Genomic DNA, 141455 nt, shown 5'->3' with positions numbered 1-141455 from the left:
CACATGTATTAGTGCTCCCTTGACTTCCATGTTGGCATTCCTTCACCCTGTGAAACTCTGGCGGGTTGGTGGTCAAATCCGTGACGGTCAGCTGACATTTGGGAACCCACAGTGTGAATCAGGGGCGTGACATGATCTGCTGAGGAATGACACATTCGCTGAGAGAGAAAACTTGTGCCCAGCTTACAGCCGGAGAGTGTGGAAACCCCGTGACTGAGCTGTGGTCCTCAGGAATGGGTGGGGGCGGGGAGGTAGGGGGAGGAGTGGGAGAGAACTGGGTAAAAATCAGTTTCCTAAAGGATCCTGCCATCTTCCTCGCCTCACGCTTCCTCGCCCTCTTCCTATGGGACCCGTCAGTCAGAGTAAAGCACTTGCATTTTCTGGAACAAGCAATGCTCCCCAGATCTTTGTACACGCTGTTCCCTCTGCCTCTGTCTCCCTGTTCTCCCTGTCACCTGGCATGGCCTAGTTCATCCTTGAGGTTTCAGCTCAGAGGGCAACCTCTTCAGGAAGCTTCCTGCAGTGGGGATGTTTTATCTTGCCTGTGTGACGTTCATTTCCTCTGGATCAGAAAACAGCATCTGCGTTTTCCTTTGGGGAACCATTCCCTCCTCGATTCTTATCCATGGGGTTCAGGGCTGGGCCCCTGGCTTTATTGGTGAGCCTGGGCAATCAGCATATTCCATCCCACTGGCCACAGTGATTGGTTCCTGGATGGGCGTGTCATTCCAGAGAGGCCAGTGAGACTCTTTCCTGGGACTTTGGTTGGAATTTTTGGGAAAGAAGATTTCCTTTTCCACTGGGGTTGCCAATGACAAGAATAAAGCAAGCTTGGAGTGGCCGCTGGCCATCTTTGCCACCGTGTGCAAAAAGCCTGTCTTAAAGTAAATCCAAAACAAAGGAAAGGAGGTCTGAAAGATGGAGAGAGAGAGAGAGAGAGAGAGAGAAAGACAGAAGGGGAGGGGGGAGAGGGGAGAGAGGAAAGGACAGAGGGAGAAGGAAAGGGAAGGAAAGAGAAGTAAAAAGTGAAGAGACAGATACATTTTTTGACATTTGAGCCCCTGGATTCAGTCATGCCTGAAGGTAGTGTTACATGATTTCTCACAAAGCAGTCCCCTTACCCCTCTTTGTTTATTTGACCAGCGTGGTGAGTGTTCTATCACAACCTAAACACACACGACTTGTACACCTCAACCCTGTACATGCCCTGGGCTGGGGTGGGTGCCCCTGTTTGGGACCTCACACAGCCCCTATTCCTGCATTTTCATTGCGCTTACTAGATTTTATCATCCTGATCTCGTGGGTCCTTAAAGTCGAGGAGCAGTAGCACCTTGTTTACTGCTGTATCTGTAGCACCTAGCCATGCCTGGTGCCTAATAGCACTTCAATAAATTCGATTTTCATTGCTTCTTAAACAATTACAAATGAGTTCACAATAGCATCTGTGCAAATACACACAAAACAATTGTATAGCTTTTCTCTGGGTCCATATGGAAATGCACAAAAGAGTCTGGGAAGATACCGCCTTTGCATCACGGTGTCAGTTACCTTGTATTGTAGTAGTTACAAGAAAAATGTACCTATGTATCAGTCATTATTAAAAATTAATGTCAAACAAAGCCCTGGCTGGTGTAGCTCAGTGGATTGAGTGCAGGCTGCGAACCAAAGTGTCGCAGGTTCGATTCCCAGTCAGGGCACAGGCCTGGGTTGTAGGCCATGGCCCCCAGTAACTGCACATTGATGTTTTTCTCTCTATCTCCCTCCCTTCCCTCTCTAAAAATAAATAAATAAAATCTCAAAAAAACAAATTAATGTCAAACAGCTTAACAAAGCAGCACGTGCTCTTTACAATTCAAAAAGTACAGTTAAAAGTGAGCCACCTTGCCCCTCCTGATGAATATTTGTTGTATGAAGAAATAAAAACCGTAAGTATAAAAGCTGCTGAGTGATTGAATAAGAAAAGTTTCACTCAGAGAGACCTCAGTTTAAGGCAGCCCGCTCCCCTCTGTCCCCACCCTCAGCAGCCCAGCTGGTTTCCCCGAAAGCCTGGGCCTTGGGCCAAGGTTTTCTTTCCTCCTGGGGTGGGCCCCTATCTGGGAGTCCTTTCTCCAGTGAGCCTCAGAGGATGAGTCACAGGATTTTGCTTTCACAACGAGTACCCAGTGACCAAAGCGTCACCTCCTGTTCCTCGAGTGGGTGGGCTCTGTGTAGACTCCCCAGAGTGTGGCCCCCTGGTGTCGCAATGTGGACAGTCTGTTGGCCCAGACAGTGGGCTCGAGGTCCAGTCCTGCCGATCTGCCCGTGGGGCCTCTCCCACCCATGAAACGAAGGAGGTGTGGAGCAGACACTGGTGGCTGCCCGTCGAATAACTGTCCCGCCTCTTCTTTCTTGCTTACAGGACATCCACTGTGGGGAGCGGGTGCGTTAGATGGCCATCTGTTTAAGGCAAGGTTGGGCCTCTCCTCATCCCCAATGTTTCCGTGTCCAAGTGAGCGCGCGCGTGCACGCACGCACACACACACACACACACACACACACACACACCCCTACATAGTCTAAGTGAATCACAATCACTCCCAAACATCCACTTGCCCGCAATGGGTTTGGGCATAGAACACTCTTCTCACTTTCTATGTGGTTCAGGCAAGTTATTTCATCTCTTCGTGCCTTGGTTTCTTCTTTAAAATGGGAATGGTTCTTCCATTGCCAGTGTTTGCCACGGGCCTTAAAAATAACCCAGCGAAAGGGCCCGACCTATGGTAGGAGTTAGAGTAACGGTTCTTAGACAAACAACTGTTGGCTTAACGCTCCCTTTGAGGGCGCCCGTGGTCTCGGTGAGCGACAATGACATTATTAGCTTGATTTGCTAATCCAGTTAATCCCATCTGGAAGGTGTATGAACTACCACACCCGAGGAGAAACGCCGCAAGGACGGAGGACGTGGGCTGTGACCTACAGAGAGTGGCTGCGGTCTGGAAAGTCGTCTTGTGGGAGATTCAGGGGTGCCGGCCCCGTCCTTTCGGGCTCAGACGCAGTGCCTCTGGGGTGAGGCTGGGACCTCTGTGCACGAGGGCCCCGGTGGATTTTATGTTATCAGCTAAACAGTCTGGGAGTTACCAGTTGGGGAGATTAATTCTAATCCCTGGTTTTTGCCCGTCACCATCCGGGCAAATCCTCCCACTTCCACAGCCCTGGTTTCCTTGTCCGTAAAGTGAGGGTGTCACCACCCTCAGGAGTTCATAGCATGCGTTAACAGTGGTGCCCAACTGGGGGTGATTTTTTCGCCCCAGAGAACATGTGGCAATGCCTACACATTTTTCGGTGGTTATAACTGGGCAGGGGCTGGAAGGAGGGTGCAGTGGGCTTTCAGTGGGCAGAGGCCAGGGGTGCTGCTAAATGTCCTGCACTGCACAGGATGGACCCCATTACGGAGAATGATCTGGCCCCAGATGTCATCAGTGCCAAGGCCGAAAAATCCAGGTTAAAGATATGAATGTGTTACGTGTTCCTTCCTATCCAAGGAAGTCAAGGATACCTATCTATTGCCTTAGCATAAAGTTGCCCATGATGTAAGAGTTAAGTGGGGGCATGTGGAGAAGGTTCGAGAGCCAGAGAGAGCTGCACGGTTCTGTGTGAGGGTGGTGGGGGCAGTGGCAGTGGTACCAGAATCTCTGTGTGTGACCCACGGGGAGAAGCCAACTGCCTGGCCCTGGCCACCCCATTGGTCAGATGATAGTCATATGGCCACACCTAGTGTCAAAGGAGCCTGGGAAATGTAGTCTTTATTCTGGGTGCCCGTGTGCCGAACTACACTTGGGGTTTCTATTGCCCATGAAGAAGAAGAAAATGGATTGAGGGGATGGGTAACTGGCAGCGTGTGCTCCAATCGGCTACCATTTATTGAGCTCCAGCTGTGTACCAGGTACTTCACATCCTCTGCCCATTTCATCCTCACAACGCTGACAGCAGATAGGAGTTGCGATCCCCATCTTACGGAAGCCAAGGCTTGGAGGAGACAAGGGACTCCCCCAGAGTTACGGTGCTCGAAGTGTTCGTGCAAGATCCCAGCTCCGGTTTCTGCAGGCCACCCTGCCCGCGCTGGGTGGGGGGGACTCCGAGACCGAGGGGGCCACCCCGTTGTCTCCTCAGATGAGCAACTGTTTGTTTGGTCCGCCTGACGTCAGTGCCTTCTTCCGAGTGCAGAGCCCCAGGTTTCCCGTGGGGGGTGTAGAAGATGCCATCAGTGCCCTGGCCGTTGTCAGAACCTTCGATGCGCCCTGGCCTGACCCTTCTCTCTTTGTTCGGGGACTTTCTTAGGTCACCGGGGCCCAGATGGTTCTTGCATGCTTGCAAGTTCTGGGCAATTCAATCTTTTAAGAGCAGCTCTCAGATGACTGACGGGAACTGGCAGATACATCCGTCGGTACCCCCAGCCCTGAGAAGGGGTAGGTAACTCGGGTGCATGTTCTACACTGGCCTCCAGAGTCCCCCAGTGGGATTCACCTCTGACGGGATTAAGCTGCGGTGGTAATTTGCTTGATTACACATTCTCTATGCTCTGCCTTCCCTTTTTCCCGTCTCATTTCTGGGATCATCTCCCAAATAATCTACTTGTACCTCAGGTCCTTGTCTTGGGGTCCTTTTCTGGGGCAGCCCAAGCTAAAGGGTAAAACCATCCTCCCCTCTCTCTGGTGTCTTTCTGTGTGGTTCAAGTGGGACGGACCCCGTGCCAGCTCCAGGGATGGCACAGGACTCGTATCCGACCAATCACACCACCATCACTCTCTAGTTCCTGTGACTGGTTCAGAGACTGCCATGTGACCCCAAGCTGGGCCAATGACAGCTTCTTCCCAGATTTCTGCTGGACAATTGAGAAAGAGAACATTTTTCTGCCATGGCCCCTACACTTTAGGCTGTTGGCTCGGGGGCCCATGTTCTCTGAGTTTGAAGCCGCCCCCGAGGACAGCAGCGCTGAGATGAAAAACAGAAATCGGACCCTGATGGCTTTCTGAACATCCCCGGTTCCAGGGCAGCGCGTAAATAATTGTACATGTCTCTGTTAGGCCGAGGCGTCCTGAGCGCTCCCGCTCCCCACAGGCGGGACCACTTCCCATGTATTGCCCCCCTACCTGGCCCCGCACGGCTGTAGGGTTTGCAGACTCTGGGTCTGGCTGGGAAGCGGTTCTTGCCTGAGTGTTCCAAGTTGCTGTAGCAACACTGTGGAGCAAGGAGTTACCCAAGTTGAACGTCGGCGCTCATTGAGAAACCAACTGCTTTCATTTCAACTCCGGAGTCATTAAGAAAGAATGGAAGGTATTTCCCCTGGTCTTTGCCAGGCAGCTAGCTGGGACTCTGTGGTGGGAAGGTCTGAGTTTCTTTGACCTCTAGGCAGAATGAACGGGCCTTTTTTTTTTTTTGACCCCCAAGGTTGTAGAGTCTCAGATTGGGGTGGGCAAGAGCACCTACCCTGGGAGACCCGGAGGAACCAGCTCTTGGAAGACAACCCCCGCCCACCCCCCACCCACCCCCCCGCCGTGACTCAGGGACTATCTTAGGGGACCAGGCCTGGGAATTTGCCCTTCAGACATGCTTCCCCAAAAGTTGAGTCTTTATTTGTAAATGGCAGAAAACCCAATCAAAACTGGATTATGCAAAAGAGGAGATTTATTGGCTTAAGTAACTGACCCCTGCCCCTCCTCCCCGCCGACTTAAATAGCTGGAGAGTTCTGGCTTTCGGCCTGGCTGAATCCGCGGGCCCCAGTGAGGGTGCCAGGCACAGTGACTTGCCATCTCTCCATCTCACTCTTAGTGAGGTGCTCCATTCTCGGTCTCTGTTTAATAAGATGTCAATCCTGCATCCTGCCCAGTACGGTGGTCCCCGTCATCCACGGGGACATGTTCCAAGACCCCCCAGTGAATGCCTGAAAGCGTGGGTTGTGCCAAACCCTGTCTATGCTCTGTGTTTCCCATGCATACGTACTTTTTCACTTAAAAGAAGCAGTTAATGGATGGTACAAGATTCTCTTACGATACTCAGAATAGTGTGCGAACTCTAAAACTTATAATTTATTTCTGGAATTTTCCATTTAATACTTTTGGACCGCAGTGGACTGCAGGTAACTGAAACCGGGGAAAACAAACTGCAGATAAGGGGGACCTGACTGCTCTGTAAGTCGTTTCCCGGAAACTCTGCTGAAGTTCCAGCACTCACTCTGATCCGACTCACTCAGGTCATGGCCCATCCCTGAACCGACCACTGCCACTCAGGGAGGGCAGTGTTCTGGCTGTCCAGGCCTGGTCACACATGTGCTGGGGGAGGGGCAGCCCCAGCTGAACTTCGGGGACTGCACGTGGGCAAGGTGAGGTTCCCCTAATAAATGCTGGGTGCTGCGAGCGAACACAGGGGATGCAGGCTGGATGGGCAAAGACGGGGGCATCCAGTGTAGAGCACCTGATGTAGATCTTAGTGGCTCTGAGCTACTCGGCATCCTTTTGGGGTCCAAGTTGTTCTTCGACCCCAAAAGGAGATCACGAAAGGAGAACCAAGGTCCCCACTCGAGAGACCACCGAGGCATGAGCAGACTCCACTGATTGCTTAATTCCCCCTCTTCCTTGCCAACGGAGCCCAACTTTGGGGGACTAGAATAGCATGCCAGCCCCAGAGCATGAATTCTGGTTGGTATAAGCCAGCCGTGGCGATCTGTCCCCCTTTGTCTTCATCTTGGGGTAACACGGGGCCCAGCCCCGGCCAACTGGGTAGCCGGGACAGTCTGCTGAGGGCTTCTGGGAAGTAGTCTCCTTGTTCAAAGAAAGAGATTCCTCCCCCAGCCCCTTACCTTTTACACACACATTCTTCCATCCTTTGGACACTGTTCTAGGATGTGACATTTGGAGCTACAGCAGTCATTTTGAGACCACGAGGAAAAGGCCAAGGGAATCCTCAAGAAGCTAATATTGAGGGGCCAAAATACCCAATTCTGCAAAGGCCTACCTACTGATTTATTGTTACCTGAGATAGTAAGTGTCCCAGTCAGTGAAGGCCCTCTTCGCTGAGTCTCCGATCACCTGCAGCCCGAAGACCCTGACGAACCCAGTCCCGGCTGGGAGAGTTGGAGGCGGGGAGGGCAGGACAGAAATGGCTGCCGCTTCTCCCAGATTGTTCTGGTTCTAGAGCTGGTCCGGCCTGTTCTAGTTTGCTCCCTGGATGTTCTAGAATGAAGCTCTTGCACCCGGTAAACATTAATAATTCGTCCGAACCCTTCCACTATGGGCTGAGTTTCGTAAACTTCCTTGTAAGTCTGGAAGTTGCCTGAAGCCCTGGGCAAGCATTTACGACCCAGAGTAAGAGCGAGCTGGGGACTGGGGGGTGGGGGGGTGGGGAGTGGGCGGAGTCTGGTCTCTAACGTTTTTATCTTTGTTCTTTTCAATGTTGTATTTGTTCATGCTATCAAACCTACAGAAAAGTTGGGCAAATAAAAAAGGACAAAAAACACCTACATATACACCTATGTACCCTCCTCCAGATCTGCTGTTAACACTGTATGTTACCACTCTGTGTGTGTGTTTCATTTTTGAACCATCTGAACATAAGTAACATATGTCGAGGCCCCTTACTATTAAAAAATTCAGTGTGCATTTGTTAATAGGAATATTATCTTAACCCTGGCAGAGTTACCAACTTAGTACCTTTAATATAGTCTATAATTTCTTTTTTTTAAATTTTTTATTTATTTATTTTTAGAGAGGGAAGGGAGGGAGATAGAGAGAGAGAGAGAGAAACATCAATGTGCGGTTGCTGGGGGTCATGGCCTGCAACCCAGGCATGTACCCTGACTGGGAATCGAACCTGCGACACTGTGATTCACAGCCTGCCCTCAATCCACTGAGCTACACCAGCCAGGCTATAATTTCTATCATGGTATTCCATCTTTGTTAATTAATCCAATAAAAGATCCCACAGGTTTTTCCTCCTCAGGCACAGGATCCAGTTGAGGCTCAGATGTTGCACTTAGTTGTCATGGGTCTCTTTAGTCCCCTATAATCTGGAACATGTCGCCACCTCTCCTTGTCTTTTATGACATGGACATGGTTGAGTGATACACTCTCCACACACACTCCTGGTCTTTTTTTTTTTTTTTTTAACAGTGTCCCTTAGCTTGGATTTGTCTGTTATTTCCTCATGATCAGATTCAGCCTAGGCATTCTCAGCCTGGCCACCGATTTTGATTCTAACAGAACCTGGCCGTATAATCCCGAGCAAGTTATACCTTCCCTTTGAGGCCCAGTTCCCCTATCTGTAACACAAACAAATGGGCTTCAATGAATGCCCTTTCATTAGGTAAGAGCTGGGTCGTGTGCCCGTTCTGGGTCCATCATCGCTGAAGGGGAACAGGTTACTATTCCTGTTTAAGGTGGGTCGTGCCCTGGCTGGCGTAGCTCAGTGGATTGAGCACAGGCTGCGAACCAAAGTATCGCAGGTTCAATTCCCAGCCAGGGCACATGCCTGGGTTGCAAGCTATAACCCCCAGCAACCGCACATTGATCTTTCTCTTTCTCTTTCTCTCTCTCTCTCTCTCTCTCTCTCTTTCTCCCTCCCTCCCTTCCCACTCTGAAAATAAATAAATAAAATCTTTAAAAAAAAAAAAGGTGGGTCGTTATTTATCTGCTGGCACTAGAGAGCAGCAACCCCCTCTCCAAAATCAAGGGGCTTCTGCGCCTTAGCTGAGCCCTGGATCAAAGTTCTCTGGAGCGTAGTGCTTGTGGGAAATAAGGGGGGATGCTAAGCTGGTCAAGGGAGCCTCAGGCTGGAATGCAGATTAGACAAGGCCTTGATCAATTCAATGGGGCGCTTTAGGGCCCAGACTGTTGGCTAGAGGAACCCCGTGATGGGCAGAAAGAGCCAGCCCCCTGCCCCTCACTGTGCTCAGTCATGGCTAAGGGCTGTTCGGGAAGACCGAGGCCTTGGCTTGGAGGTTGAGACACATCCCAAAGATGCCGTGGCTGGAGGCTGTCAGCCAACAGCACTTGTCACAGGAGAGTAGTAGCAAGTTCTTCCCTGAAGCTGTGCCCCTCCCGGGCTGCCCGGTATCTGGCCTGTCTGTGCCCAAAGAGGTCAGCCTTGAGGTTGACATATTCATTTCTGCCTGGACCAGCACTGGGTTGGACAGAGTGAGTCAGAAAACCAAGCGAGAGATGAGACTCAGTTCAGAACTTCGGTTTCATGAAAAAAAAAATGTTTTTCCCATACAGAATATTTTCATTATAGTAAAATTAGAACTTGCACCTATACACAAAGAAGATAAAAATTACTCATAATTTTTCCACCACTGAAGAGGTGACATTAAAAGGACCGTAATAGCTAACGTTTATGGAGGGGTGGTTGCGTGCCAGGTTCTGTGACCACAGCTGGTATTTGTTACCTCGTTGAACCCCAGCACTGCTGCTGGGGGCTCGGGGTCCCTCCGTGCCTCAGTTTGCTCATCTGCCTAATGGGAAGATATAGTACATTCAAAGAGTTTATCCGTGTGACGTGCTTGGAACATTACCTGGCCCCAATAAATGCTTCATAGAGGGTAACTATCGCCTCCATTACCCGTTCTCATTTCTTCATCCACAATTCAGACATTTTTTTAAGAAGCTATGAAAACCAACAGTTTCTAAAAAGCCTGGCACCCAGACTCCTTTGGGAGAAAACCTTGGCCTTTTCCGAGGCTCTTGATTGTCTTGTTGAACCCACTCCGTGTGACTATTCATATGTTTCGTTTCAATGTGTTTATAGTGGCCTATATACCACAGCACTTTTCTGAAATCTGAACATTTCTAAATTTTGAAACCCTGATTTCTGATAAGGGACTCTGGACTTCTGCCAGCAGACAGGAAGTCCAAGGGGTGGGTGTCATTAAAATCCTTATCTTATTAAAGAGGAAACTGAAGCTCTCAGGCCTTACACGATTTTCCCAGGGCCACCTAGCTTCGAGGTGGGAGAGGAAGGGTGTGAACCGAAGTGATTCCAGAGCTTCTGCTGTGGGGGAATTTTTTTTCTTAAAATAGTTCTCTTCATGGCAAGGTTTTCCGGAGCCTTGAATCTGCTAACGTGCCCTGTAAATCTCTGGGAGGAGGTTGGGAAAATACGGCATTCCCCAGACCTGGGAGCTGTGGATGTCAAGGTCGTTTGTCAGAGGGAGTTTCCCGGTCAGGGCTCACGCCGAGGTCCCTGGGAGGAGATAAGGAGCGCCGGGCAGAGCAGGAGCGTGAAAGGGACACACTAAGCACTCACCGGCAGGCGAGGACGCCCTTGGCGACTCCCACCCTGTCACCGATTGACTTCCTGTGACTTTGAAAAAAATCCTACCTCCCGACTTGTAAAGCAAATGACAAAACCATCTTTGAGGTCCCTTCGCTCGCCAGCAGCCCTTTCTCCGAAGGAAGCAGGCGGGCGGACACACTGGGAGTAAACGTTCAGAAAACTTCAAAGGGGCATGGCGCAGCTGTGCCTGTTTCCAGGAAACCCTTTGAAACGTGGGGCTGGGCCGGCTGAGCTGCTGGGTGGTGGGGACAAACGCAGGCAGGAAGAATCCTCACTGCCCCTCCAGCTCCGCAAGGCTGAGTCCCACCACCCAGGGCACCTTCCAGCCTTTTAGAGGCCAGCCTTGTCCACAGCCTCTCTTCTCTCGCTGTCCCAACAGCCTCCCTGAGGCTGTTTCAGCAAGGGCCAGGCTTGCCAGATTAAATTCACTTATTTCGTACCCTCAAAAGGAAGGTCAAACTCAATGATTCCACTGGCTTTTGAAGCTGTGCTCTCTAATTTTTGAAATGGTGAGAACTGATCCGAGATCAGCAGCATTCAAGGAGAATAAAAATATCCAGAAAACACAAGGCTCCCCATCACCATGCCCAGTTTTGCTCCTTCCGGGTGAATGTTAGACGCACATCAGCAGATGCTGTTACATCTGAGGAGATGCTTTTGGCTACAAGTGAACAACAATAGCCAACCTGCAAGTGTATGATGGACTTATAAGATGTGTGCATGCAGAGAGTTTCAAAGTCCATTTAAGAGAGCAATGATGTTATCAAGGATCCAGATTCTTCCTCTCTCTCCTCTGCTTTCCATGACCTCTGGCCTGGCACCTGTGTGTCTTAACAATGGGTGAGGCAGGAGCGTGGGCAGGAGGCCACCCCCATGCCAGGACAGCAGGCAGTGACTTACTTTATTGTGCGAAGAAGACGTGACTGCCGTGGTGACAGCCACTATCAGGGGTGTGTCAAACTCATGTTCACCGGGGGGCCACATCAACCTCGCATGGTTGCCTTCAAAGGGCCAAAGGTAATTTCAGCTCCTTAACAGTTAAGGAGTGGTTACATGTATACAGCCTTAAAATCGTTTCAGCCCTTTGAAGGCAAAACCGTGAGGCTGACGTGGCCCCCGGTGAACATGAGTTTGACTTCCCTGCAAAACTCAGCTAAATGGATTCCCCAGCTTAGCTTCTCTTTAGTTATCCCCCCACCCCCAAAAATGCCCTGGTTCCCCAATGCCACCTCAAGCCAGGGCAAGGGATGTGGAGAATTGATGGCCTTGGCGATAGCAATTCAAACGCCTTATCTTTGCTGACACAGTCACGCAGTCACGAGAGTCTGTGAATGCGTGGTAAGGGCTGGGCAGCTGCGGGGCCCCGGACTCCTGTTCATTCTCTTCGCAGTGGAGCTACGTCCGGGTTTAAGGAAAGCAGGACCGGACTAGGTGGCGGAGCAGATGTAAAAAGTGGGTGTAAGAGAGAACTTGAGAACAATTTGAAGGCGCTTCTGGGCTCGAGCAAGCAGGTGTTCGGGAGGGGAGAAAAAAGGGTTCTGGGGCGTCCGGGATCGAACGTTCACTTCCAGCCACGTTGAGTTTGAGATTTCTGTTAGACATCATTGAGTAACAGCTGGACCCACGGGACAGGCGTTTATTATCTCCAGACTTCTTGACAAGCAAATCACGCATTTGCAGGTTGTTTTTTGTACTTACAGCCAGAAGTATCCCAACGGAGACAACATATGCCTACACACGTGTTTGTGTGTGTATATTTGTATATAGGTATCTATTCACCCCCCTATCTGTGGTGCCTGCATTTGGGGCGTGGGAGACTTGGGCCTGTGGAATGCAGGTAGGGGAGAACCTGAAAGACGTTTTCTGGAGACTTCTACTTTGTTTAAAAAAAGGAAACGGAGGCTCGGATGTAACTTGCCTCGGGTCAGTGGTGGACAGAGCTGCCCTTCGGAAGGAGGTTGGCCCGGCTTCAGAGTCCGAACAGCTTCTGTCCCAACAGCCTCGCCCCTAAGGGAGCTGGGAGGGGAAATGCATTCTTCCAGGGGAAATTCGCGTCTCCTCGCCTGCCTCTCCCCGGGCTGGCTCCTCAGCAGGCTCACTGCGGCGTCTCCTGTGGCTGAACGCCAATAACTACCTGCAGGGATTCCTGTTGGTGGCTGGGAAAGGCCGTCTGCACTCTCCTTCCCCCTGTCACAGAAACCACAAAGCCTAGGGCTGCAGCTGCAGCGAAAACGGTTCCGGAGTGCGGCCAGACCTCCGGCCTGCCCCAGATGGACAGACTTCTCCTGCCTGCCCTGACCTAAGGATTAGGGCTGCCTGGGATGCCGGTGGGAGAAGCCCGGTTCTCCCGCTGCTGGTGGAGCTCTGTGTTCCTGGGCGAGCCACTTACTTTCTCTGTGCCTCGGTTTCCTCGCCTGCAAAGTAATATTAAAAATGGTAACTGCGTCACAGGGGTGTCGTGAAGGCTCAGCGAGTCGGCAGATGGCAAGTACGGGGTTCGCTGTCCACCTGGCTCACCACGGGTCCGTCTGCATCGCTCCTGCTGCGCACACTCCCGCCCCTGCAGGGTCTCAGTGCATGCGTCCCCGCTGCCCGGGATGCTCTGCCCTTCCCTCTTTGCCTAGTTAATGGCTATGGGCCCTTCAGATACTCCAAGTTACACGGCTGTAACTTTCGTGACAGCTCTCCCCTGGGACCCTGACACCCAGCACACCCGTGTGTGGAGTACAGTCAGTGTCCGCTCAGTATTCAGTGTTTGTTCAGAGAGTGAGTGCACGGCCAAGGGAATACACGAAGTACGTGCTCAGTCCCTTAGCGCTTCTTCCTCCAACGCATGCTCCGTGTAAATCAGGCTCAGCACCTACCTCGTATCCGTGTGAGAGTCAAAAGTGTTTTCATTTAAAATATCGAGAGCGGCCCTGGATTAGGATTACTATTAGTGCCATTTTATGTTATTGTCACGATTATTCTTTCCGGCACGTGCTCCGGTGGGCACAGGCTCTCTGGGTGCCGCGGGGATCGGGCGCTCCTCCTGGCCCAGCAGAGCTGCAGCCGGACCGCTGGGTCCCTGTGCCTCAGCCCTTCCCCAGAGGCACAGATGGGTCTCCTCCTCAGGAAAGAGAATTCTCGGCTTCCAGTACAGCTTCTGCAACTCGGCTACAGTCTCTCTCTTTTTTAAAAATATATTTTATTGATTATGCTATTACAGTTGTCCCATTTGCCCCCTTCACTCCCTTCCACCCTGTACACCCTCTCCCACCCACTCCCCCCCTTTAGTTCATGTCCATGTGTCATGCTTATAAGTTCTTCAGCTTCTACATTTCCCACACTATTCTTACCCTCCCCCTGTCTATTTCCTACCTACCATCTATGCTACTTATTCTCTGTACCTTTTCCCCCTCTCTCCTCCTCCCACTCCCCTGTTGCTAACCCTCCATGTGATCTCCATTTCTGTGGTTCTGTTCCTGTTCTAGTTGTTTGCTTAGTTTCTTTTGGTTTTGCTTTAGGTGTGGTTGTTAATAATTGTGAGTTTGCTGTCCTTTTACTATACATGTTTTTTTTATCTTCTTTTCTTAGATAAGTCCCTTTAACATTTCATAAAATAAGGGCTTGGTGATGATGAACTCCTTGAACTTGACCTTATCTGAGCAGCACTTTATCTGCTCTTCCATTCTAAATGAAAGCTTTGCTAGATAGAATAATCTGGGATATAGGTCCTTGCCTTTCATGACTTGGAATACTTCTTTCCAGCCCCTTCTTGCCTGTAAGGTCTCTTTTGAGAAATCAGCTGACAGTCTGATGGGAGCTCCTTTGTAGATTACTGTCCCCTTATCTCTTGCTGCTTCTAGGATTCTCTCCTTCATTTTTACCTTGGCTAATGTAATTCTGATGTGCCTTTGTGTGTTTCTTCTTGGGTCCAACTTCTTTGGGACACTCTGAGCTTCCTGGACTTCCTGGAAGTCTATTTCCTTTGCCAGAATGGGGAAGTTCTCCTTTATTATTTGTTCAAATACGTGTTCAATCTGTTGCTCTACCTCTTCCCCTTCTGGTACCCCTATAATTCGGATGTTAGAACATTTAAAGATGTCCTGGAGGTTCCTAAGCTTCTCTTCATTTTTTTGAATTCTTATTTCTCCATTCTTTCCTGTTTGGTTGTTTCTTTCTTCCTTCTGGTCCACTCCATTGATTTGAGTCTCAGTTTCCTTCCCATCACTATTGGTTCTCTATGCATTTTCCTTCATTTCTTTTATGGTAACCTGCATTTTTTCATCCAATTTGTGACCAAAATCAACCAATTCTGTGAGCTTCCTGATCACCAGTGTTTTGAACTGTGCATCTGATAGGTTGGCTATCTCTTAGTCACTCAGAAGGATGAGTTCTGGGGCACTGATTTGTTCTGTTTGAGCCATTTTTGGGGGGGGGCGGGTCTGGTCGCTCCTATTACCATGAGGGGAGGAGCCTTAGGTGTTCACTGGGGCTGGGCACCCCAGTCGCTAGATTGTGATGTTGTATGTGGGGGCGGGGGCAAGAGGGAACAATGGCGGTAGCTCCGTTCTCCTTGGGACCTCAGTCCCTTCCCTGGGATCCTGGGTTGTGCGCTCTGCCCTGCTCCACAATCACCGCCTCACTGGGTCTGCCAGCTGCCACTTGCGTACTCAGGGTCCACCCACTGTGATCTTGCTCGCCCCAGATGCCTTACGCGCTCCCGGTTGCCTTATGCACCCAACTCTCCCTGTTCTCCAAATGCTGTGCCCCGCGCCCGGCTGCTCCTCTCCACCCCTCCTACCGGTCTGGATAAATGGGTCCACTTCAACTTCTTGGCTGTCCGACTTCCATTCAGATAAATTCTCTGTCAGTACTGGGTGTTATTCTGCCTCTAAATTGTTGTTGTTCCAATCTTGGTTATGCGTGGAAGTACGGTGCGTCCACCTATGCCTCCTCCATCTTGCCAGAAGTCGGCTTCAGGCTCTTTGTACACCACCTCACACATCTGCCAAGTGTCACAGACACGTCCTGTGGTTGCTGCCCAGTCTGTGGGAACCCCTCTCCGTGAAGCAGGGGTGGGCACCCCAGGAAGCCGTGGTTAGAGCTCTGCGACCCTGCCCTGCAGCCGAAGGGCTCTGATGAAAGGACACAATGAGATCCTCTCTGCAGGGGGTTTGGGATGACCACCTGATGATTGTTGTGGGCTGTTGCTTAAAGGCAGGGGTTGGGAGCTCAGGGGCCGTGAGGAGGGCCTGTTTGGCCGTGGGCTTGGGGAAGAGGGGAGAGAAAGGAAACAGAGATGAGGGACTCTGTGGTCGGAGTGAAAGGGTGGCAAAGAACATGAGTGTTGCAATTTCTGGTGCCCTTTCGAATGACAGTTCCAGGAATGTCTGAAGCCATGGCCACTTCCTGCCCTCGCGTTTGATACGCATCAAGAATGCTGGGTGGTACAGTTCACACCTATTGTCTTTGCTCTTTAGGTCTTGGTTCTCATCTTCCAGAAACAGCTCTTTGATGTTCCCGAGGGAACCCTGTCCTACTCTCTCCCACTGTCTGGCCGTGCGTGGTGTCCAGCAAAGCTGACCCCGTCCCCACCTGGCTCTCTGCCAGCCTAGTCACAGCATTTTATCCCCTGAGAGTGGGAAGGACTGGCTCAGAAACGGACCCCGTTAGAGCCCATGGGACTTCTTTCTGGGGAGTTCTGTTGGCCGCAGCGAGAAGACAGATGCTCTTGGCCCTGTAGTTGCTGAGACGGCGGAGCCACTGGTGCCATCTGGTCCCCAGGAGGAAGGCTCGCTGCTGAGCTGGGGAGAACATGCCTGGGATGTCGTCTGAGCCCTTGGATCCAGCGATGCTCCAAGCCGACTCTCCCAGTCTTCCCAGTGAAGTGAGCCAATCAACTTCTTTTTTCCCCCGCTTCAACCAATTTGAGTTGGGCTTCCGTCGCTTACGCTACTCATGGATCCTCCTCGCAGGGAGATCCCCCTTTTCCCTTATGGGGTCTGTCCCTTTCAATTTCGAGGTCTGGGACTAGAGTTAAGGATTTAGTGTCTATTCTGACGATCGCACCCCTGCTCAGTTCCCAATGATTCTGCAGGTTCCGCGTTTCTGGCCTTACTTCCTTTTCCTGCCTTTCTCTTTTGAGAACTTGCCTGAGAAAAAGAGAAGTGAGACCCCCCATTCATCAAGTGATTACAGTTTTAATCAGCACAGCTGTCCCATGTAGAAAATACTACAATTTGCAGAAGTGAGATGGTGATCAATGACAGTAGGGCTGTACAGACGAGGACAACGCAGGCCAGAGTCCCTGGTGAGGCACCTCGCGCCCGGTGTCATCTACCTAGTAAATAGCTGGGCTGGGATTTGAACCCTGATCTATATAACTTCAGAGCTGGCCTTTAACCACCACCTCTGCTGCTCAGCTACAAAAACAAGCCCGTGCACAACCACCTGCTTCAATGATATGTATCAAAAGTCCCCAGGTTTATGCTCTTTGACCTACCCATTCCAGGCCTGGGTGTTTATCTTAAGAAATTGAAGTTGTATTTCGCAACATTGAAAGTGAAAAACTGGAGACAATGTAAATGTCCCCGAATGGAGATTAGATAAAGTATATGATAAATCTGATAAATCGTGCTAGGAAAAGCTGTTTATATGGCAGGTTCATGGTGAAGGTCATAGGCTCTAAAATAAGACGGTCTTGAGTTAAAATTCTGACTCCACTATTTACTAACTGTATGCTCTTAGTCAGTTTACCTGACCGCTATGAGCTCTGCTTTCCTCTCCTGTAAAATGGGCATAACAATGGTCCCTACCCAAAAGAGTGCTTAGGGATATTAAATGAGTTAAAACATAAAGTGCTTAAAAATATGACACAAGTGGTAGTGAATGTGGGCTTTGGAACTAGGTTCTGTGGGTGAGGGTCCTGTCCCTGCTGTTACTTAACCTCTCCGTGCCTTTTCTTTCCCCATCTGTAAAATGGGCTTAAGAATAGGATTAGCTCTGACTGGTGTGGCTCAGTGGGTTGGGTGTCATCCCACAGACTGAAAGATCACTGGTTCGATTCCTGGTCAGGTCACATGCCTCGGTCGTGGGCCAGGTCCCTGATGGGGCGGGGGGGGGCTGTGAGAGGCAACTGATCAATGTTTCCCTCTCACATTGATGCTTCTCTCCCTCCCTATCTCCCTCCCTTTCCCTCTCTCTACAAATTAATAAATAAAATCTTTAAAAAAAAGAATGCAATTATTGTGATCAATCAACACACACATACAAATAAAGTGCTTAAGGGCTGAGTTGTGACAGAGACCGTGTGGCCCACAAAGCCTAGGATACTTATTTACTAAGTGGCTCCTTACCCAGAAGGTTTGTGGCCCCCTGCCTTTTTGATTCTTATAGCATCATTATCCCCTTCGTACTAATGGGAGGACTGGGAGGTTATGCCACCCCCAGAGCCCCACAATGGGAAAAGCCTGTCTTAGAACACAGGTGTCCTGGCCTCGGAGCTCGGAGCCTGAGCCCTGGGCTAGGGCCCTCCTCACTAGCCGTCTCTGGGCCACCTACATGGCCCGCCAGCCCTGTCACGGTGGAGGCTGGTCCAGCGCGAGAGCCGGCAGTGTCTCCTCAGATGGCCTCACGGGGCGCTTTGCCAGGCCCTTTTTTCTTCCCTCCGGAGTCCAGTCTGCCTCACACAGGCCACTCTGTGAGGCTGTGGGCAGGAGGCCTCTCTCGCCAGCAGTGTTCGGTTACCCCAGTGACATTCAATTGTTCCTAAGACAGGAGGCCCATTTTTGGCAGCTCCTAGACCTGGATTCCAGGAAGCTCTGCCTGACTCCTTTGCTGTTTGTTTCCAAGCAGCCGGTCTGCCTGTATCACTTTCCACCGGGTTGCATAAGTCCGCCTGCTGCCCGCTCTCTGTCTCAGTCGCTCTCTCGCTGTCATTTCCACAGCACTCTGAGCTCCCCGCCGGCGAGGGAGGAAGATGTAGGGAAGAGGCGAGATGAAGGGCATGTCAGCAGGCGTCCACTGCTGCCCACGAAGTCCCAAAGGGCAGCTTGGCCAGGCCCCGAGGTGTCCGGGGATGGGTGTCCTACCCTGGACCTAGGCACCCAGGGTTTCAGCCCTGACAAGAGATCCCTGAAAGCAGCCCTGTGGATGTAGGACCCCTGTCGGCGTCCGCACCGGCACCCCACCCTTGACCCCCTCCGCAGGGTAGTTTGGCAGGGGCTAGGAAAACTGAAATTGGACACAACTCCGGGGGCAACTGCCTGCGTTAAAATCCTGCCTTTGCCCTGTGCTGGCTGTGTGACTTTGGGAACATTCCTGAATCTCTCTGTGCCTCAGTTTCTGCATGTGGACTATGGAGAGAATCATAACACCTCCTTTATTAGACTGTAATAAGAACGGAAGCATTTGTAAATGGCTTAGTACCATTCCTGGCACATCATGAGGGCTCAGTAAGTACAAGTGATGATGATGATTATATTATAATAATTACTACTAGCGTTGATGTGCAGCAGAGAGAAAAGGTCATGTACGTGTCCAAGAAGATATAAATAGTAATATTCATTGCAGCACTATTTTTAATAGCAGTGGATTGAAAGCCGCCTCAATATCTCTCTACAGTAGAGGATGGCGAAGCAAACTATGGCATATCCACACTATGGAATTCTGTGCAGCTGTGATAAAGCATGAGGCAGACCTAACTGGCCTGATAGAAAAAGACTTCCAAAATGTAGTGTCTGGTGAAAAGTATGCCAGAAGCAGGAGCGTCCACAAAGCATGAAAATGTATGTAAAACACAAAAATGCAAAACACTCGACGAGCAACGTGCGTGGCACTGGCCTGACACAGATGTCACGTTTAAATGTAAATTCATTAAAGCGAAATAAAATTCAAAATCCAGCCCTTCGGTGGCATCGGCCACATGTGGCGAGTGGCCGGTGGGCTGGGCAGGGCGGATACAAAGCGTCTTCGTCGCTGTGGAAACTTCTGCTGGACGGTGCCGGTCCAGATGGGCAGCAAAGCCAAACCGATGAAAGCAATTACCTTGGCATGGAGGGAGCAAGGATCGCAGAATTGCACTTACTCTTTGAACACATATTTAGTGGGCACTTACTCGGTTGCAGGCACCATCGTCACTCTGTGGCCACAGTTATGAATAAAAGGGGCACGAATCCCTGTCCTGCTGGTGGTCTGCATCCCGTGGGTAGTGGCCGTGTTGCGTGGGAACGGGTGCTTCGGGGAGGAGCAGAGCAGGGGCGTGCATGCAGAGTGTGGGCAGATGGCACAGGGTGGTGATTAAAGATGTGTTTTTCACGTACTTGCATTTTTTTTTTAAATGAGGAGACTGCCTTACTTGTGTCATTAAAAATTTATGGAAGGAAATAGAAGCACCTCCGCCCTGGAGAGAGGAAACCTGGAATCTTGCCCTGCTTCTGTCCCTAACTTGTGCCTTAACCTTTCTGCTGTCCCATTTCTTGGCCCCAGTGTGCATTAGACACGGGCTCAGTCCTGTGGTTGGATGCTTCCCCAAGTGCCCGCCCCCCTGTCCGGGAAGCCCAGGAATCACTGGAGCCCTTGGGAGGTGTCAACATGTAAAGACTCTGCAGGAATTACAACAAACCAAGGAGGGGGACGGGTTTGAGGGGAGGAGAGTGGGTGGTGGACCCCCCTCACAGTCAGCAGAGGCTGGAATTTCCAGCAAACTTTGCCGGAGGGCTCCCTGTGCACCCAGGTCAAACCAACACCGAATTCCTGAGAAACCCCTGTGAGCTGCAGTGCAGACACTTTGTAACAATACTTAGTATTGGTTCCGTGCCTTGCCCAGCATGGAATAACTCATTTAATCCTCATGACAGCGCTATGGAGGTGGGTACAATTTATCAGGCCCATTTTACAGATGAAAAAAATAGAGGTTCCAACAGACGAAGTAACAGGTTATTATAATGGCGGTGAGCCTGGGGTTCAACTCAGAGGCCAGCCCCCAGAGCCCTCGGTCTTCGCACAGCGCTTCAGTGGTGCCGTTCACACTCAGCCAGAACGTGAACAGAAGACGCAAATGCTTCTGCTTGTTTAAAGCAGTCCACACATGTGTTCTGGGTGCCCAGACCCAGTGAGGATTCATTGTGATTGAGGATGTTGGGGTTTCTTGCTTCTGCCCTAGCCAGCCGTTCCCCAGAAGCCCCAAGACTCCTCAGTCAGACCAAAACCTGCCGGGCTCCCAGCTGGTTCAATGTAAGGGACTCCCTAGGATGAACAAGGCCTCTGGTGCTGGCCACCGCCCACTTCACTTCTGACCTCCTTCCTCCCGCGCCCTCTCACCCCCCCCCCCCAGCCACAGTCGCCTGTCCAGCTGCTCCACCTTGACGGCTTGGCACCTCCCCTGGTGCTTGTGTGAGCGAGAGCCTTGGCAATGGAAGCTTCCTGGTGGACCTGAGAAATGAGCCGAGCCTGGCAGGGTGTGTAGGTGTATGTGAGCCTCAGTGAGTGGGAAAGGGAGGGGAGGTTTCAGGGAACAGGTGTGAGAGAGAGAGAGAGTGACAGAGAGGGAGAGGGAGAAAGGATGAGAGAGAGAATGTCTCATTCAAGGGACATAACGAAAGCCAGTGACACCCTGCCTGGTGTGGCTCAGTTGCTGGGGCGTGGTCCTGCACAGTCAAAGGTCGATTTCCAGTTGGGGCGCATGCTTAGGTTGTGGGTTCACTCCTCAGTCAGGGTGTGGCCTGGCACATCGTAAGGGTGTTTGGATGATGATTATTATTTTTTTGAGGGCAATAGGAAGCTATGGAAGAGTGTTGAGTAAAGGAAGAACACATTTGGATTTGCTGTTCCCGCTTTGGCTCTTGTATATAGCCACCTACTTAGCTAGAGGGGACCCTCAGCCTCAGCCCGATCACTGATTCATCCAATAATGTTTTTTAAAAATTACTTCTTTTTCCTTCTCGAGGTGTGCATATGTTCAGAGCAATTTTATGTTTACAACAAAATTGAGAGGCTGTATAGAGATTTCACCTGCACAGCCTCCCCCATTATCAACATCACTCACCAGAATGGTGGTGGTGGTGGTTTGCTTGTTTGCTTGGGTTTTTCTTTTCTTTTCTTTTTTCTTTTCTTTTCTTTCCTTTCCTTTTCTTTTCTTTTCCTTTCCTTTCTCTTCTTTTCTTTCTTTTTTTCTCAAGCATGAACCTATAGTGACACATCATTATCACCCAAAGCCTATAATTCATCTCAGGGTTGTACATCCACTCTTGGTTGCCCATTCTATAGATTTAGACAAAAGTATAACGGAATATAGCCATCATTACGATATAATATGGAGTGCTTCACTAAAAATCCTCCGAGCTCTGCCTGTTCATCTCTCCCTCCACTCGCCACCCCTGACAACCTCTGATCTTCATGGCTCCACTGTTTTGCCTTTTCCGGAATGTCGTCTCAACAGACTCAGATTTTCTCTCACTGCCTTCCGATCGGCTTCTTTTACTTGGGTGCATGCTTTTAAGGTGTCTGCCGTTTGGCTCTCATGACTGACACTGCCGAGAATACTCACGCACAAGTTTGTTTATGTATAGACACGTATTTTCAGTTCTCTTGAGTACATCCCTAGGAGTGGAACTTCTGGGTCATATGGCAACTCTGTATTTAACCGCTGGAGGAGCGGCTGGACTGCTTCCCACTTTACAATCCCACGAGCAAGCAATGCATGAGGGTTTCAGTTTTTTCATGCGGTTTGTTTTCTGAGTCCCACAACTCTATGGTCATATACACACAGAAAGAGGTGAAGAAAGGCGAGGATAGTATAACAAGATGGGGTTGAAGAAGAAGGCTGGTACCTGATAATACCGGGCTTTAGCCCTCAGTAAGGTGTTGAGTTCTGTTGTGATTTCAGCGGGCAGCTTTGGGAGGCGTTTACACTGGGGGAAAAAAGCATGAACTGATTTGCATGTGTGTGTATGCGTGCATTTTCATTGTCCTTACATTTAAATCCCTAGCTGGGTGGTAATTCCTATGGTTCCTCACCCTGCAACAGGTACCTACTGTTTTATTTCCCTACGTGTTCATTTGGTTTCTTTTTGCATACATAAGCAAAGACAAACACACACTCTTGTTCTCTGTCTTTATACGAGGTCGGTACTATCACACTTGCTTTTTTTTGCACATCGCAGTGCGCGTGCGCCTGAGAGGCTTTTCCACGTCAGCATGTGCAGCACACAGCCCTTCTCTTCCACGCAGCATCCTGCTACTCTGTGCATCACCATTTACTTCCTTAGTCTCCTCCTAATGATCAAGGGGCTTGTCTAAAAAAAAGTGGTTCTGACCCTGGCTGGCGTAGCTCAGTGGATTGAGTGCGGGCTGCGAACCAAAGTGTCGTGGGTTCGATTCCCAGCCAGGGTACATGCCTGGGTTGCAGGCCACAGCCCCCAGCAACCGCACATTGATGTTTCTCTCTCTCTCTCTCCCTCTACTTCCCTTCCCTCTCTAAAAATAAATAAATTAATTTAAAAAATTAAAAAGTGGTTCTTTTTGCTATTATGACCCATGCTTTCAATAAACAATTCCATACACACGTCATCTCACACTTACGTAGGTTTCTTTTGAGGACAAATTCCCAGAAATAGATCACAAAGGTATATGCATTTATCCTTTTGATAGATTTTTGCCACATTGCCTCTAGAGAGGCTGGGACAACGTCTACCCCTCCGGGACTCACGAAGGTGCCCATTGTCTCAAGCTCTTGTCACCCAGCCTGTTAACAAGCTTCTAGAACCTTGCCAGTGTGATGCATAGGTGGGACGTGCTGGTTCCTGTAGTTTCCATTTGCATTTCTTAGAACGAGGGAGGCTGAGCAGCGTTCCGTCTGCCTAGCAGCCGTCTGATTTTCCTGGTCTGCGAACTGTCTGCTTACATCCCTTGTTCATTTTTCTGTTGGGTTGCTGTCCATTTTCCTTATCTGTCTCTAAGAGCTCTTCTTACCCGAGGAACAGTAGCTCTTTGTGGGGTGCGTACCAAGAATTTTCCCCTGGTTTGTCATTGGTGTGCTGACTCTGCACATGGTAGTTCTTTTCCTCCCCCAGCCCTGCTTCCCCATTCTCTTCTTGTCATAAACTTTTTTTTTAATGTAGTCAAATATATCAATCTTTTATGGCTGCTGGACTTTGGATCCTAGAAAGTCCTCTTTCATATCTTCTTCTAACTTCACCCTTTGTGTGTTTTACAGTACAGCCAAATGTCCTATTTTGTGTTTCATTCTGTGGCTTGCTGTTAACTGCTGCATAGTCAGTCCGCCACCACCTCCCCAATAAAACCACATTTTATTAACCCGTTCCTCTCTTAGTGGAATTTAGGTTGCTTGTCATTTCTCCCTGTTATACTCAGTGCTGCAGTGCACACCCCTGTGACTACTTCCTTCTGCTCACTTGCCAGAATTTCTCCGGAGCACATGTACAGGAGTGGAATTTCTGTCAGTCTCCGAATGTTACGTAGCCTCCGATTCTGGTCGTAATTTGCATCTCCCTGATTAATCCTAAGAGTGGGTTGGGTTTTTTTTTTCCACGTGTTCATGGGCCCTCTGGGTTTTCTCTTCTCACAGAAATGTGTTTTCAACCCCCTTAGTCCCTTTCCACGGGGGTGGTTGTCATTTTTCTCTTGCGGGTCTGCGAGAGTTCTTTATAAATTATGGATAGAATTCCTTTGTTACATTAGTCGTATCTTCTCTGGGCTTGTCACGTGTCTTTCCCTTCTGTGGGGTCTTTTGCCATAGAGGAGTATTCCATTTTGATATAGACCAATATGTTACTATTTTCCTTTGTATTTTGTGCCCGGTTTAGGAAATCCCGTTCTCTCCAAAGTCATGAAGCTCTTCTTCTCTATGTTCCTTTAATCCTTTTAGAGTTTTTGAAGAAAAACGATTTCGGGGGGATCTAAAACAGTGCGGAAGGAGGCAGAGATGCCTTATGCTTATTGAAATGGGGGAGGGGCTAAGGAAACTGGGGAAGAGAAAGAGAGCCACACCCCTGCCACCCCTCCGCCTCTGGCTCGCTCGGGGCAATATGACATTTGCTGTCAGGTGGGCCGACTGATTACTGCTGGGCTCTGGGATGCTGAGCCCCAGACCCCAGCGTTCTCCCTCCCGCTGCCTGTGATCAGCACTCCTCACTCCCACCTGTGGCCCTGGGGCTTCCCTGCGGCCCCAGCTCCCCTTCTTGGCCCCCATTACTCCAGTCAGAGTAAGGTGGCTGGTTCAAAGCCCTGCCCTGAGACCCGGGGGATGCATAAAGGGGGCGGGGGGGAGAAGAGAAGAAACAGCAGTTTTTCCTTGCTGAGACCATGAGACGGGACAATATCTGATTCCTCCGGGCACCTGACGCAACACCGCGTCCTTGGCTAATTGGCTTTCCCTGGTGCCCACGGGGCGGCCCTCCCTCCCATCAGTGGGTCATGGATGGAGTCCTGGCCATCTCTTGGGAGTTGGGGTGTTTTCTCACCTCAGCAGCGAGTGGAGTGAGCCCAGCTTTGGAACGTCAGCCTTGCGCTCAGGAGCTGAGCTAGGTGGGAGCAGCCCTGGGCTTGGATATGGGAGTTGTCTGACCTGCTCAAGGGAACTTTCTAGCAACTTCCCAGTCCAGGGCTGTTTTATTTTTAAAGACTCCACCCACATCCTATTAAGCATAACAAAATATAGCACTGTGGCCTAATAGATACAATTAGATATAATCTTGTGAGTTCAGAGGCAGTTGACTAGTTGTTGACGGGATAATGTATCTCTAAACATTTTAATTAAACATGGATTGTTTCAATTTTTGCAGCTTCCGTTTTATATTTTGGAGTCAATTTTATTTTTCAGGTCTCAAGTATGTTTATGTGCACTTGACATACTTGGAGACTCTGGGCCCTGGTCTCCAGTGTCCTTTGCTAAAACTGTCATCTGGCCCCCAGCTTTCGTTCCGAAGACCAGGTCTGCCAGCCCCCTCCAGTCCACAGACTTTCCAAGCACCTCCCCGCGCGTGAAATCACCAACTGCTTCCAAATCCTCTTCCTGCATGTGACATCCAGGGATATTTACAGAGGTTCTTTGTCCTCTCGGCAGAATCAAGGCGTGTTTGCTGGCCACCCCCCTTCCTCTGTGTGAAATCTTGGAATGTGTTCTGAACCCTCCGCACATAAAGTCTCAAGATATTTGCAGAACACATCCTGTGTGCCCAGTCATGGCCTGTTTGCACTGCCCCTTCCTCCTTGGTGTGAAATCCAGGAGTCTTTATAGAACGCCCTCCTATCCGTGGCCTCGTTCACTGGCAGCCTCCTGTGTTTCATGCCTTAGAATGTGCACAGAGCACCCCTGTTCTAGGCAGAGTCGGGGAAGTGAGCACCCTTCTCTGAGTAGGGTCACTCATTGTTTCCAGGGTCCCCGACCGTTTGCACAGCACATTGGAACACCAGGGAAGATATCTGTATCTATATATTCAATATCGAGTGTTCACAGCTCTTTTCTATCTATAGAATTCTATCAGGTATGTAGTCTTCTCCTCGGTATAAAACCCTAAAATGTGACCAGGGCATTCCCTGGGTGTAGGATTTTAGGGTGTGTGAACAACTTTCCCTTCCTGTATAGAGAATTACGAATTGTTTGTGAGCAACACTCTCATGTACACAGAATCATGGAGTGTTTGCAGAGTCCCTTCTTGTGGCCAGAATCTTGCACTATTTGCAGAACGCCTGTACATAAAGTCATTGAGCCCTGACTGCATGGCTCAGTTGGTTGAGCGTTGTCCCACAGAGCAAAAGGTCTCTGGTTCGATTCCCAGTCAGCGCACGTGCCTGGGTCGCGGGCCCAGTCCCTGGTTGGGGCGCATGCAAGAGGAAACCAACCGAAGTTTCTCTCTCTCTTTTTCTCCTCCTCTTCCCCCCTCTTTAGAAATAAGTAAATAAGTAAATAAAATCTTTTAAAGCATCATTAAATGTTTGCAGAGCCTCTTTGCCCATCAATGTGGACTATCTACAGAGCTTCCTCATCTCTGTAGATTCAAGGAATGTTAGCGGAACCCCCTTCTTCTGTGTAGTGGGCTGAGCCCCCGAAGTATAGACTCATGGAATGTTACCAACCACGTTCCTCGCTATAAAAGTTCAAATGTTTGCTCTGCATCCCTCCTGAGATGTTGGAGAGCAGCGAGAGGCACAAAGGGTCATGGCCAGGTCTCCGAAGGGCTTAGAGATCAAATGAAGCTTAGGCTTTGTTCTTGAAGCTGTAGGGAGCCGCCGAAGTTTTGGAAGCGGAAGAGCGACATGATGAAAATTATGTTCTGGGAAGCTTCATACAGCGAAGGAAGTAAAATAGGACAAACTGAAAGGTGGTGGCTTATAAACACAATTTTTCAAAACAGGATAAAAATTAGGGCACTGATTGATTTTACTAAACTTAGTACTCTTTAGTAAATACTTTGATACAATAAAAATCCATTTGTTAGTGCAGGGTTAGCAAACCGCAGCCCGTGGGCCAAGCCTGGTTAACTCTTTCATGCCATCTCCTCCTATCTTGCTCTTTCTTCAAGGGGCTCTGGGGCCGAGGGTCAGAGCCCTGGTGAGGTCTGATCGTAGCAACTGTGGATGAGGCAGGAAGTCATGGGGACCCCCATTCACTGCTGCGGGGAGCGTACCCTGGCACACCCGCCTTGGAGAACAATTTGGAAACAGATGAGCGGAGGACGGGGTGCTCACCCTCCTGCTCATCAGATCCACTCTTGCATGTGTGTGCTCTGGAGAGACGCCTTCCCCGGGTGCACAGGATACATCCGGGAGGCGCTGTGACAGGTGTTATTGCTGCCCAGTGCCCGCTCCACACTACGCAGTCTAAGCAATGACCACTTTATCATGGAAGGGGGAAGTTGAGGCAGCTTCTCTAGGGCTTCCGCTGGGGAGACTTGAAGGTTGAGGGTGACTTGGCCGTTGGGGGCCGGAATATCTAAAGGTTTGTTCCCTTGTGCGTCTGGTGGTTGAGGCTGGCTGTCCGCTGGGACCTCTGCTGGGGCCGCTGACCAGAGCGAGGGGGAGGTCCGGGGGGCTTCCTCGCAGCCTGGTGGCTAAAGGCCCACCCACAAGCCAGAAGCTGCATCACCTCACAACTTGCGTAGCGTCACCTCCTCTTCGCTTTTTGGCTGTAAGTGATTCACGATCCCACCCAGATTCAGAGGGAGGGGAATGAAAGAAAGTTCTGGAAGAGCATGGAGATGGGCAATGTGGTTGAGGCCATCTTGGGAAAATAGATTCTGTCACAGGTGTTCCTTGCAGTGGTGTTTGTGCTGGGCCACCACCCCTGAGCCAAACCCCTGGGGGTCAGAAGTGTTTTGAAATTTAGAAAATCTCGGAATTCTGAAGGTAATACGGTACACACACACTGAATATTTACAAAGCACTCCTTGGGAGGGATGAGTCACCCTGGAAGTAAAAAATCTAAATGTTTCCTCAGCAGAGCATGAGTACATTGCTATTAAGTACGATAAAGATTATAGATAGCTTTTGGTCTGGTGAAGTCCAGTTTTGCCACTTAAAGAAGTTCATGTCAGGTCAGAACTTGCTGCCAAGTAAATGACGAAAGAACTAGGTTTCAGATTTTTTAGACTTTGAATGGTGGCTAAGGATCTATGCATCAGTAATGGCAAAATATTGAATACAACCTAACTAGACATCATCACGGGGTGGGGGGGAAGCCTTTAAAAAGTGTGGCCTAGTTCTATGATGAAATACTACACAGCAGGGAAGATGAATCGACTCAAGCTACGTGTTTCATTGTGGATACAGCTCATAAAAACAATGTGGAGAGGGCCCTGGCTGGCATAGCTCAGTGGATTGAGCATGGGCTGGGAACCAAAGTGTCCCAGGTTCGATTCCCAGCCAGGGTACATTCCTGGGTTGCAGGCCATAACCCCCAGCAACCGCACATTGATGTTTCTCTCTCTCTCTCTCTCTCAAATAAATAAATAAAATCTTAAAAAAAAAAAACAAACAAACAACGTGGAGAGAAAGCAAGTGGCAGGAGAGTCTGTTTGTGATCAGTCAGTAGAGACGAGCAGCCCCTCGATCTCAGAGGCTCAAAACCGAGTTTTAGTTCTTGCTCAGGCCTCGTGTTCACCACTGGCCAGGTGGGCTGGGGGAGTGTTCCGCTCACGGTGGAGCCCTGCCGTGGAGACAGCTGCTCTGCGGAAAATCGGTGGTTATTGTGGTAGGAAAAACGGTGGCAAAGGACCCACTGGCTTTTAAAGCTGCTGGCAGGAAGCGACGCCTGTTGTTCCTTCTGCTCTGAGCCTCAGTTTCCTCTGAACCACCGCCTGGCTGGAGGTAACCAGGGTGAACTTCACCGACAACAACGCAGAGTCAGCTGGCACTGCCCGTACCGGAAGCTTTCAATGCTAAGGCTCCTGGGACTTGGAGAGCAGTTATGCCCAGTCAAGGATCCTTATCTGCTGACTGCCTCTGGCATTTGGAACTCAGATAGTCATTGCCTTGTGATCTTATCACATGACTGGGGATTAGTGTTTGTAGGTTGTGCAACGAGCTTTGGTGCCATGGCTTTCTCAAGGAGAGTGCCTGGAAGGAACCTTTGGCCTATTCACGTGAAGCATCTCTTGCCTCGACTGCCAGAACACCCAGCCTCCTACCCCTCTGTATTCCTGGCAAAGTCGCCCTGTCCGCCATGCTGAGCAAAGTTGGGCTTCCTCAAGGCTCAGCCCGCAGGGCTCGCTCTCCTCCTCCAGACCAGCCGCCACGGGTAGTGTTGCAGAGTGATTTCCATTTACATTTTTCAGAAGACGTGGCATCTTTTCATATGCTTATTGGCCACTTGGATATGTTCTCTTACGAGATGCATATCCATGTCCTTTGCTTGTTTTTTTTTTTTCTTCTTATCGGATTGTTGCTCTGTATTATTTTGGATGTGAGTTCTTTATCAGCTCTCTATATTTCTTCTTATCTTACTGTGCAGCCTGTTTTTTCCCTTTAATGATGTCTTTTGATGAAGGGAAATTCTTATTTGAATGTAGCCCAGCCTGTCAAAGTTTTGGTTGGTGTTTCTGCCCTCTGACAACTTGTTGCCTCCTCCAAGGACATGGCATTCGTGTATGTGTTAGTCTAAAAGCTTTTTTTGTGTTATGGTTTACATTTAGAGTTACAATTCATCTTGAATTGATTTTGTGGAAGGTGCAAGGGAGCAGTGAAGGGTCTTTCTCTTTCCACATGGAAGTCCGATTGATCCAGTACTGGTTCACTTAGACAAAGCAACATCGCGTGGTGGTAGATGGGTGTTCATTATACCTTTCTTGCATCTTCCCTGTAGACTTAAAAATGTTTTAAATAGCCCTGGCTGGTGTGGCTCAGTGGATTGAGCACCAGCCTGAGAACCAAAAGGTCACTGGTTTGATTCCCAGTCAGGGCACATGCCTGGGTTGTGAGCCTGGTCTCCATTTGGTGGCTTGCGAGAGGCAGCCACACATTGATGTTTATCTCTTTTTCCCTCCCTTCCCCTCTCTAAAAATAAATAAATAAAACCTTTAACAAAATGTTTTAAATAAGGTGTTGGGGGGAATGTTTAAAAAAAAAAGGCAGAGGTAGTGTTGTAGATAAATAAATACTAGAAATAGCCCTGGCTGGTGTAGCTCAGTGGATTGAGCAATGGCTGCGAAGTAAAGGGTCACCAGTTTGATTTCCAGTCAGGGCACATGCCTGGGTTTCAGGCCAGATCCCCAGTAGGGGGCGTGTGAGAGGCAACCACACATCGATATTTCTCTCCCTCTCTTTCTCCTTCACTTCCCCCTCTCTAAAAATGAATAAATAAATAATTTTAAAAATATTAGAAATAATTCCAAATATAATGTGTAAATCTTGATTTGATACTGTTGAAAGTTAAACAGCTATAAAGGAATTCTTTAAACAAATGGGGAAATTTGGAAATGAAACATATATTATAGGATATTATGGTATGATTGTTCATCTTCTTAGGTGTGATGATATTATTGTGTTTATCTAGGAGATTGCAATTTTTCTTAGGATTTTTGCTGAAGTATTGAGACATTAAGTACCAGTAAGGCAGCAACTCCTTTTAAATAATTCAGAAAAAAATTATACATATGAACGTGGATAGATAAATCTGGAAAAGTGATGGAGAGCATTCCTTGTACTCCTATTTCAAGTTTCCTGTGTGTTTGAAATCGTTGACTGAGGACACGGTAGGAGAGAGGCCATCGTGTGGGCCAGACAAAAAGTAGTTCATGGCAGCTCATGGCAGCCCTGCAGGATTTCTGGTCTAGGGTCTCTCTCCTGCTCTTCTGCCTATTCCACATCATTTCACAGAAAACAAATAGAAGCTCAGAGGGGTAAGTGATTTACTCAAGGTCACACAGCTAGCTGAAACCAGGCCAAGATTTGAGCCCACATTTGTCTGAGTCAAAATTTCTGCTTTGTTGTTGTTGTTGTTTAAGCCTCTTCTCTCCCACCTCATTTCCCAGGTCTGTTGGAGCTGGTGGGAGTTGTGTGCCTTTACTACGCGCGCCAGGCTTTGCATGTATTACTCAAACCCGCACACCAACCGATGATGCAGTTGTTACTAATAACATCCCACACGTTACTGAGAGGCCCAGAGAGGTTAAGTAACCTGCCTAAGGTCACTCAGGTAAGAACAGAAGAGCTGGGAGTCAGAGAACCTGGGCGGTTTGGTTCTACAGTTCTCACTTCAAGGATGAAAGAAATACTGAGAAAAGTATAAGTCAACTTTAGGAATATAAAAAAGGATTATTGTTGGTTCTCACAGAATCCCTGCAAAATCCTCTCTCCTCCTGACTTCTTCTGGCATCCAAAGATAGTGTCCCCCACTTTCAGATGCGTCTACACAGGGGACCCTCGCCTCCTCATTTCAGCAGGCAGCTGCTTGAAGCTGGGGCTGGTTCTATTGGTCCTGGGGTAAGACCACGCACTGCCTTTGGAGATCCTTTGGCCCGGGGCTGATTGTAAAGCTAGATGTTTTGAATATGGTCTCACATTATCCTATGCAATAGGATACCAATTTGCCTGCAGGATGAGAATTAGGGGCCAGATGGGATGCTGAGGCCTTTACAACCTAGCGCTCAAGGGTCTGCCTTGGGAGACAGATCAATTGTCATCTGAGCCCTCACCCTTATTCCAAGACTTGGCTGAATTGCTTCTCCCTCTAGGAACCTGTTTCTTTTTAAAAAAATCATAAGAATAATAAGAGCACATATCTCAGGAATGTTGGGGGGATGTAAAGAGATAAATAAAACCCAGTATCTCTCAACATGTGTCGCCACATTGATAACTGTTATCATTACATTCCTTACGATTCCGTGGGATGTGGACCCTGCAACCTCATCCCTGCTGCTCCCCCTGTCTTACTGGAGTCAACGTGGGGACAGATCAGGCTTTTGAACCTCAGGCCTTTGCATCTGCTATTCAGCCTTTTATGCCTCGGTTCTTGTCCCCTGCTCAGTGAGGCCTTCCTTGACCCCCTTAGCTTCCTCCACACGTGCTCCGGTTTTATTGTGTTCATATCACTTATCAGTACCTGATATGATGAATCGATCTGTTTCGTTTTCTCCTTCCGTTCGAACATAAATTTTAAGAAGACACGGATTTTGTTTTGCTCTTGGTGGCCTCCCCAGGGTCAAGAACGGTGTCTGGCCTATGTCTGGTGTTCCATACATGGGGAACTGAGCGAACGAGTGAATGGGTGAATGAATGAAAGCGTATCCTGAGCTTCATTGCCTACAATCCCAGGTCTTCCGCCGCACTTGGCGACCGGCAGCTTCAGACACTGCAGACGGTCCCTAGGCTCCTGGGCTGGGGGTGCGAAGCGCGGAGGCGACAGCAACTTGAACGCTGCTCCCCGAAAGCCTGGGCGGTGGCCGCGCCGGGAGAGGGGCTGTCGCCATTTGGCGACGTTCCCTTCGGGCCGCCGTGCAGCGGCGGGGGCCAGGCGGCGAGCGCGCGCGCGCGCGCGGGTCTTTGACGACGGTGCCCGGCGGCCGTGGCCCCGCCCCGCCTCGCCCCGCCCCCCAGCCGCCCGCCCCGCCCCCAGCCGCCCGCCCCGCTCCCGCCGCTCAGCTCCTCCGGGCCGCTCCGGCCCCCGCCCGCTTCATGTGTCCCGGCCCGCGGCGGCCGGCGGCTGGGAGCGGCAAGGCGGCGGCCAGCGGCGGCCGGCGAGACCCGGGAGGTGGTGGCCGAGGCCCAGGCGGCGGCGGAGGCCTAGGAGGCGGCGGACGGGAAGCGGTGGGAGCAGGCCCGGCCCGGCGCACGAGCGGTCCCCCGGCTGCAGCATGCGCGTCCGCCGGGGGCTGCTGCGGCTGCCGCGCCGCTCGCTGATCGCCGCGCTCTTCTTCTTCTCGCTCTCGTCCTCGCTGCTCTACTTCGTCTATGTGGCCCCCGGTATAGGTAAGAGGGGGGCATGGGACCCGGAAGGCGCTGCCCTGGCCTCGAGGGGCCCCGGGGAGCCCCTCCTCGCCCCGCGGGGACCCCCGCCCAGAGGCGACCCCGAACCCGGCCAGAAAACTACGGGGACCCCGGCCTGATCCTCGGGAGACGCCGGAGCATTCCCGCCCTCTGCGCCCCGACGGGCTCTGGAACTCCCCCTTCGCGCCCCCAGCCTGTCCGCCAGCCCCCTGCCTTCCTAACCCCAGCCCCTGGCGAACGCAGCGTGCTTCCACACACCCCTCTTTCATGCCCGGGCTCCCCCTTTCCCGCCCAGACCGCCCTAGAGCCCGCTCTTTCCGCTTCTCGGCTCCAGAGCTCCCGCTCCTCCTTCCCCGGGGTCGCCTCGAGCCCCCGTTCCCGGCATTCCGTGCACCCCGAGCCGCCCCGGCCCGCCCGCCGCTCCTTGCCGAGCAGCCAGACCCGGTGCGCGGGTCTGGAGGCGCCCCGCCTTCCCCGTGGCCATCCATCCTCCCCCTCGCGCCTCCCCGGTGACTCCACCGTTTCCAGCTCATCTTCCCCGCACTTTCTTCCCTCCACTTTCCCCGGTGACATCCACCTCCAGGTCCTCCCCGACACCCACGTTCTCTCCCAAGTGGCTGGCCTCGCCGCCCGGTGGCACCCCTCCCCATTCTAGCCGCTTACCCGGGAGCGTCCCTACCTTTTCCCAGCTCTGCCCCACCCCCGCCCGCCCGCCCGCCCCCAAGGGCACTCCCCAGTCACCCTCTCCCCTGACGATGACTGCCTCCCCCTCGTCTCAAACCACCCTCCTGCGGTCCCCCGCCACAGTTTCCTCTTGAAGGAAGGAGGACTTCAGGTGCTGTCTGCGCTGCTTCCCCCTCGGTCCACTCCTGCCCTTTCCGAGCCTCGAGGGGAGAAGGTGGCCCTTCAGTAGTCCGTGGTGCCCACTCTCGGGTCGGAGAGATTAGTCAAATTGGCCCTAGAGGAGGAATAGGATAAGGGCCCCGGGGGAAAGGTGTCAGGTGAGAAGGGGGAGAAAAGATGGAATGGGTACTTCTGCTTCTCAAAGGCATGTCGTTTAAAGAGCCACCGAAGAAACGGAACCCTGCCCGGGACTTCATAGGACCACAGAGCAGACAGACATCTAGGACAGGAAGAGCAATTAGAAGGAACCACAGCATGGGGGCTCAGATCAGAGGACGCTGAGGTCAGGCTTGGATTGGAATGCCTGCCCTGTATGACCTTGGGTAGTTGTTCAACCTCAGCTTTTCTCCTCTGCAAAATGGGGTGCTGATCCTAACCTCAGACGGGTTGAAGGGTGGAAGTAGATACATTCCCTTTTAAAGCACTTGTCACTGTACGTGACACATAGTTTTCATTAAAAAAAAAAACTTTAGAGAAAAGAGAGTAGATGGAAGTTTTCAGGAATGCATTTGCCTGACTTGGCTTCACCAGGGGGCTCTAGAAAAAACCTCGGTTTAGGGTGAAAAATGATCAGGGGGTAGGCCAAGGAGAGTAAATCCTGCTAGAGAAAGTCTGGATTATTTGTATGTTACGGAAAGGCTGGTGGTTTAATTAACTCCAGGGCAATACCCATTAGGATTGTAGCGGTGACTGGCGCCGTTCTCTGTTGACCTGTCAACACTGAACTAGCTGAATAGAGAAATTTCTAGATAGAGTGGGAGATTGTCTCCGGATTTTTAGTTGGAGCATGTTTCACTTGATGCTTACTATCGGTGGTTTGTACTATAAACTAGGTCTAGGAAGATAGAACAGACAACGTCAGATGGCCTTAGCTGTTTATGAGGTGTCTTAGGAGAAGCATCCCCCTGGGAAGCCACAGTGTATGGCATGACGGGTCAGTCGATAGGAATTTTGGCAGAAGAAGAACAGGTTGAGTACTTAGTGAAATTCATTAAGAAGAGTTCATTTGCTTATTGGACATTAGACTGATGAAAATGGGTGTGAAAGGATGGATGTGGACCTAGAGGCAGTCCTGCAGCCATAACCCCTTTTTGTGACAGTGACAGGTTCTTTCGGCTGTGGGTGCATGTCAGCCATGTCTAAACGGAAAAATGTATCCCACTGAGTTGGTAACTACCCTTTCTTTTTTTTAAAAATTTTTTTAAAAAAGATTTTATTCATCCATTTTTAGGGAGGGAAAGGAGGGGGGAGAGAGAGAGAGAGAGGGAAAGAAAGAAACATCAATGTGGGGTTGCTGGGGGCCATGACCTGCAACCCAGGAATGTACCCTGGCTGGGAATCGAACCTAGGACACTTTAGTTCCCAGCCCGTGCTCAATCCACTGAGCTACGCCATCCAGGGTGGTAACCACCCTTTCTATTAGAAGGATTAGAAGCCAGATCTTCCAACAGAAGTGGAGCTCATCCACTTCATTCAAATTCCTCATTGGTAGATGTTGAGGTCAGTGGGACCCAGTGCACAGGGATGGGCTTCTGCCATGCTGAGATTCCCATGTCACTGATCCCTGAGAAGGCCGCCAAGCACTACAATTTTTCATTGTATCTCCTTACATGCAAGTCTTCTAAAAGGCAGATCTGTTGGTGGGAAAGGGGAAGCTGGAAAAAGGATGTGGAGTGGTTACCTTCAGCCAGTTTGGTCGTTTGACTTGGCTTTCCTGTTACTGAGGTTAATTTTTCAAGCGACTGGGTTTGGACAGTTGCGTGGCCCGCCTTTCCAAAAAGGCTAAGGCAGTCTAGAAAACTAGAAGGTTTTATGTGCTTTGGGATGTGAACACCTTATTTGGGATAATCATTAACATGAGCTTAGAAAATAATATCGGGTCAAACCATATGAAATTTCTGTTTCTGCAGGTTGTACATCATGACAGTTTGGTATGGCTCAACCCGATACATTTCCAAGCAACAACAATTGTTTTCTGGCGTAACGGAAAGTGTCAGACTTATATTTTCTTCCAGGTTTAATTTTTTCCAGCCTTCCTTTTGATTTGCTCTGTATACCCTGTGGCCACATTTTGCCCAAGGGCTAAAGGGAAGTCATCACTCCAAGAGGGTGTTCAGAAATAGGTAGACTTGAATTTGAGATGAGGGAAATCATGTTGGTTATAATATAACCCCGCCACAATTTCAGCCTAGCCATTAACTCAGTACTTTTGATACCTAATGCCAGCTGTAATGTTGGTGACTCACAGTTTCAGAGCAAAGGGAAATTTTCCTGGACTCGAGGGGTCATCTGAAATGGCCTGATGGTATTGTTTGATCAAGGAAATTGAAGGTGCAGAAAATCACTAAATATGACTGTAGTGAGTTTGTAATGGATACAAAGTACTTTTAGCTACTTTACTCTCTCCATCCCAAACCAATGAGTAATTATTTTAAATATGCCTTCATTGGACATTGTTTTTCTTTGGGAGGGGGAGTGGTTGTTGTTAACTCAACAGTAATATTTTATATCAGCAGTTTAAAAGTGGAAATGAAAAGGATGGGGCAGAAAGTGTGATGGAAGTGGTAGATTTGAAAAAGGAAGAGGAAGGTGAAATGGTGATAAAAATTCTTCTTTTCTCGAGTCCGGTCTGCCCCATAGCTTAAGTTATTCTTGTTTATTTAATTACTTATTGTACCTGCGCTGATGAAATGACCCTGTTCCTTTCAGGATTCTGAAGAAAACTTTGAACGTATTTATGATCCTTTTACCTTTTATGAAAAAGACCTGAGAGCTCAGAGTACTGTCATATTCCAGTCTTATCGGGTCTTTTAGAAGATAAATGAACAACTTATTGACGTGTATATGAGTGCTGATTTTAAAACATCTTAATTAGTTTATGGTGCCGTCATATGGGAAGGTTGTATAAAGGTTACTGACCTTTGCAAATTGTTAAACATTGCCAATTTTGAGAGAGGTGCCCGTGCGTGGTTAGAGGTGATACACTATGCATTGATTAAATTTTAGTGATTGCAGCTCTACCGCTTAAACTAATTTTTCTTTTGTCTTCTGGTAATTGAGGAAAGGAAATGTGGAATGGTTTTTCCCTTTTGGCCTGCTTAGTTCCAAGGAAAGTTTGATTCATGGCTGGCTTTTGGACCACAGGAACCAGTAATTCTAATCCTGCCCGTCATGACCAGATGACCTTGAGCAAGTCGCTTGATTCTTTGATCTTAAACTTGGCACGAAAACCAAAGTTGGTTGATAAACTAGAACTGCGTCTTAGTCAGACTTTGAATGAGTTGTTTTTACCTATAGAAAGTTGAGAATTTATTCACATTCTTATACAAATATTGGACCTGTTTTATATAATCAAATACAACTTTTTCTAATAACCACAGGACAGTTTCAGTACTGCTAAGTGTTGTGTGAAAATTTTGGCATGTTTCTCGTGTGAAAATGCGCTCCAAATGCATCAGTGCACTTAGTTCTGAGCTTTTCTGGAGTGAAACAAATATGCCAAAATGGGGGCTGTGTTATGTTAGGAATCGAAGAAGCCTCACCCTGTTAAAGGCACCCCCTCCCTCCACGCGCGCCTGCACGCACGCACTCAGATATTTTCTGTGAGTCTTGCGTTACGTTGTTCTGACGGAGACCACATTTGGAGAACAGGTTGAAGTTATAAATCGGAAGAGTGCCCTGTGGACCAGGACTTTGGTCATGTTTTATGTCCTCTCTGCAGAATTCTGCTACATTGGAAGCAAGGTCTTGGGTTTGGATCTGAAATGTCTTTAACAATGAAAATTGGCCAGACTGGGACAGTCTTTGGAAGCAGCCGTTCAGACGGTCTCAGTTAGTTCCCCAGTAGTCCCCTACTCACGCTGCTAGACAACTCTGCTCTGGTCTCGTTTCCCACCCTGTGCTTGACAGGCAGGCCCATGGGCGCAGCATGTAATATGTCACCAGGAGGAGGGTCCGTGCGTGCTGCCACGGCTCTTTAGAGCTCTCCAAGGGACTAGGAATTCCAAAGCCCTAAAAGCCAAAATGCTACTGACCTACTCACTCTAGCTTTACAGCTTTTTAGATCATGGAATATAATGTCGAACACATCCACCTATATAAGGCCAACCGAGCTTTAGCGAGCAAGAAGTAAGGAACGCAAGGTTGCCGAGGCCTGTCAAAGAAACAGGAAACTGGAAGTTGGTGCTGGTCAAGGGAAAAAGGTAATTGAAAGCAAATGGAACAGGTATCAGCTTAGGAGAAGTGAATGGCACTATCCGGAGAAGCGGCAGGCTTGTGAGCACTGTCAGTGAAGAGCGCCTACTCTCTAGGTCCTAGTGCTAGCCACAGAAAGGATGCGTTTCCTCGCACACTGTCTGTTTTTGTAGGAAGTCGTGCGAATATTAAAGGAATTTAAGATCCGTGCGTTAACAGTACACCATTTAAGAAAGTGCTTGAGTGTCTATCTATCACGGTACCAGCTCTGGAGATGTTTGAATTCTAGACTTATGACTGCTGCTTTCCTTTTATAGATGATCATATGAGCCCGTGTTGAGTCATTAACTTGCCCAAAGCGGAAAATTATAAGATTTCCCTGAGGCAGATACAATATGGTTGAAAAGACAAGATAAATCACAAGGAACAACTAGAGAAAAATACAAGAGAGTGTGTCATCTGTTGCTTCATGGGATGACACTGGCTGTTAGTGAGGCGGCGGTTCAGACACTTCATCCAACAGATAGTTTTTCTGAGTGCCTCCTGGTCAGGTACTCCTTCGTTTTCTTTTTTTTTTCTTTAAAGGCGGGGCTAGTGAAACACAGGGAAGGGCTGAGCGTGGAAAAAGCAACAGGAGAGCCTCAGGCTGCTTTGGTTCCCTAAAAATGTCCTAGGAGAGACAGGGGCCAAGGCAGGGCCGCTTTAGCTCACTGGGAAGTCAGAGGAAAGGGGGCCTTGGAAACAGGTTCCGGGCAGGGGGGGTGTTAGCCTGGGACAAACTGCCACCGCCCATTGCTCCCCTGATGGCTAATCTCGTGGGGTCCCTTAGAGTTCAGGAGATGCGCGCCCGTAGGGGGAGAAGGGAGGGAAGGGAGCGGCCCTGGCACCGGGCCCTTTATCTTGAGGGTGTTTATCTCTCTCCTGCAGGTGGGGACTTAGGGGCGCCTCAGGGGAGGGTTTCAGCAGAACTGTTATCAGATACTCTTTTGGGTATTGGGCAATCTAGAAATGAATATAGAGGAACGTTTTTGCCCTTATGGTGCTTTTATTCTAATAGGGAGACAACCAATGTACAGGATGGTTTCAAATAATGGCGGGAGTGAGTGAGAGTCTGTTTTAGATTGAGTGGTTAGGGAAAGCCTGGTTGAAGAGGTGGTGTTTGACTCGAAAGGGTAGAACCAGTTACTCACAGATGAGGGGGCGGTTGGGGTGGGTCTGGGGGGCACTCAGCACGTGTGCAGTCCCTGAGGCAGGTATGGGCCCCAGTAAAGGTTGACTGGATTTTGTGAGTGATGAGCAAGTGGTGGGAGCTGAGTTCAGAAAGGCAGGAGGCGGCAGGCCCTGTGGGCCATGGTGAGGACTGTAGAATAGCACTCAACTTGAACTAGAAATCAGCCAGACTTAGGTTTGAATTGGCCCTGAGTGGATACAAATCATTTTCAATTTTCTTATCTGCCAAACAGAGGATAATCTTTTTCTGAGTGCTGTGAGAATTAAGTGGACTGTGCATGTAAAATGGCCTAACAGAACTTGACACAAAGCTGCGTATTTGTAGCCTTGGCTGGTGTGGCTCAGTGGACTGACCACGGGCCTGTAAACCAAAGGGTCACTGGTTCAATTCCCAGTCAGGGCGCATGCCTGGGGTGCGGGCCTGGTCCCCAGTAGAGGGCACTCGAGAGGAAACCACACATTGATGTTTCTCTCCCTCTCTTTTTTCCCTCCCTTCCCCTCTCTCTAAAAATAAATAAATAAAATATTTTTTAAAAAGCTACATATTTGTAACTATTATTTGTAACCGCAGGAGATGCTCAGTTGGTCTGATGCCAGCGCTGCACTGTGGGCTCCAGTCTGACATTACCAATAACTAGAGGACACCTTTTACTTCCGTTTTCTCATCTGTAAACTTAGGTGACTGGACAGGTTCTTAGACCTGAGGTGAACATGATTGTGAGCAAGTGTGAGTTGGACCTGGAAGGATGAAAAGGAACGGTGACTTCTGTGACCGTGAAAAGACACCCCACTCTTAAGAATTCAGACTTCTCACTTACTCGGTCTCCCACGTCCAATGAAATGCCGAGCCGTGCGCTCCGAGGTGCTGCTGGGATGGCAGGGCGCTTGTGCGTGTAGTCATCAGACTTCACAGCTTCACTTTTTGGGGTGAATGGCAGACAGCCAAGTTCGTACCACAGTGCTCTTGTTTTCCGACCGATACCTTAGCAAGAAGACTTCGGATTTCCACACCGCAGTCTGTCTTTGAAACTGTTGTGACAAATAAAGGCGGGGGAAAGAAATTTGTGTCGTCTGGTCAAACCGAGAAAACGAAAAGAATGTTACAGAGATATTTTTTGGGTGCTAAGACATCCCTCTCCCCCTTTTGTCCTCTGGGTGATCCTTTTAGGTTTTAATCTGCTAGACCAGCCCTCTGCCCTAGCTTCCCAGTTTTGCTTCTAAGCGAACAGAGCCCTGGACTCATTAGCTCCCGCCCCATCCTCAGTCCCCTGGATAATTGGATATTAAGCGAAAGTAAATGTTACATTTTTTTTAATATTGTGGCTTTCTGCTGGAAAGCAGAAAAATGCATGCCTCCTGCTGATCCTGTGAATTCAGTGTTTTCCCAAATGGGAATCACAGTGAATAATTTAAAGTGCCAGCTCTTCTCCAATTCTCCCCTTTTCCTCCCTCCTTTTGTTAGTTTGAGTCCCGCAGTTATTAGATTCTAGGTGTTGCCCCTCCCCCTGGCCAGGTTACGGGGACATGCCTCGGCCGGAAGGGAACCCACTGCCCATTGTTCCTGAGGCGCCTTAGTTAACTGTCATCCATTATGAACAGTGCTCCGAGGCGGTTAGTGGCCCAGTTACAAAGATGAAACATGTGTAGGATCAGGAACAAGAAAGTGTACGTTGTTGGAAGGCTCAGCGTCGTGTTTTAAAACTTAAGTGAATCCAGGGTATACTAGTGAGCTCAATGGTTGATTATTAAAGAGCTGTCAAACCTTTAAATGTCATAAAAAGGAACTTTTTTTTCACCCTCCAAGTGGTCCTCAAAGTATGGGGAATAGACAGTTAAACTTTTGCTTAAGTCTCATGTGTCGAGCACCCTAAACTTAGATGGAAAAACGGGGGTATTTTCTCCTAATAGAACTGCTAATTACCCCATTTTTTACCTGCTTTTAGGCACCAGGACTCAATTATATTCATGATCGCAGCGTGTACATTTCCTGATCAGTAGGCCATTGGCTGATGAAGGTCAGAAAATAGTGTTTTTCTGAATGTTGTGTTGTGGTCGTGTTGGAGTGGTTAAAAAGGAACAGTCTTTTATTCCAGTTCAGAGCGGTGGCACAGTGGCCGCCTCAAGGAAGTTACACCCAGCGGAGCAAAGGCGGTAGTAGATTGGCCTTAGGATTCTTGATGTGCTTATTTTGAACCTGTGTATTTTAAATAAAAACATGTACTCTTTCATCTTTTTAAGAAAAGCTCATTTCACCCATATCTCCATCATTTATAGAGTAATAATGATAAGGAAGTTTTCTGGATGGTAGTTTCCTTGGGCCGAGGATCGATGGAGCTTGCTGCATCGCATGCACTTAAATATTTCACGACGTGCGTGGAGAAACTGTTGCCTGGATGGGTCCGCCTCTTCACTGGTGGATCGCACGTCCGGGCCGGGGGAAGGAATTCCTGTATTAATCTTGACTTTGACGTGAGTTGGAATTCATTTTGCCCCAAATTACTATGCATTTTTGTTCCCTTGCTTTCTTTTTTGGGTGGCAAAATCCATACAACATAAAGTCTGCCGTGTGTTTTGGTGATTTAAGTGTGCAGTTCAGTGGCATTAATTACATCCACAGTGTAATGCAACATTCACCACAATTCCCAAAATTTTTCATCACCCTTGACAGAAACTCCGTTGCCATTGCACAATAACTCCTACCTCAGTCCAGTTTCTGTGTCTGTGAATTTGCCCTTTCTGGATACTTCATGTAAGTGAATCATTTCGTTGTCATTTTGTGTCTGGCTTATTTCACTTGGCGCGATGGGCAGCTCATTTGTGTGGCCGAGTTAGCAGATGTCAGAACTGCATTCTGTTTATGGACGCAGATAATCTGTTGTGTGTGTCCGGCTGTTGACGGGCACTTGAATTGTTTCTACCTTTTGGCTGTAGTGGATTTTGCTGCCGTGAACTTGGGTGCGCAGGTGTGTGTCTGAGTCCCCGTTTTCGCCTCTTGGGTCTGCACCCAGGAGCAGAATCGCTGGGTCACGTGGTGACTCTGCTTCAGTCTTTGCAGAGCTGCCAGGCTCGCCCACAGCGGTGGCACGGGTTCCCGTTCCCAGCAGCGGTGTGTGCGCCCAGTTTGTGCGCATCTGGGTGTGTGTGTGCGCATCCCAGTTTGTGCGCATCTGGACGGACCTTGCTATTTTCTGGTTTTCCTTTCTTTTCTTTTGGTTAAAGACACAATAGGAGGCGTGAACAAATAGCTTGTGGCGGTTTTGCTTTGCATTTCCTTAGTGACTGGGGAGGGTTGAGGGTTCATCTATTCATGTGTTTATTGGCTGTTGGTCCATCTTGAGTGGAGAAATGTCTATTCTGGTTCTTTGGCGTTAAGTATGTTTTTTCTTTCTTCTGATTCTTTGATGACCAGCTGATAGAATTTTATTCACCGGGGCATTGTCTCCCCGTGTCCCTTGGCGGTGGCACAGGCACACACACAATGGCAGGTGGTGATGAGAAAGGATGGTCTCCGGATGACTAAGAGGTATGAGATAAGAGCACAGAATTTTTTTTTTTCCGGTTTCCTTTAAAACGTTACCATAAAATGAAGAGAGCGCTGAAGAATGAGGAAATGAAAGATCTAACTCGTAAGGCCTGCTGGGCTTCGGACACTCGCGTGGTAAATCCGGCCGTTGGGTTTATTTTTTTTCCTGGAATCAGCAGAACGTCACCAGCATTTATCTAAACGTGAGTGATAATGGTAGTGATTAAAGACAGGTGGACACCTAGAAAATCTTTATATATTGGGGCCTGTGATAATGGAAAAAAAATCACAAGTTGCCTTTGCTTTTGCCTGATTTGGCTATTTTCTTTTCTTTCTTTTTTTTTTTTTTAAGATTTTATTTGTTTCTTTTTAGAGAGGGAAGGGAGGGAGAAAGAGAGAGAAACATTAATGTGTAGTTGCTGGGGGCAGTGGCCTGCAACCCAGGTATGTGGCCTGACTGGGAATTGAACCTGCAACACTTTGGTTCGCAGCCCGCACTCAGTGGTTATTTTCTTAGAGCTAAGTTCATTAATTTAACCCCCACAGTGTTGCTAATTGGGGGTGCAGTGATGAATGAAGCTGGCATCCTATCTCTGTTACTTTTTAAGTCTTCAGCTAGGGGGCAGGGCTTTAGGCTAGAGAAAAATTCTACACTTCTGCACAGATGTGTTCAACTGAGGGTCAGTCAGCTGGTTGGTGTTCAGTTGGTGTTAACGTTCCTTCATTGCCAGGAATAAGAGTATGCAGGCATTTAAGACAGCAAAAAAATTTTAGAGAAATTTTTTTTTTAGTATATTTTATTGATTATGCTATTACAGTTGTCCCAGTTTTGTTTTGTTTTTTTCCCTTTGCACCCCTCTGCTCAGAACCCCTCTTCCCTCCAGCATTCCCCCCCTTAGTTTATGTCCATGGGTTGTGCATGTAAGTTCTTTGGCTTCTCTACTTCCTGTACTATTTCTTAACACCCCCTGTCTATTTTGTGCCTATCAGTTATGCTACTTATTCCATGTACCTTTCCCCTCCATTCTCTCCCTCTCCCTCCCTGCTGATAACCCTCCAGGTGATCTCCATTGTACGATTCTGTTCCTGTTTTAGTTGTTCGCTTAGTTTTTGGTTTTGTTTTTTTTAGAGTCATTTGTTGATACGCGTGAGTTTTTTGTTGTTTTAATGTTCATAGTTTTGATCTTCTTTTCCTTAAATAAATCCCTTTAACATTTCATATAATAAGGGTTTGGTGATAATGAATTCCTTTAACTTTACTTTTTCTGGGAAACACTTTATCTGCCCTTCCATTCTAAATCATAGCTTTGCTGGATAGAGTCATCTTGGTTGTAGGTCCTTGCTTTTCAGCACTTTGAATACTTCTTTGTTGTGTGTTCATTGTTGTATGTCTAGTGTCTAGAACACTGCTTGGGCGCATAGTAGTTGCTCAGTAAATGTTTTAAGTTAGTGAGGTAAGGTTGAAGCAGAAAATCTGAGGTCCTAAAAGGTACAACTAGCCAATGCCCTGCTCTTTTGGGTTAAGGTCAAGGTTGATATACTAACTATTAAGACTTCAAGGTGAGAAACTATGAAAGAATTAAGTAAAAACATGATGGATTTGTAAAATGTATAATTGAAAGTATATTCATAGTATAGTTTTTCAGATTAATTATGCCCAATGCAGTCCAATATTTGGTTTTGTGGGCAAGTGACAAGGAGGAGTTTTACATTTTACCCATTTAGGACTCGACGTGGATTTCATCCGTTTGAAGCGCTTTGTGTCTTACGTGGCATGTGTATGATGACGCTTTGAAATTTCAAATCACAAATGAATGTACTGATCATTTGTCTTGTACCTAAACTTAAAATTTAGATTAAAAAAACTGATACACGGAGGAAAACAATCAGTCCTTGCTCAGGGTGGGGCAGACGCAAAAATTCTTCCTCATCGCTGGGAACTTGGTTTCTGATTTTTATTAGAAAAGTACTTAGGTGAATAGCTTTGGTGTTTTTAAATTTGCGATAATACTCATACCTTTATGTCTTGAATATGCTTGCCTATCTTTAATTCGAGAGACAATTTTTGCCTGGGAAATGAGACATTGTTTAACATTATACTTCTTTCAAGGATAGAGGAGGGAGGAAAACTTTCTGAAACTGGACATCCGTAGGGATGCCGTAGAGAGTAAGTCTGTTACCCATAAACAGGCCGTCTCTCGTGCTCCATGCGGTTGGATGGAAGGTGGGAATCGCCTTGCCTCTATGGCTAAGATTCTTTTTCAGTAAGAGCTTGAGCTCGACTAGGGCCAGGCCGGCATTCATCAGTTGCGGAGCAAAAGGGGGTTGTGCAACCTTTGGCTGTCTCTGGGCCACACTTGAGGAAGAAGAGCTGCTTTGGGCAACACGTTAAATGCACAAACACTAACGAAACCTGATGAGCAAAAAAAAAGGTTTTAAGTAAATGTATGGTTTTGTGTTGGGCCGCATTTATAGCCACCCTGGGCCTCATGTGCACCACAGGGATGACACACCCATCTGGAAGGGTCAGGCGGAGTCCTTCGTGGTGCAGTGTGTGTGTGTGTGTGTGCACGTGCGTGTGTCGGAATGGGAAGCTGGGAGGAAGTGAAATGTTTTGGTTTGGGTGCTGGTTTGATTTGGTTTCATTGCTGGCTTGGCGTGCCAGGTTTTTTCATTCTGGTTTTAAGTATCCAGAAGTCTTAAGATTTGTGTGAATTAAAAGATTTGGATTTATTTGAATTTCATGTGGCACTAGGTGTAAGGGCTACTTTTTTGGTTGGCTTCATGTTTCAGATAATGTTTTTCCTTAATTGCTTTATTTTGTCATAAAGAATTTTAAACATATACAGAAGTAGAGTGAATAGTATAATGGACCCCCATAAACAAAGGTAGGTTTTTTATATGACTTTTTTTGTTATGATTTTATTTATTTAGCTTTAGAGAGGGGGAAGGGAATGCGAAAGAGAGGGAGAGAAACACTGAAGTGTGAGAGATCCATCGATGGGTTGCCTCTCACATCCCCCACCTGGGCACCTGGCTGGCAACCCAGGCACGTGCTCTGACCTGGAATCAACCGGCGACCTTTTGGTTCCCAGGCTGGCATTCAGCCCACTGAGTCACAGCAGCCAGGGCTTGATGTGACCTTTATATTTATGAAAATATAAAGGTGACGGGACCCAAATGACCTCCCCTTTCCCCCCCCTCACCCCTCTCCACACACACACACACACACACACACACACACAACAGCAATAAAACACAAAGCAAACCAGAATATAAGTGCAGGCTTTGGCTAACTTGTCGGGATTTTTAAAGCTTCTGAATGACTGGGTCTCCTTTTTGTTCAGGTCTCTTGAAGTGAGTGTTCTTACTGTGGACAAAGGGAAGGCAGGCCGGCTGTCGGCACGGGATTGCTGTGCAGGTTAAGGGAGAGGACATCTGTCAGATGCTCGCAGCCTCAGTGTCCGTTGGAACGGAGAGAGAAAGGGAAGGAAGGAGACTTCCTGCCGGTGTTAGCCACGCTGACGAACTAGGCCCTAGCAGAGCAGGACTGAAGCAGTTAATTACAGCAGAGTTCCTGGGAGGTTTAATTTTTTTCCATTAACCTGTCCTTCCTTTAAACGCTGGAGATTTAGATCTGGAAGAACAAGGGTCAGCATGTTTGCAAAGGATAAGCCTTCCCCTGCCGTGGTGGTACCCGCGGGGCGGGGCGGGGCTGGGCTGGGCTGGGGGAGCAGGTGCTGCGGGGAAAGGATGCTGCAGGCTCCGGGGCGCCCTGGGAGCAGGTGATTACAGCTGACGTGTGTACCACCTGTGTTCTCTTGGTTCCCTTGGCATTTTTTTCTGAGACTGTCATGCTAATTTCTGTAGCTGTTTGCATCAGCTTTGGCCAAAACCAAGTGCAAAACCTACAATGGAAAGAATGGGAAAAATACCTCTTCTAAGACTTGTTTGGTGCAGATTTTGTGGGGTATGTTTAGTAACATTCCTCAGTAGCCACAAATTAAACACCAGTAGCAACTTAATTTGAGTATTGTTAATTCTGTTAATTTAATAGTTCTGTTATTAAAATAGTAAAGCAGCCCTGGCTGGTGTAGCTCAGGGAATTGGGCATGGGCTGCGAGCCAAAGGGTCGCCAGTTTGATTCCCAGTCAGGGCACATGCCTGGGTTGCGGGCCAGGTCCTCAGTATGGGGTGCATGAAAGGCAACCGCACATGGATGTTTCTCTCCCTCTCTTTCTCCTCCTCTTCCCTTCTCTCTAAAAATGAATAAATAAAATCTTTTAAAAAAATAGTAAAGCAATCTGCATAGATAGAAGCTCTAGTTTTAGGTTGTATTGTATATGTGAAAAACCGTTTTTATTGTGATAGTTGAACAAACATAGATTATTTATGTCAGCTTGTGTTGTCAGAAACATCCCAGAATCACGTTTAATTGGTATCTAACTAGTTACCGCCCTTGTGCCGTTGGACAATATTTTAAAACTATTAAATCAACTTTAAGAGTGATGAGAGGAAGTTAAAGAATTTATTCACAGTCATCTTTTCATCACAAGTATTTTCTTTTTTTTTTCTGTCTCATCTTTATACACACATAGATATTTGAAAGATTTGTGTCTTAGGAATTGCTAAGCCAAGAGAACTGGTTTTAGAAGGGTCGTAGCAATTGAGTAAGTGCCGTGTTCGTGCCAGAGCGACCTCTTCTGTCCTTTGTGCTGTGACACGTTTCCGTGGTTGGTTCTGCATCTCCCCACCACAGCTCCACACGGTGCCTTCAGTTCACATCAGATTATTGCTGGCAAGAAATTCTTGAGAAGAAAACTATAAAGAAAAGATACTTGCTGTGTTTACCTATCAAGATATGGGAAAATCTGGCCCCTTTGGGTGACAAGTTGATTTAATCTCATTCCTAAATATTATTCATAAAGTTAACTAGAGGAATTTCAAATTTCTTTAAATGTTTTAACAGCGTGGCTAATTTAACAGGAACATGTAATATTTAATCTCTCTCCTCTTTTGTTTGTATTCTACAAAGCTGAAGTAAAGGCTTTCTCAGAAACCTGCTTGTACTTAGTGATTGTTTTTCTCCAGGTTGGTATTTTTTTTCTCTAGTTCACCAAGAGTGATTAAGCTTTGAGTGAGAGAGCTATTCAAAGGTGCGTCGGATCAATGGGGCAGAAACCGGAGGCTGGATGGCTCTGGCCACGTTAAACATGAACATTCCTTACATTATTTCTTTTGTGTTTTCACGTGTAGCTGCATGACACGTACTGTCCTCGGAATCTGTAGTTCAAGGAGTGAAGTGTATAATGGAAGTTAATTTACGTGGTGTTCTCGAGGCTCAGCCAGCATTTCCTAGCCCTTTGGAAGACCTCACCTGGGGCATCAGACAGACTGAACACTCAGTATATTCCTTTGCTTCTGGGTTAGGAGTGATTAGGTTGAAACCAAATGTGGTATTTTCTTTTTCTACCCTCTTTTTGTTTAAATAAGAAAGTGTCATTTAAAAAAATACTTATTTTTAGAGAGAGGGAAGGGAGGGAGAAAGAGAGGGAGAGAAACATTGCTGTGGGAGAGAAATAGCCATTGGTTGTCTCTCGCACACCCCCAACCAGGGGACCTGTCTGCAACCCAGGCCTGTGCCCTGACCGGGAATAGAACTGGCAACCTTTCGGATTGCAGGCCGGCGCTCAATCCACTGAGCCACACCAGCCAGGGTTTAAAACACCTGTATGTAGAGAATGGGGATACTGCTGATGTCCTGCAATTTATTCCTTTTTGTAAGCGTGGTTGTATTAAACAGTCCTGCTGTAACGTGAGTTAAGTGCTCCTAAAAATCACCCTGCTGTACAGAATTGCTGATTAAAAGCCCTGGCCCTTAAGGCTCAGTTGATTGGCGTCGTCCTGTAACCAAAGGGTTGCTGGTCTGACTCCCGGTCAGGGCACATGTCTGGGTTGCGGGTTCAGTCCCCAGCGTGGGTCCTGGGTCCTGGGTCCTGGGTCCTGGTGCATATGGGAGGCAACCCGTCGATGCGTCTCTTCCATTGGTGTTTCCCTCCCTTCCTCTCTAACAGCAATAAAAAATGTCTTTGGGGGAGGCTATAAAAAATAATTTAAAATATCAAACCATAGAGCTTATGGAAAAGATGGGGTGAGGCACGCAACATTCAAAACTTCATTGGAGACACATTTTTAAAAAGGAACCTAATGAAAGCATCAGCACGGTTTCACATGTTAAGAAAAACCACAAATGGGGCACTTTGAAAAAAAACCCAGAAGTTTCCTTGTGAAAGCAGGCATCCGGAGGGCTGCAGCGCGAGTTGTTGAGAAGTAGCGGGGAGATGGTAACTGAAGTCATGCTGAGTCTGAGAGTCGTAACAAGTGAAAGTTCTGAGAGCGATGTGCGAGACACACCTACCTGGGGACCTGAGGGGGCCGGCAGATGTGCGAGGTGTGTGCAGAAGTGAGTGCGTGCCTGCGCGTCTGTTTGGCCAGGTGTAGTTTTCTGGGTGTTCCTCGTGAGCGAAATTGTGCAAAGCGCATGTGAAATTCCAGTTACGCTCATACTGTTCCCAGATGTGTCAATCGTGTTGGAACAAAGGTGCATTTTTAAAATAAAGCAAAATAAGCAGTATAGCAGAACTGTCTTATAAGACAAAATGTGATGCAATTTGTATAAATATTTAAACTTTAAAAAAATGATTGAAAAAAAGGTTTGAAATCTCAAGCTTACAGTAGACTTGCAAATACAGTACAGTGATTTTTTCCTGAGCCATCGGGTGATGTGATGTCCCGTCACCCCCAAATATTAGAGTGTGTCTTAAAATGAACAAGGAAGGACATTCCAGCAAAGGACAGTCCAACTGTCAAAGTAAGAAATTGACAGTATCTCCGAAGGACCCCATCAGAATCACCCACTGTGTTTAGTTTTCATGTTTCTTCAGCCTCCTTCAGGAAAATCTGGCTGGAAGAGTTCTTCCGTTTGTCCTTGACTTTCATGACCTTGACAGAGAGATAGGCCAGCTGTTTTGTAGCCTATCTCTCGCTTCGGGTTTGTCCGACGTTGCCTCATTGTTAGATTCAACTTATGTACCGTGGCAGCAAAATCACGGAAGTGTGTATGTATGTCCTTCTGACGCATCCTGTCAGGGGACACGGGATAGTGATTTGTCCCGTAGCTGATGATGCTCACTGTGATCACTGGATCAAGGCAGTACCTGCCCCGTTTTTCCACCGTACAGTAGCTCTCTGTCAGTATGGACCCATGCTTTTTAATTTCTTACGTTTGCTTATTTTTATGGCCATGGGCTTGTGACTCTAATGATACTGTCATGTTCATGCTCACTTGTCCTGGTTAGGCCAGTGGGAACCCCTTTGCCCTGGCATCTGGCCTTTTTACACGCGCCCATCATCCTTTTATTTTTTAAAAGATTTTATTTCTCCATTTTCGGAGAAACGGAGGGAGAAAGAGGGAGAGAAACATCAGTGTGTGGTTGCCTCTCATGCGCCCCCAATTGGGGACCCGGCCTGCAACCCAGACATGTGTCCTGACTGGGAATCGAACCAGCAACCCTTTGATTCACAGGCCGGCACTCAATCCACTGAGCCACACCAGCCAGGGCTGTACCCATTATTCTTGAACGCTTCTCTAGGCACATTTTGTGCTTTCCTTATCCCAGACCTAGAATCTCCCATTTCTCCAAGGAACTGATTCTTTCTAGCGGAGAAGGGGTATTGAGAAACCAAGATCCGAGTGCTGGATGCACTCACTGCAATTGGAGAGTTGTAGCGTCTGGGCCTTCTCAGTGTACACACTAGGTACGGAATATATGTGTGCATGCGTACACACATTGCCATCTATATTTAGGTCTACGTATATTTATGTGGACATTGTGAGTTTGCACCAATACCTACGATTTAAATCCAGCGCCTCAGGATTCGTTCCAGTTTTCTTCCTTTCCGTATTTGTAACTCCTCTCTGACAGCGAGGATCCTAATTCCCACTTTCCTTAATGTGTTTACTTATTTGATCAATATCTCACATGTAACTGTGCTACTCTGTTGCCAGTCTCTTTCTGGACATCCTTCTCACCCCAAACAGTAGTTCATTTCTCTTGGCTGGGCCGTCCTGTCTCCTCACCCTTCTTGAGCTCCCACGCCCTGCACCAGGCTGTCTACCAGCACGGACGCTGTCCTGAGCCCCCGTGGGCTCTGCGCCTGCGTCCCCACCTGGTCACCCCCCCTTCCCTGCCCGAGACCCTCCTCACCCCTCCTTGTCTGACACCTCATGCAGTGCGACCCCCGTCATCCTACTGTGCTCATCAGTAAGCCCACTGGGGCCCACTGGGTCTCCCCTGCCTGTCCCCAGCATGGACACCCAGCTAATGGTTTTAGGCCCCACCTAATGGTTTTAGGACTGAATTGCTTTTGGAAGACAGGGTGATGGCTAAGGGGTTTTAGAAAATATTTTCAATAAATAAATCCACTGGGGGGCCGTTACTTTTCCTGACCATGTAACCTAGTTTTGCATTCTGAAGACACAGTCACCATACCTTCCTGAAGCTCTTTTCAGACTGTCTTTGTGTCTCTTGACGCACAGGATGTTCTTGATTCCTTCCCCTAGACTGCCCATTTCTAGGGAGCCAGACAAAGGGTGACAAAGGGAAACGTCTTGCCCACAGCATTATGGGGAGTCTTGTTCCCCCTCTTCATTCTCCCCTGTGACTCGGACAGGGAGGGGCTCCGGTGTTGCAGAAAGCCTATTTCCCAGAAGGCACCGCCCTGGGCAGTAGTTTCCATTTCCCTCTCTCCCCCGCTTCTAGCTCCACCATCCGTCTTCCTGGCTCCCGACGGCCCGGCAGTGGTGGGTGCTGCTTTGCGTGGCGAGCCCCTTCTGTGGGCGTTTTGCCTGTATTATCCTGTCAGCACCTTGGCCCTGAGATGTGGTGTTTCACAGACGAGGAAACCAGGCTTGGAGAGGTAGTTTGTTCAAGGCCTCCTAACTTGCAAGGGCTGTAATTTGAATCCAAGCCTGCATCCTCGCCCCCCGCCCTTAGAGCCTGTGCCCTTGAAGAAGCCCACACTGCCGCTGTAGGATCAGGATGCGGTGATTAGGCCGCATTTTTCATCTACAGTTTTTGATTCCTTTTGATTTAAGAGGAGGACGTGGGAACGTTTGAACGTTGTAGTTAGAGGAAGAAAAATAGATATGATGAGCTGTCTGGAAACACTGACCCTTAGATGACTGTGTTACGTGAGCCCAGGGAAGCCCATGTCTTTGACTGACCCCGCTGCGTACAGTTCCTGTCTTTACTCAGAAAGGGCGCTTTGAAGGACGGGGGTTAAAACTTTCCTAACTTCTCTTTGGAAACTGATATGAAAATTAAGGCCTTCGAGTATACTTAAACTGCCTGATGCTTTTCATTCATTCATTCATTCACACATACTGAGAGGGGAAGGGAGGGAGAATGAGAGGGAGAGAAGCATCGATCAGTTGCCTTTCCTACGCACCCCGACTGGGGACTGAACCCACAACCCAGGCCAGGAACCACCAGGAATCGAACCCGCGACCTTTTGCTTTGTGGGACCATGCCCAATCCACTGACTGAGCCACACAGGTCAGGGCTGTCTGATGCTGTTTAAGGAAGAGCAGCTTAGACTTCTGCTGAGCTTACTCACGTTATCGGCCCATCTCCATTCTGTTATTTTTTGTGAATGGAATGATGTGAGCCCTTGTTGTGTTGAGAGTGGGTGTCCATCGTGTGACGTTGGAGGTACTTTTCTAGGCGCAGAGAGTGTTTTGCACGTTCACCCCCCTTCACGTCAGCTCTCCCCTTGGGACTGGTGTTAGGCATCCGCGAGGCAGCTGTGCAGGGCGAGTGCGGGGAACTTCCCCCAGGCTACCCCTTAGGCGGGGCTGTTCTTTGCGCAAAGCTGCAGGCCCGCCCTGGAGTCAGACTGGCACCGTGACCTTACTTGCACTCCTCTCTACCCATCGAGCCGAGCTCAGCACATCCGAACGTAACCCACAGACTGTCCACCAGGCTGTTGAGAGTGGTGAGGGGAGGAAGCTTGTTTCCTGATGGGTTTGTAACCGTGGGAATAATACGTGTACACTCCGTTCTCAGACTCCTGGAAATCAGAGGCATGGGAAGCTGTGCGCTTGCTTTCGGTCAGTCCGTCATCTGGCTTGCAGACCTTTAGAAACACTTGAGCTAGACGGCACTTCGCTGTGCTGGGCTGAGGACAGAGGGAATTTGCCCGCCTCTGGGAGATGGAAACCTCAGTGAGCTCCGGGCCACACCCCCTCAGCTTCTGTCCCAGCCATGCGACTCCTGAGTCTGGGCAAGTTACCCAGCCATTCCGGGCCTGCATCAGTTTCTCCGTGGGACGATGACAGTTCCAACCTCATAGTCAAGTGCCGACCGGGGTCCCTGGCCGTCACAAGCATATCTAGTAAATATTAGCTTCTCCTGTGATTGATCTTCTGCCTGTTGGGAGGCTGTCGTCTTAGGTGTGTGCTCGGGACTAACTCACAGACACAGACTGTAACAGGGTCCTAAGAAAGGCAACCTGAGAGAGCGGGAGAGGGTTTCCGGGGTCACCGGAACAACTTCTGTGTTTTCCAGGCTGGGAGGTGGAACCTCAGAGGTGGTAAAGGGTTCGCTGCGTCTCCCAGACCATATCAGGACTAAAACTGGTTCCCGGTGTGGTTGTTCAACCAAGGGTTTTCATAAAATTGGCATTGGGTGATGAGATGATAATGATGATGATGATGATGATGATGATATGATGACGCCAGGATTTTTTTTTTTTTTTTGATTGGGGATGAGGCAGAGAGGCTTGTGTATAAATAGAAAAAGCACACTCAACATACTTATTGTTTTTATAATGCAGACTACAGTGAATAAGTTTAAAAAAAAAACCTTGGCAGATGGGAATGTACCAAGGATGGTGAGGAAGCGTGATGGCAGGGGCATATGTTGACAACGGTTGGATTCCTTGCTGTCTGCTCCCCTGACAGACCCGGGGTGAGGTGTTTGCTGCTGGAAAAGGCAGGTTGTATGTACCTCTGGGGGGAGCAGCAAGGTTAAGGCAGGTACAGAGGCCACTGTAGCTCCTCAGTCATAGTGTGACGGGGTCATTGCAGGACTGGTACAGCAAGGGTGGGGTTTTTTTTTTCTACAGTAGTTTTTATTTATTCTGGGATCATCATGTCAATGATATAGTCAGAGTATGAAATTCGGAAAATACAGCAAGGCATAAAGAAAAGAAAGCCAGCCTCTAATCTCATATCCCCCAAACAACAAATTCACTATTAACATTTTGGTGCTCCTTCTTTCTTTCTTGGTTTGTGTAAGTTTTCAAAAACATAACGGAGCTCCCATTATATATACAGTTTTCTATACTGAGTTAAAATGTGAAAAGTATATTCTAGAGGCAAAATGACTTATCAGGTTTTTAGTTCTATAAGAAAATGTGGACTTTACCATATGCCATAGAAGGACATTCCTTTTTTCTTTTTTTAGTTTTTAAAAAAGATGTTTAAAGTTTGTAGAGAGAAGGGCCGGGAGGGAGCGAGAGAGGGAGAGCAACAGGTGGGAGAACCACCGACGGGCCGCCCCTCACGTGCGTCCCTGCAGCCCGCCCGGTGCGGGCGGCCCAGGCATGTCCCCTGACCGGAATCGAACCGGTGACCCTTCTGTCCACGGGAGACGACACCCGACCAGCTGAGCCGCACCAGCCGGGGCAGAGAACATTCTTCTGCGTGTGTTTCATGTAGCAGTAACGCCTGCAGCAGGCTGATGGTGCTGCACCTTCGTGTTTATCAGAGTGACTCGTGTTCTCCCGTCAGTAGGTAGTCTCAGAAACCAAAATAATAAGTTACCTGACCCTCCAGGAAGTTTTGCCTGGTTCAGGAAGCACTGTTTTGATCACTTATCTGCTAAGTAATATTCTAGGACCAGTGTACCAGCATACCCTGCCAATTTATGTTAAACTAACTGGTTGCCAGATAAAGCCAGGTAACTAGCTCCCCGCAGAGAGAGCAGTTCATTCTTGGCAAGAAAAGAAAGGTTCGGTTTGGTCCTATGCAGGAAGGGAAAGCCAAATGTTCAAGGAATACAAATTATAGGTAAAATTAAAATCCAACAGTGGGAATTCTTCATTATGTTTCTAAGATGGACTTCTTTTTTGTGCTCGAGGATAAATTTATGGATTTTATACCAAGAGGAAGGGCGAGAGAGAGAGAGAGAGAAATGTAGATGTGAGAGAGAACTATCTGTCTATTGCCTTCCATAGGTGCCCCGACCAGGGATCGAACCCACAACCTAGATATGTGTCCTGACCAGGAATCGAACCTGTAACCTTTTGATGCAAGAGCCAACACTCCAACCGGGCTAAGATTGACTCTTTACACCAGAGACTTTGAAGATTGTTCAAAATGCAGTTCTGAAGAATAGCGGGGTAAACGTAACAGTTATTCTGGGAGGCGGAAATGAGCATGGGGACTGATGGAGAAGGGGCTTGAGGAAGCTTTCTGGGGTGATGGGAATGTTTCCTGTCTTGATAGGGATTTGGGTTACACAGGTGTGTGTGTGTGTGTGTGTGTGTGTGTGCATTCATCAGAACTCAGCAAATGTGCACTTATTTTATGAAATCTTACACCAAAAAGTGAAAAATAGACAAATATTGATCTCTTATTAATGATATGTATGCTAAAGTATTCAGAGGGCAGTATATTGATCTCTGCAAAATACTTGGAAATGCATGAAAAAATAAGATGAATTGATGAATGGATAGATGGATATATTTGTGATAAGAAACTTAAGAGTAGAATAAGATGGTGACGATAACCCTGGCTAGTATGGCTCAGTAGATTGAGTGCTGGCCTGCAAACAAAAGGGTCGCTGGTTCGATTCCCAGTCAGGGCACATGCCTGGGCTGCAGCCCAGGTCCCCAGTGGGGGGCGCATGAGAGGCAACCACACATTGATGTTTCTTTCCCTCTCTTCCTCTTTCCCTTCCCCTATGTCTAAAAATAAATAAATAAAATCTTAAAAAAGAAAAAAGATGGTGAGTATATATGAGTGTTTACTAAAAAATTCTTTCAACTTTGTTGTAAGTTTGAAAGTTTTTATAATAAAATGGGTCAAGGAATGTTGTAAATTAGTACCATTAAGGTTCTAGTCACAAATACCGGGCAGAAGTGGAGCCACTTTAAGCTGACACGCCTTGATCGTTCGAACGTTGAGATTGCTCAGGAGAGAGCCAAGACGCCTCGGATGCTTCGTCTTTGCTCTGTTCAGGATCCCTCCGAGTCTTCCTCACTGAGTCAGAAGACTATTTTCCTGAGTAGTGACCTGCCCTGCACGTGGCTGAGAGGCATACACCTTGTGTTACTGTCGAGGAGGCAGCACCCGTGTCCATTTCCGCACAGCAGGTCCGTGGACACATCGACACTGTTTTCCCACACGGCCCCTAAGGCTGCGCTCTGGGCACGTCTGTGTGTTTCCGTCCACCCTCCTGCTCCCCTGCTCCCGTCCTCCAGCCCTCCTCCAGCCCGGGTGTTTTCTGTGGTCTTGTCTTCTGGTTCACCAGCTCTCCTGTCTTGCCGTGTCTGCTCCAGTGTTGAATCCGTCTATTAAATGAACTTTGATTACTGGATTTCTCGGTTCTAGCATTTTTAGTGGATGCTTTTTTTTTAAAACAGATTTCAATTTTATGGTGAAGTTTTCCATTTTCTCCCCATCTTTTTTCTTTATTCCTTCACTCTATTTTCTTGAATGTAGTTGTTGTTAAATCCCATGAGCGGTAACTCCAGTACCTGTTACTCCCTGTTGGCCTTTTCCTATCGCCTGGTTCTTCTGACGTTCAGCCATGTGGTTCTGTGTCGGCGTGCCCTGCAGTACGGAATGGACACTGGACGTCGTGTGTGTAGGAAATCGCAGTGGCCCTCGGTTACTTTATCCTGCTCTAGAGAAGGCTCTCTCCATCAGCTGGGCAGACAGGATGGGGACTGGTCCCGTTCATCCCGTCGGGGATTGAGGTGACCGCAGCGAGGGTGTGGCTGTGGTGAGGACACTTGGGGGTCGCCCTGAGCGAGCTCCAGCCGAGAACCTGGTGTGTTCCTTGAGACCCTCCTCCCACGGTGTGCCCTGGACTTGAACCCCTGTCTCCTCAGCACTCGGGGTGGGTGAAGACTCCGCTGTGCTCTGCAGAGGCTGTCTGTCTGGTCTCCTAGCCTCCCAACCTGTTAAGGGGAACACGCTCTCAGATCTTTTCACCAGCATTCTGGCCCCTTGAGTGTTTTCTGTTTTTGTTTCCTCGGACCTGAGGTGCTGACAACCATTCTGCTGGTTTCACTGCTTCCTAGCAGCGGTTCCAGTCCTGTGCCCAGAGTGTTTGCCCATTTCCTCAGCCTTGTTTCTGGAGCCCGGAATTGGCAGGTGCCTCGGGGACAGAGCGGCTGCAGCGTGCTGGCTCGCTCCCAGGGGGCTCCTCCTGCTCCTGCTCCAGGGCTTTGTCCCTGCAAGTCCTGGTTGCCTCAGCCGCTCTCCGAAGTCTGCAGACTTTTTTTTTTTAACCTGGCTTTTCTAGCTATTCTCTGAAGGATCCCTTGTCTGCAGCAGGGTCCCCAGTCGCAGTCAGAAGCACGAGCTGCCTGATGCAGATCTTGCCCGTTTGTTTTATCCCTTATGTTGTAGGAAAGATGTGAGTCTGTGCTCCACGTGCTCAGGGAGACATGTCCAACGTCAAGGGCACCGAAAACACGTGTTTATTTATATCTAAGCATGAACCAGCCAGTACAGACTTATTTACTTCTACATTTACTGCTGTGCTTTTTGTGTAATGGTATCAGTGGTTCATTTAAAGGTGTCGGTCTAAAGAAGTTAAAGGGTTTGTCTGGGGCAGAGTTTCTCAGTCCCTGCGCTGATGACACGCTGGGCTGAGTAACTCCTTGTTGCCGGGGGCCGCCCTGTGCACTGTAGGGCGTCCGGCAGCGTCCCTGGCCGCCTTTCACCCACTGGATCCCGTTTCCCTCCTCTCCCCGAGCTCGTGACAGACAACCAGCAGTGTCTCCGGGTACTGCCAAGTGTCCTCTCGGGGGCAAAATGACCGCCGGTCGCCAACCACTGGTCTGAGAGGAGGGATCCGTTTTCCTAATTTGATATGCGTAGCCAGGGATGGAGGATCGAATCCCGGGTTACTCCAGTCATTGTCTCTCGCTCTCTCCTGGTCTCCGGATGGCAGAGTCAGGGCTCCCCAGGTGGTTCCAGGAGTGAGTGGAGTTTTTCACCACTAGCTTTCCTGCTGCGATTGGGGAGGGGAGGCCGCATGCTCAGTTGTTCCAGGGTTGAGGAGACAGACTCCGTTTTATTTTTTTAATTTTTAAATTTATTTTTGGGGAGAGGAGGAAGGAGGGAGACAGAGAGAGAAACATCGATGTGTGAGAGAAACCCAGGCCTGTGCCCCGACCAGGAATCAAACCGGCCACCTTTCAGTTTGCGGGACGACACCCAGCGCACTGAGCCACCCCGGTCAGGGCGAGAGGACAGACTCTGGATTCCAGGTGGTGCAAGCCGTGCCAGCCCCTGAGCCTACCCCCCGGGGCTCCTGCAGAGGGCCGCTGCGGCGGCCGCATTCATTGTGGGCCAACTCGTGGGCAGCCTTGAAGTCGACAGGAGCAAATTGACACAGAGAAACCCACTCCGAATGTTCAGGTAGGCAGGCCATGAAGGGATCAGAATTAAGGGAGTTACAAGAGGAAAAAAGACCAACCACTTAGAAGAACAGTGACTCAGAAGGGCCGTTTCTGAATGGTATGACGCTGCCAAAAATTATTTAAGCCGTTTGCTGCTCTTTCTCTTACTCAGCGGACATTCTCCTGTTTTCCAAATCCTGCTGCTTCAATGCCAAGGTTCATATTAATAATGCACGGCCCGGGGATGGGCCTCCCTTCCCATCATGCCCTTCAGGTGCTGAGTCAGAGCAGACTGTCACAGCAGCAGCTCAGCACCGGTGAGCAGGAGGGACCCTCTGCTCTGCTCCTGCTCTAGACAGGGGCTGGGATTTCTAACTGAGAAACCGATCTTTCTTGAATGTTTATTGGGTCGCTCCTGTATTCTAGGCACTGTTCTAGGTGTGTGCTGGATACACAACTACAACGTACAAAGGTCTCCGCCCCTATGGAACTAATAGTATTCTAGCGTGTAGGGGTCAAGTCAGACAAAAAAGAAAATTATGTATCACATTTGGCAATCAGTGCTAATGGAGGAAGAAAAGCAGAGAAGGGGAAGGGTGTGGATGAGTGGTTTTCTGGTGAGCAGGGGTTGCAGTTCCAACTGTAGTGTGTGGTGAGGGAAGGTCTCGCTGAAGTGACAACCAAAGAAGGACTTTCAGGAGTTGCACCGGTGAGCCTTTCAGTCGGAGGGTGGGATGGGGGGCACGGAAGGTTGCAGCCCAGCTGAGAGAGCAGAGAGCAGGGAGGGGCAGTGACCTTGAGGTGGGAGCTCGCCTGGTGTATCTTGGAACTGCCAGGAGGCTCTTGGGTCTGGAGCAGAGCCAGTGGGGCGGGCAGAGAGTGAAAGGAGGAGTGAGGATTGTAGTGAAACGGACCATTCAGAAGGTACAGGCTGGGGTGGAGGTGGTGCCTCCCGCCTGTGCCCTGACCATCAGAAGCCCTCAAAGAGCCGCCGCAAGACAGAAAGAAGCAGAAAAGAGACTGTCACCCTTGCCTGATGGATGCGGCACTGTGCTCTAGCTGGAGAACTCTCTGGAGCCATTGGAGAGATCCGGGGGATGGCCCAGTCTGTGAGCCGCGCCGGCCGTCACCCTCGTGACCTCACAGATGACGTCAGCGGGCGTGCAGTGGAATGCCCGGCCTGTTAACTGCAGAGGAAGATATTTCAATGAAAGATCACTGGACAAACCCTCCCATCCCACCCCCACCCCCCAAAAAAAAGAGAGGTGAGGATGAGGTGCAGATCATTTAGAGCCGGATGGGCAGACCTCAGTGGCCACTTGAACATGTTTTAGGCTTTGCAGTCTGTAGCGAGCATGTGACCCCGCCTTGTCGCTTGTACACGCCTGAAGCGGCCACAGACCACACTGCACGGACACGGAGGGGCGTGGCCGTGCTCCAGTAACACTTCACTTACAACACAGGCAGTGGGCCGGTCTGGCCCCCAGCGTCTGCTGGCTCCAGGTTTGGAGCCTCGTGGGCCGGCGTCCGGAGTTTGACTTTTACTCTGAGTGAGATGAGGTGTTTGAATAGAGAGGAGTGAGATCGGTTGACTTCTGTCTCAAAAGGCCTTGGCTGCTGGCTGCCTGGTTCAGGAGACTGTCAAGGGCTGAGGGTGAAAGGGTCGAGTTACGCTCAGCCAGGACGGGGAGACTTCGGGCGGAGCGGGTTTGTGGGCCTGAGGGACTGTTGGGTGTTGGGGGTGCCGTTGGTGTGCGGACCAGCTGTTCAGGGTAGAAGTCAGGGCCGGGCTGGTGAGTCGGGGAGTCTCAGCTCGCATCTGATGTTCAGAGTCGCGAGGCCGAGTAAGAGGAGAGTGAGGACACCTGCAGCCCCGTTGGGGCCCTTCCAATGCTTGGGGAGTGTCGGTTGTTTTGGCTCTTCAGTGTATTTTAAGTTCAAGTTTAAGTGTAAGAACCTTCGTGCCCTTTGGGTCAGGTTTATTATTTACCACTTTTAATTTTATTTAGTTGTACTTCTGATTTTTATATACATGCAGCATGGAATGTACCACTGTCACCATTTTAGATGTACCGTCGCGTGGCATTGCATGCACTCGTGGTGCCGGGCGGCCGTCCCCGCCGTCCGTGTCCAGGGTGGGCGTCAGGGAGCGCGTGGTGGGAGAGCCCGGCTCGTCCGAGGGGTCTGGAGTCCCGTCCACGGAAAGCGCCGTTGACATGCGGACAAAGTGGCGTTTGTGTAGCCAACTTTCAGCCTCACAGGCCGATCTCGGCGGTGTTCTCCACTGTGGTGGCAGAGAATGGTGAAGGATAGAATGCAACATTATTTTTAGCCTAACTTCAGGACTGGCAACTGCAAAGAAAGAAAAAAAAATACCTTTGTCAAAAAAATTTTGAGAAGAAAACAAGAGGCAAGAGGTTATTTCCAAGACGCAGCCCTGGCGTGGGCCTTTCCAGGAGACCTTTTGGGCCACTTCCCGTCACTCACTGAGTCACCCAGGCCGTGCTGACGACCTCAGCTGCTGTCAAAGTCGGAAAGGAAGATCAAAGTATCCATTGTTCTTCCCTTTCGAGTTGTGTTTAGCTTTGGGTCTTGGCCCTAGATTTAAAAATTTTTCTTTTTCTTTTTTTTTATGTAGTTAGCAGGCAAAGGATGACAGTAATGTGTCAGGGAGGTTGGAGGGGACTTTGCTTTGGGCTCCGGGAGCTCAGAGGATTTTCCCCTTTGCTCATGGGCAGTAGCAGCAGCAAGAGCGAACGGACATACATGCGGAGGCCAAGGACCTGCAGGGTCTTGGTGGCGCACTTAGCCGGAGCTTTTCAGCCACATGAAGGCAGTGATTGTCTCTTGGCTTCTTTTTCTATGAAGTTGAAATTATATCTACTTCTTCAAAATTAAATGAAACCAGGCCCTGGCTGGAGTAGCTCAGTGGATTGAGCGCGGGGTGCAAACCAAAGTGTCACAGGTTCGATTCCCAGTCAGGGTACATGTATGGGTTGCGGGCCAGGACCCCCAGCAACTGCACATTGATGACATTGATGTTTCTCCCTCCCTCCCTCTCCCTCTTTCCCTCTCTAAAAATAAATAAATAAAATCTTTAAAAAAATTAAATGAAACCCCTTACTCTCTTTATTTATTTATTTTTTTCCTCCTGGAATAAGGCCTGAGCCAGGAGGAAGCGTGATGAGAGTGTGCCCTTGGTGTGCGTCCGGTCTCGCTCTGTCCTCGCAAAGGCTGAGCTCCTGGGCGGCCTCCAGGGCCCAGAGACGGTGCGTCCCACCAAGCGTGCACTGGTAGGCTTTTTTCAAGCCCTCACAGCCCGCTGGTTTAAGCCTTGCCCTTCAGCGTCAGTGCCCACACCCCTGATGTATCCACCTAAGGACCCAGGGCTGCTGCCTGGCTCGTGGCTACAATACAGGAAGGCACCTGCGTTCTTTGAACGGTAGATGAGTCAACTCCGGAAAGGGCCCAGACTCTTGCCCAGCAAAATTATTATCCGTCTGTCCTGGACCATGAATAACGCTGTGACATGCATTCAGCCCTGTGGGAGTCCCGGGATTGGTTCTGCTTTTCTATCTTGATTCCATTGTTCTGCCTCTGGGAAATGGGGAAATGAGTAACCAAGCTGACCTTCAACTTTGCATTTAGCCCAGGAGCCTTAGGCTGTATCTGAGTGACAGATCAGGACAGGTGAGACAGAGGCTCCCTCCCAGGGTCACGTGATTCTCTCTACCCCGCTGTTCCTCTGTGCTCTGAGGAGACAAAATTTGTTTACTCTGTATAACTCAGGTACAAGATGTCTTTCACAGCACATGCTGACCTAAAACTCAAAAGATATTTTACCTCTCCTATCAGCCAAATTTGCATGTCGTTTTGGAGGGTGTGACTTATTTTGTATTGCATTCTGGTGGCACTAAATTTGTGTGTCATGCATGCATTCAGCTGCATAATAAAAAGGCAGTTTACACTCTTTCTCTATGCAGATAGTTGCACTTCAGAAATCAGAAATAGATCAGAGAGAATCAAAGAAGCCTTCCCTTTTTTTCTTTTTTATTCTCACCCATCCATGCCGGGGCCAGGAACTGAACCTGCAACCTTTCGGTTGCTGGATGATGCTCTGACCGACTGAGCCACACCCATCAGGGCAAAGAAGCCTTACTTTAACTTGATCACTGTCAAGTATTGGCACCAGCCTTTGAGATCAGAGATTGTTGTGTTCAGTCTGAATGTGCGAAAGGGGACACAGAATTGGAAATATAGTCGTACCTTGGTTCTCGTCGGCCTCAGAACTCGCCAAACCCTGTACTCATCCCATTTTGATGAGAAAACAGTGTTTCGGCACTTGCGCTTGCTCTGGGACTCAACGCACTTGCTCGAACTTGTCGGAGACACGACGCTGCGCCCCGCAAGAGAAAACACTTCACCCCTCGGCACTCGCTCGGTGCTTGTCATGAGTTCCGGATCGAGTTACCGGTTAGTGGCAGGCACTCGCTCGGTGCTTGTCATGAGTTCCGGATCGAGTTACCGGTTAGTGGCAGGCACTCCTGCAATGGTGCACTGTAGCCAAAGTCGACGTTCTCGGTGGATTATTAAAGAACAGTGCTGTTTTGGAAGTGCTGCTTTGCAGAAACTGGAGTAGGGTGTGGTGCTGAGGGGGGGCCAGGGGGTGGAGGGAGATTAGGAGCTTCTTACCAGACTGAATATCTGCAGTGTTTTCTTAGGGCTGGACTCTCAGGGTGGGGGTTACCTGCAGACGCCTCACACTCGAGACAAACTCATAGTTGTGTGTGGCTCAGCTTTGCACCGTAGGTACCGTGGTCGTGACCAACCTGTCTTTGAAGCCTTGCGGTTGGTTCTTTTTCTAGCCCTCGCTCCCCAGGTGACATCGAGGCGTTGCAGTGCTCTCTAATACTCTCAGTTTTTTTTTTCTGAAAAGGCTATAAAAATACCGCAAGGAACAAAGCAGTCAGCAAAACTGTAGCACCTTTGAAAAGACAGGCACGCATACTGCCGAGGGCAGTGCCAGAGTGCCCCAACCCCGCAGTTTTGGAATGATGGCGTCTTTACGTAGGTCAGAGCCATCCTTGGCTTCTCGGGACGACTCCCCTTCGTTACTTGTGAGAAGGCAGCAGGCACGAGGCCTCCTGAACGCAGAGTCTGTGGACGCTGCTCGATCTGTTCTCTGAAAGGGCGAAGACATGGCCGCGTGTCGGTTTTGCCGGCCCGGGCAGGGCAGGCCGTTCCCTGCCTTCGGTCTTCAGTGCCTCCCCTCCCTTCAGCAGGCTTCCCCGCAGTCCTGCAGGGCCCGAGCTGGCCCGGGGCCTTCACAGGTTGCACAGACCCCACACGACTGCCGAGTGCAGAATGCGCTGCCCACGGGAGCAGCGGACTTTTTACGAGGTGCAGATCCATCGGCAGGCTCTCCTGCGCTGCCCTGGAGAGACTTACTCATTCATCCTCCCTTCCCTGGGAGACGAGATTAGCACAGCCTTCAGTCAATAGCTTAACTTCGTCTCGGCTTTTATTACCGCTCCTGGCATAAATTATTTAGCACGAATGCAGACATAATCTCATAAAATTACTTCATATCATTGTCTCGCCGTGAGCGTCATTTGCTGAAGCTGTGTTGTGCTCTGACCACAAATTAGCAGAAGACACTTCGAGAAAAATCTTTCTCTGGCTCCCATTAGAGAGGGGTCGCGTAGGTGGAAGATTATCCCTGGTGCCACCTGATCTTTTTTTTTTTTTCTTTAGGTGAGTTTTTATTTTATTCTTCTATAGTTCACAGCTTTTCTTGAACAATATTTTTTAAAAATTCACTTTTTACCTGATGATATTTTAATCCTTTAAAAATGTGTCAGTTACCCCATCGGGGAGCTGAGTCATTTTGTGAGCAGACACCCAGAAAGTAGCAGGCTTTGTCTGGGGGGACAGGGGTCGGGTTGGGGGGAGAGGCAGCAAGAAACCTCTCACCCGAAGGGCCTGCAGTTGCGTGAGCTTGGAATTGGGCCTGACGGAGGGTGGCCTCGTTAGCACCGGGACCGGCTCAATGGATGAAGTCATGCTCTCACCTCTTCAATGATTCGCCAGATTGTCGAAGTCAAGTCCAGAGCTGGAAATTTTGCTCCTTTTTAACAGTGATCTAATTGCGAAAAGAGCACAGATGGCCACCAACAGTCTACGAATGGTAGACATTTGCTGATTATAAAAATAACTGTGAGAAGGGAAAGCCAAGGTGAGGAGAGAGACTAAAAACCAAACAGGCGCCTGAGGTCTGGGGCCTGCAGGCAGCCGAAGGAGCAAAACCAGACGAAGCAGGCAGGTGGTTGTAACAGCGCGGGTTCACCTCCCCATGCACCGAGCCTCTCGTGCATTGTCTGTAATAGGTTATCGGGCAGAGGCCTCTGTGCATTGTCTGTAATAGGTTATCGGGCAGAGGCCTCTGTTGACAAACCCGCAGGGTCTTAAGCAACCTTGAACCCTGGAGACTCCAGTTGCTGGGTGTGGTGGGAAATGTTAATTGGCCTCTGAGTGCGTACTGCTAGGATTCTTATCCCTTGATAAACTTACTCCCTCTGGCAGTCTTGTTAATATTTAAAAACAAAGTGCTAAATCTATTACAAAGCACCCTAATTTAATTTTTGTGGCATTTCAGTGCTACATGGTTGCCAGCAGAGGGTCAGTGTCAGCTGAGGTTTAACTGTTAATCTCTTTTTTTTTTTATTGTGGGGTGTACAAGCCGAGGAATTGATTTTAGTCTTAGAGTAAGGCCAATCTCAGGAATTAGTCATTTTTCTTCGGGTGACCCTAACATACGAAACATCCAAACCTGTAGAGAATTTTTATGAGTGTTATTTGAGCCAAGCTGACGACAATTGCCAGGAAGCAAAATCTCAACCAATTGAGAAAATGTCAGTTTTATCACTTATTTGATACATCAGAATCAAAGGAGGAGACGTGAGGGGTTTACATGAAATCCACTGGTGATGAATCAGGGAGGCGGGAGGAAGCAAAGCTGGGAAGTCTCCGAGGTTGGATAAAAGGTGAAATGGGCGTGTGTCTGTAGACGCCATGGGCTCAGTCAAGGTAAAGACCGACCTTTGTCAAGGGAGCCGCAGGCCTAGGGCGTGACTCCCTGCTGTGACTCCCTCGTAGTTACGTTTTCATTTCAGACCGTCCTGTGAGGCCACTTTCGGTCTTTGGGTGTGCAAGGCCTGCTGTGCTGTCTCCCTTGCATCCCTCGGGTTTAGGTTGTGGCCTCTTCGCCCTCCCCATGCAAATGGAGCTGGAGAGGACCGCAGGCAAGCCGGCTGGCCCTAGGAATGCAGCGTGTAAAAGGAGAGGGACGCTCAGGCTCAGCCGGGTGTAGCCTCACTGGAATCTTTTCCCCGCCTCTCCCTTTTCATCCTGAGCTCCAGCGTTTGTTCGGACAGTTGATTCGTCCTGGGGTTATTTTCCTTTTCTTCATCTCAAATTTTGTGTCTTTAACTTTTGGATCATAGGAGCTTTTTGTCTGAGATCTTGGCTGGTGTCGGAGGACGGCTGATGTCCATTGTGGCTGGAACTGGGGCATGGCAAGATCAGAGACGGGCCAGGTTTTATGGATTCTTCTGAGTTATGTTTGAACTTGACCTCGAAAGCAGTGGAAAGCCATTCAAAAATAAAGTGAGGAAGTACCAGGAAGATTTACATAGAACTTCTCTTCAGCTCTTTTGTGAAATTATAGCTAAAGAGTAAACACGACTCTTGGCTCCAAGACCGAATAAAGAATGGGGGTGCGCGTTAGAATAGTTACCGAATGCTTTAACCTCTGATGCGAACATTTCTAGGATATTTGCTCCCTGTATTGTATAATTGTTGACACGTTTACAGGATTCTTAATATTAGAATGGCATTAGTATACTTTATTTTAGTTGACACTTTAGCTACATCCAAAATCAAACTTCTCCTCCAACTTTTTATTGTGAGAAAAGTAGAAACCTACAGACTAGTTCAAAGAAGAACACCGTCGATGCATCACCCTCCCTCTAGAATCAACTATTGTTACCCTTGTGCTTTATTTATTTTAACTCTGGCTTCCTTCCCCTCCCCACTTAGCCATATGAAATTAAATTGTAGAGCGATAACCTCTAAATATATCAACGTGCACCCTTTTAAAAAAATGAGGATATTCTCCTATGTAACCGCAGCACTACTATAACCACCAAGACAAGTAACAGCATTTTCCTCATGTCTTCTAATGTCCAGTCCATGTCCAGATTTCCGCAGTGGTGCTCAACATGTTGTTCATAGCTGCGCTTCCCCCCAAATCACATTGTATTTGATTGTGTCTCCTTGGTCTCAAGTCTGTAGCTACCTTCCCACCCCGGCTCCCCCATTTTTCTATGGTAGCTTTTTGAAGAGGCCAGACCAGTTGTTTCATAGACAGTCTACGTTCTGGGATTGCCAGGTGTCAGTTTGATGTGTTTCTTAATCCCCTGCATTTTTGTCAACAGAAAGATGGCTTAAAAGCTTGATTAGCCCTGACTGATGTGGCTCAAGTGGATTGAGTGCCAGCCTATGAAGCAAAGGGTCGCTGGTTCAGTTCCCCGTCCAGGGCACATGCCTGTGTTGTAGGCCAGGTCCCTAATGGGGGCCATGTGAGAAGCAACCACACACTGATGTTTCTCTCCCTCTCCCCTTCCCCTCTCTCTAAAATTAAATAAATCTTTTTTTTTAAAGCTTGATTAGATGTAGGTTAAAAGTTTTGGACAAGAATACTGTGAAGTTCTTGCTGGCTTGTCCCAATGTCAGTGATGCCCTGTTTGATCCCTTGGTCAGGTGCTGCCTGTCTGGTCTCTCCATTGTAAATGTACATTTTCCCCTTTGCAATCAAAAGTAATCTCCAGGGAGAATTTCATTTTATTTCTAATACTCCAGAATAGTTTTAAAAGTTGGACCACGCATTGTGCTTTCCAACATTCTGTCGTAGAGTAGGCTGGATCTTCTGTTTCCGTGGACTTGGTGGGTCTCGCGTTGTTTAACCCGGTGAACACGACCTCGCTGAAGAAACAAAGTAATGCCGGGTCATTCCGGACCCAGGGACAGACAGAGCGACGTAACAGACGACAGAAGATGAGCGCAGGGCTCTTCGGGGCTCAGAGGGTTCTGCGCTAGGATGGTCAAGTGACGTTTACGAAAGACACGCCCTCCGAGCTGGAGGAGGAGTTTCACGCCCACGGGGCGCCCTTGCTCTGCTCAGTGTTCGGGCCGCAGAGCAGTGATTGTCGCCGGGTGCGCCGCCACAGTGACGTTCAGGACATGCGGTACCTGACTGCGTAGCCAGGGGCACCGGCCTCTTTTCCCTTCGATTGTCAAATAAAAAAGCGACACCAACTAACACAACAACAGCCGTCCGGTGTGAATGAATCGAAATTATACCCTTTTTTTTTTTATCAGATTGGCGAAAAATATATTTTGTGGTGTGCCGCAGAATTTCAGTAATGAGTGTATGTGCGCCGTGAGATGGAGAAGGTTGAAAATCGCTGCCTTGGAGCTGAGACGTCGTCACTTGCCTTCTCTGGTCATTTTCACCTTTCTCCAGAGATCACGGCCCTTACGTCGCACGTTTTGATGATTTGGGTGTTAATGTGGGCTAGAAAGAGGCCTTCGGCAAATTCCTCAACTCCCAGAGAGTAGATGGCCCTGTTAGCCTGTTACAGTCGTCCAGGCTAACGGTAATGTGATTATAATGTATTATCCTCGCGGCACGGAGAATAAGCTCCTTTCCGAAAGAGGATCAGCAAGGAGAGCAAAGGACCTTCTCCGGACGGCTGCCTCGGGATTGTCAGCCCGGCGGAGGAAGCCTGCTCGGTGCCGTTACAATGAGAAGCACCTGAGGTTTTAGGGTAATTATGAGTCATCCGGGGGTTGGCGAAGGTGGAAAAGTAGTTTGGGGTTGGGGAAATGACTTGTGCGTTGTTTAAAAAACAAACTCAAGGAGTAAACTTGAAGATCTAATTGGCTTTATTGAACAATTCATGAATCAGGCAGCATTTCATCTCGCAGCCAGAAGGTCGCTCCAAGGATTTGTGCAAACCGGGAGGTTTTCCTAGGAAGAAGGGTGGGGCAGGGGAGCCCGTTAACAAGGGAATGAAAGACATCTTTGGGGTGGGGTGGGCGGTGGAAAGGTTTTTATCATGCAGATCGCCTCTCCTTTCCATGGGGATGGAGAGGTCCCAGGTGGCAGATGACCTCTCTGGTGCAGATCAGAAAACTCCAGGCACGTTTTTTTGGGAGAGTCCGAGGCCTCAGTTAGATGGAGTGTTCACGCAGGGTTTGGTGTCACCGGCTGTCAGGACGAGTGGCACCTGCGGCTTCCGTGGTCTGGCAGCAGACGGGGGCGGGGGGCAGGGGGGCGGTTCAGAAGGCAAGAGCTCGGATGCGGTCGTTTGTGCCCCCGATTTAAAAACATTTGACTGTTGTTTTAAAAAAGAAAAGGAAGAAAAAGACATGTCGTAAGGCAGCACTCCTGGCGTGGGCCGCAGACACTGCACGGGCGCTGCATAAGAAGGGCGTTCTCAGTGCCCCCCAGGAACTCTGAAACCGGGGGTGCGTTCAGACGGATGTGGGTACTGCAGGACTTGCCTCACAGCTGTGGACATGCTACACAGCGACAACGGAAATACAGTGCCGGTGACCCAGAATTCGAAGCAGAATGACCCTGGGAACATCTAGATGTACGATCGCTAACATTGTTTTATGCATATATTTTCCGGTGTTTTTCTTTAACACAAATGCTGTATATACTGTGTACATTAAAAATCATATTGTTACACAACATGATTTTTCAAAGTGAAATAATGATTGCTTAGTTTTCCGTGATATGACATTAACATAATCTTTTTCTCCTAGACTCCCCCTTTTTAAATTTTTAAAAAGTCTTTTAATTCTCACCTGAGGCTGTGTTTATTGATTTTTAGAGTGAGAGGAGGGGAGAGGGAGGGGAGGGAGAGAAAAAGAAAGAACGAGAGAAACGTAGGCTGGTTGCCGCCCGCCCGCTCCCTGGCGGGAGATGGAGCCTGGGACCCAGGTGTGCGCTCTAGCCGGGAGCCAGAACTGCAGCCCTTGGGTGTGAGGGGCGGTGCCCCAGCCACCGAGCCCCCAGCCAGGCGTTCCCTGTTCCCTGTGGGGCACGTGCAGGTAGGCTAGGGTTTTGCTTTGTGGGGGAGGAACCGAGTTTCCTCTGCGTTCACAGTTCTTCTGGTCTAATAATCAAATAGACACGAGGCAGGTTGGCAAGAGAAAACTTACTCAATTTAATACATGCATTTGTATGAGAACCCCGCATTCAGGGGAGAGGCAGAGACGGGATAGGAAGGGGGGCTGAGGCGTCGGACTTCCGAGCTAGGGGTGAGATGGTCACTGTGGGAGCTTCCGAGGGTCTTTGGATGAGGAAGAGCAGATGGTTAGGAGATAGAGGTTTGCCCTGCCCTACAGGCAGGTCCGAAGAAGGTGTCTCTGGGTGGGCAAGGCCTCTAACTCAAGTTCTGCGCAGTGAAAGGGAGGGGCGGAAGTTTCTTCTGAGCCTGAAGCTGAAATGTCCCTGAGCTCAGAGTAATTTGCATATCACTGAACCACACAGCTTTTTATTAACACTGATAGACGCCCTTGGACACACTTCCTCGTTCCGCTGCTTCTGGAGGACGAGCACCCGAACGTGAGAACTGCCGGCGAAAGAGTACGAGCGCTTCACTTTGACCCCGCCTGTCGGGTCGCCCTCTGTGGGTCACACCAATTCCTGTTCCCTTTCAGCAGGTACGAGCTGCCTGTTCCCCAGGCCTCATGCACCTTCACTGTGACCGTTCTTTTGAATCATTTAGACAAGCAACTTCCAGCTTTGTCCCAAAATGTTGTTACATATTTGCAAAGGGATAGAAGAAACTTTGTTGTAGGCAGAGGACATTTCAGAGTTGGAAAAGTGCAACTTTTTTTGCTGCGGAATTGCATTCTTTTCCATCGTCGCTAAAACACGGGTTTTCAGCGTGGTGAGAGGGGAAGGACGGAAACAGGGAGAACCGGAAGCGCGTCTGGGACCCGTGTCCACTCCAGTACAGTGTCCTGACCGGGGCGTGGGGGGGGGAATGCCAGGGGAACGCGCTTTCCCACCGGCCTCAGCCACCGCTCCCCGGCGTGGTCACGGAGGAGGCTGGGGCGCCGCTGTTCTGGAAAGGACCAGCGACGGAGGCAGTCACACTCGGACCCTCTGCGGAGAGGGAGGAGGCGTAGATCTGAGATGTGTGTCCGCCGAGGTTTCCAAAGTCAAGAGAAGAGAAAACAATGAAATTGTAATTGTGGGGTTTTGTTGTATTACTTTAACTTTTAATTTTATTTTAATTATACCTAATATGCAATATTATATTAGTGTCAGGTGTACAGCATAGTGATTCAGCGTCCGTGTACCCCACAGGATGGCGGAGCCCAGTAAGCCCAGCACCCGTCTGTCACCGGACAGTGGTGCGGTGTCGCTGCCTGTGTTCCCCGTGCCGTGCTTCCCCTCGTGTCGTGGGACTTGAGGCTGAGAAGGACTTTGCAGCCTGGCGATGCTCAAGGTCCAGCGGGAAGGGGAAGAACCAGAACTGACTGGAGTGTGTGTAATTTGTAAAAGCACAGTCACTATTATATAATTTACATTTTGGAAATTCAGTGTGAACACAAACTCAGGATTTTACATGCAGACTTCCATGTGTCTCCGGCAATGCCTGCTCGTACTGTACGCACTTCAGGGCGTCTTTCCCTGTCTTTTCAGGGTGTCAGCGCTGGGCTGGGGGTCAGGGCTCGGTCGGACCGACCGAGAAAACCTTACCCGTTCAGGAACACGGTCTGACAGCCGGGGTGGCCGAGGTCCGGAGAGGACCCAGAGCCAGCCGGGGGCAGGACTCACACCGCCGTCGTGGGCTTCCTCTGTCCAGGAACTGCCCCTCCGCCTTTCTCCCTTCGGAGGAAGATTTTTGTTTTTGAGGGGTTAAGAGCAGGGCAGTCTGTGAGAGGTGTTCTACGTTTGTTCTGTTTATACAGTTTTATAGTTTTTCCTTTTAAAGCCGTTGAAGATGCTATCGAGTGTAGGTATCAGCTTGCCTCTTACTTTGTTGCTTTTGAGTTGTTTCCCAAGTTTTTGCTTTTAGAAATAATTTAATTAAAAAAAATCATGCACAAAATGTGCTTGCATTTGCGGCAATTTAGTTGAAATTGTTAGATCAGAGGGTATGGCTCTTTGTTGAGTTTGCAAATTGTTTTCCCAGAGGGTCAGACCAGCTTACACTTACACCAGCAGAGTGGGTCGCGGATCAGGTTCACTCTGCCCTTTGCCAGTTCATGGAAGCTTTCTTCTGTGGCCGTAGGAAAATCAGTCGACTTCTAACCTGGGAAAACAAGGCACCTTCACCAGGTGCCCACTGCCTGCCTCGTGCAAAACTCTAATTCCTTAATCAATAGCCTGGTGTCTACTATTTATCAGACATTGCAGATGAAGAAAAGAGTGAGACAGTCTGCACTCTCAAGGAGCTCCAGCGTGCTGCTGGGAGAGACAGGCTCAAATTTCTCATGGTCACAGATAGAAGTTTACGTATCAGTTGGGGAAGCGCCAGGACCATTCTAATCGTGGAGGTGGAGTGCTGTCGGGAAGAGTTTCGGAGAGAGCCGGTAAAGCCTGGTGTGAGCAGTTGTCGCCACCAGAGCACGTCCGAGCAGAGGAGAGGGGTCAGCAGGGGCAGGAGTCGTGGCTCTGCCTGGTCGGCGGACAGAGGGGAAGAGGTTAGGCCCGAGAGGTGGGCAGAAGCTTTGTCTAGGGTCAGCTGTGGTGTTGCTCTCCTGGACTGTGTCTCTGGCACGTTGGCATCAGGGACAGCTGTGCCCACTCTGCGACTCGACCTCCAGGGCGGGCCAGACTAGGTGCAGGCGTCCAGTGCAGACAGCCCCAGAGAGGAGAGGTAGGCATCAACTTCTCTGACCCAGGGTTACATTGACATCCACGTTACTCGTGTCGAGACTCGGGCCTCCCTGTTTGCTGAGCCCTCGTGGGCGTGTGCTTCTGGATGTGGGTCATTGGCCGTACTGTCCAGAATCTGGGGAGAAACATAACCAATGCCTCAAAGGGGAAGGACAAGGAAAGCAAAACATGCAGCAAATGAAACTTTTCCTGCCTTGGCCAGTGTAGCTCAGTTGGTTAGAGCCTTGTCCCTTAAACAGAAGGGTTGCGGGTTCGATCCCTGGTCAGGGCACATGCCTAGATTGCAGGTTCAGTCTCCAGTCAGGGTGAGTGTGAGAGGCGCTGATCACTGTTTCTCTCACATCAAAAAAAAAAAAAAAAAGGAAAGAAAGAAAGAAATTTTTACCAGAAAGTAATTGTTGGGATTCTCTATTCTCGCAATGTCTCTCCCCCCTTCACCTCCAACACAGTGTTCTTTAAACACTTTTTGTGTGAAAATTATCACACAGTTGCTCCAGAACATTAAAATAGATGTGCCAAAGGGTGTAAATTTGTTGTCAAAAAATTTCTTGCATCTAAGAAAAAACAAAGAAAATCTTTCCTTTCTTTCTTAAATGTGTCACCCACAACCTTGGATATTAATATCTCTGTGTATATACCATGAGTATCATTTGATACTATTTTAAGTAGAACTAAAAAGTAAAAATTCCAGGATTCACATTAGAACTTCCCACTTGTAAAATTTTTTATGAAACTTAATAAAATCTTAAGGATGCACCGTCCTCTGTCAGGAGCACTGGAACCCAATGCTGAAGTGAAACATCAGGCCAGTCCCGTACGAGATAATCGTCTGTAAAGGTCCCGATAAAAGGACCCGGCAAGCAAAGTGTGGGAATGGGAGCTGTGCCTGCGAGGGGCTTCTAGGCATCGGGACCCTGAGGGATGGCGGAGCATCCTTGTTAAAACCTCAGCCTCTGGAGACAAAGACGTGGGAAATCTTGGCTCCACCTAGTCGTTACTTATTTAAACCTTGGCCCCCTCATTTACAAGGTGGGGGTGACACCCACATACAGAACACATACAGGTGTTTGGAAAGGGGCTCGGGACGTGTACACTTTCTATAGGACTCTGTCTCTATAACAGAAAGAGTGGATTTATTCTTTGTACCACATCTGTTGTGTACAGCGGTGCACACTGATAATCTCTGATTTTGGAGGTAGAGATCAGTTATTTTTCCGTTTTTTCTGGGAAAATACTGGTCAAAAAGGTAGCGCAGGTTTTGCAGATTTTCTAGCGTGGCAAAATCAAAAAGCAACATTCCTAGGACACATTTCTGTTCTTTGTTTCCTCTTCATTTTTATTTTGTCTCATATCTTATTGTGGGAGGAGGGAGACTTCCTGTTTTCCTCTATTTATTCCTTTTCTGCTGTGCCCCTTTCTCCCCCTTTCCCCTATCCTTCATTTCATTTCAAAGCGTGGACCTGTGAACCGGGTGTAACCCCAGTGGTGGTCCATAGATTTGTTGTGCTGTTTTCATGGAGTGCACTTGACTCGGTCATGACTCCCACGTTGTGTGGTCTGCAAGGGGCTTTCAGGACAGAGAGGCATGCTGTGAGCAAGTCCAGGGACAGAACACCTGGTCCAGCTGGCCCTCCCGAGTGCTGGGCAGCATCTTTGCTGACCGTCAGATGTCCACCCCCTGCCCCAGCTGCCCCTGGATGCGGTCAGCATTCGCCGTACCTGGCTTTGTATCTCGACTCCTGCACTCCATCTGTTTGCTCCGAGACTTGGCAGAGAGCGCCATTCCTCCTGCTGATTCATGTAGAAAACAAAAGTTCAGCCTGTGATAAGGGTTGGACACCCAGCTTTCAGTAACCACATGGGATTCTACATAACTGAATGTAGTCAGGTCATCCAAAGAAGTTCCTCCCTTTAAGGAGTTTGCCTGGACACCGCAAAGCCCAACTCTTCATCTGGAGCCATGAGCTTGCGTAGGAGGGAATTTTCTTGTTTTGACTGATGCCTCCTAGTTGGCCCACCTGAACTCTGGCCCCGGGCCAGGTCTTCAACGTCAGATCCCTACGCACAGCACGCAGAGCCCTCTGCGGCCCTGCTGCCCTCTTTTCTTCGCCTCCTCTCGCATTTTTGCTGCACACGCCTCTCCTGCCAGCCACCCCGAACTGCTTTTGGTTCCTGAGATGTGTCCCCCGCCCTCAGGCCCCTTCGTCTTCATTTGTTCTGTTCCTGGTCCTTTTTCGGAGCTCTTCCTTCAAGACCTCGTCCTGGAGTCAGCCCCTCGTGGCTGTTTCTGACCCCGCCCTCTCGCTGGGACTTAGCAGCTGCTCCCCTGAGCGCCCTTGCCGGCGGGTAACGCATGAAACGGAGTGCGCATGCGCAGACCAGTGCCTGCCTTGCAAAACGGGTGTGCCCATGTAACTGGTGCCCGGGTCAAGGAATAGATGATTACCAGACGCTCCCTTTGAGCCCTGCCCCCTCCCATACCCATTCTGACTTCTGTCTCTGTAGGTCGGTTGTGCTTGTGTGTGCACTTCATGTGGGTGGGGTTACACCGCGTGTGCCCTCTGGTGTCGTTTCATGCGATGTGTGAGTGAGAGAGAGGCTCACCCATGCGGTTGTATTTTGTTTATTCTGGTCACTGTGTGCCGAAATTCAGGTAGGCTGCAGTTGTGTTTAAGGAGAATTTTTATTACTTCCATGTGCAGGAAACTCAACAGTGTGTCCCCAGCCCAGCCGGGTGGTCAGTTCTTTAGACAAGGCTACACCTTTTTAACCTGGTGCCCTGTAGATGGACTTCGGGGCACTCTCCAGTCTGGGGCTATTTTGAACAGTTCCTCATATTACAAATAATGTTGCACAGCAACTTTGTGAGGAGTGAGAGGACCAGAAAACATTTTTTGAGGGGGTGGGAGGGCCTGATCTATCTGGCAGCTCTGCTGAATTGTAAAGAAGAATTGCTGAACTTAGGGGCAGGCTGGCGGGGTGACACTGGCTGACGCCTGGCACCGTGGGCTCCGCCCGTAAAGGAGCAGCCGGGCGGGCGCTAGCACCAGGGCAAGACTTGCAATCCCACAATCCATGCCTTCTTGGGCACAGCCGAGTTCAGGTTCGCCCCAACCTAGGTACTCACTTATTTGGACATTTAGGACACAGCGTCTGTGTCCCAGGCACACTGTTGTAGCCACCGGGGTGGGGCGAAGCCCTTCGTCTTCATGGGGCTCACATCCTTGTGAGGGAGGTAACAGTAGCCAGGACAAACCAGAAAACGTGCAGTATGTTAACTAGAAGCACGGAGCAGAGGAGGCACGTGGGGTGTGTGTGTGTTGGTGTGTGTGTGTGTGTGTGTGTTGGTGTGTGCGAGCATTCGGGGTAAGGCACCGAGTGCAAGGAGTGGACAGGAAAGCAATGGCTTTTTCCTACTTGCAGCTTGCCCGACCAGATGTAACAAACATTAAGGATATATACATGTTTAGCATTTAAAAAAAAGTTACAGACTCCTAAGTAAGTAGAGTCTTGTAATTCTGTCTTTTCCTCCTGGGCTCATTTTGCTCCTAATCAGGAATGTCAGGCTTCATTATCATGTGAGGAATTTTTATGAGTCAGCGGCATTTGTTAATGTGACAGTTGTGCTACCTGACCCCTGAGCACGCGGGGCTGACCGGAATGCTAATGGAGAGGGAAGCTGGTCTTCCTGCCGGGAGACCCAGTGCTTTGCTCCCCGACACTCCAGGTGAAGCCGCGGCCTGAGGCTGCTTACCTGCTTACGTTGGCTTCAGGCTGGAAATTGCCAGTTATGTAAACCTGCTTGGGGCGGGGGTGGGGTGCCGGCGGCTCGTGGTCCTGCAAGAGCCCTCCGTTTAGATGCTGGGGCTGGATAAGTACTGCACTTTCTCATGAAAGTGTGAAGAAGTTGTTAGTCAACCTGCACGTGCAGTAAACGGTATTTCAGCACTATCAAACCGCATTATGATTTCCTACGGAATTGTGTCTGTGCCTGACTCACCCTGTGCTGTCTCCCTCGCCCTGGTATGTGCCCCCCCCGCACCCCCCCGTGTTCCAGTGCCGTGTGTGACAAGCACGCAGGGAAGCAGGGGCCCGGCAGATGCGGAAACAGCGGAGGACTTCATGGCTGTGCGTCAGCACTCAGGCGGTGTGCGAAGCGGTGATTCAGCCCCTGCGGATCGGGGCCGTGCTGCTGGAAAGTACCGTGTTTTGTTTTTGTTTCCAGAGGAAAAAGCTCATCAACATCTTGTGGAACCTTACTCCTTTCTGTTTTCTCTTTTTAACTCCATTGACTATACGACCTCGGGTCAGTGGTTTCTGGAGACTTTCCGTATCTAAAGTAAAAAGTGAAGATGATGCCCGCTTCACAGAGATGCGGATTCCAGGCGGGATGTTTTAGGTCCGAAGCAGAGTGCGTGCGTGTGTGCTCGCTGGTGTGGGGCCGGTGTGGGGCTGTGGGCTGCGTTCAGCACCGGGACTGTCCGTGGGGATGCCGGGAGGGCCCCGCAGCTGCGTCTGTGGAACCAGCCGTGGGAGCCCGGAGCGGAGGAGGGCCACCCAGCAGCAGCAGCACATCCGAAAAGACTGAGGGCTTGCCTCTAGCAAGCTTCCTACGAGTCCGTGATACGGTGCGACTCCTCTCCAGCCGCATTCGTGAATTATCCACTGATTGATGGCCTGCCATGTAATGGAAGTTTTAAACTCTGTTAGCAGAATCCTAACACATGGTTTCCCAGAGTGGGTTCTGCAGAGACTCGCTTGATGTCACTAGTTGCTCTGGGGGGGGGGGGTTGGTTTGGGGGGTGGCGGGTTAGACCATCGAGCATCTGTGTCGGAGAACTTCCTTGGTCTCGGGTCACTGTGAACAGTGCATCTCCAAGAGGGGGCTCAGGATGGCAGAGCTTTGGGGACAGGCGGAACAGGGCTGCTGGTAGTTCTGCTTGTTTCTCAACGCGTCACGCTGCCCCTGGGCCACGCTGCCCGCCGGGGCACTGCCCTTTGTCAGGTGTAGACAGCAGGGCCAGAGTCCAGAGTCCACAGGAAAGCAGCCAGGATGGGGCGAGGTGTGATGCTGCCGGGGAGGGGGGGGGGGGCGGCACGTGAGGGGGCGGGGCTGTGTAGCCTGGGGGCGGGGCGGTTAGGTGTCGGGTGGAGGTGAGGGTGATTGAAAATATCTGAAGAGGGTGGAAAGGTTTTGACCCTCCTGTCAAGGGGCAGAATGAGAGCCAGTGGGTGGAAGCGGCTGGGAACCGCGGGGGACCCAACCCAAAGTAGAATTTCCTTTGAAGATGGCTGCATTTTACATGCCGGCTCCATGTGTTCTTAAAAGGCACAGTTTTGGGGTGGTGTGAAAGCGTTCGATGTTTTTGAAAAGTGTTCTTTAAAATCCCATCCAATCCCAGGTCTATAAATTTGGGGGGGTTTTTTGTGCAAAAATCACTTCCTCAGCCTTTTGTTTCTTTCAGCATTATGCTCATTCTTGTGGATAATTAGAAGCATTAATAAGATGTGGTTTGTGTCATTTATTAGTTGGATGACAAGACTGACTCGAGGCAGCTGTTGGCAAACTAAGACAAAATATAAACAAAAGGCTCGTTTTCGATCATCTGTAAGAGAACCACCGGGATGGAAGAAGGGGGAGACCTGAGAAGCGTGCACACCACCGGGGTTTGGAGGGCCAGTAAGGTTGGCATGGCAGAAGCAGGGGCAGTGGGGGCACATCTGCAGTTAAGAAAGGCCCATCCGGCAGCTTTGGCAAGAGAGAAAGATTTGAGAGCTGTGCCCTGGAGAGCCATCACTTAAACCACTGGCCGCTTGAAACCCCGAGAAGATTATGGCTGGAACGTGGATAGGGCAAGGCCTTAAAGCCCAGTGGTTAGAGCACGGGTGCACCTGATTGGAGTCTGCTTTGCTGCTCACCTGCGTGGAGAAACAGAGGCCTAGAACTTGACTGTAAACTGGGTTGTTTACTTGCCTCTTAAGATAATTACGTAATTAAGTGCTCAGTAAATGTTACTTGCCGTCATCTAGATCATGTAGCTGAAATTCCCTAGAATTCCGGAATTGTGGTCCTGGGACCAGCCATGTTGCATCACCTGCAAGCAGGTTCCAAGCGCAGTTCTCCACCGACCCTCCCCTCTGTGACTCAGCGGTCAGTCTGGGGGGGGGGGGGGCGCTGCTGGGAAGCTCTGGGGAGAGACTGTCAGGGCGGAGTTAGAGACCTGCTTTAGCGCAGCACTGCGATGGGGGTTCTAGGACGAGGAAAGGGAGAAAGAAAAAAGGGGCTTAAAACTACAGCGCCCTTTACAGTGCGGACACTGGAAAGCACGGAGAAGACTGGGGACTCGGTGGGGAAGGAGGTGGCGTGTTTTTTGCCGGAACTAACAGCTGTTACACGCCGTGTGCAGCAAATACGAGTTTCCATGTTATTGAAGACGACCGGCCCCTAGTATGTGGGGAGAGGAAGGAGGATTTCAAGGCAGTTACATACAATATGTATAACGTCTGTGTTCTGTAGCCCAAGTGATAAAAAAAACTCCACAGAACCACTTGAGAAATCTGATGATGGGTGGAGCCGAAATCTGCCTCCCAGCTGTGACCAGGCACCACACCACCTGCTGTCAACAGAAAACGAGATGCAACTCTTGTTTTCAGGGGCTTCTGAGAATTGCGCTTTTTAAAGGACTTGAAGCTTACCTTTTCCCACCACTTTTTCCAGCTGCAGGACACACGGCCTGCTCGGTTCCCTGCCGGGGCCGGAAGGTGAGCGCGGGGTGGCCCGGCACTTCCCGCACGGCCTGACCTGAAAGGGCCGCCTCGCTTCTGCAGCGTTCTGAACACCGACCTCCTTGGTCTATTAGTTTATGCCTCACGATATACACCTTAGAGACGATCTGAAGTCTTGTGAGAGATTTTGTGTCCCCCTGCAGTGGGGGCCACCTGGGGTTTTCGATGTTGAGGCTGTGCCGGTGGGTGGGTCCCAGCCCCCACCCCCCTCACCAGCACACGTGCCAAACGCAGTAGCTGGAAATAAATGGACTTGAACTTCTTCATACGTTGAATCATGTAGTGCTCATCATGTACAGGACACTGTGACGGCAATGGTGAGACTTTGTTTCACGTTAACAACCAAGTGCCTCCGGGTGAGGAGCCAGGACAGCCCGCGGCCGTTCACTCGGGGTCTGGAGGGGCGGCCGGCTCTCCACAGAGCGCCTGCCGGGGCCGGGCCAGGGTCAACCCAGTGTTCCGAGGATCCCTGACACACTCCGGGGTTCCGATCTATAGAGGTCCCACCCTGTAAGACACCCCATTTCGCAGTGGTGAGGGGAAAGTGAGGACATTGTATGAAGGAAGAACCAGGTTTTTTGTTTGTTTTAAAGATTTTATTTATTTATTTTTAGAGAGAGGGGGTGGGAGGGAGAAAGAGAGGGAGAGAAACATCAATGTGTGGTTGCCACTTGCACGCCCCTTACTAGGGAGCTGGCCCACATCCCAGGCATGTGCCCTGACTGGGAATCGAACTGGCAACCCTTTGCTTCACAGGCCCACGCTCAATCCACTGAGCTGAACCAGGCAGGGCAAAGAACCAGTTTTTAAACCTTCCCATTTCCTGAAAATAGGTGACGTGGCATTTGAGATCACAAGGGGAACGCAGGAATTACGTTCGCTTCTGTCGCGGTCTCCGAGTTCCAAGTTTCGTGTGGGAGACTTACAGAAACCCCCTGGAGCTCCCTGTGCAGAATGACAGTGATCGGGCAGTTAATCTGAATAATCGTTTGTAAAGGACATGATTTTCGTGTTGCTCTGTTTTTATTAAGACATATCGATGCATAGCATTTTACCAGTTTCAGGGGTGCAGTGTGAGGATTTGGTATCGGTGTGTATGGCAAAGCGAGCGTGTCTCGGTGGACATGCGAACTCACTCCCTGCTTCCCTGCCCCCCCCCCCCCCCCCCCGCTTTGGAGAGTGGGGCTGAGGTGGGTGGGTAGCGTGTACGGCTCACGTCCTTTCTCCCCAGACACCCACCCTGAAGAGGAGGAGCTGGAGTCTTGGTCCACCACTTTCAAAGGCAGCCACGCCCAGGCCTGGGTCTGAGTGTTGCACTGGGCAGAGCAGATCCTGGTTTCACTCTTGTGTAGAGCCCAGGAGTGTTGAGAAGGAGATTCAGAGAGATCAGAGGTCTTGTAAAAAAGGTTTTCATTGCTCCAGAAAGTTCTTTCTGATCGTTACCTTGCTAGAATACAGATGAGGTGTTTGAAGACCTGGTGGAGTGTCCTTTCTTAAATGTGTGGTTTTTCGGGAACTGCTGGATAGCGACCGGAAGCCCCCTGAGTCCTACTAGCGACACAAGGCACGCCGGTGTCCTGAGATCACCGAGCCCAGTGTGGGGACCAGTTGTGGCATTCGTAGGGTTTCAGAGCTGAAAGGGGTCAAAAACAAGCAAACCCCAAGTGACATGTGGCTTTTTATATGTCCTGTTTCAGTGGCTGCCATAGGATTCACCCGTGTGTCCCCCTCTCTCTCTTCCCCGCAGTGAACACCTACCTCTTCATGATGCAGGCCCAGGGCATCCTGATCCGGGACAACATGCGGACCATCGGCGCCCAGGTGTACGAGCAGGTGGTTCGCAGCGCGTACGCCAAGAGGAACAGCAGCGCGAACGACTCAGGTATATTTTCAGTAAAGACGCGGTCTGCTTGGAATGGCTCCTCCCCGGAGAAGGAAATTTGGTTCAAGTCGTTACCTTCGATGGAACAACATGTATTGTCAAAGAGGGAAGGTTTGGCCGCGTCTTACCTTGTTACTAACAAGAAGCTCTTGCAAAATGAATCTTTGTTTTGCTAAAAAGTATGTGAAGTGTGTCTGAATGACCCCATTGTCGCTCCTAATACTTTTCAGGGATGGGGAGGGAAGACCCCGTTTTTTGTGGGGTAGCTGCCCCCCGGGAGGCAGATTACGCATATTTTAGGACAGCAGCAAAGCAGGAGCGCCAAAAGCTGTTCCTGGAAGTAACTGCACAGAAAAGTATGCCTACTGCCAGCGAGGAAATCCAGAACTTGGTCGGACCTCCTGGTAACGTGGGGATTTGTTTGTTCTGTTCCTCGCGCCGCGTGCGTGGGGAGGACAAGGTTCCTGTGGTTTCCAGAGCTCACGCGGCCTGGACACCGCCCGGGCAGAGTGGCTCCAGCCCGGTCCTTTCTGCTGGACTCCCCTTGAACTTGTTCCACCCAGTAGGACTCATCATTTATGAATGCCTAACGAGCTTCTATCTTGCAATAATCATGTCATTCGGGGCAGTTTCCACCAATTAAAGAAGCGGCTTCCGGAGGAAGTTTTACTAGGTCGCCGGGGTTACTTGCCCTGGTCAGGCGCCGTCTGCACCTTAGGGCTCAGCCCCAGCCCCGCGGCTGAGCCTGGTGGAAAGATCCCTTCCTCCTTGAAGGAAGCTCTGCAGACTGTGCTGATGAACATTGGAGCCGTGGACACAAGAGTGAGCATTCCTGCCTCAATCTTTGGAACTTTTATCTGCGGCTTTTATTATTTTATAAGCCCTAATTCTATAAAGAGGAAAAGAGAACACAGGTTAGACGGCTTGCCTAAAATATATTGCAAGGACTTGTTTCTGAGTCACGGCTTTGACTATTTTTATAAGACTGTATCCGTAGGCAGCCCTCTACCTGTGAGAGAAAGCTGTCTTTTTTTATGTCTCTTTTTAACTCTTCCAGAAATTGAACAAAGGAAGTATTTCCAGATGGTTAAGTGGGACTTGTCTAGTCATGAGGCTTGTCCAGTCTAGCCAGGGACGGTTTTCATTGTAAAAGTGGGTTCTGAGATCTTATTCTGCCCAGCATTTGTGATTGGCCTCGTATTTCTTTCACTGAGGGCTAGCGTGCTTTCCTGTGGCTTCTTACTGCTTTCACTCAAGCCTAGGGTCATAACACATGCGTATTTTTAAAAGATAGTCTTTCCTTCAAATTAGTCCTTCCTTCCTCTGTCCTGAGTTCAAAGTCCACAGCTCCCTGGAGCATGTGGCAGATGAGAATTATTCTCTGATAATTGAGACCTTGAGAGGAATCCTTGCCTCTTTAAGGGGAGTGAAGTCTTCAGAACTGACCGCCCCCTGGTCCTGGCCGGTAGGTAGCTCGTTTGGTTGGAGGGCCATCCTGGTGCCCTAAGGTCTGACCCCCGGGTGGGCCACGCACAGGAGTGAGAGCCAGTGAAGGCTGGGGTGGGTGGAACAGCAGGCCCGTGTCTCTCTCTCTAAATTAATTTTAAAAATAATTTAAAAAAACAAAATTGACCACATCCTAGTTTATTGATCTGTCCTGCTGGTCAGCTTAGCAGCAACGAAGGACCATAGCCAGCAAACCAGATACGTTTCAGTACTTCCTTTTCCTTTTTTCCTTTTTTTTTCCCCAAAGAGCAAATAATCGATTTGCAGAGGATTTTTTTGTTTGTTTTGTTTTGTTTTGTTTTTTAAGCCAGATGGTGGTCTCAGGACAAACTGCCAGAGCTCTGAACCGCACCTGAAAGGGGGGTCCCTGCAGCCCCCCCGAGTCACGGGAGAGGGCTGAGCACATTTTTGTTCTCAGCTCATCGTGCGGGGCGTCGGGCTTGCAGGCGGTCACCACACACTCTGGCTCATCCAGAGTGGGGCGCAGTCGGAGGAGCGGGGCTTTAGGGTCCGTCGTGTGTTCACGGGCAGTATAAACCACCTCGGGGGCGTTGGGGTGCCTTGGTCATGTGACTTTCCCTCAGCCCCACCCCACACCTGCTTCAGGGGGTGTGGAGAAAGCGGGGAGTCCTTTGACTGTGGCTCCAGAGCCCTGTGCCCTGTGTCACTCCGGGTAAAGGGACGCCTGTGCCGCCATGACACTTATCCAGTCCAAGTGTCCCGGCCTCTCCGAGGGTGGGTGGTGCTGGGACCTCTCTGTGGGCATTTGGCGAGGAGGTCTGTTCTCTCTGCGAAGTTCGAGGGGCTCCCCAGTAGGTCTGTGCCTGCACCCCGGCTCATCTTGAACATGGGGTCTCGTTAATTCCCTGAGGGCTTGTTGTCCATGAAAACTGAGCACAGAAGGGACTGGCACCCTTGGGTGGCATATCCAGGGACCCATTAGTACTTGACTTTGCATGCATTTCTCAAATTATCATGCACCGAAGTCATTCTCCCCATCGTCCATCCCTCTAGTTGGAGTAATATATTTTGTGTTTAATGTTTCTCTTATAAATTGGAAGTTTTTGCCCGTTGGAGGCTGTGTTGTTATGCTAGATACTTGCGTCATCGCATGGAATCCTCAGAAGAACTCAGGAAGGTAACTACTGTGTCCCCAGTTTAGGGGTGAAGGGGTCAGAGCACACAGGAGTGACAAGGCGACGCTGCAGGGGAGTTGGGGCTCGCTGACCTCTGAGTCCCAGCAGTGCCCTCGCGGCCTCGGTCATCTTGGCATCCCCGGTGCCTTGTACACTGCCTGGAGCCCAGGAGACACTGTGTAAATTATTTCTCAGAGCGTGAGTGAATAGATTTAACAAGGAAACACATTTAAAGCGTTGTAACCTAATCCTGAGATTACCGTCTTGATGGGCGGCTTCATTATTGACACATCTTTAGCCAGTCTGAAAAAAGAAGTATTGTTTCTTTGCAAGTGTATCCAGTGAAAGCCCATCGTTTTTGTTCATTTCAAAGCGGCTGCTGTGCCTAGCGTGGTCAGAGCCAGTGTCTGGCCTACAGCTGCAGTACCGGCCTTGGAACACTGACTCTCGGAGGTGCTGACTCTGTATCGGACAGATACTGTCCCCGTGACATCTCTCTGGCGTATGCAGGTTTCTGCACTTTTTAAGTAGAGAGGCAAGTGTTTGTCTGTCTCAATGGGAGGGGAAATGGTGGTTCTTCCTGGAGTCTTTTGGACCGCACTTCCCACACCTCGCTCTGCTGGATTTGGTCACGTGAGGGACGAGGCACATTTCTGCCACACCCCGTAACCTCGATTTGCACCTTGGAACCCCACGGGGTGGGTGGGGGGAGCTTTATAAAATACTGATGCCTACACCATGTCCCCAGAAATTCTTATTTAATTAGCCTGGGCATTAGGATTTTTAAAAGCTTCTAGATGATTCTGATGGCAACCAAAGCTGCTCAGCCACTGGTGTGGGGCCAAGTTGCCCAAGCAGGCCATTCGAATCTGCAGGTGGGGGGTGTCTGCTGTTCTCCCGCTTCACAGGTGTAGAAGCAGCCGCCTCCCTTGGCAGAAGAACTTGTCCAGATTTGGGAGAGGTTAGCTGTGAGTGGAGAAGTAAAGCCGCGGCCTCGGACACCCAGCGAGCTCGTTTCTCTCTTGCAGCAGCTCCCTGTCCTGCCTCAGGAGAGTTGGGCGTGGCCGTGTGGTGTCCCTGCAGAGTGTCCTCGGGGGTCCACTCGTTCCTGGGTGGCCGGCCGGGGGCCTGGGCCCCACAGTAACCGTGCAGTTACACTAAGCAGTGAATGCCCTCTGCCCCTTTCACTTCCTCAAAATTTCTATCTCCAGAACTTAACATGAACAATGAGGAAACTAGGGGTTTTGAGAAGTTTTTCCCCCCGAGATGACTATTATGGGGCTTATTACAGAGAACTTCCACTTAGGAGCTGTGTGTTTGAGCGTTTTTTGTTTTTTGTTTTTTTTTAATGGCACTATTTAGTAACCAGAGGGAAAAAATACATGGTGTTCTGTTTTGTCCTGTTTTGCTCTGTGCTAGCTGCTCCCAGGCCTATTATATCAGCGTTGGGAGGAAGTGGAAAGGACTTGGGGTGACTTTAAACCCCCAGAAGCAGGACCATGAAAGTTAGCAACTGTTTCCTCTCCTGCGTCTTTTTGTTGCTGCTGGTTTTGTTTCTACTTCTGCCTCTGTCATTGTCCTTGCCCAGGACTGTTATTCTCTTCTGTTTTTTTTTTTTTTTCTTGCTGTTGATTTGCTTAAGAAAGTGCTTATTATAGTACCTCTGGGAATGTCTTTGCCTTCTAGGAAAAGGTAATTACCGTGATGCTATTTTAAAGAGAAGAGTATACGTGTGCAATTAAGAAGCGGAAGCAGAATCATCCAGAGGAACAATTAGTATTGAGGCTGTTTGAAGTGTTACTGTATTTTGCTGAGTGTAATGTGCTCCAGAGTACGCTGCGCACCCGTGTTTTTGGCCCAGACTTTCAGGGGGGAAAAAATCTTTCCTTTTAATTTCTTAATTCGATTATCTATTTATTTATTTATATTGAGAAACAAAACCAATGATCGTGTTCCAGGGTATTATTTTACATACAGATATTGTTATTGCTTTCTAGAGTTACACTTATAATGCCTAGTCATAAATAAAAGAATTAAAAACATTTCTGTAGGTACAGAGTTAGTACTACCCACATATAATGCAGACCCATATTTTTCCTTCAAAAACTTGGGCAAAAAACTATGCACAGCAAAATAGGATAATGAATACCTTAAAAAAAAAAAGACCCAACTTTAGGACAGGTGTGCATGTGTGAACCAGGCACTTTGGACTAACTTCAGTGTAAATGTAGTTTTACCTTTGGGGTTAATGCTGGCTTGGTTTATGTCTTAATGTAAATGCAGGTGTGGTGTTTTTCGGGAAGGCTGCATCTAAAAAGGACAGAGAGAGTTCTGTGTCCTTCTTTCCCTGTTAAGAGGCTGTTACAGTCCCCTCCAAGTTGCCTCTCCCTGAGTCTTGCCCCCTGAGCACTTGTGGAATCGGCAGCCGTGTGCCCGTGTGAACGGATTCACTGTGTTAGCAGCTTGGTTCTCGGAAACCGTCTCTTGGTGCTTTTTAAAGAGAGTTGAAGATTCTGGAATTTCGGGGTGCAAAGTGAGTTTGAGTGGGAAGTTTTTTTTTTTAAAGATTTTTATTTATTTATTTTTAAGATTTTCTTTCTTTATTTTTTAGAGAGGGAAGGGAGGGAGATAGAGAGAAAGAAACATCAATGTGCGGTTGCTGGGGGTCATGGCCTGCAACCCAGGCATGTACCCTGGCTGGGAATCGAACCTGCGACACTTTGGTTTGCAGCCCGCGCTCAGTCCATTGAGCTACGCCAGCCAGGGCTGAGTGGGACGTTTTAATGTTCGTCGAACCAGCGTGAATCCGAAAGGGTCGGTGAGAGGTTTCACAACTCTGCGGGGATGACGCAGTGGAGTGGAAAGGTCACTGGCCCAGGGCTTCGGCGGCTCGCTGTCAGGTGTGGCCAGGTCTCCCTGCGCGGGCCGTACGTGTGGCGCCTCAGCGTCCTTACCTGTGAGAAGAGAAGAGGTTGGAGGGGCTCCCTTCACACAGTCCCCTGGGAAAAAGGCGCCTGCTTCACTCACTTAAGACCCACGGAATGACACCAAAGAGGTGTGTGTGCACTGTGTGTGTGTGTGTGTGCTGCGTGTGTGTGCATGTGTATGTTGTAAACCCTTAAGAATGAAGAGAACAGGAAAGGAAATCACAGCAAAAAATTTTGGAAGTTGGAAAACGGATGGGCCCCTCACAAAGGACTTAACAGACCCCCCAAAAGTGATTGCTAATGTGGCAACAGGGAAAGCCATCACCCACCCCAGTTTACACCCCAGAATCTTCCAGAAGCTCAGAAATCAGCAATGCCAGGTACTTTCGGAGATAAGAATAAAGGTGGCAACTTAGATGAAGGTTGGGTGAAAGCTGTCTGAAAAGCGGTCAGACACCCAGGTCCCTTTCCCCATCTTGGCAAAGGACTGGAGACTTGATAGCCTTCCAAGAGGGTAAAACGGAGGGTCCCTCAACGTGGGGTCACCTGGCTTGGTTCAGGTGTCCTCGGTTCCAGGATGCTTGTAACCAAGACTGTCCTGTTGTGGCGGGAGATTAGAATAGACATCTCTGGGCCCTATGGCCAGGCCGAGAGGAAACACCCAAAGATACTGACTCCAGAAGTTTCTAAACCAAACCCCTGGCCAGAGCACCCTGTGATGAAGGACCTCGATCCAAACCCTTCCAGCTGGCCGGTCAGCACTGGCAGGTGCCTGGGGACCCCCAGGCTGGGGATGGAAACAGACCAGGGGCAGCAGGCGGGGAGAAACGGACCAGGCGGGGAGGGGAATGTCGGAGCTGCGGTGATGCACATTCTCCGGGGTCAGGGAAAAGGGACAGCAACTTGCGGAGCAGGGGCATATGGTAAGACGTGGACATTCAGAAAACAAAAAGGACTCTTCGGGATGAAAAATGTGACAGCTGAAAAGATCGTCAAAAGAAGAGCCGAGGAAATTGTGGGGCAGCAGAGTGGGCGTGGTCGGCACAGCGGGCAAAGTCAGCCCCCTAGCAAGGCACTTGGGTGTGGGGTTTTCTCAGCCAAGAGACAGTTCTTGACACCTCCGGGAAGACGTGACTGGTCGCCTTCGATCAAGTCAGGCATCGGAGTGGCACTGGCCTTCACAGACCAGAGCCGTCCAGACGCAGCGGGACAGACAGCACCTCCACAATTCTTTTTCTCTTTAAATGGCTTTTGAAGTTTATTTTTAGAGAGGGGGAAAGGAGGGAGAAAGAAAGGGAGAGAAACAGTCAGATACACGAGGTTTCAAAATCACTTCTCATTTCCCCTTCTTAGAGCGTGCTCCAACAAGTGAGAAAAAGGGGGAAATTGAACTCGGGGGAAACAAGGGTCCGTACGGTAAAGAGGGGAGGGACCTCCAGGACACCGAAGAGGGGAGGCCCGAGCAGGGCGTCTGCACGTCAGCGCGGAGGATGGCACGGGCTGTCCAGGGCGGGGCGGCGGGCCCTGGGCCTTCTGTGCAGCGTGAGGGTAGGACAGGGCCTGACGCCTGGGAACGGCTTCAGCAAAACGTGGTGTTAAAGGGCGTGGTGTTGGGTCCGTCCTCAGCCCGTATACAACTTGGCAAAACAGAAAAGCAAGATAGTCACTCCGGGAACAATCTATGCAGGGAAGGAAGGAAAAGTGATTATAACTCCCCGCATTTCTCAGCTGTGATTAGTATCCATAGAATCGTCACAGTAGAAATACTAAAGACACGGTGTCCTAGCCACAGTTACCATGTATGACTGCTGGGAGCCCAGAGGAGGGAGAGGGTGTGTGCGTGCTGGGGGTGGGGGGAGGGCGAGCCTCCTTCCCGTAGTGGGAAGTCAGCAGGTGAGACTGAGGCCTGAGACAGCAGCCCCGTGATTAACCACGTAGGGAACGGGGGTAACTAGTTGATGCGTGGGCCACCAGCCAGCAGTGATCACAAAACGCTGCGATGGCTCGTCAAAACACGAGAAAAAATATACACAGAGACAACCAGGTCCTGTGGGGGAATAGGAAGAGCTTGGCCACCCTCTCTCCTGGAGGGTGCCATGGCCACCCTCCCTGGTGGGGAGAGCACTCCGTTCCCCCTCTGGAGAGGCTTTTTACTGGTTTCATTTGCATAAGAATTCAGGTAAAAGCTCATTACTCGGTGCTGCTAGGAAGTAAGGATCAAACAATAGATAACAAGGAAGTCTGAGGGCCTATTCTGAGCCAGGGTCAAAGAGCTGTAAGACTTGACAGAACAAACTTACTTCCTCCTTGGACCCTTCTCATTCAACTGAGAGCATTCTAAACAAAGCAGGTTTCACAGGATTTTACATATTCTTTCTTAGGCTTGATCACCCAGGGAATCCGCCCTTTTCAGCACAGAGCTGCACCACCCTGTCATTGTTTCAGGCTTAGGTGGAGCAAGGGAACTAAGGCAACCAAGAGATAAGGAGATTTTCTCCCAGAGGATGAGGACTCAGGCTATGTCAAAGCCAAGGAGTGAGGGTCCATCACCCCCTTTTGCTGTAGCCCCCAAAGTCCTTCCTTGGGGGCCTCTCACGTGATTGTGCCTGTCTTAGGTCATTCCCCCCTTGGGGGATCTTACCCATCTTTGGCTAACCGACCAAGCTTTGGGGTTCAGTTATGAATGGAGCAGCAGAAGCAGCGCTCCTGCCAGGGAGATAAGCTTTTGTCTCCTTGCTGGCTTATGGTTCCAAGGCCGTTCCCTTAGCCTCAGCCTTAGCGGGGGTTACAGCTTCTGATACCAGGCAGGGCGGTTCCCAACAACTAGCAGAGGAGTCGGCGGCTAACAGAAGCGAAGTTAGTTCCTTCAGAGACCAAGGTACAGGGGTGCTGCGCTGTTTTCATAGTCACACCTTCGAGTTATTTGACTGTCTCCTGAGTGCATTTACAGCTGCGATCTCCATAAGAATAGGGACACTGGTTTAAACAGTGTCAACTGGTTAACATTTTCACTGATGAGCTCAGATTCGTGGCTGTAGCGAAGAGCTGGCCCAAAGCCCTGCCTCGCCCAGAAGCACATCTGAGGAAAAAGCGTGCCCAACAGACCCCCGAGGGCCGCAGCACTGGTCACGTGCACCGGACTGAGCCGCCTGTTTGTCGTGCCCCTGCAGATTACCCTCTGGACTTGAACCACAGTGAGACCTTCCTGCAGACCACCACATTCCTTCCTGAGGACTTCACCTACTTCGCAAACCACACCTGTCCCGAAAGGCTCCCTTCCATGAGTGAGTAGCGCTCTCGGCTCGCCGTCCTCTGTTTTGAAACTGCTGCCTTTTTGTTTGGGTAAAATTAGGAGGGAGCGTGTCCCTGCTCTCTCGGTGTGTCTGCCCCGGAGGGAACCGGGAGTGGCCCCCCTGCCGCGGGGGACAGGGCCTGTGAGAGCCGGGACCCGTGTCCTGACCCTCCCTCAGCCCCTCTGCAAGGTCGCTCGTGTTCTCCGTGCCACTTTCTACAGTTTGTCCCTCTTTACTTTGCACACGCCCCCTTGCTTGTAACCTGGGGTCTATTAAGATGTCCTAGAGACAGTACAGGCAAACAGCTTCACATACTGTAAAGCTTATACTAATCATAACTTGTTTGATGTGAGAGAAGTTATTTTCTTAACAAAGCGCTAGTTTAAAAAATCCTTGAATCTTCCCTTTCTCCTTTCCTTCTGTCTTGGGATCCCACGCATAATCTAAGACAGGGACAACAAAGTATCACCCCTTTTCAGCATCTTAGTTCCGCCCTCTTAAGTCAGAGATGATGCATGTCCTGAGTTTGGACGTGGCCAGCCAGGGCCACCGGGAAAGCGCTTGGGACGGCGCGTCTGCCCGTGCCTCGGGGGACTGGCAGGACCCAGCCGCTTTTCTCCTTCCTCTCTGGGAGAAGTTCAGCTGCCGCTGTGCGTGGTCTTGACTCCTTCCTACACCCCAGGCAGAAAGTCTTACTTAGTTTCCTGATTTGCTGCCTTCCCCGGTGATATCGATGACCTGAACTGCAGTGAGTTGGAAGGCAGAGGAAGGGACTCCTCCCACCCCTGTTAGAAACACAGTGAGCTGAAAAGACCCTGAACTTCTCCAGAGAGTCAAGGCCTGGACACAGGGGGAAAGAATCTGTCCTTTTCTGGCCTCTTACTTCTCTCTCTCTCTCTCTCTCTCTCTCTGTCCAGAGGGCCCGGTAGACATCAACATGAGTGAAATTGGAATGGACACCATTCACGAACTCTTCTCCAGGGACCCAGCCATCAAGCCCGGCGGCCACTGGACGCCGTCCGACTGCGTGCCCCGCTGGAAGGTAGGGGGCGGCGCCGGACCTGCGGTGCTGGGAAGCCCGCTCGGGACTTGCCACTGTTCCAGGTCACCGCGGGACTCGCTGACCGTGGCATTGCGCAGTTGGCTTCCTGCCGCCCGATGGGAGTATTTGCATTTGATGAAAATGCTCTGGAGGGATGCGCTTCCCCGAGGCCTCTTCTGTAGCCACAGAAATTTGCATCCTCCCGCTGACCGAAGAGGCCCCTTTCGTCTTCCCACAGGACTGTGGCCAGCCGGGGCGGGGGGGACTGGTGGGTCTTTCATGACACATTTACGGGAGCCCTGTTCGCCAGGCCAGTGCCTCGTGGCCTCCTCGCCGGTGTCGCTGCAAGTTCAGCGGGGCGAGAAGTGGGGAGGGCCAGCTGGGCAGGGAGGGCGTGAGAGTGCGGGTTCTGTGCCAGCCCTGCGGGGGCGGCCACGGTCAGAGCAGCTCTGGGTCAGCTTCCCGCCCGAGGCCAGAATGGGAAGTCAGTTTAACGACCATCATTCAATACATGTGTCTATGTTAAAGTTCACTGCACGCTGTACGGGGACGTGCTGTTTTGTGAAGTGTGTTTCAGCTGTACGTTTACATATATATCTAGGGATCTTCGTGTCCCGGGTCACCGGGTGGCAGGATGTATGTCCTCCCCTGGCTCTGATCTGGAGTGAATCCACTCGGCAGCCCCACTGCGCGCACAGTGTGGTGCGTGTAAGAACAAGGTCCACTGAACTTCCAAGGGTCCACTTGCCAAAGCAGTCCTTCCTTGAGAGGAAGTTGGGGCACCAAGGCAGCCTCCCAGCCCTGCTCCCCGAGAGCTGGGCACTGGTTCTGCAGAAGCTGAGGGGATCTAACCGGGCGGCCCCTTTTGTCTCAACCCACCGCAGGTGGCCATCCTGATCCCCTTCCGGAACCGCCACGAGCACCTCCCGGTGCTGCTCAGACACCTGATCCCCATGCTCCAGCGCCAGCGCCTGCGGTTCGCGTTTTATGTCATTGAGCAAGTGAGTGGCTGGTGCTTTCTTTCCTCGCCTGCTTCTTCTGAGGCGGCAGTGCGGAGCGGGCCCCCCAGCCAACCCGCCTGCACCTCGAGGAGCCCGCAAACTGAGGCCTCGTCACCGAGTCGTCCTGAGGCGGGAGGGGAACGGACAGCAGCCCTGTGCTGCTCCTTGGAATGCTGCTCAGTCCGCAGCGCAGACCTGAGTCCAGGGTGGGACTCTGTTTACCTTTGAACAAAGGGCCCTTGTGCGTGGGTTCTGCCCGAGTTGCACTGGGCGGTGTCTCCGGGCCCCAGGAGGTGCCCTCACAACAAGGAGCCGTAAGCAGGAACTGTCCACGGGTTCCCCTCCCTTTTATGGGGCCGGGTGATTTCCTAGCTGCTGTCTCCCGTCCCAGCAGCCTGGGGAGAGAGGAGCTTGGGACTATCGTTATCACCCACGTTATTTCTAAGGAAACCGAGGCTAGAGGTCAGGCAGCTGGTGAGTCAGCGAGGCGGGCCCAGTGGTCGCTCCCCAGGCGGTTTCGGTACACTTCCTTTAGGCCGGGCTGAGGCTGCAGCGACGCCGCTCCAAGAGCCCTTTTACAAATCAAGCGCTGTCGTCGTTGTAGGTTGGCACCCAGCCCTTCAACCGAGCCATGCTTTTCAATGTCGGTTTCCGAGAAGCAATGAAGGACTTGGACTGGGACTGTCTTATTTTTCACGACGTGGATCACATACCAGAAAGTGATCGTAACTACTATGGATGTGGACAGATGCCAAGGCATTTTGCAACTAAATTGGATAAGTATATGTATCTGTGAGTATCATTTCCTCTTAAAGAAGTAACTCTTAAAAGGGTGGTGAGAGGTGCAGAGAGGACAAACCCAGTGAGCTCCAACCCGAATGTCCATCGGCTGCTGACGAGTGGATGAACGGAGTGTAGTGTGCCCGTGCAGGGAACACCGTTCTCCGTGTAGAGGAGTGAAGCGCTGATACACACGCAACAGCGTGGATGAACCTGGAAAACATGCCGAGGGGGAGAAGCTAGTTACAAAAGACAACACATCATACGATTTCATTTACGCGGACTGTCCAGAATGGGTAGATCTGTGCAAACAGAGAGGAGAGTAGTGGTTGCATGGGGCTGCGGGAGCCGGGGGAACTGAGGAGGACCTGCCGATGGGCCCAGGGCTTCTTTGGGGGGTAACGACATGCATTAACATGGGCCGTGATCGTGGTTGCACAGCCCTGTGAATAGGCTAAAGCTCCCTGAGTCACGCACTTGAAATGGGCGAAGTATATAGCATGCCAGTGTGTCTCAGTGAAGCTGTTGTAAAGAGAGGTCACTCACTGAGCCCTGGCTGGCGTGGCTCAGTGGATTGAGTGCCCGCCTGCGAACCCAAGGGTTTCGGGTTCGATTCCCAGTTGTGGGCCAGGTCCCCGGTTGGGGGCATGCAAGAGTCAACCACACATTGATGTTCGCTCCCTCTTTTTCCCCGTCCCTTCTCTCTAAAAATAAATAAAATCTTTAAAAAAAAAAAAAAGCCCAATGAGCTCTCCTGAGGTCAGTGGATGCATCTCAGAACGAGGAAGCAATTTCGGACGGTTGAGGCCGGTGGCACGGAGAGCAGTGCTCCGTTTAGGACGTCGTTCCCCAGGGCGAGGCGGCCTGCTCTGGAAAGAGTCGCGCGCTCGCGCGCGCGCAGGGGACTGATGCTGTGCGTCTCCTTTTAGGCTTCCTTACACTGAGTTCTTCGGCGGAGTGAGCGGCCTAACCGTGGAGCAGTTTCGGAAAATCAACGGCTTCCCTAACGCTTTCTGGGGCTGGGGTGGAGAAGACGACGACCTGTGGAACAGGTAGGGGCCCTCTGCCGCGCCTTCCGGACGTGCTCCCTCTGCTGGCGCCTTCCGGACGTGCTCCGTCTGCCGCGTCTTCCCGAAGCGCGCCCTCGGAATGCAAGGCGTGTGCGTAATTGCAAACGGTGCTGGTAGTCACATTTCCAAAGGTTAAAAAAAAACCAGGGCAGATCAACCTTAATACGGTAATAAAATATGTTAGCAGTTTATTTCTCATAATGTGTTCCAAAATGATATAATTTCAACATGTGATTAATGAAAAATGTTAATGAAATATCTTACATTCCTTTTTCTCACTCAATCTTTGAATCAGCATGTATTTCCCATTCACAGTACATCTCGCTGAAACCTCCCCAAACCGGAGGTCGAGTGTTAGTGCTGTGCACGTAGATTTGTCCGTGAGATCAGATGGGCCTTGTGTTGTACGAGCTGATGTGAACAGCCCCGTGGGGTAGTGTACGCTCATATTTTAGGAGTAAGTGAAGAGCAACTTAATAAGGAATGAATAAGAAAATAATTGCCACCTTGTATCTGTTTTAGCTTGGCTTTTAAAAAGAAAGTAGGTGTTGGCTGTTAATCACAAAGTAATATATGCTGGTGAAAATTCCTATGATACCAAAGTCCATACACCAGAGTCTAATAAATCTCAATCCTGGCTGCCATCCTGTTTCGTTCCCAGGAAGTAGCTGATTTTAAGGAGCTGCTTCTTGGCTGACCTCTTTCTCTGCACAGATGAGCCACTTGGACACGCCCCCTCTCCCTCCCCCTCCCACCATGTCAGTGCAGTGAGAGCCACTTCCTTATGCTTAATAATTGTGTAGCACTCCTTTGTGTACATGCACAGGAATTTCTTCCAATTCTCTCCTGTTGTTACAGTTTTGAATATCTTTTGTTCACATGTGCCAATATTTCTTTAGATTAAATTCCTAGTTGTGGAACTAGAGAGTCAAGAATTAAATGCACTTGATTGTATTTCATTGTATTTTTATTTATCGATTTAGAGAAGGAGAGAAAAAGGTAGGGAAGGAGAAACACTGATTTGTTGTTCCACTTATTGATGCATTCTTTGGTTGATTCTTGTATGTGCCCTGACTGGGGATTGAACCTACAACCTTGATGTATCGGGATGACGCTCTAACCAGCTGAGGCATCCGGCCAGGTCAAGAAGTAAACGCACTTTCAACTTTGATAGCGATTGCCAAATTTTCCTTCAGAAAAGATTGCAAAAAGATCCTGACCAGTAGTGCACTAGCATGCCCATTTTCTTTTATTTCTTTTCTTATTGTTACTCAATTACAATTGTCCCTGCATGCCCATTTTCTTACACCACTGCCAGCCTTAGAGATAAACAACCTTTTGCATTTGGGCCACGTTTTAACTCCTCAGCAGTCACACGTGGCTCACGGCTTCCACATTGGACCAAGCAGCTCCGGACCATTCTCGTTCAACCCAATGGGTAAAAGTGGCATCTCATCCTTTTGGTTTCTTAGGAACCTCGCAGGATGAAGAGCTGTTCCATATTCTTAACTGGTTTGACTGGTCTTTGAGTCCAGCTGATCCCTCCCAGGACATTTGTCGAAATTCTCCTTGCTCTGTCCCCCCAGTTCCGGGCGGAGGGGGTGAGTGTAGGTTCAGGCGCTGTGGCGGGTCTCCCTCCCCCCAGCACCCTGCATAGTTCCAGGCACCCAGTAGACATTCCATGGGCGCTTACCACATGAGAGGACAACTCAGAGTCAGGAGGTTATTGGAATAATGTGAAAATAACCACAAACGTCACGTAGAGTCCAGAGTCTATTCATGATTTCCTCGAGCCCCATTAAGTTGACAGTAAGCCCAGCCTGGGAAATCTGTGTCTTATTAGGAGAACATCCTGAACGCCTCCTCTAAATTCTGCTTCCCTCGTAGTGGCTGTTCACACATTGTGAAGCTTTACGCCGAGAGAGTGTTGTGTACAGTCGTTCATCCCCGTGGGGATGGGGGAGGTGGGCGGGGACCTCACTTCTGCCCGAGCAGGGAAACCGCCTGGCAGCTCCGGCGTTGCCGACTTGCTTTATGGCGGAGGGGGAAGGCGTCCGCCCGTGAGAAAGGTGTTTCTCACAGGACCCAAGCAGGCCGTGGAGAGTGGCGGGCGTGCACGCGTCTGCCGGGACCACCCACGGTCGGACCTGCCACCGAGAACCGTGTGGACTCTCACCTGCAGGAATCCTGGGTTTTGTTTTGAATTTGTGTTCTTGTTTCAAAACTGCTTAGCGTTGTAGATTCCTTTCCTAAAGCCACGAGCTCACCCAGAGGATGCAGGAAATGTGCGCGAACACGTAGGCGCAGAGGAAGTCCTGTTGTTGGGCCTGGGGTGCCGCACCCGCGGCCTGTGTTTGCTCACTGGTGGGACTGGATCGCTGTGCCTGAGAGCCCTTTCCCTTTGTCCCCGCAGAGTGCAGAACGCGGGCTACTCCGTGAGCCGGCCGGAGGGCGACACGGGGAAGTACAAGTCCATCCCTCATCACCATCGAGGAGAAGTCCAGTTCCTTGGGAGGTGGGTGCCACTCGTCTATTCTCACAAGCGCCCTCTGTAGCTTGCCTTTCCGGGTGCCCCGGAGCAGGCGGCAGCCCCTCGTCCCCTTGCCCAGCCGCTCCCCAGGCCCAGTTCTGACAGCTGCTCTGTAATGCATGTAATCACATGCGTTTTAACTTAACCGTGAGGCGGGCGTTGCAGGGGGACACCAGACGGTTGGTGAAAGTCCCGGTTGTAAGATCTTCTAAGGAAATCGCTCGTTCTACATCCTAAGCTTTGTAACCTCCTCGGTGGCCTTCAGACAGTGGGAGGAAAGTCCCCTCGGGTCATGGTCTCGGTGACGGACACTACGTGGCCGAGCAGACTCGGCCCCCCTCCTGTAGGCTCCGGCGCTGAGGGGGACCCCGAGCTCCCCACCCGGGAGCTTGTGGTCACTTTGCCAGCTCTCCGCTCTTGGTGGGTGGCGAGGAATGCCCAGGCCGGACTCGGCAGGCGTGTGGGCCGAGGGACGTCCCCGCACTCCCGGGGGCGGGGCTCTGTGTCCTGTTAGCGGGGCGGGCGGGGGAGCGCTGGCCTCTGGAGGGCCGACCCCGATGGCGTGGACTCTGTCTTCACAGAGTAGCAGGCACCGGGTCCAGATGCCGGACCGTCCCCTCTGCTGTGTCAGCGTCTACCACCCCCGCCTCTGTGCCCGGGGGCAGGCCGTTAGCACCGGGAGCCTCGGTTTCCTCCTCTGCTTAAGCGGGGGTGGGGGGGTGACTCAGTGAAGGGTGTAGTGAGTAAAGCCCCCGCCGTGAAATGGGAGGAACTTCTTGGTGTGATCACATTGACCACGGAGTGGCTGAACAGCTGGTCCCCCGGCCAGGAGGGGTCAGGCCTCTGCTCAGCGCCACCTCTTGTCCTCTGCCCCGACAGGTACGCTCTGCTGAGGAAGTCCAAAGAGCGGCAAGGGCTGGACGGCCTCAACAACCTGAACTACTTCGCAAACGTCACTTACGACGCCTTGTACAAGAACATTACCGTCAACTTGACACCCGAGCTGGCTCAGGTGACCGAGTACTGAGAGGAGTAGGGGAGCTGTGTCTGCTCCGCCCACCACCACCACGCCCACCCCCACGGAGAGCAGCGCCGCTGCCCGACTGCACGCTCGTCCCGGCCTCCCCCGGGCAGGGAAGCAGGGCCACGGCGTCTGACAGACACAGAGGGTCGCAGGGCCCAAGGAGCAGCGTGCGCGGAGCACATGCACACCCCCCGCCATTCGGACCCGTCGAGACCGGGGGAGCGGGCGCTGCTTTCGTCGGGACTGGCTTCCTCTTCTCCCCAGATGGACGTCTGTCCTGCTGCTCTTCTCCCGGTCTCCTGCCCGACGCCCCATCTCAGCCCCCGTCTCGGGTCCGGAGCCCGCCCCTGCGGTGGCCTCGGGAGCTCCTCGGCCTTCAGAGCAGAGAGGCAGACCCACCACCGGGCAGCTGTGTTCTCGGAAGAGAAATGAAACTCCACACACCATGCTCCATCTCTGGTGTTCTCTTCAGTTTCATTTTTTTTAAAAAAATTACCTGCTTTGGGTGGGGGTCGAGGGTAGAGGGGAGGGGCTGGGGAAGATAAATAGACATGTAACAATCACTTCTTGAAGAAGTATAATTAATTGTAAATAAGCCATGTAAAATGCCTTTTTTAAATTTAATTTTATAGCTGGCTTCAATTCAAACTGAGGATTTATATTATTAGATCACGTACTCGGTTGGCGAATGCAGGATCCCGGTTAAGACGCAGTAGAAGAAGACATCTCCCAAACCGCCGTCACCTTGGAAGGGAGTGGACTTAGGGCGTGTGGCGAAAGAACAAAGCAGTCCGATCTTGGTCACTGGCAGCTGACCTCCGCCACCATCCGTCCCCTCTTCCAAGGTCTCGCTCTTGACTTTTGCTCTGGGTTCCCTCCCCTGTCGGGCGCGGACATCTCTTCGCACTCTGCTGGGAGACAGGGGGCCGCCCTTCTGCCGCGAGCTGCCCCCCCCTGCTCCCAGCAGAGCCCGGGGGTGGGGGGCCACCGGCACGCACCCCCCGGGCCCCAGCCTTTTCCTTTGTCCTCCGTCTCTGGGGAGGGGAAGAATGGATGGTGTCTTTCCTTCTCTCTCTCATTTTTTTTTCTCCTGTGGAACGTGGTCACAATTTCCGGAATCTGTGCCTAAATTACCAGCTAGCTTCAGTGATTCCTCTTGAGTATTTCCTTTTCGGTTTCCGACATTATTAACGAGTCCACAGAACTAACGGGCGATCAAGACGTGAGAAGCTCGTCCAGGGGTAGATGCCGCTTGTGTGCTGTGGGTCAGCCGGGGTCCAGGTTAGACCAGGTCAGACAGAGCTTGGAAATGAGACGGACAAAGGTCCGGGGGGGCCAGGGCCCACACGCCCTGTTGGCTGCCCGCGTGCTTTCGGAAGTCAGATTCTAAACTGCACTTGAATTTGTGCCTCTCGCTTTTTCCCCTGAGCCAAACCCCTCGATTCGGAGTCCCTGTGGACTTCTGCAGAATTGTGAAAAAATGCCAGTGTTTTTCCCCTCCTTTTCCATAAAATGTATTTATAGATCATGATTGGGAGTGCTTTCTGCAGAGTACTTCATATTTTTTTTAATTGCCTTGTTTGCCTTCAACTTCTTAATTTTCATGGTTTACATGGATGTGCGTGTAGGGGTATATTTGTGTACACACGTGTGGGTTGGGTTTTTTCAGATGCATGTTGTTGGTCCCGTGGGCATATGATCCCCACCAGCTGTGGGAGTGATTGGCCGGGCCTCGTTTTTGTTCGTGTTTTTGTTCCTTTGAAGAATAGAGTGGTATTTAGAAAATCAGTTTGCATTGCAAAGCTCTTATCAGCTCGTATGAGAGAGCAGGCCGCTGCCCTTGAAAACGCTGATGAGTTGCATTATATGTTTTAAAAGATTTTGAGAATTTTGTGCTTTAAAAGACCTTCAGGAGGGAACGTTGCACCCAGAAGTCCGTCTGGTTTTCCTTTGATGTATGATGCACACAGCAATAAAGATTGCTTTCCCCCTCGCTGCCTCGCGCACCCTCAGACCTCCGGGGCGGCCCTGGCGCTTCCCACCCTCCTCACCCTCCTCACCCTCCTCCTCCTCCTCTGCCGCCACTGCCTCCCCTTGTTCCTTGCTGAAGGCTGAGCCGCTTTCAGTGAGACAAAACTATGATGCCGTCGGGAAGACCTGGCTGGGACAGACCACTTGGTGCTTGGCAGGCGTTTTACAGTGACCTTCCTTGAAGCTGTTTCATCACCCCTTTCCCCACCAAGAACCAGATGTTGGCCACAGGTGACACCTGCTGAGTTGAGGATGGAAAGGAAAGGTCTCGGAAGTCAGGTCACTTAAATGATCTTGCAGTCATGGGCAGGTTCGTGTCACTAGTGTGGAGTCTCTCACTGCGAGCTGGGTGTCTCGCACCCACCCAGCGGAGCGCAGAGTGGGCGGCTGAGCCGGGGAAGCATACAGCCAGGCCCGGTGCTGTTCACGGTGTGAAATTCTCATGTTAAAAATGAAGAAGAACAATAAGAACCAAATGTGACCTTGTGCATATTTTGGCAGCTGAAATTCTATAAGGCTACTGATGGGTGTGCCCCGCCCCCACCCCCCCAATTGTTCTTGTCTTTGATCATTGCCGGACAAGGGAAGGTTTCTCCTTTCACACTGTTTTTTGTTGTTGTTGTTGTTGTTGTTTTTGGAGGGGGGAAGTTATTTGCAAAAATATTCCTTTTGACATCATAGGGACGCTTAGTAGAGCTCCCCCACCACAGACATTAATAGCTGAGCAGCAGCCACATGGATGATTGTATCCACTTACCGTTGACGATGACATGGAACGTAGCTCATTTCCATTACTGCGTTTTGTTTTGTTTTTTGAGCTTGCTCTTATGTTTTAAGAGGTGCCAGGGGTACATTTTTGCACTGAAATCTAAAGATGTTTTAAAAAAAAAAACACTTTTCAAAAAGATAGTCCTTTGTCATTACATTATTTACTCATGTGTTTGTACATTTTTGTATGTTAATTTATGAATGATTTTTTCAGTAAAAAATACATATTCGAGAACCAAACCTCAGGGGTCGTCTCTGTGTCCGGGACAGTGTGGCTTCTTGGGGCCTTCCCTTCCTTACGGGACATGATCTCCTCCATGGGTTCGTTCAAGCCCTCGGTGTCCGCCCTGCTCGCTTGCCCACCTGCCCCCTTGCCCACCTGCCCCCTGCAGGTGGGCAGCTGAGTGAGAAAAACCAGCCCGGGGGCGCTCTCCGGGCCCCCGCCCTCCTCCCGTAGCCGGGTTTTCTCTCAGGAATTGGCCCAGGTGATGCCCAAGTGGAATAAGACCCCTGGGAAGGGGGAGGGCAGGATCGACGGAGTCCGGATCCAGAGCCTCACTGCCCGCCTGGTCCTGGGCCGAGACTGACCGTATGACTGTTCACCACTCACGAATACTTGGCGAGTGTGAGGTTGCGGGCCCCGGTGCCGGGATACAGTGATGAGTGATAAGAGGGGGCCGGTGTCCGAGCTTCCTGTCCTGGTTTCCCCGCACCCCCAGGTGGAGGGTGTGATTAAGACTCCGACCTCGGCATGTGCTGTAGCAGAGGTACCTGTGGGCCGGGGGTGGCTGGTGGGGCGGGTGTCCCTGAGGTCAGCAGGTGAGCTGGGGAGAGGCAGGCAGCGCGCCCCGTGAGCTGCCAGACCAGGAAGCCCGGAGGGTTGGAGAGAGGTCAAGGGGATGCTCACGGGGCACCGCTGGGCTGAGGAGTTGGATGGGACAGACCACATGGTAAGGGCCTTGTGGGCCCAGGTAAGGAGTTGAGATGTTGCCCTTAGAGCAGTGGGTCCCAGAGCTTCCAGCAAGTAGGGCTGAGTACCACGTGATTAGATGGTGCTTCTGATAGAGCGCCACCTGCAGCGGGGGTGGGGGATTGCGGAGAATCTAAGGAGAGGCAGGGGGCCAGTTAGGTGGGTCCATGTGAAGGAGGGGAGGGGGGCTGGGGTGAAACAGGGCCTAGGCACGGATTGCTGTGGGGGTGGTGAGGCCCCCCACCCTCAAGCTGCTGGCCTCCCCCTCACATGGATGGCGAGGCCATTCCCTGAGACAGGGCACTGGAACCAGGTCAGGTTCCTGGGAAAGACCGTGAAATCAGTCGTGAGTGTATTAGGTTCCCCGGGGGGTCTGGAGACAACGAAGCAGAAATGGCGAATACCTGTTCTGGTTTGGGGACTGGAGGGAATGAATGGTGGGATCGGGGTGGATTTGTGAGTGTGGTAGCACACCGGTGGAGACCTAGGGGTCGGCGAGGCTGTCCAGGAGCTGAGCAGAGCAGGCAGCGTGGAGGGCGAAGAGAAGTGCCCTTGGCCCAAGCCGCTGAGATCTCCGCTTTCTAACAGCCGAGACAGAGGCAGACAGGAAGAGACGCGGGAGGGGAACGGGAGTGGACAGGCCGGGAAAGTCAGGGGAGGAGATGTTCGTGGGAGGTGTGCAGTGATGCGGCCAAGGAGTAAGGTGAGGAGTGAAGGTAGTGAATGACCAGCACGGGGGAGGACGTCGGCCTTGCGTGCGGCCAGAGCCGTTTCTCGGAACGGGGGTGGGGGAGGGGCACGCTGGAGCGGGCGGAGAAAGGAGGAAACGAAAGCAGCAGTGGGCACAGGCCCTTGAATTTCCTAAGAAAGGGGGCAAAATAGAAAGCTGGTGGTTTTGATTCTGGTTTTCTAACAAGAGAAACCCGAGTGTGTTCTCGGAACCGGAGAGGGATGTCCCCGAGAGCTGGATACACCAGAGACCAGGGGTGGTCCCCCCGCCCCCTAGTGACAGGGAAGGGGACTAGAAAAGAAAAACCCAGGAGGAGTGAGGAACCCAGTAGGAGTGGCAGATGCCCTGTGGACACCAGGGCTGCTGTTCAAGCGCCTGAGGACCTCTTGCCGTCCAGTCACGGGGTTCAAGGTCGGCTGAGTGGACTCCAGGTCCTACCCCTTCCTCCCCACTGAGTTTTTCTTTCTTTTTTCTTTTCCTCTTTTTTTTTTCTTTTTTTAATTTGGGAGAATCCAGTCATAAAAATAGTAGTCAACAGTTCCCATTTATTGAGGGCTTGTTCTGCAGCAGGGGCCATGCTAATGGAGCACATTGCACACGATTAGCCATCCCCCCTCCAAGGTAGACCTTGCCCCTTCTTCCAGAGCGCCCACCCTCAGCCTCAGCTCTTGACTGGGGCTGGGTAGTTCTTCGTCCAGCAGGGGGTGCCGGGGGAGGTTGCTGTCCTCTGTGTGCTGCAGGATGTTTAATAGCACCCCCCCCCCCCCCCCTGCCACATTGTGACAACCAAAAATGTCACCAGACGTAGCCAAATGACCCTGGGGAGAGCAAAATCCCCTGGTTTCGTGCTCTGGGTCTGAGGCTCAGAAGCCAGCAAAGCCACTGCTTGCCCGAAGTGTCACGAAACGCCCCAGAGCCAGCGGCTGGTGAGCGCCCGGTCCTTCCACCCCAAGGCGCAGGCTCTGAATCTCTAAGTGGCTCCCGGCCCAGCTTCTGTTTTGCCCGAGGAGCTGTGGCCCAGCAGCAACGTTCACAAGGACCTCCTCCACCGTAGTGGTGGTTCCGGAGTGCGTGCTCACGGAGAAAGGCTCGGACTCTTTCTCCCTTCGACGCCAGCCGTTTGGCTAATGTCTCTAATTGGGAAACAGGGACAGGTAATGTGCATTTAAAAAAAAAAAAAACATCCATCGTCTCGTAATTACTTTTGCATTTTAACCCTCGTATTTCTTGCCGACCTCGTTGTGACTGAGGGACTGCAAGTGCAGCTCCGAGGTCACCTCCTCAGAGGGGCAGGGCACAAGCACGGGGAAATGCCATATCCCTCGCTCCTCCTTATTTTGCTTCACGACGTTTCTTACTTTGCATCCCATTATATGTCTATTGGTTCTTCGTTCACTGACCGTCAACCCCACTAAAAGGTAACCCCCATGAAGGTGGTGGAGACTGTTTCGTCCTCTGCTCTATCCCTAGTGCCAAGGACTGGTCCTGGCTCAGAGTAGGCGCTCCATCGATATTTGTAGAATGAATAAACCTGTCTCATTCCCCTTGAATGGCCACCTGGAGTAACTAACCCCTTGCATAGACAGAGGTGGTTTCTTTAGCTATTCCCCTCCCGATGTACACGGAGTTTGTCCCCAGTGTTCCACCACCTTGTTTTATGCAGCCCAGGGAAGTGGATCAACTTGAGAGGGTCCAAGAACTGAAATTCCTGGGACAAAGGACTCACACATTCTACACGCTGGTGGGACACATGGAGTTGTCCCATGAAAGGGCAATGTGGAGGAGGGACTGCCCCATGGAGTGACCACGGCCAGACCCACCAGCGGATCCGGGCCAGAACGGAGGCTGCTTCCCATAAGCCAGAGACTGTCTCATGGCTGGTCCCCTATCCCCCAAGGGGCACTGGGTCCTGGGGCTGGCGGGCCTTTGCCCTGCCCCAGGGAAGCCTGCGAGGCAGCCTTTTTCCTTATCCTATCCTGTTCTACATAATTCCTCAGCTTCCACCGCACAGCTGTTAGGATCTCCACACCCTCCTGCCACCACCCAAGCCACCTCTGGAATACAAGTTCCCGCAATAAAATCTTGACCTAATGATGGAGTCGCCGGTCTCTTTCTTGGGTCTCTCTGCCCGGGAGATTTTGCCAACGGGCAGTGTGAATTACCCCTCGTCCCCTCCATGGACGACCACACTCTTCGTGTCATTAGTCCCCTGGAGTTGGTTCTGTGTGCAGTGTGAGGCAGGGGAGGGCCTGGGCATGCTTTTCGCTGAGTAAACGGCCAACTGTCCCGATAGTTTTTTTTTAAAGGTTTTATTTATTTATTTTTAGAGAGGGAAGGGAGGGAGAAAGAGAGAGAAACATCTATGTGTAGTTGCTAGGGGCCATGGCCTGCAACCCAGGCATGTGCCCTGACTGGGAATCGAACCTGCGATGCTTTGGTTCGCAGCCTGTGCTCAATCCATTGAGCTATGCCAGCCAGGGCCCAACAGTTTTTTATTATTGCCCTTTCCTCATTTATCTGAAATCCTGTGTCTCCTACGCTGAATCCCGCAGCAAGATTTTTCCATTCCACGGGGCTGTTGTGCCTCCCCTGGTTCACACTTGCATTACCACATCCCTGCGGTATGTTTTCACAAGACAAGTGTCTCTCCTCCTCCGGCTCCTCCTCTGACTCTGAAACCAAAGTTTTTCTAGAAGCGGAGTATACACACGGAAGAGCCCATAAATCATGCACGCATGGCCTGCTTTTTGAACCTTCAGATTGAACACACCCATCTAACCTCATCCTTGTTTATACTCCAGGTTGTCTTGGCTACTCTTTATGTGTGAATCTAGTGAAATTTAGATTCATTTTGTTGGTTTCTAGTAAAAATCTAGGTAGGGTTAAGACTGGCATGCCATTGAATTGTTAACGGGAAGAATTACTGTCTTTACAATATGATGTCATCACCCAAATCACCTTTTTTTTTTTCCGCTGAGAGAAACCTTGGACCATCCACTCCAGCCACATGACCAGCCTATGTCCCTGTGGCTTTCCAGCCAAACAATAGTGGGGGCGGGGGGGAAATCCCTAAATAATTGGCAAAGAAATCTCATGGCCCCTTTCTCTATGGTGGTATTATTTTGTACTCAGTTCTATTAAGACGATTCTTTTGACAGCAATGTCACGATCTTGCCACCGACCAGAAATCTGGGCTCTGATTTACTCCTGCGGGTGGGCTGGCCTGGAGAATTGGACCTTGATAGGAAGAGCGCCTTGTGCTTACACCTGGTGCTTTATCGGGAAGTCTCCACGGACCGGCCACCGTGGCGTGTCCAGCATTGCGCTGGGGAACTCGTGAGTGCTGCGGCATTTATTCCGCACAGTGTAGGAAGCACGGTCGCCTGCCTCTTCCAAGGAGAAGTGTGAATTCACCTCATTTGGAGTTCAGGGTTGGGTGTGTTTGGCTCTTCCTACACCATTACCTTATCCCCTTGGCTCCTTCGTGGGTGGAATGGAGAAGTTCATTTTTTCATTCATTTAGCAAATATGCGAGCACCTACCCTGTGTCTTAGATTGTACCGAAGACAAGGCCTGGACCAGGTGCCGGGGATTGAACAGGGAGCGAAACAGGGCCCGTGTTCTCCATTCGACTCGGGAAGAAAGCCAAACAGGCCAGCCAGCCCCACGTCGTGGACTTCCCTGAGTGAGGGAGGGGCAGGGTGCAGCCGGGATTCCCGTGCGACACGGTTTCACCCCCAGCGAGTGTTGGTGAGGGCGTGGGGACGTGGGAACCAACCCTTGCGTATTGTCGACGGGGATGCGAAATGGCGCGAATGCCAGGGGAAGCAGCGTTTCTTCAAGAAACTGAAAATGGAATTACCCTGCGGCCGGGCGATGCCACGCCGGGTCTGTGTTCGGAAGCACCGGAAGCAGAGCCCCAAGAGGCGTCTGCGCACGCGCGCTCACAGCTGCGTCACGCACGGCGGCCGGAGAGCGGGGGCAGCCTCAGCGCCCACTGACGGGCGAGCGGGTAAACCAAACGGAGCCCATGCCCTGCAGTGGATGTAGCTCGGCTTTAAAAAGGAAGGACGTGCCCTGGCTGGCCCTGGCTGGCGTAGCTCAGTGGATTGAGCGTGGGCTGCGAACCAAAGTATCGCAGGTTCAATTCCCAGCCAGGGCATATGCCTGGGTTGCAGGCCATGGCCCCCAGCAACTACACATTGATGTTTCTTTCTCTCTCTCTCTCTCTCTCTCTCTCTCTCTCTCTCTCTCCCTCTCTCTCTCAAAATAAATAAATAAATCTTAAAAAAAAAAAAAAAAGGAAGACGTTCTGACACAGGCCACAGCGTGGCTGAGCCTTGAGGACACTACGCTCCGTGGAACCAGCCCATCGCCAGGAGACAAATGCCACGTGGGCCCATTCATGTGAGGTTTTCGGTGTCATCAACCCAGAACCGTAAAGTAGACGGCGGCGGCCAGACACTGGGAGGAGGGGGAAGTGGGGAGTTGTCTAATGAGTACACATGGTTTCAGTTTTGCAAGATGAGAAAGTTCTAGAAATCGGTTGCACAGCAAGCGCTATTTCTCAACCACCCTTTCGACTAGGAACTAACTGCCTTCGTGACCCCTTTAAATTTTGGTGGCCCCTAACTCTATTCTATTTTCGACCATCTGTCCAGGCAGAATGCCAAACACAGAAATGCCGCGTCCCCAGCCCATGGCCCGGAGCCCCTGGCCAGCTCCCTCACCACGCCCCAGGGGCAGAGAGAGTGCAGTTTAATGCTGAGTGCTGCATCCTTCCTCCCATCCACGGGCTCGCTTCTCCGTCTGTGCAGTCCGGTGCTCTCTGCCGCCACTTCCTCTTCCTTGTGTGGACAGGGCTCTGGGTGTCCGTCCACTCTCCTCGGGTGGTTGGACTTCCTCCCACGTTGCTGCCTCTGTGTTACCCGGTGACCAGCCAGCCAGAACACACGGCTGGTTTCGTGTTTCCCAGACGTCTGCCTTGCCCTGTGCCCCTCCTTCGCCGTTCACATTTCTGTTAATTCTTTGCCTGACTCAGGGGAAGGGGCAGGGTCGGCCCACTCCGGCCAGCCAGCTGCCTGGGCTTGTCGGTAAGGTTTTCCCGGTGCACAGCCAGCCTGGTTGTCGATGTGGGGTCTCTGGCTGCTTCAAGGTCCAGCCGCAGGACTGAGTGGTTGTGACAGAGGCATGTATCTGCCACCCAAAACTCGGAAATATTTACCACCTGGCCCTTCACAGAAACATGTTGCCAGCCTTTTGCCTAATTCAGGTTCAAGTGCGAAAGGTTACATTTTGTATTTGAGCCTGGTGCTTTTCCAGGTCAGGTTGTAAGTAGGTAATTAGAGCGTGTGTAAAGCCTGACTTGGGGGCGTTAACTTTGGGGGATTGTCCCGGCCCCTCCCTCTGCTGGGAGCCCACCCCCCAGGTTTCGGATGTTCACTCTCTGCCCCGAACACTCAGTCTGAGCTGCCCACCTTCCAGCCCCGTGTAACCTTTTTTCCGCATCGCATCACTAGACCAACCAACCCCCTTGCTCATTCATCGGTTCTCTGGTTATGATCTCTACCTCCCGTCCGCATCGTGACCTTCTCGAGGGCGAGCCGTCTCAGCTCTCCTCAGCATCCCCAGCAGTGTCTGGTGATGGATGGTGTTTGTTGAATGAAAAAAAAAAGTGGAGTAGAGAGAAGGGTGCTTTTTCAGACTTCTTTGCTTTTCGATTTGTCCTTCCAGACATATGGACCAGCCCTAGTGTGTTCTAAGTCTCTCTGTACCCGACTGCCCAGGACACGGGGTCCCTGGTGGCTGTGGGGTTCTGGGGGGAGACGTGGAACCCAGCTGCCGATCCATCTTTCGTGGTCCCTGTTCTTTCTAGAATTAAGCGCAGACCTACACCCCACTTCCCCTCTTCCTCATCCTGCCCACAGAGTGGGGACCTCTTCCTTATTTGGCTGCTTCACCACGCCACCCACCATTGTCCTGGAGATGAGGGAGCAGGGCCCGTGGGTGCCAGGTCCAGCAGCTACAGTGGGCGCTGAGGGGCACAGGGCGAGGTGGGGGGAAAAGGAGGCAGCTGACCTCTCAGGGACACTGGCTGCCAGCCACTGGCGACATTTATTCCATAAGTGGCGTAAATGGCCCTTCACCGTGTGTCCTCACAGCTGATGCTCATGGGGTGACAAACATGGATGTGATTCGGTGACCGTGGCCACAGGGGAGCCTCGACCCCCACACCACTGTGGCATTGTGGGGACCCGGCTAGGAGGGAGCATTTGCATCTGTCACACACCAGGGACTTCGCTCCGGGCCTGGGTGGTGTCGGGATGGTCACCGGAAGCATCGAGGATGGCCCAGGGCTGTACGAGGTGCCTGTGGTGCCAGCACTGTAGACGCCACGGCCCCGGAGCCACCCCGATAATCACAAATCACACAACACAAGTAAAAGATGAGGAGTTGCTAAGTAACAGTGGCTCCGGGACAAGTAAGTCCCTGGCCTCACTTCTGACCCAACGGCCACAGGTCCCTCTCACAGAGAAACTGCGTGCTGTGTGCACTCGACAGGGGAGGGAACAGGCTCGGAGAGACAGAGTCCCTCGGTCTGGTCAGAGCTGGTACGCGGCAAGGCCAAGGTTCACAGTCGAGATTTTTCCAAGCCACACTCTCATTTCACAACCCAATAGAATTAAGAATGCGTTCTCAAAAGAGACATCAAATTCTTAACTTCTTATTTAAAAAAAAAAAAACAGAATCAGGGGAAAAAAACAGAACTGAAATGGCAAATTATCTAGACTCAGAAAGCAGGTGCCGTTCATACCAAAGCATAAGAAGTGCGGCTGCCACTTCCCACAGAAGCCGGAACACCTTTTACGGGTAAAAAGAAGAACAAATGAATTACGTATTTAACTTAAAACACAGAAAACATAATTCTTAAATGCAAGTTCTTTTTTTTAAAAAGATTTTATTTATTTATTTTTAGAGAGGGAAGGGAGGGAGGGGGGAGAGAGAGAGAGAGAGAGAGAAACATCAATGTGTGGTTGCTGGGGGTCATGGCCTGCAACCCAGGCATGTGCCCTGACTGGGAATCGAACCTGTGACACTTTGTTTCCCAGTGCACGCTCAATCCACTGAGCTATGCCAGCCAGGGAGAAAACATAATTATTTAAAAAGGAAGAGTAAGGAATTAAAGGTAAGTTCTGCAACGGATGAAATAACTAAATAACAAATTAGTAGAAATGATACATTTAAAATAAATTTTAAAGGCTCCTTTTTGGGGGGCAAGCAGTGGGAAACAGAGAACCCTGGCGAATCTGGCTCAGGGAGAGTGGAGAGAGCCAGGTGAGGGCACAGTAAGGAGACGGAAAGCGGCAGAATCAGGGAATGTCTGTGAATCCATTCAGACCCGGCCAAAGGCTCCCTGGTGCCACCTCGCCGCCCTCGGTCCCTCGCAGGGACTCCCGGCAAGCCACCTGCAAAGCTGGCCCTGAGTCCGCTCCCCAGCGAACCCCGCCGAAGATGGGGACCAACTAGAAGAACCATAAAGATAACATAATGTCACTCTGTGGGGACGAGCTCATTCTCCAGAGGTGAAGACTCAGGGGAGGGCCCCACCCCCACCCCAGGTCACACAGCCCCCTCTGCCCCACGGCCCTGTCTCCGTCCGGCCTGGTAACCAGGAGACGGGAGTCTGGAAGGGCCTGACAGGTGTGCAGAGACCCCCCAACCTTCCCCTCCAGGGCGGCCGTCATGGGAGCCGCGTGAATGTCCTTCACTGACCCGACGCTCACACCTCCTACCATCGGAGAGGCGGGTCCCTACTCAGACCGCCCCCTCCGGAGAGGCCCCCCCACCAGCCCAATCTCTGGTGGTTTCCAGGCCCCCCGCTGCCACAAAGCCCCCCCCCCCCATACACACACCTCGAAAATGGGAGCAGTGACCCACCCGCAGCGGTGAAACTGCTCCCAGACTCTGAATCTGAAAAGCTCGGCGATCCGGGTCTCAGGCGCTGCCCTCCTCTGAGCCTTCTCTCTGGCTGGTGTCTGGCCCCCGGCGGGCGGGGCCGCTCTCACTGGCCGCCGACTGCGCTCGCCAAAGCGCTCTGACGCCGCCGAGACTGGGGACACGGAGATGAGGACGATGGAGACTCCGCTCCCGCTCTCGCGTGGCTCGGGGCCGCGGGGGGCGGGGGGGGAGGCAGACAGCTAACTGACCCCCTGCCTGAGGGTCCAGCGTGAATGATTCGTTTATCTCCTGAGGGTGCAGCGAGCACCCCATTTGCGACTAGATCAGAGAGCTTTGGACGCACGGAGAAGAGTTTTCCGGCAAGCCCGTGGGCAGTGGGGAGCCAGAGAAGGTTCCTGCCAGTGGGCGTGGCGTGCTTACAGGTGAGGCTGAGGTCTGTCTGTCTGGTTCCCTATCCATCCATGCACGCACCCTGCAGCCCTCCGACAAATATTCACTGAGCATCTGTCTACTCTGCGCCAGGCCCTGTCCCGCGCGCCTGGTCCCCATCCACAGCGGTGGGCCAGACATGCTGGGGAGAAGGGGCGGGGGCCAATAAACACATTGACAAGTGAGTCCCAGGCGTGCTAAGCACTGTGAGGGCACAGAGCGACCGGGCTGCGCATGAGCAGAGCACGGGGAGGGCAGGTAATGGTTTACTGGAAAAGAGGCAGTTACGACGAGAATAGAGGAGAGGGAGTTCCGGGGAGAGGGGGGAGCAAGTTCAAAGGCCCTGAGGCAGGAGAGAGCTTGGTGAGTCAGAGATCACGGGAGGATGACAGTGGGGCTGAAGGAGAGGGGAGGAGGGGGAGACGGGGTGGGGCAGGCCCCGCTGAGAATTCCGGGGGGTCGGGGAAGGGCAGTCAGGGGCCACGGGGAGGTTTTCGGCAGGTGAGCGTCGTGTTTTCATTTACGTTTCTAAACGTTCTCTCTGGCTGTTGTAAGCAGCAAATGTGGCAACAGGGAAGCCAGCCAGGAGGCTGCAGGGGAGGGTGCTGGGGGCTGGGCCGGGGTGCCGGCGCTGGGGTCAGGCAGAGGTGGGCCACGCAGGACATGTATTCGGGGGCGGTGGTGACGGGGACAGAGGATGCCTAACGTAGGTTGGGGGTGGGGATGGGTGGAGGAATAAGTATTTGGGGGAATCAAGGTGTCTTTTTAGGATGTTTCGAACAGGGGGTTGGAAGCTCAGGTCCCGAGCCCAGGAGGGAGGCCAGGATGCTGGCGGGGTCGGGAGGCTCCCCACCCACATCTGTTTACAGCCACGGCAGACCTGGCGAGGTTGCCGAGGACGTGGCCGGGGTGACGGTGGGGCCGCTGAGCCGGAGCTGGGTGGGAACGTCGCTAAGAAGTGACCCCGAGCACGGGATGCCACGTGACTGGACTTGGCAGCGAAGTTGTGACCCCAAGGGGCCATGCAAGGGCGCATGGCGTGGAAACCTGGTGGGAGGACCCGGAGGAGGGGGACGGAGTGAGAAGAGGGGCCGGGAGGGCGGACACGCCCACCAGAAACTTGGTGTGGGCCCATGGGGTGCTGGTGAGAAGGTGATGGGCCCTGAGTGGGAGAAACTGAGGCCGTGCAAAGGGACAAACGCTAGAAAAATATCCCTGAGCAGGCAGGGGGAAGGAAATGAGCCGGGCCTCCGGTCCCCTGGGTGTCACCAGCTGTGTCTGCTCTCCCAGTGTGACCTTGGGCAAGTTACAGGGACCACTGGGCCTCCGTTTTTGCATCTCCAAAGGGGCCGCCCAGGCCCCAGGTGACTCGTGTGTTGCAGTGGGTTCGTCCTGGGTTGGGGAAGGTCCCTGGGACAGAGCAGGCAGTTTTGATGTCCAGTGCTTCAATCTGTGAGTGTCCTAGGCTGTCCCCAGGGGGACCACCAGGCTCCGCCAGGCCCACCTCGCTCCAGGGTTCACAACCAGGCCTGACTGGTCCTTGGAGGCTCAGACCAGATGGCTGCACTCTTCTGAGGGGGAATCCAAGTTCATAATCGGAGGAGCTGCCAGGCTGGGGCCAAGGGGCTCTGGAGTGACAAGGTCCTGGATCGGATCCTGGATCGGATCCTGTCTCTGCCACTTCCTGGCTTGGGGTCTTTGAACAAGCATTTTCCTTTCTAGGTCTTAGTTTTCTCATCTGCAAGATGGGTATCATCATCACCATTGGTTGTTATGAGGGTTAAATGAGATGCTAGCTCTAGAATCCCTTCCTTCCTTCCTTCCTTCCTTCCTTCCTTCCTTCCTTCCTTCCTTCCTTCCTTTCTTCCTTCCTTCCTTCCTTCCTTCTTTCCCCCTTACCTTTCTTTCTCTTACAGAAACCAAGTTTTGCTGCTGGAGTCTCCCTCTTCTTGGGTTATGTCACCTGGGTGGGGCCAGGGCCCCTGGGGTTCTGATAAACCGGCCTCTGCCCCTGCCCCACCCACGGGCGTCTGGGCTGGTGGGGCCCACAGATCTCTCATTTATCTGTCCTCCCCTGCTGTCCTCCCTCCTGGGCCCTGAACTGGCAGCTGGCCGGGGCTCCGCAGAGCCTTGTACGAAGGGAGGATTGGCACTGCCAGCTCGGGGGCTGGGCCAGCTGACAGGTACACTGTGGGTACGCAGTCAGCCAGGTGTTGGCTGCAGCCACAGGGCAAAGGGAGGAGGGCAGGTCTGGTGGCAGCTTGTCACGCAGTCCCCTGTGGGGCGTTCAGCCAAGGTGGCAGTGGCTGGAACTGCCCGGGGAGTGGAAAGGCGTGGACGCACTTAGCAGCCATTAGGGCAGAATGCCAAGGACAGACCCTGGGAGGGACAGCTCCCCAGGGGGGCTCCTGCCTTCTAGAGGTGAGCTCTGGGCCCAGCCTCATGACTCAGGAGACCTGCGTTGGGACCAGCAGGCCTCTTCCAGTTCGCTCCCAACCTGCAGGCCCCAGACACATGCGGGCTGGATCCTGCTTTTTAGTAGCTGTGCGACCTGAGATCAATCTTTGGAGTGCAGGAGCCTCAGTTTCCCCATTTGTGGGATGGGATAATGATAACAACGGTTAAGCCCTTTGATTCGGAGGACTTAAAATGCAAGTAAGATCAAGCCACATCCCTGCTCATACCGCGCCCCCCCCCCCCCACACACACCCAGAGGTGCCTACTGCACTCTGGAGAAAGTCCTGCCTCCTCACCCCACAGGTCCTTTTCTGTCCCCCCCCCCCCATTTTCTCTACTCCAGCCACTTGGGGGTCCTCCCGCTCCTCCCTCGAGCTGAGCTCACTCCCAACGCAGGTCCGTTTGCCCGTGCTGGTCCCTCTGCCTGCCCTGCCCCCCGCCCCCACCCCCACCTGTTCCCACCACCATTCCTTCAAGTGGCCTGCTCACTGACTCACACTCCTGGCTCATTCCCTCCGTGGCACTGCACGCTATCCCAAAGAATCATAGTTACTTGTTTATCTGTTCCTTATCTGCCCCTAAAATGTGAGCTCTGCAAACACAGGGGCTAGATCTGTTTAGTTCTTGGCTCTTCCCAATACCTAGCACATAGTAGGTGCACTACAACAGTAGCTACAGTAATTTTTTTCCTAGAACAATTTCTCAGGCCCTCAAGGTACGTAGAGCCTCGTGGGTGAATGGGAGGACACGGGCCGGCCATTTGTGGCTGGTTTCCCACTCACCCATTATTTCCTCTGTTCCTTCAGGACCGCTTCCCCGAGCACCTACTGCGTGGCGGGCTCCCAGCTGGGCGCCGGGGGTGAAGCTGTGTAGTGGAGCGGGCAAGCTGTGCCAGCTCTCATGGAAGGACGGCCCTAAATCCTAAACCTTCTTTGGCTCCCCAGTGCCCCAGCCGAGGCCCACGCTCTTTACCTGGATCCCACCGGCCTTTCCGGCGGGGCCTCCAGGGCACCGAAGGGCACCCAAGGGCATCGCTGCCCGCACCCTGCTGTCTCCCGCTCCCAGCAGCCCTGTTCCTCCCCATCCTGCCCCGTGGCCACACTCGTAAAAGTGCTCACGGGGACACGCAGGGGTGTCTATGGGCCTCCTGGCCCTTCCAGGCCCGGCCACGTTCACGCCGTCTCCCCCGCTCTGGCGAGCTTTTCGGTTCCGACATCAGAATGGCCTGTCAGCCCTCCCTGGTGTGAGCTTTCTCTCGTCAGGACCACACCCCTGCCCCATGGCCTCGTAGGGATGATCTCGTCCCTGTTTCACAGAAAAAGGCACCAAGGCACAGAGAGGTCTAGTAACTTGCCCAAGGACACACAGCTAGTGCTGGGGACTCGAGCTCAGCCGGCTGAGCCCAGGTGCGTCCTTCACGTCCCTGCTCTGCTGTCTTAGCTATCAGCTGGGCCTTTCCAGAAACTCTCCTGTTACCAGCCTGTGCAGACCACACCCTCACACTTCCTGCCTGTCTTCCTGGGCCCCCCTCTGAAGCCCTGGACCACTCTATAACCTCAGTGCCGGACCCCCATGCTGGGTGCTGTAGAGTCCTCCCCAGGTAAGGCTTCTCGGTGTCCCTGTCTTGCAGATGGGGAAACTGAGGCATGGAGCAAGGAGGTCAGACTCGCCCCAGGCTAGACAGCAGGCAGTCTGAGTCACGCGCAGGCTCTTGGAACTAGAAAGCGGAGCCGTGCGCCCCGCTGGTCCTTCTGCGTGGTGCCACCAGAGCCGGCCGCCACAGCTGGCACTGCAGTCGACCACAGCAGCTGTCACCGCGGCCGACCGCCGCAGCCGGCCACCTGGTTCCTACTGCTCTCGCACCCGGTGGCCACGCCCTGTCCTGGTCAAGCCTGTCTTGGGTTCCTTCCACCCCGTTTTAGAGAGGAGAGACTGAAACTCGAAGAGCAGGGCGACGTGGTTGAGGCCCCTGAGTTACCCAGGTGTGGCGATGGGTTTAGAGTGGGGCTGTGGGACCCCTCAGCTCCGTGTACGGCTGCCCCGAGTGTCCAAGTGACCAGGCTGCCTGGGTGTCTCTCCCTCACCCAGGGACACACAATGTCTCCCGGGAGCTCCGAATTGTCAGTCATTCCCAGCCGGAGCTTCCTGGGAGCTGCTGAGAGGCAGCCGCCTACTTGGACCGCCCTGGACCCTTTCTGTCTGGCTGTCAATGGGCCTTGGGTGGCCAGGTCTAGCCCAGCCCCTGTCCCCACTGTGTGGCTTCCCGATGACTCATGCATGGGCTCTTGGCCTGCAGCTATGTGTGGCCTGGGGGCTCCCCACCCAAATAAGCAGCCCCCCCCCCAACACATCTGCTCCAAGGCCGGCCCCGGGGGCTGAGCAGCCGTGGGCCTCTGCACTGGCTATTCCCGGTACAGGGAAGACCTTTCCTCAGTTTCTCCCACAGCCAGTCCCATGTCATCCCTCCAGTCACAACTCAGATGTCACCACGTCAGAGAGGCCCTTCCTGCCCTCTGGCTCACTAGGATGTGAGCTCTGAGAAGGCAGGGTTTTTCTGTCGTGTGTGGGAGGCCAACAGTGAGGAGGTGAGCGTTTCAACAAGATCCTTTCTGCTAGTGATGTGTGATATCAACATGATCGGGCAATTGGGTAGAGGGTGTCTGGAACGGGGGCCTCTGGGAGGCCGTGACGTTTGAGCAGAGGCTTGGATGAAGGGGAGGGGCTGTGGTGACATCTGGGGGCAGGAGAGTTCGAAGAAGAGGGGCAGCACGTGCCAAGGTCCTGGGGCAGGAATGGGCGGATGTGCACGAGGCGCTGCAAGGAGGCCCGTGTGTCTGGCAGAGTCGCTGAGTGACAACTGAGGCAGGTGAGGTGAAGGAGATGAGTTGGGGTGGGGGGTGGGGGGGGAGGGCTTTACAAGCCGTGGGGAAAACTTTAGCTTTTCCTCCGAGTGAGGAGAGTCCCAGGGGATATGATCAGAGGTAGGTCTCCACAAGACCCCTCAGGCGGCCTGCGGAGAATGGACTAACGTGGGGGCAAAAGGGGGAGAAGGGAATCTATTTATTTATTCACTCAACCAAAGGGAGTCCCCACTGCGCGCCTGGCGCAGTCCTGGTGCTGGAGCCACAGCAGCGAACAACTCCAACAAACCCCCTGCCCTCAGGGAGCTCACGGGCTTGAGCCGGGGGCCCGACGAGAAACCAGCAGGATGAGCAAAAGAGTTTGCATGCCAGGAGAGGATATGGAGACGGTGTAGGCAGGGAAGCTTCCGGAAGCGCTGGGGTTCATGTACACACCGGCACATGCATTGTCCACGCTGTGGATGCCATCTGTCCAGACCAGTGAGCTCTTGGAGGTGACGGTGACCTTGCCATGGCTGGGTCCCAGCCCGGGGCTTGGCTCCCAAACGGACTCCTGTCTCAGTCTACACAAGGGGAAACGGAGGCTCAGAGAGCCTCCAGGGTCTCATAGGGTCTTGGCTACAGGGATTTACCCAAGGTCACTCAAATGGCAAAACCCAGACTGCACCCAGGGCTTCTCCCCCTGCGCAGTGGATGAACTTGACTTCTGGTGTTTCACTGTCTTCAAGGGTTACCTGGCCGTCATCTGGGGGCCGCCGTGCCTGGGTGTGGTCCTGCTGGCATGAGGTCCTCTGGGCTGTAAGCCGGGGAGGAAGGCAGACCGGGGCACACTGTGGGCGCCCAGCAAACGGGCGCCGTTAGCAGGCCGGGGCCTCTACCTGCTCCTGGGTGCCTTTCCCTCCAGGGGATTCCTTGGCACCCTCTGAAGACACTTTCGGTTGTCACACTGGGAGGTGGGGGCGTGCTGTTGACGTGAAGTGAGTGGAGGCCAGAGATGCTGCCAAAGGACCTATAATGTATAGGACAGGCCCGACCACCGGGTATGATCCTGTCCGAACTCGTCTTGTTGAGATTCTGGCCTGAAGGCCCAGGTACCCGCCGGCCAGTCGCCACGGGTCGGCTTGCTGTGCGTTGGCGCCACCTGGTGGCTGAATGAGACACTGCAGCAGTCCTCGAAGGGGCCGAGACTTCAGAAATGATCCCTCCAGTATCCATTAATAAGATCAACGGCGGCGGCACGGTGGCAGCAGCAATCGCGGACTGGTGCAGGGCTCACCGTGTGCCAGGCCAGCGCGAGACGTCTTATTCAGACAAGCCCAAATGCCACATCCAGCTAGCAGGCAACTCAGAATGGACGCATCTGAACTCGAACTCCAGATCACTCCCTCACCTCACCCCCGCACCTCCCCTGAGCCTGTTCTGCCCTCTTGGATGTCCTGTGTTCACCCCTGTGTTCATCCCCCTGCTCACAACCAAACCCCCATGGCTCCCACCTCATTCACATTCACAGTGAGAACCAACGTCCCTAAACCGCCCACGAGGCCCTTAATCCACTGTTTAAAATTGAGGCACACGCCAACCCTCCTTGTCTTCTGTATTCTGTTTTTTTTTTTTTAATACAGTAAGACATGAAGTGTATATATTTGACTCATTTATCTTGCTGACTATCCATCTCCTGCATGTGAACAGCTCCCCGGGGACAGAGGCTCTGTCTGTTCGGTCCCTGCTCTCTTCCCAGCGTCTAGCACTGTGCCTGGCACATAGTAGGTGCTCAGTCTGTTGACTAAACGGAGGGATGATCTGCAGAACATCCTGGCCTCACACTAGAATGTTGTAGGTTCTAATCCCACCTCCTCCACCGAGGCTGCTCAACACTGGACAGGTTAGTTAACCTCTTTAGGTTAAAAACAGTGCCCACCTCATTATGTTCTGAGAGCATTAAGTGTGTTGATACACAAGAGTTTAAGACAGTATGTGGTGCCTAATAGGTGCTCAATAGGGGCAGTGCCTTACTTTACTCACCTTTCCTCCTGCCCACCCCCTCCATTTCTTAAACCCCTGGATGGGAGGGCTCATGTCTCAGTCTTCTTTAGTCTTTTGCACATAGTAGGTGCTCGTTCAATGCTGGAGTTGCTGGAAGGACACTGATGGTTGAAGACAGCTTCCTGTTCTTCACATGCTGTGAAGTAGGCTCTTCTACCCCGGTTTACTGGTGATCAAACCCAGGTTTCCACCAGCAGAGGTGGGTCCTGTCCCTCCAGCCTAGTCAGGTGTCTTCCATCCAAGCCAGCTCCCGGGGTGAGGGTCGGAACCAGGAGAGAGCAGAGAAAAGGGTTGTCATTCTGAAGAGTGGCCAGCAGGGGGCAGAAGAGCTCTGAGACGACTCTGTCTCGCAAACCTGGGTCTGCACCTCCTCAAACTTTGCGCCCTGGGCACCTCACCTGTCTCACCCTAGTCCAGGCCCTGGTCGGAGAGGCCCCGTCCTACCAGGAGGTGCCTTTCTCCTGCCCTGCCTCGAGCATCATGCCGTCCTGGGCTCCATGCTAAGGACTTCCCCCCGGATGTTCACTCAGCCGGCACAACAGCCAGCACGAGGCAGGTACTGTTACTGCCCCATTGTTCAGAGGAGGTAACTGTTTAAAATATTCATGGGCCCTCCATGTCAGAGAATGAGACCATGTCAGAGAACTGGGAGGCTGGGGGAGCCCAGAGAGGCGAAGCCGTACCCAGCCTCAGGAGGATGGCTGGAAGCCCACCTCATTTCTCAGGGAGGGACAACAGTTACCCGGGGGGAAGCAGGGAGACATTTCAGACTGAAGGGACGGTGTGTGCAAAGGCCCTGGGGTGGCTAGAGGCACCGCAGTAGATGAGTCTGGCTGAAATGGCATAAAAAATGGGAGCAAAGCAGGACGAGGCAGAGAGGCGGTAGGGCTCAGCTGGAGACTCAGGGGCAGGGCTGACCGCGGGGGTCAGGCACAGGACACACGGGATGCCACGGGATCTCAGCAGATGGCCCCCCACCTTTTGCAGGAGGCTCACGGGGCAATCGCTGTCCTCCTCAGAGGGTGGGTGGGGGCACCTTGCCCAGACAGCCAGTAAGTGGCAGGCTGGAATTTGAACCTGCTCTGAAACTGCCATGCTTTGCTGTTTTTAAGGAAATGCCATGAACTTGGGAGAGATGCTTAATGAGCTCGGGTGCCTGGCACTGCGTGGAGTACTTTCCCAGCACTGTCTGTCTGATCAAACCCTCAGCAATAACTATAGGAGAGAAGTGCTATTGTTTGCCTTTCTCTTACAGGTAAAAAAACCCCTAACACTCAGAGAGGGCAAGTGATTTGCCCAAGAGCACACAGCCCACAAGGCTCAAAACCAGGACTCAAGCCCAGGCCCATAGGCTCTGCCCTCTTACCTGTGGCACCTGCGAATCCCAAGCCCCAACTGGCTCCGAGCTTTGTGCTGTCTGTGCTCTGGCTTCCTTAATCATACATTTTAAATGACCTTCTCACCCACCTTTTCTTTTTAAAGATTTTATTTATTTTATTTTGAAAGAGGGGAAGGGAAGGAGAGGGGGAGAGAAGCATCAATGTGTGGTTGCCTCTCTTATGCCCCCAACTGGGGACCTGGCCCACAACCCAGGCATGTGCCCTGACTGGGAATTGAACTGGTGACCCTTTGGTTCGCAGGCCGGCACTCAACCCACTGAGCTATGCCAGCCAGGGCCGACTTATTTTTTTCCTTTAACTAAACCTGTTTCTGTGCAAAAGAAGCTATTCTATACCATTAGCGGAAGTGGAAAACCTATATCATTGATCACAAATGGAAGATAAGGATGGAAATAAATACAATACGAGCAAAAAAACAACATCGCTGTGTGTTGCCTGCCGCTGTTGCTGGCCCAGTGCGGAAACAGAGGGCCGCGGGGGCTTTGTTCAAGAGGGACTCCGAGAGGCGATAAGGAGACACCGGCAGCTAGGGGCCTTTGTTCCTTGAGACGCTCAGGGCAGCTGCAGGAAATCCCTGCAGAGAGCACTGGCCCTCTGTGATCCCCTGTCCCGTGTGACTTAGAACAGCCTTCAGTGGCTGGGCAGACCCCTTGACCCTGGCCAAATCCTGCCCCCCGGCTCATCCGGGCCCACCCTGACCCCGCATCTAAACCCCACCCACCCCGAAGATGGGACAGGCGCCCGGGAGCAGAGCCCCAAACGTCCCTCCCGCCCGCTGCTCCCCCTAGGCAGAGCCCCTCCGGGCAGGGTACACAGCGGGCACCTCGCCTGGCCTCCAGAGCCCGGGCCGCAGGGACTGAGCGATCGGTGGTTGGGCTTATTTATTTTTTCTTTTTAATAGAAAAATGTTCCCTGCACCGCCAGCTCTTTCCTGGGCAGGGTTTGGAAACCGTGTCGAGATGGAAAACAATTTTAGGGAAGAGGACAGCTAAAATTATGGGCCCTTCTGCTGCCAGCTCCCAAGGGGCAAGCAGGCCATGGCCCTGGAACTTTCCCGAGCCGGGGCGGGCGGGCCCACGTCTGGAGAGAAGCCCGGGTACACTGTTGAGGCTGCTTGTCTCGGCTGGCTGGGCTGTGGTCAGGCCACACGGCTCCCCCGAACGGGGCGGGCTGCCCCTGGGGGGCTGTGCCCCCCCATGCCAGGCAGTCCTCTTGAGTCCCCAAGTGATCTCTTGAGTCCCCTTGAGATCACTTATCCAACCATAACCCCCTTCCCAGGGTTCATGGCCTTCCCGCAGCCGCCTGGTTGGCAGGAGCCATGATGTTGGCTGCTGGCGTGGGTGTGAGGAAAGGAGCCGTCTCTTCCCCTTTTGCTGCCGTTGTCCCCGTACCGGGGGGCAGGAGAGGTAGAGCGGCTGAGGAAGGTGGGCTCTGGGACGCTGGGCGGAGGGATCTCCTTTCTGCTCAGTAGCGCCCCCTGCCCTTCTCTGTCTCACAGAAGCTGTGTGACCTTGGGCAAGTGACTTCACCTCTCTGGGCTTCCGTGTTCTTACCGGTGAAATGGGGGTGACAACGCCCCTCTAGGCGAGTCAATGCGTTTGCACGTGTAAAGGAAGCTCTCGGCGTCTAGCAAGTCCCGCACTGTGCTGGCCACTGTTACTGTTATTGTTATTGTTGGTATCATTATCGTCGGCATCGCCATCACCATCTTCTGCTTCTTCTTCTTCCTCAGCCGTGAGTCCAGGCTCCAGAACTCCACGTGTATCCGGAGTTCTTGAAATGGAATGCATTACCTATTAATCTTGCTCTGACCTGGAGGGTCCCAGCCCCTACTATCCAGGACCCTCGGACGACTCCTGATGCTCCAGGACCCCAGTCACTGAGTTTCTCACCGAGGCCCCAGACTACGCTGTCCAGGCCCCCACACCCAGCCCTGTCCTGACAGGGAAACTCACGGCTCCTCTCCCTCCCACCTCCCCTTCCCTGCGCACCGGCCTCCAGCCTCATCCCTGGGAGCTGGCCACGCCCTGTCTCCGAGGCTCAATCCGGCCGCTCACCTTTAGAATCACACCAGCTTCCTTGCGTGTCTCTGACTTAAAGAGAAAAAGTGCTTTTTTGTTTAATTTCGAGTCACGCAGCCTGTCATACAAGTTCAAGCAATACAGAAGATGCCAAAATTTAAGATTATTTGTTCAGTGATTAATAGCAGTGGTTTTATTTCATTGTTTAAATGTTGTGATAAAGGAGCATTGCTTTTCTGCTTGGAGATGACATTTTAAAAATTATGTATCTTTAAACACACAGGTTAAGACGAGTACTGGGTTGGCCAAAAAACTCAAATTTGTTTTTTTCCCATACGATGGCTGTAGTAACGCTTAGTTATCTTTAACTTCATTCAAAACAACTGTGTTAGCCTGTATTGTGTCAGCTGTCATACCAGCGTGCGTTTCAAAAAACAACTTACCAAAATGGGTGCATTTGAGGCATAGTCATTTTAATATTGAAGATGGAAGAAAATACACAACATGTTTTGGCATTTTAAGCTTTGTTATTTCAAGGAAGATTAAAAACGCAACTGAAACGCAAAAAAAAAAAGATTTGTGCAGCGTGTGGAGGAAGTGCGGTGGCCGATTGCCTGTGTCAAAGGTGGTTTGTGAAGTTTCGTGCCGGAGCTTTCTCGCCAGACGATGTTCCACCATTGGGTGACCAGCGGAAGCTGATGGCGACCAAACTGAGACATTAACTGAGAACAATCAGCATTGTACCCGGTGGGCGGGCGATAGCCAGCATGCTCAGAATATCCGAATCAATATAGTTATTGGCGAAAATGAAAAATGTGTCTTTTATTTTGCGGAAAAAACGGACCACACCCTTTGGCCTCCCGGTACCTTGGCATGGTTTAAACCTCGCTCTGAAGGTGCGAGGGAAGAGACACCTCTTGCTGGCTGAGTGCAGCTCGCCCCCGTCGGTTTATGTCCAGGACCGCCACAGCTTGGTTTTCTTTTATCATGTTCTTTTACTATTTTATTTCATGTTTCCCTTCATTCTGGATGCCCCGGCCCACGACAGCTGTCCCTGGGTGTAGCTTTATTTTGTGCACGGTGTCTTCAGTCCACAGGGAAGTTCTCCCTCTGCTTCTCGTCATCTCTCCCGTTCACCAGCCTGCGGCCAAGGCCTCTGCAGGTTGCCCACTTGGCTGAGCCTCTCTCGCCACGCTGGGAACACATTTCGTTCAGCTCCGTGTCCAGCGGCCGGTTTGCTCACATCCTTTGGGGCGGAACATTTTTCCGGCGTGAGGAAACCTGGGACTGGGCCTGCCCCCTTGAAGTTGGGGAGGCACCCGGGGCAGGGAGGGACCGAGCTCCGGCTGCTACGTGACTAATGCCTGGTGACTGTGAGACCCCTGGTGGGCGGGCCAGGCCTGGGCAGCTGCCTGTCTGCACACTCCGCCTGGCATGGCGTGGGGCGAGGGTTTCTCGAGAGTCACGGCCAGGGCGCAGAGAGGGGTCCCGGCTGCGACCAGGCCTCCGGCCTTCTCTCTGCTCCTCCCACAGAGCCCAGGGCCCGTTATTAAAACAAGATGCTCGGCGCCTTCCAGCAAGGGGCTGAACTAAGTGATGAGGGAGCGAGACTGCCCACCCCCACCCTCTCTCTGCGGGCACAGGACGACCGTGGTGGACCTGCTCTGGCCCGCATGGGGAGGCCAGCGGCAACATTGTAGCTCCCCAGCCTTGGGCATGGAGGGTGTCTCAAAGCCAAGGTCTCCTCATCAGTGAGATGGCCAGGAGCCCCGGGTGTCTGAGTCACTTCTCGTGCCTCCTTTCCCTTCAGCCACCATGTTCTACTCCATCCACCCATCTAGTCACCAAATACCTATTGTGGACCCACCGAGTGCCAGGCACTGGGCAATGGTCTGTGTTCCCCCATTTCCATGTCCTCCTCTCTGGAGCCTGTGAATATGCTTGGTTACATGGCAAGGGGGAATTACGGTTAAGGATGCCAAGCAGCTGACCTTGAGCTAGGAGATGAACTTGGATTATGCGGCAGGTGCAATGTAATCACAAGCATCCTTATAAAGTACCGGGAGAGTCAGAGCCAGGGATGCAGCACAGGACAGACGGACCAACGCTGCTGGCTTTGAGGAAAGAGGAGGATCCCTGGTTGGTGTGGCTCCGTGGATTGAGTGCCGGCCTGCTAACCAAAGGGTCACCGGTTCAGTTCCCGGTCAGGACACAAACCTGGATTGTGGTCCAATGTTTCTCTCCCTTTCTCCCTCTCTTCTACTCTCTCTAAAAATAAATAAACAAAATCTTAAAAAAGAAAAGAAAGAGGAGGGAGCCACGAGCCAAGGAATGCAGGCAGCCTGTAGAAGCTGGGAAAGGCAAGAAAACAGATTCTCTGTTTGAATCTTCAGAAGGAACTTAATGCTGCCCCTTGGTTTTAGCCTAAGGAGACCCAGTCTGAACTCTACGATAACGAATATTTGCTGTTTAAAGTTGCCAGGGTGTGGTTTGTTGCCGTGGCGGCAGGAAATAAGGCACAGATAGACAAGTGTGGCATTCGTTACATGGTGCGTAGTGAGGTGGGGGAGGGGTAAAGGCAGATGGGAGAGCGTGCACGGCCGGGTGGTTCGCAGTTTCCAGCGGGTGAACAGGCGGTGGGGGGGGGGTCTCCCTGGGGAGGCCACATTTCACAGACACCTGAGGGAAGCGAGGGCTCGAGCCGCCTGGGTCACGGGGCAAGTGTGCCAGAGAGGGAACAGCAGGTGCAAAGGCCCTGGGGCGGGAGGGCGCCTGGTGTGTTCGAGGCGCAGCAGGGCAGCCCCCGTGACTGGGGCAGAGTGCGTTGGGGGCGGGGACGGAGAGAGGCGAGGTCAGGGAGGTGGTGGGGAGCTCTCCAGTGAGCCCCCCTGAGAGGAGCCGCTTCACAGGATCTCGGAGGGAAGCTCCGGGCTGGAGTCCCAGCCCCGGCAGAACAGCCCACCTCTCCAACTTGAACTGATCCAAGGTCCATCCCTTCCCCTGTCTGCCCAGCCCTGCCTGCTGAGGTCGTGTCCAGGGCACTGACGTGAGGAGGGAATGTGCCCCCCCCGCCCCTCCCACCCCTGCTCTCACTTCCTGGGCCAGCCTGGAACTGTGCCCTTGGTCCCAGTGCCTGGCACGGCCTGGCCCAGGCGGGGTCGGCAGAGGTATTGTGACCTGGGTCTCACCCCAGAACTGTCAGGCCTGGCAGGAGAAGGCAGCACGTCCTCCCTTGGGATCAGGGCACCCTGCCTGAGCTCAGGCAGCTGGGCTGCAGCGGGGACCAGGGGGAAGCTTGCCACTGCGCCCCCCTCCCCCCCACCATTTGCTGTGCCCTCTGACCTGCCTAGCAGCTCACCCTCCCTGGGCCTCAGTCTCCACATTGGCAGCACAAGAGACTGGATTCACCACAGGTCTCAGACCGACAATCTGCGGCCACATCCTGCCCACAGGCGTGTTCACATGTTTTAAATCAGTTGCCAACACGTAAAATTTGGGAAACTTCTCGTAATACACCAGATTGCTGGCTTTTCTTGAGAAATCAAAAGATCTGGTGGCTGGTGACTGGGCTGAACGGCGGCAACCGCAGCCCCATCCAGCCCACGCAGCCATTTCTGGCTCCCGTCTCGGGGCGTGGGGGTGCTTGCTTGAGTGGACAGCCCTGGATGCTAATGGCCCTTCCAGCCCTGATTTCTTGCATTCATTCCACCTGCCCTTGGATGGAGAGTCAGGGTGGGCTTCCTGGGGGAGGCAGGGTCTGAGCGGAGACTTGCAGGGCAGGCAGGGACCAGAGGAGGGGGAGAGGGGTTCCAGGCGGAGGGCACAGCCTGGGCAAAGTCCTGGAGGCCGGGGAGAGATGGACCTGGTCAGAACGCTGCTGGAGCGTGAGAGGAGAGGGGAAGGATGGGTCCGGGATGGGTCCGAGAGGGTGCCAGGGCCTGCTCACAGGCTTGTCCTGAGGGCGGCGGGGGTCCTGGGAGGTCTGAGACCAAGAGGGCCAGAGTCCTCTGCACAGCCCCCCCATCCACAGGTGCCCGAGTATCCTTTCCCCCTCAGCCTCCCCATTTCTCTGTCCCTACTTTCTCTGTCTCTGGGTCTATCTCTGTGCTGGCTTTTTATCTCTTTCCTTCTGTCTCTCTCTCCTGCCCCATGTGTCTCTCTGTCTCCATCTCCCCTCCCCCCATAACATGCATGCTTTCTGTCGCCCCATCCTCCCCCCACCCCCTCCACCACACACACCCTGAAATGGAAGTCTCACAGAGGAAACGTTTTCACCCCCACCTCGGGCAGCTCTGACGGCTCCAGGAGCCGAGCCTGGCCCGGGGCCCACTGGCCTTTGTCCTGGGAGGAAAACCACAGGTTTTCACTTTTCCCGCGGGGTGGGAGGGGCCCGCAGGGCCTCTGCAGAGAGACACCACGGAAGCACCACTGCTCCCCTCGAGCGCCTCCTGGTCCCTGCCTCTCTCCAGAGAGGGAGTTTCCTGAGAAGGAGGGGGTGGACGCCGGCATGGGGGATCCTGGGGGCCAAGAGAGGTCTGTTTAGTCCTGACTCTGTCTCTTATCTGCACAGTGCAGGCACGTAGTAGGCCCTCAGGAAATGTTCCCTGGATAGAGGGTGGATGGAGAGAGGGCTGGATGGCTGGATGGATGCATAGGACTCAATCCTGAGAACGCTGATCTTGAAGGAAAATTACTGGGTCATTGTGATTCGGAGCCCAGAGGCGTCCGGGCCAGCGCCACCTTCCCTCCCTCCTGGCTCGCTGGCGTCCAAGGATCTCCAGGGAGAGGGTGTGTCTCAGCCCAGGGGCGTCTGATGTGCCCGTGCACAGAGACGAGCCATGCGAGGCCCTGGCTTCCCTGCGGCTGTCCACCCCCACAGTGCCCGGCGCCGTGCGGTCGTGCCTGCGCCCTGTGAGCAAACAAGCAAACAGACACGCACGGCAGGGGCCCAGGAGGCTGGTATCAAACCCCTCTGGCGTCCCATCGTCGGGACGGCATCAAATCACAGCAAACCTGCAGGTTATTGTCACCCTTCAGAGGGGGGATGGGAGTCCCACCGCTAGGAAGGCTCGGTGGGGGGCGGTGCTGAGCCTGAGCCCGTGGCCTCTGGCTCCCGGGCCAGTGCCCGTTCAGGCCTGGCAGCTGGTCTGTGGCCGCCGGTCTCAGGGCGCCCTCAAGGCGAGAGCTGCTCTGTTGCGGGAGGGAAGAATAGTGGTGCTGGGCCTCCTTGAGCATGTACTGTGTGCCAGACTTTCTACGTATTATCTTATTTATCCTCCCTGAATCAGTGAAGGTGTCACTAGAAAAACAGAACCAGGAGAGATACCGAGAGAGAGACAGAGAGAGACCGTGAGGACTGGCTTACGTGACCATGGACTCTGTTTCCACGTGTCTGACACCTGCGACAGGCCGTCGGGAAGAGCAGGCTGGACAGGCCACTGCCGACTTCCTCGGGGGAACCTCAGCTCCGCTCGGAGGCAGCCGCTTGGATCGGGCCCACCCAGGTGGTCCGGGCCCATCTCCTGCACCCAGTCAGGGCCGTAGCCGTGAACCACACCTTCCCAGCAGCCTCACCTGTGCTTGCGTCTGGCTGAGTAACTGGGCACCCACGCCCAGGTGCCCCGACGACACAGGAACTGGCCACACGCCGCCCCAGAAGCCTGGAAGGCGGGTACCGTGTCGATTCCATTCGGGGTGGGAAAGCCGAGGCTCGGTGAACAGCTGCTAGGGAAAGAACCCAGTTCAAGGCAGGGCCAGGCACCTCCAGGCCCAAGGCCTCACCACCCTGCAGTTAGGCACTCCCCTTCCTCAGCGGTCTGCACCGGGGCGGTGGGGAGCGGAGGCGGGGGTCACACCCAAGTCAGAGGTCAGAAACTAAATGGTTTGTTCTGGATCCGATGCCATGTTTTCCCACAGAAGAGAGGAAGACCCCAGGGTACGGACGGAGTGGTCAGGGTGGGAGCAGCTCGCATTGTCCGAGGAGCAGAGAGAAAGCCAGTGCGGATCCTAGTGAGAGACAAGTGGGAGCCGATGAAGTCAGGGAGGCGGCCGGGGCCAGCACCCAGGGCTCGAGAGCCATTACTGTTACTTTTACAGTGATGCATCAGAATGGCCATTATCCTGTGACCACGATGGGAGGGCCTGTGAGGGTGAGGAGGGTGCCTCAGAGGTGTGCCCTGAGCACTCTGCGCATGTGGCTGAACGGCCGGCTGCCGGATGAGGGGCTGAGGAGCTTATTGTTCGAGACTTGGGGGGTTTAGGGGAAGAAGGGGGACCCGGGGCCAGCTGCTGTGCAGATCCCAGCTGGCAGCCTCCCGGAGGCCGTCCCAACCACGGGGAGCCAGCTGGGCCTGCTCAGCCCACCCAGCCTCTAAGGAATTTTAAAACTACTCAATAACACATGGGTAGGTTCTTCTTCTAGGAAATTAAAGCATTAGACTTGAGGCTATGAATTCCTCACCTCTCCCTGACCCTCCCCAGGCCCTTCCCAGCCCTGTTTTTCTCCTTAGCCCTCAGCACCCTCCTGCACTGATGTCTTGTTTGTTTCTTGTTTGTTGCCCCGCCTCCCCGAGAATGTCAGATCCACCTGCCCGGAGATATTTGATTCCCCCCTCTGGCCCCCACTGCACCGCTAGCATCTAGCACAGTGTCTGGCACATAGTAGGTATTTAATAAATATTTATGAACTTCTGGCCAAGATGGAGGTGTAGGTAGATACACTTTGCCTCCTCGCACAACCAAAAGAAGGACAACAACAAATTTTAAAACAAAAACAACTGGAACTGCCAGAAAAAATCAAACTGTATGGAAGTTCGACAACCAAGGAGTTAAAGAAGAAACATTCATTCAGGCTGGTGAGCTGAGACAAAGAAATATGGCCCAAATAAAAGAACAGACCAACACTCTGGAAAAACTAAGCAATGAAGAGACAGCCAACCTACCAGATGCAGAATTCAAAACACTGGTGATCAGGATGCTCACGGAATTGGTTCAGTATGGTCACAAGTTAGAGGAACAAGTGAAGGCTGTAAAAAGTGAAATGAAGGAAAACATACAGGGAGCCAACAGTGACAGGGAGGAAACCAAGACTCAAATTGTTGATTTGGACCAGAAGGAAGAAATAAACATTCAACCAGAACGGAATGAAGAAACAAGAATTCAAAAAAAATGAGGAGAGGCTTAGGAACCTCCAGGACGTTTTTAAACATTCCAACATCTGAATCATAGGGGTGCCAGAAGGAGAAGAGGAAGAGCAAGAAATTGAAAACTTCTTTGAAAAGTTAATGAAGGAGAACTTCCCCAGTCTGGCAAAGGACATAGACTTCCAGGAAGTCCAGGAAGCTCAGAGAATCCCAAAGAAGTTGGACCCAAGGCAGCACACACCAAGGCACATCATAATTACATTAGCCAAGGTAAAAATGAAGGAGAGAATCTTAAAAGCAGCAAGAGAAAAGGAGATAGTTACCTACAAAGGAGTTCCCATCAGACTGTCAGCTGATTTCTCAAAAGAGACCTTGCAGGCAAGAAGGGGCTGGAAAGAAGTATTCCAAGTCATGAAAGACAAGGACCTACATCCATCCAAGATTACTTTATCCAGCAAAGCTTTCATTTATAATGGAAGGGCAGACAAGTGCTTCCCAGTTAAGGTCAAGTTAAAGGAGTTCATTATCCCCAAGCCCTTATTATATGAAATGTTAAAGGGACTTATCTAAGTAAAAGAAGAAGATCAAAACTCTGAATAGCAAAATGACAACAAACTCACAACTATCAACAACTGAACCTAAAAAAAAAAAAAACAAAGCAAACAACTAGAACAGGAACAGAATCACAGAAATGGAGATCACATGGAAGGTTATCAGTGGGGAGGGGAAGGGGGAAAATGGGGGGGAAAGTACAGGGAATAGAAGCATAAATGGTAGGTACAACATAGACAGGGGGAGGTTAAGAATAGTATGGGGAATGGAGGAGCCAAAGAACTCATGCGTACAACCCATGGACGTGAAGTAAGGTGGAGGAATGCTGGTTGGGGGGGGGGGCGGTGCAGGGCAGAGGGGAATAAAGGGGAGAAAAAATGAGACAACTGTGATAGCATAATCAATAAAATATGCTTTAAAAATAAACAAATGTGTATGAGCCAGATGAATGAATGAATTGGTAAAGAATGAAAAACCTCCGTCTCCATCCCAAGCCTTCCCCCACCCCCAGAGGTAACGGATCTTACTTATCTTTGAAACGGGTGCATCCAGACCTTACTCCAGCGGCTGGAAAATAGGGGGCGATTGTGCCCCCAGGGCACATTTGGCCACACCTGGCGTCATTTTGGCCGTCGCCCCTGGGGGAGGGGTGCCCTTGGCATCTAACAGGTGGAAGCCAGGGGGCGCTGCTAGACATTTTACGAAGCCCGCGGCGGCCCCCATGACAACGCGCCCTCTAGCCCCGAGTGTCCACGGCGCCCTGGCTGAGGCCTCGTTCTATGCAGCCACACACACCAGCTCAGATGGACTTGCGGGAAAGACCGTTTTTTTTGGGGGGGGGGTGTTTTTAAATAAATGATGGCATGCTGTATATATCATTCCGTGCTTGCTTTTCTGTCTTAATAATAAATCTTGGAGGGTTTTTTTTGTGTCAGCCTAGGCAGACCTACCTCCCCCCGGTTTTCAGCAGCGGCGCATTCCAGAAGATGGACCAACCGCGGCTTGCTTGGCCGGCGCCCCCCACCCCAGTTGACACGTCGATCGTTCCCGGGTTTCGATGATGGAAAAGCTGCTTCCGTGAACATGTTTGGATTTTCATGTACACAAGCCAATCATTTATTTTAATTTTTTGTTTTATTTGTATTTTTTTTCAGTTCAGCCAGGAATGAGCTGGGGTTTGAGCACTTGCCACGAAAGCACCTGGGAACTCGGAAGAGACTTGAACAAGATTATCTCAAAGATCCCTGTGGCCCAGACAGTCCCTGGATCCATACGTGGTAACCCCCCCCCCCCCCCCCCCCCCCACTGGAGGAGGTGCCCTCTCTGAGAAGGCAGGGAGTTCAGGGAGACACTTGGCAGAGGGAGGGAGGGGTGCCGGGTGGGAGGGACAGCCGGAGCCAAGGCCTGGAGGCAGAGGCGTGGGGGGTAAGCCTGGCCCGGGTCACGGCAGAGGCGGTCCCCAGACGCGTGGCGGCAGCGTTGCTTAGAGACAGATCAGAGAAGCGGGAGCTCAGGCCCCGCCCCAGACCTACTGAGTCGGAACCTGCTTTTTAACAAGACCCCCAGCGGTTTCTGACACACGGTCCGGATGGAGAAGAACCAGTCTCCGCTTAGACGCACCCAGGAACACCTTTGTATCCCGCCCGCGGTAAGAGTGGCCCGAACGGCCGCTGCCCTCTGTGTGCACAGCTCTCCCACACCCTCCCTCCCACACTCCCCACCCCGGCGGAGGAGCAAAGGGGGACACGAAAAGGCAAGCACGCGCTCGTGCTCCCGAGCACATACGCACACAGCGCTGACGTCATGAACCCTTCGAGGGATGGCTAGCAGGCACGTATCTCTTTTGTGAACTCAGTTTCGTAGCCAAAACAGGCGTAAGGCTCCAGGCAATTCTCCCACCCAGATGTGCAAGCTCTAGGGGTCACGCAAGCCTAGAGGTCAAAGGTGACACTGCAGCCGCGTCAGGGACAGTCAGCAGTAAAACCGGATGAGGGATGAGGGCTCTTACCCTTCTCCAGCTTCTGGGGGAAGTACCCCTCAGCGGGGGCCTGTCATTTCTCATGGAGAGCCGAGGTCGCTGCGGCTTAACCTGCCAGGACCTTGACCTTGGTTACTCAGCTCACCCAGAGGCCACCCTCTTTGGCGGCTCAGAGCCAGGCCTTTCACGGCAGCCACCTGTACAAACAAGCACTTTTGGGTCTGTAAGTGGCTTCTTCTCTGGGCAAGATTTTTTTGACTTGATTGTCCCCTCACTCCAACTCCCATGCTTCAGAGGGTCACGGCCACATAAAAGAAACATAGCGTTTTACTCCGTGCCCCCTCAGAACCCCAAACCCCAAACCTCCCCTGAGGGAGATGACGGCGGCATTGCCACCGGGTCCCGAGCTGGGTGGCTTTGGAGGTGAAGCTGAGGGGACAGGTGTCCTGGGCTTCAACTATTTCCTCCTGATCTTGGACCTCTGGCCTCTGGCCTTGACCTTTCCCTGGATTCTGTCTCCCCAGATCTCATGGATCCACCTCTAAGCACCCCTCTGCCCACACAGGAAGGAAAAGAGAGCTCACAGTGTAAATATTTAGCCTGAAGGTCTTGGAGGGAGTTCCTGAGAGGCCCTGGCAGTGGGGTTCCAGGCTCGGCCAGCCTCAGAGCTCCTCCCCTTGCCACCATCTTGGTCCTTCTTGCCTGTCCCCAAGGCCCCGTCTCCGCGGCCCCCACCATCCGAGGTAATTGATGGTGGCTCCTGGGGGAGGCTGGGTGGTGGTGGGTGAATTTGGGTCCCCTACCATCTCCGTCACAGCCCCCAAGGCCGTTCCCAGGAAGCACACAGTCAAAGTGAATGCAGTTCACCTCCCTAGCAGGCTGCCCTTGGAGCAGACCGCTGCCCAAGTCCGTCCCATAGAGACAACCTGGGTCTGCGGCCACAAAAGCCGACCCCTGCGCCGCAGAGGTTAACTAACACCTGGAGCTCCGAGCCAGACCCGAGTCCGAATCCTGCTGCTTCCTAGCCAGGTGCGCGTGGGCAAGGTGCTTGGGCTCTGTCCGCCTGCATTCCCTCCATGTACATAGAACGAGGCTAAGGCAGTGGGTCCTAATGGGGTGATTTTGCCCCCTGGGGACATTTGCAGTGTCTGGAAACATTTTGGGGTTGTCACCTCTGGGGAGAGACCAGGGATGGTGCTAAATATCCTACAGTGCCAGGACAGCCCCGCAACACAAAAGTGTCCAGTACAGTAGTCAGTGGTGTCCAGGTTTATGAAACGCCAGGGTCCAGTGACCCCCCACCCCATAGGGGTGTTGGGAGGATGAAGGTCACACAGCAGTTGACACAGGCAGGGGCTTGCGCTGCTAAGTGCGGGATCCGTGGCTGCTAATGCGGTCATCCTCCCCCTCCCTGAGGACCGCATCCTCTTCTCTCCGGCCCCACGCCATTTCCTAGCACGACTCCAGGGCGTGTCCTTCAGGGTGTAGTGCACAGAAACGGTGCCACCTGGTGCTGTGCGAACGACACACCTCGCCTAAGCCCGTTTCCACACCCCCAACCCCAAGCCCAGCCCCACAGCCCAGCCCCAGGCCCAGCCCCAGGCCCCTGGCCCAGAGTCCTGTAGTGCCAGCTGCTCTGGTCTCCCTGCCTCCCGGCTTGCTGCCCTTCATTGCATCTTCCATACCACGGCCACAGTGAACCCCTCACCACCAGTGGGTTTTTTCCCCAAAGGATTTATTTACTTTTAGAAAGGGGGGAAGGGAGGGAGAAAGAGAGGGAGAGAAACATCTATTTATGGAGATACATCAGTTGTCTCTCACACGTTCCTGATTGGGAATCGAACTAGTGACCTTTCAATCCGCAGGCCCGTGCTCAGTCCACCGAGCCACACTGGCCTGGGGCTCATAACCTGTGGTTTTTGAGTGCTAAGAATGTCCTAACTGCTTTTATGTGTATTATCTTACTTAATCCTTAGAGGGACCCTGAGAAGCAAGTACTAAGACTCTCCTCCTTTTTAGAGGAGGAGAAACTGAGGCTCAGAGAGGCGCAGTAACTGGCCCAAGTCACACAGCAAGTTAAGTGCGGAGCTGGGCTTTGCAGCCAGGCCTGCCCTGAGTCCAGGACCTTTGAACTGGAATCATCTCTGTACTCAGTACCATAATGGGTGTGCTTCAGAATCACCTCGGGGTGGGGGGGGTCTGTTAAATGGAGACCACAAGAATGTGCATTTTGACAACCTGCTCCCAGCCCCCCCCTCACCCCCACCACCCTGGGTGATTCTGATGCTAATGGTCTGTGTGCCCCCACCTGGGAAAAGACTCCCAGAGCCTGTTTTTCCTCCTCCTAAAACCATCAGTTGCTCCCTTTCCCGAGAGCTGTGTTTAACGTTCTGGGCACGTAACTCTCGCTCCCTCGCCTTAGTTTCTGAGTTTGCGGCCTGTCTGTCACGCCTGGGCCTCGGCACAGGCCACACCCCCTGCCCCGCCCCCCGCTGCAGTGCGCTGCACGCCTCCCCTCTCCCTCTGGGGTCTCTGCAGGGGCTGGGCTGGCGGTTAGCAATCCTGGGCCTTAGCCTCGTCAGCAGCATCACGCGGCAGAAACTGGGACACGGCCTTCACTCTTGGGGGGGCCTCAGTCTCTCCACTGGAGCCGCGAGGATTACTGGAGGCTGGCTCGGGGAGCAGAGGTGTCCGGACGAGGGTTTCACCACCCTTCCCGGCAGGTGCTCAGCGCTAAGCCAGGCCCTCCGCCAAGTTCCTGGGAAAGTCCTGTCCCACACCGCAACTTGTATTCATCCCGTCAGTTTTTCCCCACCTTATCTCCAGCCGGCTTGTTCATAATATTTAGACACTTGGCCTCGAGCTGAGAAATCTAGTGACTCAGAGAGAAAGCAGCTACGGCCGGCCCCTGACCCCTGAATCCTCTGCCCCTGAAAGGGATGCGCCCCTCCCAGCCAGAGAAATGTGCTCTCCCCACCAGCAGCTCCCCGTGAGGGAGGAGAAAGCAGGCCCAGAGAGGAGAACAGCTCCCTAAAGCCACCCAGCCGGCTGGCGGCATGCGCGCATTAAATGTTTACCGAGCACCTGCTTGGCGGACGTCCCGTGACAGGTGCTGGGAGAGAGCGGTGACCAGGACAGGGCAGGGAGCTGTCCTCGTGGGGGTTTTAGTTGTGGCCGAAGGGTCTTGATCACATTCAAAGCTGACACAAAGCTCTTTCCATGAAGCCAGTCACCATTGTATGTGCTCTGTGTGACTGATTTGTGTGGCCTTCCTACTGGCCCAATGAGGAGGTTTGCTGTCCTTTTGCAGTAAGGAGACGGAGGCACCGTGGGGTTAAGACAATGGCAAGGGTGCCACAGCTAGTGTAGTGGGCCTGCACGGGGGGACTTCCAAGATACCGGGTCCTAACCAGTCCCTGGAACAGCGAATGTCACTGTGGATGATAAAATCTTGGCAGATGTGATTAGATGAAAGATTTTGAAATGAGAAGACTATCTGGATTGTCCAGTGCGGTCCAAATGCCACCACGTGCCGTGCATCCTTTTCAGAGAAAGACGGAGGAAGAGTAGGCAGATGCTCGGAAGAGGAGAAGGCGGCGTGGAAGATAGAGCCCGAGATTACAGTAACGGCAGCAGAGATGACAGAGATTACCGTGATGTCGCACATGAAGGAATGAGGGCGGCCACCAGGAGGCGGGAGCGGTGAGGGATGGCTCTCCCTGGCCGCCTCCAGAGGGGGCACAGCCCCTGACACATCTCGGTTTCGGCCCAAGAAACTGACGTTGCCCTTCCGGCCTCCAGAACTGCGCGAGAACACGCTTCTGCTGTTGTACGCCACCAGGTCTGTGGTGATTTGTGGCAGCCACAGGAAACCAATACAACAAGTAAATGGTCGAGCCAGGATTTGAGCTTTGGCAGCCTGTTAATTTTCAGTTTTACAGACACACCTACTTCTGTTCCTTTGGCTTTTGTCAGTCCTAGTATTGCGAGGTGGTAATGTGATCACTCAAAAGTGATTCTTGCTTTTTCCAATTTTTTTTCCGTGTGGCTGGGAGGCAGGCGTGAAGGCAGGAGCCTGGAGCAACTACCTTGTGCCCAGGGACTGGAGTCGCATGTTGGGTGGGCTGAGCCTTCTCACCAACCCTGGATGAGTGACCTCTAAATTGTTACACTAGAGGCAGAAATAAACTCTATGTTGTTGTAAAGGAAGGAAGGAAGGAAGGAAGGAAGGAAGGAAGGAAGGAAGGAAGGAAGGAAAGAAGGAAGGACGGAAGGAAGAGGAAGGAGGAAGGAAGGAAGGAAGGAAGGAAAAGGAAAGGAAAAAAAGAAACTTCATTATCTGAGTTCTTCCCCAAATGCCTGAGTTCATAGTTGTCTCAAGTTTTATGGAGAGTGAAATGAACAGCACCCACTAACAACCATTTTATTTTTGTTAGTTTTCTTGTGTAATGAGCCCTGGGTTCATCTTAGAGTCAAGCAAGACAAACATGTGTCTCTAGACAAACTTATGTAGACCTTCTTTTTCTTTTTCTCCTCCTCTTCCTCCTCTTCTTTAAATATCAGGGAATAGGCTGTGCAAATCAGTACATTTCCCTTTTTATCTTAGCTGCCAGGAAACACCATTAAAATCATTCAGCTGTTGTGATTGTCTGTCTCAGGTGCATGGAAACATCCGTGCTTAGGCCCCATTGGACCAGGGTGCATCACTTAGCATTGTGGGTGTTCGGGGAGACTTGGTAAAAATAGGCCAAGGTTCAAGTTCATCTCTCCCTCCCTCTCTCCAGTTTCCCTGTTGTAACACGGGGATGATAATCACAGAGCAATAGCTTCCCAAGATTCGTCCTGCCCCTCTGTCATAGAACCCTTCTCTCATTTTAGGAAGCGCCCCTCCCCCCGCAGCCGCCATGGTCGAGGGCGGCCGCTGCAGGGGGCTGGGCTGTCTGTCATACGGTTCCTTATCCTCACGCAGACTGCCCCGGCTCGTCCTCACGCTGGCTCTGCAGGGTCCAAAAGAGAGAGAGAGGGGAACCGTGAGGACTCTTGAGGCCTGTGCTGGGGACAGGCGCAGCGCCACCTGCCCTGCGTCCCATCGGCCGGAGAGAGTCTCCAGGCCAGCCTGGACTCAGCCGCGTGCGAAATAAACTCACGTGGCAAAGGGCTTGGGTCCAGGGAGGCCATTAATTAGGGGATCGATGCAGTGGAACTACCCCATCCCCACCCCCACCACTAGAAGTGTGCGGGAGACTCAGGCCTGGCCAAATGAGCATCCCAGACGGCTCCAGGGATTAGTAAAGGGGGTTGCATCTATCTGACTTAAATAAAGCAGACCCCAGACAGCCCCAGACTTTCCCTTAGATGGCTGACAAAGAGACTCTCCCCCCACTGGGGCTGCTGCCGGGGCTGCTCAGAGCCTCCCACACAGCACAGGAGAGGCTGCCTAAGGGCAGAGCCAACACAGAGGCAAGCAGAGCTGAGAGATGGAGTGACAGGAGTCCCAGCAACATCCTTGGAGTTCCTGGATCCTGCTATGCCTGAAGCTGCATTCTCCCCAGCTCCCTGAAGCCAGGATTCTACTCCTGGACTTTCCCTGCTAGTGCCAATAAATTATAGGTTTTTTTGTTTGGGGGGGTTTGCTTAAGCCAATTTTTAGTTGAGTTCCTATCACTAGCAATGACAACATCTTAACTATTACTTGTAGACGAATGGCTCTTATACCGAACCATAAGGTAGGGAGAGGGAGTTTTTCCTTTCAGGATCAAGTGACAAGGGTCAAGTGGAGCACAGGACCTTTGGAATCGTGTCCCCTCACTGGGAATGGGAACACACGGTTGATCGGAACAGAGAAAAGCCAGGCTCCGGAGTGGGACACCCTGGAGTCTCAGCCACCTGCCTTGCTTGCAAGCTCCCCAACTTTGGGTAAGAGAGCTGTGATTCCGCCCTCCCCAGGTGGGTATGAGGGTTCCAGGAGCTCACGCACCTGCACGAGCACAGTGCAGAGGGGGCAACGCTCTAAACGGCACTAACGAGCCTCAGCCTGTCTCCCTGGAGCTCCGCTTCCCTGGGACCAAGGTGGACGCAGGCAGGCACCTTCCTGGAGAGAAATGGGGGTGGGTGGGGGGACGCTTGCCCCCGCAGCACCTGTGTGAAGCTGGTCCTCCCCCAATGGCTATGTTATTGGCCTGGCTTAAGAGTTTGTATTTCTTGCCACGTGGAGCTCATGAAAAGACCAGACAGTGAGTGGACAGGGGACAGGGGACAGTAGGTGAACTTTTGGTTGTGTTTGCACTATGCCAGACACTGGTTACAGGAGTCCTCCTCCCCCAGGGAAACTGAGGCCCCGAGAGGTTAAGGTGACTTGCCTGAGGCCACGGTATCAGTAAGTGGCAGAGCGGGGATTGACCCAGGTCCTCTGGCTGCAGAATATCCCTGCTCCCAACCACTGTACTAGAGGACCTCTCTAGAGACTATAAAAAGCTTTTCTTTTCCTGGCCAGAGTTAAAGCGAGGACATTAGCAACCCTACTCGTATCCATGTAAATAGGGCCTTGATTTTTATGGGTATGAAGGAGCATTCCAGCACTTACCGACGAGCCATCTCGGGCTGCCCCAACCTGGACATGTTTTATTTGGTCCAGGCAAGGGTTTTACATATTGGAAAAATAACCTTTTCTTCCCCTGGCTTCTCTTAAACACAGGGGTGGGGCCGAGGGGCAGGGCTGGATCTGAAGGGGGTCTGTTCGTTGCAGGGGGAGGGGGAGGAGGAGGTCTCGACCCCTGAATGAGGCTCAGTCTGAGGCGGTTTCCTGTGCTCTGGGGAGACCTCATCTGGTCCTGGCACAGCCCCCAGGAGCTGGCCCTTCATCCTGTGGGAGCACAGTGCCCTCCTGTGCCCCCGCCTGCCCCGCCCGGAGCCCAGGAGGGGAAAGGCAGTGTGGGGGGGATGCTGGCTGGAGACTGGACTCCGGGGTTCCTAGGCTCTGTGTCCCCGCCAATCCCTTGTCCCCTCTGGGTCTGTAAGACGGGCTTGCGGCCATCCCTGCCCAACTTCCCACCTGCCCGCCCCACTTTCCCATCCTCCTCCTGGAATCTCCTTTCCCACTTTGTCTGTCCATCAAGGTCAGTGGGTGGGCACATGATCCAAACTCGGCCAATCAAATTCTCTCTCAGGAGAACCAGGCACTTAAGGGGAACTAAGGCTAAGACAGGGAAATAGTTGGTGCCCCGAAGGTTCTGCCCCCTCCTGGTTCCTGCTCCAGTACTCTTGGTTCCAGCTTCTCACTCCCTGGAGGTGACCTGCGGCTGTCCTTTCCAAGTCCGAGCTGTCAACTCCTTCCTTCCTTCCTTCCTTCCTTCCTTCCTTCCTTCCTTCCTTCCTTCCTTCCTTCCTTCCTTCCCACCCTCCCTTTCTCCCAGCCTCCTCTGGCTCCCTCTTCATTTTCCTCCCTGGCATTTTCCCCCATACATTTTGCCTCTCTGAGCCTTGGTTTCACCATCGGAACGTTGGGAATAACGATGGTATCCGTTTTATAGGGTCTTGTGAAGATCGCAGGGGTTAATACGAAAAAGTGTTTCTTTCAGAGGGCCTGAGATACCAGCGAAGTTAGCGCTTTCATTGGAAAAATATTTTAAACGGCCCCTCCCTTATGAGTCTGGTGTTCGGCTTTGAAGGAGGCCGCACGCATAATATTTTCCTTTCTTGACACAACTTGTTTGTGGCCTTTAAGGATGCAGACACAACCAGATCTGTTCCTGGAAGAGATGGGGGGGAGGGGGAGGAAAGGGTTGCCCTTTCCCAGACACAGCCCCCCGTTTTCTGAAGGAGTCGGGTCTTGACGTGATCCTCACGGCCCTCCAGCCGCCCGATAAGAGGGCGGAGGCTTGGCAGGAATCAAAGGGCTGTGCAGACATCTTGCCTCTACCGGGCCGGGAGCCTCTGGACGCCCTGAGACCCCCGCAGGAGAACGTCCGGGTGATTGTCACTGGGTGGCGGCCCTGGTCCAGCTGGACAGAGGAGGGGATTTCCTGCGAGTCCACCTGCCACGTGGGCTTCACCACCCCGTGAAGGTGTGGATGTGCCCATGGCACGGATGAGGCCAAGCAACTCGCTGAGGGTCACATGGCAAACGAGTGGCAATGTTGGGGTTTGCATGCAGCCCTCAAGCCCTCGGATGTCCCCGCCCTTTCTCCATGGCTCCTCGGGGTGGGGGGAGGAGGTCTTCTCTCATCTCCACTCCTGAGGATGTACCAGTCTTGCCCTCAGCAGGGCCCGGTCCATCCTCGTGTGTCAGGGGGAGTTTGGTGCGTCTGCTACTTTCTAGACCCTGCCTGTCCCTGCAAGATGTTGTAGCCAAGACAGCTGGACACTCTACCAGCATGAAAATGCAGAAAGCCCAAGCTATAAAAGAAGAAGAAGAAGAAGAAGAAGAAGAAGAAGAAGAAGAAGAAAGCAAAAAATAATAAGATGAGGCAACATCATGAAAGCGCACCAGGGGCCAGCACTGTGACAGGTGTTCAGACCTGTTATTCGTTATTTCACGTGGTCCTCACCACATCCATAACTGGAAGATCGTCTTGGCTAGACGTGGTTTTGGCTGCATGTAAGAGAAAATCTGACTCACAGCGTACTTACTTGATTATCTCATTAAACAAGTCTAGCTCTTCCTGCGGACGCACCCACGGTGGCCGGCACGGCAGGCGTGACCTGCAGAACGATGCCGGCGGGTCTGTGAACCTGTCCGCGCCGTGGAAATGCTCCACCAGCAACTGCATCACCGGCGCCGAGGGCCACGCGGCCATCCCGGGGATGAACGTGGCCCGGGCTGACGAGCAGACACGCGGGCTCAAGGGCCAGTTTAAAACCTCTGCTATCTGCCTGCCATGGGCGGGCTGGGCGAGTCCGGTGACTCCCTTCTCCGACTGGCCCAGGCCCATGGCATCATCTCAAAGGACTTCCGACGGGCGAGCGTTACAGATGTGAAATTTGTCATAAATAAATAGTGAGTCATCCTCCCGCCCCCATAAAAGGAGTCTAGAGGCAGGCGGTTCCAGGGAGGGCCGCCCTGCCGCTCAGGTTTGGGGCTGTGCCGTGTTCCTTGCCTTCCCTCCTAATACCGCCACCATCACGTCCTCACACAAGGGCAACCCAAAAAAGAGGGAGCAAACAGGGTGGGAAAATGTGCCAGAAGGCACCCCGAGGCCACCCTGGGTCAATCCTCAGCAAGAGGGGTTTCCCTGGCTGGCTCACACCGGGGGTAGTTCATCTCCTGGGAAGGGGAGGGGCCGCCTTCCTAAACACCCACCCTGTTCCTGAACAAAATCGTGGTCTGTTAGCAAGGCAGAAGCCGGGGGCCCTGGAAACACCCTCCCCTTGGTGTATGAGCGCTGGTCTCCTTCCCTTGGGGAATTTTGCCTCCGAGTTGAGGGGAGAGGAGGGACATGCGTCTGGGATCCCAGTCTGCATACAAGCCAGGGGTGTGGGGTAGAATAGTTAGCATTTATTGAGCACCTACCGTGTGCCAGGCCCCTCATGGGTGATTCATCCTCTCCTCACTGATCTCTGTCCTCACAGTAGCGCTGTGAGGAAGGGACTTGTTCACCCCATTTCACAAATGAGGAAACTGAGCCCGAGCCCGAGCCCTGGTCACGCGTGAGGGGAGAGGCTGAACTGGAAGAAGCCCGAGCGTGGTCCTTTCACTAACGCTTCACTGTGTGTCGGGCGCCCCGATAGGCGTGTCACCTCGATTAGGACATCTACCTCATGACGATTTACCTAATGAGGCGCTGAGCTTGGGGAGGCGCAGGCAGACTCCCAGGGTCCCCACAGCCTAGGGTTGGCTGAGCCGGGCTGTGAGCCCCACTGCCAGAAGGTCGCCCATGGGCCCCCCAAATTTGGGGAAAAGCCCCCAGCCTGTTCTGTAGCCTTTTTCAGATTGTTGGCTTCAGCAGACAAGCTGGGTATATAAACAAGAGGCTCGGGGAAACTCCCTTTCCCTTTTGAGGTCCCGAATCCGCTGAGACCACGTGAGCGTCACCTAGCTGCCTTGACATCCGTCATTAAACAGGTAAGTAATTAAACCTTTAACGTGACAGCAGGAAATGTTAAGTACTGGATAGGAAACTAAAACAGGATAAGGCAATAGAGAGTGATGGTGTGACTGCTTTAGGCCGGGTGGTCACGGAGGGCTTCTCCGAGGAGGTGACAGTCGAGCCCAGACAGAGGGACAAGGGATGTGATGGAAAGAGCCCTCTGTGCAAGTCTCCAACAGAAGAGCACTCCAGGCAGAAAGAAGAGCAAGTGCAAAGGCCCTGCGGTGGGAGCGAGTCTGGCACGCTCGCGGAAGGATGGGAGAGGTGCGTGGGTGAAGCTGATGGGTGGACGGGGAGAGAGAAGGGCCAAGAGGCCAGGGAGGGGAAGGTGGAGGAGGCAGATCATGCAGGCCCTTGTAGCACCTTGTAAGGTCCTGGGCTGTGCTCTGAGTGAGCTGGAGCCATGGAGGGCTCTCAGCGGGGCTCAGGGACAGGATCTGACTCGGGTGCCAGTGACTTAGCACCTGACTAAGGCAGGACAGTAAGCGGCTAGGAAGATTCCTGGGCGAGTGGAATGGGGAGACTGAGACAAGAAAATGAAACAAGGCCCATCAGTTTGAGCAACTTACAGCCACCCGGTGAATCACGACACCTTATCTCCCCTCACCGAGGACACAGGAGAGCAAGTGGTTTATACCACTCCTCCCTGACCACAGGACACACACCCTCCCTGGCCGTAAACCACAGGTGTCGGGGGAGAGGGGAAGGCTGAGGCCGACGGAGAGATAGCACGGAACAAAGGGAGGCGGCCCCGGCTCGGGAAGAAGCTGCAGATGCCCCTT

The 141455-nt window shown here is 51.8% G+C and overlaps 1 protein-coding gene and 1 long non-coding RNA gene across 2 annotated transcripts; both read left to right on the top strand.

The window, feature by feature from the left end:
• Positions 1-32598: 32598 nt before the first annotated feature.
• On the top strand, positions 32599-97731 carry B4GALT5 (beta-1,4-galactosyltransferase 5). The gene is made up of 9 exons (XM_028524194.2): positions 32599-32713; positions 80804-80938; positions 89678-89791; positions 90718-90842; positions 91727-91843; positions 92448-92635; positions 93553-93675; positions 96107-96208; positions 97103-97731. Exons 1-9 carry the CDS (start codon positions 32599-32601, stop codon positions 97248-97250), a joined length of 1167 nt encoding a protein of 388 aa, XP_028379995.1. The 3' UTR covers positions 97251-97731.
• LOC118496854 lies at positions 32720-36967 on the top strand. The gene is made up of 2 exons (XR_004899412.1): positions 32720-34799; positions 35034-36967. It is a non-coding gene; the product is annotated as an uncharacterized LOC118496854 (long non-coding RNA).
• Positions 97732-141455: the final 43724 nt, after the last annotated feature.

Source organism: Phyllostomus discolor, chromosome 9 (genome assembly GCF_004126475.2).
Source record: "Phyllostomus discolor isolate MPI-MPIP mPhyDis1 chromosome 9, mPhyDis1.pri.v3, whole genome shotgun sequence".
Taxonomy (NCBI): Eukaryota; Metazoa; Chordata; class Mammalia; order Chiroptera; family Phyllostomidae; genus Phyllostomus; species Phyllostomus discolor.
This window is presented reverse-complemented; position numbering and strand designations above follow the sequence as displayed.

What these genes read in the sequence shown, in the direction of transcription:
- B4GALT5 (XM_028524194.2), top strand. Translation starts at nt 32,599, where the DNA reads ATGCGCGTCCGCCGGGGGCTGCTGCGGCTGCCGCGCCGCTCGCTGATC. An exon ending in CTATGTGGCCCCCGGTATAG is followed by an intron (nt 32,714 to 80,803) that starts GTAAGAGGGGGG and finishes TCTTCCCCGCAG; the next exon opens with TGAACACCTACCTCTTCATG. An exon ending in TTGGATAAGTATATGTATCT is followed by an intron (nt 92,636 to 93,552) that starts GTGAGTATCATT and finishes GTCTCCTTTTAG; the next exon opens with GCTTCCTTACACTGAGTTCT.